Here is a 139,767-nt window from a genome sequence, read left to right on the forward strand (position 1 = left end):
ACATAGATCCTTAGGAAGCCATGCTTTTGTAATTTATTGAGTTTTAAATAAGAAAAGAACGGATCCTAAATTATTAAAATGGTACTTTCTGCAAACTTTTTTATGTTCATGAAGAAGGATTTATCTAACTCTGCTTTGGCACTATGTTCACCACCCTCTGAGGGCTTCAATGTTCTTAGTTTTTTGCAAAGCATTCAACAGTTCCAAAGTAAATTCCTTTCTAAGGGCACGGAAATTCTTGCACACCTAATATGGATCACCCACAGAAAGATCAGATGTAAGCACCAAAACAAAACCAATCTACTGCCAGGAGTATGAAATAGTTTTTTCCTGGATAAATCAATAACACATAATTATTGAATTTTGAACGATGACCTTCTAGGTGATAGGAAGGGAAGTTTCCAGCAAAGTAAGCTATTCTACAAGGCGGAAGGGAGGATTTTCTTAGAAGATTTATCTTGAGTGCTCAGTCAAATAACGAATATCTTTCTCTGAACAAAAAGACAGAAAAAGGGGAAGCGAAATATATTTCCTACCCAAGAAAGAGTCTAACTTCTTTGCTACTAAACTGCCCAGATTCTTAAGCTAAATATAAAGATTGCTACTCTTAGTTTATCTAGATAATGGCATATAAGATACAGGTAGCAAAAGACAATTTAATGGCATCAAAAGGACTAGAATACTAACAAGTCGAGCTGCAAATACATTGCAGAGCTGCGGAGCTTGGTATATTGAACCATCCAAGATGTAATAAGTCAGCATTGGTGTGACCTTCTCAGGGCTATCCCTCTTTTGCTTACGGATGACAAAGAGATTAGGCTCCATTACTTCACTCAACGTGTATTCCATGCCCGTCATTTTCCTACAAAACAAGTTGCATATTTTCAATTGCAAATTTAGTTGTGCTTGTGCATGTCTCCATTACCTAATACCATACATTCACATATCGTCTTGAAAAATCGAGAAGTACTCGTACAAATTAAGTCTGTGCACTTGCAAACGAACTTGTGCTGAGCAACAAAATCGTTAATTTTCCCCAAATATCAGTTGCCTCCAACTTGTACTTGTGTCTATCAATTTTACCTCTTCCAACATACTCTCCTTTCCCCAAAATCTCTACCCCCGCCCTAAGAACTCCAAACTGATTAATTACATATCGCATCTTCAATCTACCTTCTACCAGCAGAAAATTAAAAGGCAAACTATGAATTGAAATCCCAACAACTCAATTTCGCAATGTCAGCAGATCTAATTGTGCAATTCACAAAGATCAAAACTTCGTTTTCTAAGCAAAAAAAGGGGGAAAGGAAAAGAAATCATACGAGATATGAGAAAAATCCAGCGGGTGGATGGCGCGGGCACGGAGTTGTTCATTATTGCAGGTCCAATCGTAGAACGGGGAGAGTGCAAAATAGTCGAACACTAGGTTTCTGTCGAGCGGATAAGTATTCAGCCACAGCTGGTCTCTGAAACATATGCTCGTCATGTCCGTCCCAGGTAGCGGTGGAGCCACCGGTGCACTTCCATCGGCGTTCAGCGGCATCATCGGCGTCGACGCCATCTCGTCCTTGATTAACTTAACCAGTATTCACGACACTGTAGTAATTAAACAACGGATAATTAATGGTAGTAAAGAAATAGCACTACAATAATTAAACAACGGATAATTTTTAAAAACCTAGTAGTAATTTCGGAGAAAAATATAAAATACTAAACTAATTTAATTCAATTAATTTTAAAAAATTTATCAAATTTACAACGATGAGGCGGACATAATAAATACAAGTGAATTCAAAAGAGCAACTTTTATATTTCCTTTTCTTAGTAGAATTTGCTTTTTTTTGACTTTTATTAGAGATTAATAAATTTATCATTAAATAAATTTATTTGCTAAAAAATAGTTAAATAAATATCTTACTGTCTAGTAAATAATCCTTATCACAAAATTTTACGTATGAAATCTAATATTACATGATAATGACTATTTTATTACTAAAAAGTGGTCAATTAACTATACTCGCTCCATTTATATCTTGTAATATTGATCTTTTTTTTTTAGTGATGTCAGTTGGAAAACAACATCAATTATGAAATATCAATTTAAAATATTAATTATTTTTTAAAATACAAACCTAATTTTTTTTACTATTTATGCAACGTATCTTCAACACGTTTTCAGACACGTCCTTAATGAAATACTTTTTGATTTATCAGAATAATTATAGTTTAAGTTAATAAACAAAAGCATCAAAGCCTATAGAAAATTCAAAAATTTTCTCACCTAAGGGGTAAGGTCTTCCCTTCCCCAGAACCTTTTACCAACATAATTTTTCTCCAAAAATAAACAAATTTTACTCTCTGAATTTCCATCTAAATTCCACAAAATATATTACTACTGACAATTAATCCCTTATATTGTTAAGGCATTGATGTCTCTTGATGAAACCTGAACCACTTTCATCTCTCAAGGTAATTATATATAATATGTTGGTCGCTAATTCCTATTTCTATTGATATTTCATCATTCAAAGGATGTAGATTAATTGACATTCATGTAGCAAATAGCCATGAATTCTATGTATTTTTCAAGTATATGAGAAATGCCTCATCGTGTTACGGCGAGGGCAAAATCATTTTCTTCTCAACCATCCATTGCTCAAAAATTAAAAGATGATCCTGTAGATCCAAAAAATGCTCAGGGTAGCGTTACATGTGTTTACCAATCTCATATCGGGGGATATTGGCGTAATGTGACTGTTATATGGAGAAAAAATATGATGAATCATTGCCTTACCATATCTGTTGATAGCGTAGAAAATGAAGATCATCAAACTTGCAAGATTGATCTTAAACCTTGGCATTTTTGGGCTAAAAAAGGTTACAAGACATTTGAGGTTGATGGAAATCAATTGGAGGCTTATTGGGATTTAAGATCAGCAAAATTTTCTGGTAGTCCTGAACCTTGTAAAGATTTTTATGTCGCGTTAATTGCAGAAGAAGAAGTTGTTTTATTATTAGGTGATTACAAGAAAAAAGCTTATAAGAGAACAAAATCAAGGCCAGCTCTTGTAGATGCATTGTTGTTTTACAAAAAAGAACATGTTTTTGGTAAGAAGAGTTTCTCAACAAGGGCTAAATTTGAAAACAACAAAAAAGAAAGTGATATTGTTGTAGAAAGTTCAACTTCAGGGCCAAGAGATCCTGAAATGTGGATAAGTATAGATGGAATTGTGTTGATTCACATAAAGAGTTTGCAATGGAAATTCAGGGGAAATCAAACGGTACTAGTCAACGAGCAGCACGTACAAGTGTTTTGGGATGTGCATTCTTGGTTGTTTTGTGAACCTGGTTCTACTCATGGATTGTTCATTTTTAAGCCAGGTGTGTCTGAATTGGAAAGTGACAGAGACGGAAGTAGCGTTGGAGGTGACAGTGATTGTAGCGATCATACTAAGTATTTTTCAACGTTGAGTCACTCCAGAGCCTCGCCTTTTTGCCTTTTCTTGTGCGCGTGGAAGATTGAGTAACGATGAAAGAGAGAAGGAGAACATGTGTAGGTGGTATGGAAGTCCTAAAGGTAGACATGATGCAGAGAGGGATACAAATTGTAAACTTGATGAGTTCAACCTTTAAGGTTCTCAGTATTTAAATTTGTTGTTGTTTAAGTGAAATTTCATTGTGTATATTTATGTACTGTATTGAAAACGATTAGTTTAATTGAACTCATCAAATCCAAGGTCCGTTTGCTTTTGGAGAGGGATTGCCTCTGCATCAAAGAAAATTTCTTGTGGGATTTGTTTGAGTAAGTTTATGGGTTTTGCTTTTTCCTTTTTATTATCCTTCTCCAAGTCTATGTGACTTTTGTAAATTGTGTTCTGTATATTATTCAGCAATATGACACCAGTATTAGAACATCAAATGGTTGACATTTTTTTCGATATCTTTTAGAGCTTGAAATCTCATGTTTTGCTGTCAACATGATCGATAAAATTGTCAGTTTATTATTATAAGTATATATGTATCTTTCTTATAGATGTACGTACAGAAACCATCCGGAGTACTTCATGATTAGATTGATAATATTGTTTTTCATTGTCATTGTCACAAATTTTCCCCCTTGAAATACTTTAGACCAAGCAGTGGTTGACGTATTCAAATCTAAAAATATTTAGTTAAAATAGTGCTAATATTGAGAATTTTCTATTTGTGTAATTCAGCATCTCAAAGAGAAACTGCAAATGGAGAAATCACAGATATTTTAATGGGATTTCAACTCCAATTCATGTTCTCAAAGAAAAATGTTTACTTAGTCTCTTTTAGTTGACTAGACCAGGCCCCTGTAAACTAGTTGTGATTGTTTTTTGGAATGTACATGCTCCATAGTGTGTTGAAAGGGAGCAACGATAAAAATTGTCTTCTAGTGACCTATAGATCACAGTTCAGGTCGTGAAAATAATCAGGATAGACTGTCTACATCATATTCTTTGAGTGTGACCTTTTCCTGAACCTTACAGAATTTTTTGTACACCGAGTAATTGCCTCTTTATATGCTCTTTGGTGTTAGTTTACTAGTCTCTGTCTTCTTGAACAGTCACATTCACTCACTCTTTTATAACTTTAATGATACATTTGCTTGATGTCATTTAATAGAATTTTCTTACCTCATCAGAAATTTGAATGTAAATGGAACTTAATTATCAAGATTGTCATCATTAGAAAAGTCAATTTCTCTCACAAATTAGGCTTAATTATTTTAATCGTCACTTCACTTTCTGGCATGCGATGGCTACTGATAAAATAGAATGCATAAGAATAGTTCCTGTAAGGGATAATTCTAAAGTCGTAACTTCTAGTGAATTTATAAAAACAAAATAATTAGTGACGCAACCTGGATTATGCATATAATTAAGCTTGTTAATTACTTCCTGTTATAGTAATCAATAATCTAGAGTTTTGGTTTAGCTTCAACACTGAAATAGTGAAATGACTAAAGACTTGATTTTTATCTTTCTAATTTGTATTTCTCTCTTTGCACTTGAAGCTAACACCCAAAGTGATCAATCAGGTATATACAATGTCTTCTTTCAACTCATTTTTATTTTTGATTATAAATGATACATCTAGTTATTTTCTTCAATTTTATTCAGGATTCATAAGCATAGATTGTGGAATTCCTCAAGGTTCCAACTACACCGATGTAGCTACTGGACTCCAATATGTATCCGATTCAGGATTCGTGGATACAGGTAGTAACGCTACTATCTCGAGTGAGTTTCACTCCGATGACCTGGAACAACAGTTGTACACACTCACAAGTTTTCCTGAGGGAAAACGAAATTGCTACACCATTAGAGTTGCAGAAGGAAAAGGAAAAAAATACTTGATCAGGGCTAGTTTTTTATACGGAAACTATGATGGAAAGAGTCAGCTACTGATCAATTTTGATCTTCATCTCGGAGTTGACTTTTGGACCACGATTCAAATAGTCAATGCTTCAGTTCCGCTATATGGAGAGATCATACACATTCTCTCATCGGATTTTGTACAGGTTTGTCTAGTAGATAAGGATCGAGGAACACCATTTATATCCGCACTTGAATTGAGACTCTTGAACTCAACCATATACAAGACCACATCCGGGTCACTACAAACTTTCGTACGTCTAGATCTTGGCTCAACAGCCACTCAAATAGTAAGGTAAATACTCTGTGTTCTTTCAAATTCATCCTCTATAACAACATTTGATTACTGTCGAATTTCATCAGGTACCAAGATGACATATATGATCGTTTATGGTGGCCATATAATAATGTGGCAAACACGATATCATTGAGTACGACTTCAACCATTGATAACACCAACAGTTATCTACCGCCGACAAAGGTGCTGAGCACAGCAATAGCAGCAGATAATGACACCGATGGAATATCACTTTGGTGGGAACCTGCGAATTCAACAGATGAGTACTATATCTACTTGCACTTTGCAGAGATTGAAGCCAACCATGTCAATAGGCAATTCAACATATATGTTGATGGAGAGTTGTATCGGGGGTCATTTGCTCCGGACTATATGTCTGTAACCACAATTTTATCAACATCAGCTCTAAAGCCAAAAGACAGGCACCAAATTTCCCTCAACAAAACGGGAAATTCAATTCGTCATCCTACCATCAATGCCATAGAGTTGTATAAAGTTGTCAAGCAAATCATAAACCCCCAAACAAATGACTTAGATGGTAAGTTTATGTGCGCGCACACAAACAACTCACTTTTTAGAGGAAAAAAAAATACTTTTAACTCGTAAAAGCTTGATCAAACAAACTATGTCCTAAGTTTGGATGGATTAATAATACTTAGTCCTTATTTCACTAATTATTTGACATTAATTTTGCTATTAGTTGAGGCTATTATGAATGTCAAATCAACATACGAGGTTAAAAAGAACTGGCAAGGAGATCCATGCGGCCCTGTAGCTGACATTTGGAAGGGTGTCACATGCAATTTTAATGGGGATCTCCCCACAATTATCTCCTTGTATTTTCCTTCTATGCTCTCAAATTTGATTATTTTTTTTTTTAGTATAAACATGTTTCTTCTAATTTTGGTCTTTGGAGGATGAAACTAACATATAGTTAATTTGTTGAGTAGAGACTTATCTTCAAGTGAATTACAAGGGGCAATATCGCCTTACATAATAAGTCTCACAAAACTAGAAATGTTGTAAGTATCTATCTACTGCAAGCTTTGTCACTTGAACCAAACTAGAAAATGAAGAACTTGTACGAGGCTACTTGTTATTTCACAAATTTGGGTCGAACAAATTTTGAACCCACCAATTTGTGAAACAAATGAAGTCTCGAGGCATAAAATAAAATTTTCAGTTATATATTAAGTAATTTTTATGAGATTGTTGTGTTTTTGTTGAAGGAACATGTCAAACAATCAGCTGACGGGAGAGGTGCCTCCCGATCTCTCACAACTAGCCTTCTTACAAGCGCTGTAATTTACTCTCCTATAACTCATTTAGTCTCAATTTATGCGATACAGTTGCAGTAATATGATTTTTATTACATTATTGTCGTGTTTCTGTTGAAGGGACTTGTCAAACAATCAGCTGACGGGAAAGGTCCCTGCCAATCTAGCACAACTACCCTTAAAAAAGCTGTAATTTACTCACTCATGACCTCTATTGTTAATTATTTTGATCTACAATAACTTTTACGTTCAAATTCACTATCAAAGTTTAGAATTTTAAAATTTTAATTGTCAGATGAATCAGAACAGAAGGTGTATTTATTTATTTAATTAGAACACAGAGTAATTTGGTTATCTTTGTGACAGATACTTGAAAGGAAACAGTTTCTCCGAAAAAATTCCTGAAGAATTGCTGGAAAAATCAAGAAATGGATCACTCGATTTGAGGTCTCGTTCCACTCTCAGAATCCATGAATTAATTTATGAGTATACAAAAAACATCCAAGATTGATTTAGAAAATTATAGATATTAATTTCTCATATAATTGGTCACAAGTTAAATTGTGAAATCAACTCATCTAAAGTTAAAGTATGATGTCATATTGAATTGTTATCAAGTCATTAGATATTGAAGATTCACTTTTATTTACTTATAATTACATTTCAAATAATTTTTTGTCATACAGTTATGATGAACTTAGTCCTCCTCCTCCTCCGAAAGATGAATTTAGTCCTCCGAAAGATGGTAATAAACTTAGTGCTGGTGCACTAGCAGGAATTATTGCATCCGTGGTGGTCTTGGGCATCTTGGCTTTACTACTACTTCTTTGGTTTATAATTCGAAAGATGAAAAACAAAAAAGGTGAACAAATCATAAAATCGATTAATACTTGGGCGATGATTTGATATTGAAGAAGTAAATCTAATTAATTTCTGAAACAGGTAAGATCACTGAGACAGAAACAACAGTACAGAGTCCAAACATTGCATTGGAGTTGAAAAACCGGCAGTTCACATACTCACAGGTGTTGCACATGACAAATAACTTCCAGAGAGTCCTTGGTAAAGGAGGTTTTGGAACAGTTTATCTTGGCTATGTTGATAACCGTGACGTGGCTGTTAAGATGCTGTCCCCATCTTCAGTTCAAGGGTTCAAGGAATTCCAGGCTGAGGTAAACTGAAGAAGTACTTTTTTAGTACCTAAGACATTATATTTAGTTAACACGAATTTGACTATACATAAACTTGACTTGACAGGCTAGTCTCCTGATGAGCATACATCATAAGAACTTGATTTCTATAGTTGGGTATTGTGTTGAAGGCAACCACATTGGTATTATTTACGAATACATGGCCAATCGAAGTTTAGACATGCAACTATCAGGTACCTGATTTATAGTCAACAAATGTTCTTTAGATCAGATGTTTCACAAGTCTTTTATCATGGCGTGCAGATAGAAATCCAAATGCTTTAACATGGGAGGAAAGACTTCATATAGCCTTGGATGCGGCACAAGGTATATATATACACCACTAGATGAAAATCATTTCAGTCGATCTAACACAGTACCTTTAGAATGACTAATAACTATATATTTGACGTGTTTCTTTTAATTTTATCTGAAAAAATAATGTAGGACTGGAGTATCTGCATCATGGTTGCCAGCCATCAATAATACACAGAGATATCAAGTCTAGTAATATTCTATTAGATGATAAATTCCAAGCAAAACTTGCTGATTTTGGTTTGTCAAGGACTTTACCAACTGGAGAGGGAAGTCATGTTACCACCATAATCGCGGGTAGTCCAGGCTATCTTGACCCTGAGTATGTGCTCTGTCATTTTATTATTAGTTTGTCTCAAAAAGAATAACGACTATGTATATCTAATTTGAACTCTCGAATTGACCTGCAGTTACTACAGGACAAATAAGCTAACGGAGAAAAGTGATATATACAGTTTCGGTGTGGTTCTTTTGGAAATAATAACAGGACGGCATTTACTAGGAAAACATGACAAGATTTATGTAATAACATGGGTCAATGGTATGATTAATGATAACGGAGATGTTTCAAAAGTAATCGATCCAAGATTAGGAGGACAAGTTGATCTGAATTCAGCAAAGAGAATTGTGGCATTGGCAATGGCTTGTGTTTCTCTTGAACCAACAAATAGACCAGCTATATCTCTCGTTGTCACGATAATAAAACAATGTTTAAGACAGATGATTGAGAATTATGACTCGAATTGAAGAACAGAAAATTTGGATAATGTCCTCCATCCCAAGATGAGATTGATGACCCTGTCTTTATTTGATTGTGAATGTAGAAGACAAACTAGTAGTTTTGTTTCATGTAATATATGTACAGATACTGTATTTTGATCAGTGAGTGCAGAGCACTATCACATTGATAGTTTCTTTTCTGATAATGGGAGCGCATTTGGAATGATCATTGAGACAGTATTTTCATTATACCAGTTCATCATCTTTAATATATACATAAAAAATAGGGAAACTTTCGCATATAGTCACTCAAAAATAATCTAATTACTTTTCATAGCTATAATTTGCTACTTACGATTCCTAGCTACATGTTATAGGGAGGAGAGTGGCGAGTGAAACTGGAAGAGGGAGGAGAGAGGCGAGCGAGCGAGGGCAGAAAGTGGGAAAGAGGTAATAGTATATGGATGTCGATTAAATAATTATATATATATATAATCGTGAATTGCAATAAACATGACAATTAAGATTAAAATATATGTACAATAGCAATTATTATTGCAATTATACATATAACACTACTATTCCAAGCAATATAGTAGGGGTCACGCTAGAATAAGAGTAATGGGTTCAATAATCAAGTAGCTTTGCCAAATTCTATATTTATTTTTGAAGAAAAGGCTCAAATATGTCATTAAACTTTCATGATATACTCATTTATGTCATCAGTTAAAAGTTTGGCTCATTTATGCCATTACCTTTAAAGAAAAGGTGATTTTGCAAAACTATTTTTGACACATGGTCAAACATAATTTGACCACATAATCAATTTTTTTAATTAAAAAAATCAAAAAAAAAATAATTCAATTTTATTCAGAATTTTATTTTTTTATTTAAAAAATTGATGACATGCCCAATTATAATTCGCTCATGTCATCAATTTTTTTAAATAAAAAAAAAGTCAAAAAAATTAAATTAATTTTTTTTCGAATTATTATTTTTTTATTTAAAAAATTGATGATCTGACCGAATTACAATTGGACACATGTCAAAAAATGGTTTTACTAAACCACTGTTAAAAGATAATGGCATGAATGAGCCTTTTCTTGAACGATAATGACATAGATGAGCTAAATTTTTAACAAGTGACATAAATAAATCTTTTCTGAAAGTTCGATATCATATTTGAGCCTTTTCCCTTTATTTTAAATGATCAAAACTACAAACTTATAATTTTCAATTTCTAACTCCACCTCTATTAACTGATTCAACTTCGTAGAAAGAGATTTTCTTATTGAATATTATCTTGTGACTTGAACAATTTTAGAATAGATCTCCACATAGATAAACTAATTAGATAAATTGGGTGGCAGCAATAGTTTAATTCAGTTTGCAATTAATTACTATACTACATAAATTTCCTTCCCATTATTCCACATTCATTCATTTGATTATCAAATTGAGAGCAACGTCACTATTTTTATAACTGAGTACAGTATTCCTAGAGTGCATCATCAACGTGTATATAATAGTTTCAGCAGCTTCCTTATAGTTTGATCGATCGATATCTTTAATTTGTTTATCGAAAGGTCAACACCATTTTTTATGTACAACTATAGACAAATCAAACACGCGTCATCCTTCATGATTTGCTGAAATACTTGCATATGTTTTAAGTTTTATAGTATTTTATAAGGAATGTTATAGATATATACCGTTCGACCAACTAGTTTAATTATCAATAAAATTGAAATGTGTGCAAAACATATAAATGATGTACATGTTTAAGTATGTTTATTATATGTATGTTGAATATCAAATATGCACAAACTATACATTTTGTAAACTAGTTCGCAGAAGTGTTTAGGGCGGTAATAAATCTGTCTCTTCAAAATTGTCCTATGGGCCTGTGGCATGGACAAAATTCAGCGGGTCAAATTGGCCCATTGTGCGCCCCAAAATATGTCAAACTTCTCGCGGGCCGCTAGATTTGTTGGAGTCTTGGCCCAACATTCTTGGGACTACCTCGAAATAGACCTATCACGGATACTATGCTTTAAAATTGCGATAAAATGTCTGAATTTCAATCATATATTTCTTTGGAGTTTGTATGTGTTAAATCTAAACTCAGATATCGTATATTTAGATTGTTTCGAATTTGGCAAACATATATCAAAAGTTAGATACTGGGTACACGTTAAATAGCGATATTATATTCAAATACAAAATCCATAAAAAAAAAATCACCAAAAATGATGAAAACAAATAAGAGGATTCAACGAAAGTTAGTGATAAAAAACTTCTTGTTTCCAATTAACATACAAATCTAAGTTTTATTTATTGACAGTGCAAAAAATATTTACAAAAGCAAATTACTAATACAGAAATTTTAGCTAATTTTTTTATGATAAACACTTACTAATAACTTAATAAAAATCAGATCATCGGAGATGGGCACTTGATAGTCTTTAAATTGTTGTTAATGAATGAACTAAAAGTTGGCTGAAGAAAATCAACTAGGACAAGTAGATCGTCATATCACAATCAGTTTAACTAAAAGCAAAGTCAAATGTTTATTCCTATCCATAAAAATACACAAATAAATTTTTGACTTTGATATTTCCTAAAAACGGTTATGCTATGAGTCTAGTTGTCCAGCTAGTTGGTTCATTATACCAATTTAAAGACATCATAGATGACTTAGCCATCACTAAAAGTTGTAGTGACCCGTAATTATTATTTTTTTAATTAAAAATTTTAAATTTAAAATTAATGAACAAAATTATCTTTAATAATATATAGTAAAAATTTTTAAGCGCACGAATTTGAATTAGTTAGATTTCGCGGACATTGTACGCAATTTGAAAGAGAAGAAGTAGGGAATCATTACAAGTCAAGTAACGGAACTTTCTATATTTAGTAAACAAAATCTGTAACCTCTTAATTCTATCCAATCAAATAAGTCCAATTATCCCAACTCCTCTTTGCAGCAATACTACCAAAGACTCAAACCCCACATTTTTTTTTCAAAGTACCATCATCCTACTCGTCATCAACAAGAATTAATTGTACACATGTCTGCTTCTATTTCATTCTTCTTTTTTTTTTTTTTTAATAATAACGATGATATTCGTGCCAGCTTCTAATCACATCTAGTTAACAACAATTATCTATTCAACATAATGTATGTAGTGTATTTTTTTATTAATTTAAGTGAACTTAATATTCATTTTTATTAAGCATAAACAAATTTATATGTGAAATTATTAGAATTTTTGAACAACTATTAAATTCTTGAACCTATAATTACAAAGTTCAATATGAATTCAGTACTTGATATATATTGAATTCATTAAATTCAAATATTGAATCACTATTTCCTATTGAGTCATGCTATCTTTTATCAAAAAAAAGTATCGGATATGAAAATAAATTACTCCTTTCGTTTACCTTGATTTGTAATATTGCGCTTTTCGAGAGTCAATTTGACTAATTTTCAAAGATAAATTAGATTACATTAATTCGATATTTTAAACAAAAAATTTAGATACTCAAAAACTCTATGAAAAGTATTATAAATTGCAATTTTTTGCTTATCAATATGATGAAAAAATAAATATTAAAATATTAGTCAAAGTTCTTAGGATTTGACTCTAAAAATAGAAATCTTAACAAACAATAGTGGACAGAGAAAGTACCTAGCAATTTAATTGATATTTACACCACACTAATAGATTCATCAGTTGTATACGCTATTATCACTTAATCATATTTGATTGATATATTATCATCATATATAAAATTAATTAATATGACTTGATATAAATATGTGGTGGTTACCCTTTCTTATCCTCCTCTTTTGCATAAAACATTGTGATAATGAGGATTAAAATAAAGAGCAAGTGCCAAAAAGGAAGAATAAACGTGGTTAGCAATAAGGATTTGGAGTGAAAACCCCGAGGGGCACGCTTTGGATCGAATCAAGGAGACAGGACCACTGACTAGGATTCACTAAGTTTACATTAAAATAAAACTTCACTCTTTTCTAACATTTCTAAGTACAAAAATCTTAAATTAAATATAATTAAACTTGCAGGTACAAAGTGGTAATCACTTTTTATGTTCTCCAATATCTTAATCATAGCCCTTATTATTACTTATGGCCTTTTGAGATCTTCACCTTATGGATCTCATTATGATGCTCATTATTGATGCTTTAAGAGTATGCAATAATGAGTTCATCATGATATAATATTGGATCAAGATTATTTAGTTAGGCAATAAAGATAACTTTTCTGAGTTATATCATGATGAAATAATCATGAGTCTGAGTGTAGATAACATTAAAAAAAAAAAATTCAAAATTGCTTAAAACAGAGAGTTACATATTTTCTTTTTTATCTAACCTATATACAAGAGAGGTGGAGCTAGAGGTGCATCAATTCATCCGAACCCTTTAATTTGTCAAAAAAAAATGTATTTTATATATAACATAAAGTTAACTTTTTTATCATATATATTAAATATTGAAATTCTCTCGAAGTTTTGAGATGTTTATTTTTTTATATATTTTAAAGCTCTCCTTAACTCACGATTAAGTTCCTAATATATATCGACGATGTAATAACTTTTACACTAGCTTTAGATGTATTTTTTTATTTAAAGCATGTTAACTACTTTATTCTCTAAGCTCTCTTTTTTCCATTCACTAATCAAATTCCAGCTAATATATACTGCAATTATAAGTTACAACTCGTTCTTCTCGACATAGCAACTTATATATATTTAAGTTTCAAGTACTCAAGATGAAGCCGGTAAAATTTGACTTCATTTTTTCATTGTACAAAAGGTACTAAATAAATTAGATTGATAAAATAATCATGTGAAATCTTCATTTCACGTGTCTAACATTTTAACACTCAAAACATCTTTAAAGTGAATGTTAACAAAAACAAATCAAATCTCAAGGCGCTCAAGATCAAAACTACTTGTTAGTAGCATAGTTATTGTTTGTGACGGTCATCAAACAATTCGTAACGCATAAATTAAAATTAAATAACTCAAACTCAAGCTCCATTTAGTTAACGTATGTGTTATCGCTACAGAGTACAGATTACCATACTAATTGAGCAAGTCCTTATTTTTCCATGCAAAGAAATTAAAATAATCAACTTCTTACGTACTAGAAATAATTCTTAGTCCCGTCTTATACAAAACTGAGGGGAGCGAGCAAGAATAACAACAAAAACAAGTTTTTTTTGAAGTTTTTACACTACATATCTTTATTGTCCCTTTCCTCCTGGATTTCTTTTCAACAAGAAAAGAAAAACATGTCAACTCTTTGGTCGATGAATTTGGTTAGGGTTTTGTAGTGGAAAATGTGGTAATTGCATGGGAATTGGGTAATTAAATTGTGTTATTGAAGTAAAAGGATCTTGTTTTTGGCCTATTGCTTCCAATGCTTTCACTTGTGACCTCAAAAATTTCAAATAATTTGCTGCTTCATCAAGCATTGATGCTGTATCCATTTTACTTCCTCCTGGTACTAGCCTTTGCAAAACCCTAATCCTTTCACTTATCCTTTCTCTCCGTTGCCTCGCCGCCACCGTCTGAGGATCCGTTGATATCTTTACGTTCTTCCGTTTAGGCTTTTCTAGTACTTCAGCACCGAAATCAACCGGCCTGAATGCTGCAGCTCGGTATATCATTTCTTTCATCTGAGCAATCGCCTCCGGATCAGGCTCTTGATCAATAGACGATACTGATGAACTAGCTTGTTGGAAATTGATGTTTGATGAACTTGGACGTTTATTAGATCTCTCAATTAACCTCATCTTCTTCGATTTGGATTGTTTTTCTGAAATTAGCTGGAAATTACCGCAATCTCCTAATGAATTTGACTGGAATAGATTGAACTCGTTCGATGATTGTGAAACTGCTTCATCAAGTTCATAAGATTTTCGTTTTCTTTGATTTTGTTCTTCTTCCAGTATCTTATGATCAGTAGACAGACAGGTCAAAAGCTGTGGATTAATTCCGGCAGACTCTCCAGAATTCCACAAGCTATTCGAATCAGCAAAAATTACGGACATGCCATCGTCTTCGATTGACGTGTCTGTATTGTTGGTGGTGGTTGCTGATAATAAACAATCAATGGATTCTAGAGATACAGTATTGGAGATTGGCTTAACAATTTCGACACCGAAATCGGACATTAGGCCTAATGGACTATTATCACTGATGTAATTGTTAGGCATATTGAGTATTGGGGAAGAAGAAAAGGCTATATCAGTACAATCCCGGGTTAGATCTGCTGCTCCGGCTTTAGCAGCCATAGAATCAGCGGCCAATCTACTCGCAGCTTGTTGGCGTTGTGGCATGTTCCAATTTGATATTACATGTATTGGATCAAATGAAGATCCAAAATTAAACGGAGTTTCATTCCAATCCAAATTCTCCATTGATATTACCTCTTCAATACCTGCAAAAATGTGAGTCGTGGATTAAAACATGTATGTAGTCGTGCAAAATCACTAAAATTTCAATGATGGATTCAATGGCAAAAACGTAAATATTGAATTATGGGTGGGTATGCAACGATTAATGAACTTATCTAGATATTACGGTGACAATTAAGATTGAAATTTAAAGAAAACAACAAACTTACAAATAAGTTAGCTGCAGTCTGCAGGAAAATTAAATGTTGGGTTTCTGTAACAGAATGAAACTCTGTATTATTTAGTGCAATGCAGAAGTAGTGGCTCTAACAACCATAAACCTGTGATAATATACAAAAATAGATATTGCTATCGTCAGTTTTTAGCTACTATATATACAATTTGTCTAGTTGTATAAATGATTAATTAGATGATGAGAATTCAGAAATTTACCATATAACAGAAAACTGCAAGCTGTTAGAGAAAGAAGAGTTTGTTTTAGCTGCAATATTGGAATACCAAAATTCTTGACCACTTTTGCAATATGTTGTTTGGAAGAACATTAGCTAATTATTTATATATGGAAAAGGAAGAAAAAAGAGTAGTATATATTTTAATTGGAAAAATATTGGTCGCACAGGAATAAAATATTTTATACTATATAGTTCAAAGAGTTGACAGGAGATGTAATGTTTTTTATTATTTGTTATTTAGAGAAGATAAGGCTTTTTGGTCAGTTTCGTGGGGCTAGCTGTGGGGCGCTTCGATTATTATACATCCGAACTCATTGCTTTAAGATTATAATAACAATTGTTTATTATATGAATAATATAAATAATATATTTGAATGTAAAAAGTTTTTAAAATAATTTTTATCTAATAAAAATAAAAATAAAATGTTTTAAATATAATATTATTTTATAAATATTATTAATTATGTATAAAAATTTACTAAATATATTATTCTTATTGTTTGTAATAGTCTTCATCGTGGGGCTGTAAGATTATAGTTTTGCAGATGGGGAGCATGAGTTATTGAGATGCGTTCTGAATGTTAATAAAAAAGAATTATATATATTATTCCGTCAGTTTGAATGTTGTTTTTTTCTTAATTAATAAATAATTAAACATTTTAGGAATTGAGAAAAGCTCTGTCCACCTCCTTTTTGGTTTGCTTAGTTGCTCTAGTAATTGTTGCTCCATGCGTGCTCTAAAAAGCTCATGAAACCACATGTATTTTGAACTCAGTTTAAATCGATCGATAAGATTGTAATAGAGTGATAAAAAAATTTATTTTAATTTGAAGTTTTGGATTTGAGCTCTAAATATAGAGTTAGCTTTATTATTAAAAAGCGTATCACTCTTTAACATATGAATTTTTCAAAATGTGAATTTGTGTTTAGTCGAGTTCAAATATAAATATTAGGGTGTAAAAAACAAAAACAAAAAAACAAAAAAAAATGATAAAGCCAATTTAACTAATAAATTATCTAAATATAATTAATATTATACATATTATTCATAAAAAGTAATTAGTAATCTGAAAAATAAAGTAAAAACAAGTTATAGTAGCTTAAAATATATTGATAATAATCAATATTAAAAAAAGATTTACACAATTGGTACATATAAGGTAAGGAATAGATAAAATCGAAGATACAAGTTTAATAAAATTTAATAATATTTAAATTTTAAATTTATTTTAAAAATTAATAGCAATTTAAGTTTTGAATTCGATTCTATCTGGTTAGTTAGTGTATATCCTTCGAAGCAACTTTAGGCTTTGGCAATTTTTTTGAATCTTTCTAAAAGACTTCCACTAATCATAACTTTAATCATAGCAATATTTTTGTTACTGCGACTTTTTTACTACTTTTTAGTCTCCCTTTTACCATCTTCATTTAGATGTTGATGACCAAGTTTACCAAGGGTCAATCATACCCTTTTAATTGGTTTGTCAGAAAAAATAAAAATAAAAAGGCAAACTTTTTTGCAAATAGTAAAAAATAATTTGGAAAAAAGCAAATGACAGTCAAGGCATTTTTTAGCAAACTTTTTAGGTGTGCTTGGACTCCATTTATAATTGTGAAAATAAAGTTACTTTTTCAATTCCTTTTGGAGCAGTTGACTAGGCAGAACTGTAACTTTGTGACAATTTTAATAACTCATTTCTAATTATTTTTTATTTTTCTGATGTTGAATTTTGGTTGATGGAATGTTTGTTATTTTATTTTTATTTTTTAATTTATACAATGAGTTTTGGATAAATTTTTATTTCATAAGCTAAGTTTTAGATTCCAATGGACTCAAAATCTATTCTTTTACCAATTATCACTACAAGTTCTTATTCCTTCCTTCATTATCCACGGATATATTCCTATCAACCTTCTAAAAAAATGAATTTAGACTTGTGATGATAAACATGTCATAATATTTATGTAAACATATAACATTTTAAACTCATTGTCTTAGATATATCATAACAATTATATGACTATATACAATTTTTATTAAAATAAATGAAATTTTAAATTATTTCTAATTTTAAAAAAACTATTTTTAATGGTCAAAAGAAAATAGATTGGAGAATAAGAGTAGTGGAAGAGTTGAGGAGGCAGAGAGATGTTGGCAGGTTTAGGAGTCAGAACTTCAGAAGCTAAGTGAAGATATCAGAAGCTCACCAACTTGCTCCTAGGACTTTGTCTTTTCACATCTTATCTATCCCTCCACTATTTCTTGTTTTTACGTATCATCGTGGTATTCAAATCAACTTAATTATATCTCGATTAATTATATATATGTTTTTTACTTAAAAAATTTAGAATATATGAAAAATAATAATTTATCAATATTTTTGTCTTCGTAGAGATTTGAATTTGTAGAACAATTCTCCCAAGTAAAGAAATGTATCATTTTCTTAAAATGAAATATATCATATAATCTGAAATTTGAACTTGTATAGTGAGCAAAGGCCAATATATCATACATATAAGTAAAATGATACACTAAGAGTGTGTTTTGTATGAAGGAAAACATTTTCTGGAAAATGTTTTTCAATTTTCTCATGTTTGGTTGGGACAAAAGTTATGAAAAATGTTTTCTTAATCAACTCAGTTTCCTCAAAATTAAGGAAAATGACTTCCCTTCAAAAATTAAGGAAAACATTTTCCAAAACTCTCCTCCAATTTCAAATTACATTTTTTTTGGGAAAAACATCGATTTTAAAAAAAAATATTTTCAATTTCATAAATTATTTTTTGCTCTAGTAAAAATAAAAGATGTTCTCAAAAACATTTTTATTCATAAATCAAACACTAAAAATCATTTGCAGAAAATATTTTCTACTCACCAACCAAAAATGAGAAAATAAATTCAAAATCTACTTGTTTTCCAGGAAAACATCTTCTAGGAAAACATTTTCAATGGAAAACATTTTCCTTCTTACCAAAGACACCCTAAATGATTAAATAACTTATTTTGAACATTTTTAATTTACTTTATAACACTATCTAACACCATTGAATGAAATATCAATCTATTTATTCATGATTGTATTTTAAATTTTTAAACTTGGAAAGAAATAGAAAAATTATGGCAATGTATATTTTAGGGGAGCATCTAAAATTTCTGAATCCTACCCACATGTGACCCATCATTACAGCTCAGTGAAATGGGTTGCCATAGAAATTTGCTTGTTTCTGTATAAATTTTCCACCCAGGCCCCTTTCTATATTATCATTAAAAACAAATTGATTTGATTTTTCCCCTACTTGTAATTGTCAACGCTCATGTTTTTCTTCACCTTCTAGTCTACTTGTTTTTTATTTATATTTAGATTAGAGTTGTTGTAACTAAATAATAATTTCACACAAATAATTATTTTAGCTCGTAATAATTTGATTCTCTTACTTAAGGTATATATATGCTCCATTTACGTATATATTTTAACATAGTAGGAATCAGGGGAAACATTTTTTAAAAACAAGATAACATGTATACTGGAATATTCAATTATGTATGTCTCAATTATTTTATTAGATACTTATATATTCTATTAATTCATAATACTGAATAATTTTACCTATTTGTATTTAGCTAGATGGTTGAACTAAATACTTCGATTATTCTGGCGGATACCAATTATTTCCTATCAACACTTTTTTTCTCTAATGGAATTTGGTGATTTGTTAGTGGCTGAACAAAGTCTAACATTAGTAATTGAAAGGGAAAAAATCTACACATAAGACGTATGATACTTTTAAGAGAGTTGGTGTATATCTATCGAAAAAAATCGTATACGAGAGTAATGACAAATGCAATACTCAATCATCAGAATTCATCTCAACTCAGTAATTTTAGCATGAAGCATATTTTTATGTGTAGAAATTCACCAAGACAACATTTCTAGACTGGAAACAGAATTTCAGGAAAATGGAAAGGTTTTCGAAATTTATAACCTAAACCTTAAATAATCGTGTGACTATAGATTATTGTACCGGATAAAATAAGTATTTTAAAGTCAAGTCGTTCTTGGTCATTAAATAAAAGAAGTAACAATAGTAAATTCAATATATTGAAAATCTTTTAAGTTTAAAATTGCAGAGAATAAATTGTCAATATTCATTTATAATTTTTATTTACTTTATTTACCGGTGGACTACACTTTGTCATAAGTAAAAAAAAATAATTTTTGCTAACAATGAAAGTTGTAGCTAAGATAAGATAAAGCCAACTAGGACACAAATGATCAAAGAGAAACAAATTGGTTTTGGATGCAACAATAAAACAGAAATATGATCTCCACGTAACAGGAATTATATCAATGTTAGTTGGATCATTTTATTTTTTTTCTACATTTGTTTAATTACTCTTTTTTTTCTTTTTTTTTTTAACATCATCTACTTTAATGTACGTACAGGTCATCAATTTAAGTTGCTTCAAGCCTTGAAAGCTTTTGTCACTATCCGTGGGATGATGAGAAATTTCTTTGTCATATAATACAAAATATTTTTGGAATTTAGTTCAACTACAAGACAACTCCAGTAAATTACAACAATAAAAACAATCAATAAGTGTACAAAATATTACAGTAATGATTTGCTATAACGTAACAAATAACGGATATACAAAAATTTTACATGTAACTCATTAAAAAAATCTATCCATTTTAATAGTTTTTGTTTTAGTAAAACTCTTATATAGGATAAAGAAATGAAAAGATAAAATGAATGTTGGACATATAAAATTTCAAGGGCATCATAACACGTAATGTGAAAGAAAGAAAAAAGTTCTAATTGAGGAAAACATTATCACCATCCAATAATTGATTAGCAATAAGAAGGAAAAAAAACTTGTATCTCAAAAAGAGAAATTATCTACAAATGACTATTCCTTATTTTCATACACTATATTTAACTAGCAATTCATGTTTACAGCATAAACCATCAAAGAGGATAATTGTATCAAAGAACAAGAAGCAATGCTTTAGCGGAGACAATACTAAATTAATCACTACTATTAAAGTATATATATCTTCTACTGATATCAAAGAGGAAGAGGCAGTGTTTCACTGAATAAAAGTCTGCAATATTATTAGTGTATAGATACTTTGATAATCAGTGAACGAGTCAGAATTTTCAATTAGATATTTAAAATTTGATAAAATAGACACATGAAATAATCGAATAGAGTTTGACATCTTACTATATATATCTAAAAAATTATTTTAACCATATATGTTATATATAATTTTCTGCCAAAAGAAATTCGAATGTTGATGATGACCCTATAATAAGGTGTTTCCGCCTCTACTAATGATATCAGCAGTGTTTCATTGAATAGAGCAAAGGACAATCAGAAAAATAGTTTGAATTATGGATTCAAATCACAATAAATATATTAAAGTGAATCCAATTTAAATAAATATTTAACCTAAAGAATTTAATTTGTGTAGTTTTCCTAATTCAAATGTGAGCCGGGCTCATTAAGAAGAAAGCGGTCCATCCATCCACACGTCCTTGAATGTCACAATCAAATCAAAAAACTAAATAAATGCCTCCTGAGTTGTCAACTTGTCGGCTTCGATGAAGTCATTTTCAAGCCGATCAATCTATCGGCTCAGCGTTTTTGCCCAACTGGGACCCACAAATCCTTTCTACTGTAGTCGGTATAAAATTCTTATCCTAATGTTGTACACGTGAACACAACCTCCTCATGTACACGTGGAAGGAATTTAGTGGCTGGCTGCAGTATTTTCCACGTGGGAAATCAATCAAAGTTGCTGATTTGGAACCGTCAGATTTGATCATGAGAATCCCATTGATTCTTGATTGTTAATTATCATGACAACAGTCAAATTACTTGTTTAGGTTATCTTGTTGGATTTCATTCTATTTCGTATCACATTTTGATTAGCAAAAGATTTGCGATTCTTTTACACAAATTATAAACATACTCATACGAATCTAATTCAGCTTAACGACTACTTAAAGAGGGAGAATAAGTATCTAAGACACTAGATTAGTCATTGATTAAGGAAAGTTCCAAAGTATTAAGTCTTCTCCAATAATGTTTACTTATTTTAGAGAATTATTATTTTTGATTTTATATAAATTTTAATCCTCCTAATGTAAGAAAAGAGTTGAGAATAATGATAAAAGAGATTCAATCATTGATTTATGCTTTGTTTGACAAAGCTTTTGAGAAGTCAAAAGTTCTTGTTTTAAATACCCAAAAACCTTCTTTGAGCGCTGATTGTTCCTTCAAAGTGTTTTTTAATTTGATTACCAAACTACTTATATCCAAAAGCACTTTTAGAAATAATCTAATTCAAAAGTTTGATCAAATACCTGACATTCTAGTGTTTTTAGGATTACCCTTGTCTAAGTACCTGAGTCTGGCACTAACCATAAATCAAGAATAAAAAAACCACAGATTAATTCTCTAACAATATATATAAAATGGAATTAATGAATAATAAATTGACCAACAATCAGATGAATTATTTTGAAGTGACTTCAAAAAAATAAATTGAACTTGGACGAGTTCAAATGTAATGACATAACAACAAAAACTAAGAAAGTCAACCTCAAATTTGCTTAAGATAGAAGCACAGTCGTTATTTGTTGTTGTCTTCATCGAGTAATATAGTTTCACAATATAAATGAGCTTAAATGTAGTAGAGTTTCACGAGAACTTTACTCGGTCCAACATTAGCAAATTTGAGTCTTATTAGACCAAAAATAATTGGTGCCTTAAATGAGAAATGGACCCATCATTGCCAACTTTGTGGAACTGTTTTTCTTAGAGTTCGTGCTCACATTTACTAGAAATGAACAACCACACAAGTCGGCAGGGATAACACGGATACCTTCTCTGTTTAATTTTATTTGTCATTGTTTAACTTGACACACTTACTAATAAAACAACTAATATAAATATTTTACGAAACAATATGTTTTAAAACATGGAAAAGACACTAGTAATTATTTTTTCTTGGTATGTGAAAAGTGATGAGTAAAAGTAAACGGTGAGTAGATTGGGAGAAGAAAAGCCAACATCAAATCATTTCAGCATTAAAGAGGTTTCTTAATATTTGAAGAAACATTTGCTGCACATACATTGTACAGTGACTCTGTTTCAAATTCAATGGCCTTAAGCCCCACCAACGACCTCTTTTGTCCGCAATCCCCCAAAGTCACCGTGTGGTCATGTGAACTGTGAAAGAAGGGGGGGCTAGCTTTTATCCCTTTGTCACTTTCTCCACATTTTCTAGAACTATCCCCCCATGGCTCCCACTACAAAAATTACAACTAGATTTTTATAGTCCACTCCTATCTAGTATCATTCTCAAAATTCCCAAGCTGGCCACCCCGTGGGCATGACAATGACCCCCCAAGACCACTCCACCAATCAAGTTCACAATTGACCTCGTCCACTTAAGACAAGTATTAGGCGCTAAAATACATTCAAAATTTTAGTGCAAACAAGTACCAATTTAATTTCAATAATAGATGCATTGATTTAGAACCGCGACCAATATGAGATGAATTGGCATATAGCAGAGCAGGGTTTGTATATTAGCAAAAAGGAAAGATTTTTTAGTGTGAGGATCGGGTAATCTGAATGCAAAGCTCTGGCTTCCAGGTGCAGCAAAAGGATTGTCTCACAAGTCACAACATCCGGCCCCTCAACATGGCTTCTGCTTTCCTTACCTGCTTCAGGGGTCCAATGATGAAAACCTGATCAAATGAGAAGATTGGTGTTATACATATCAGATCAACATCCCTCAACCTGTAAAGAATTTGATAATAATCGAAGATATCATTCTACTTAGCTTGCAGTTTTAATATATATATTACTCAACTTCTTTGTTACCCAGGCTAATATTTACATGCTACAATGCAATTCTCAGGCAGGCAGGCAGGCATTTTAACAAGTCAGACGATTACTATAGGATCCTTTTCGAATAAAATGTTTTGAAAGGATAAACTGAGACTCATCCGGAGCTGGCCTTGGAGTGAGGACAGAAAACCTTGGGCCAGAAGTATGAGGCTCTTGTCTCGCAAGACTTGGCCTCAAGCATCCAGACATACGCCGTGAACAAGCCCAACACCCAATGTGGCTCATCCCGTCGTTTCTCTGCAATTAGGTGTAAATTGTAATTAGCCTAGATCTACAAATTTCTTCACTAATCCTGGACTGGCTATTCTAAAGTTTAAAACTTGGTTGCATCTAAAACCAAAAATACAATAATGATGAGTGGTCCATTTTCTTTCCTTCTAATAACCATGGTATCTGGACCAGCTTGCGCCTCAACTAATTCCTGGGGAAATTGCTACCTCACTTCTCATCATCACTAGTATTGGGTAGCTTTGGTCACCAATGCTTGGACAAATGTGAAGAATTCATCTAGACTAGTGTTTTAGCCTCTGCTGAGGCTCGAATTATAGTACTAAACATATTTCAAGAAACAAAAATTCTCCTTCACATATAAAAGTGGATGGCTTGTTTTTTACCACATGTTTCGAAAGTTATTCTTCCTTTCTTAAACTCCATGTCCAATCGAGAACCACCACATAAATTCAAAGGGAGGGAGTACGTGTTTATATATACCAACCTTGTCTGGCGCTCCCTTCGATCCACTGATTAGGATTTCTGCCCTGCAAAATGTTTCATATTAGGACCCACTAATAGCATGTTTGGCCAAGCTTCCAAAATCTCTTATTTAGAGAAGTGTTTTTCAAAAAAAATACTTTTGGAGAGTAGCAATTCGTGTTTGGCTGATCAATTTGAAAATCACTTTTGTCAATATTAGAGCAGTAATGTGTACCTGACCAAGGTTCAAAAAGTGCTTCTAAGGAAAAAGCTATTGCTACTGCTCAAAAGCACTATTTTTTACATAAAAGCTTGGCCAAACACTTCAATTCTTTAAAATAAGCACTATCTGGAAAGAAAAAAAAGGTAGTACTTTTAGCTAAAAGCTTAGCCAAACAAGCTATAAACCAGCAAACAAGAATGATCAAAGGGAGAAACTATTACTTGCATGATTCTTTGATTGACAAAATTGAGGATCCTTTTCTACCAATGACGCATCCCATTTTCCCGGGTGGCACATCAAGTATGGACAAGATCTCGTCTTCTAAAGTTTCTCTTTCCACATTGAGGAACTCTGACAAGACTAATCACGTTTTTAGCAGAAATGCACCAACATAGTATTGGTTAAAAATGTCTAGAAAATTGATAAGCTACAGACTTTCACAAATTAAATTTTCAAAATCATGTACTATTTTAAATTCACATCTAACACTTCTTGTGTTATACTTTTCACGGGGCAGCTTAATTTTCTACTAACTTATAGGTGACAAACCCGACAAAAGTCAGGACAAGGCTCCAATGTCTTAATATAGTCATGAAGGATAAGAAACTTCTACAATTATATAAAAGTATATCCATAAAAACAACATATATCTTTTTTGGTGCCACTATATGCATTCATAGCCTTGGTGGAGAGTTCGAGATCACCTGGAATAGAAGGGATTGCTGGCCAATCAGCATATTCATTGTCACTTATGCAGAAACACCGACAACAAAGTGAACCACGAACTGCAAGTCTCCACAATGATTCTTCACTCAATTTCTCCATCATCCTATGGAATACGTATGGAAGAAATCGAACATCATCAGCAGCTGCACGGACCATCAGCTCAGATAATGGTCGGTAGGTCCAAAACTGAGGATCCTGTATAAAAAGGAACTAAGCAATATAATTCTAGAAGGTACATAAGCCATGATACTGTGCGGAGAAGGGAGTACATAAGCATGGAAAGAAGCTTCATATAATTAATCTAAGACTAACATGAATTTGAGAAGTGAAAGGTTGCTGTCAAGTATAACTGAGCAAAACCTGAAGCCTTTTGGGCCAGTATGTTATCTAAATGCAATACCATTTATATGTGATCGGCAACTATTTTGAAGAGCCATGAGGTCTAAGGTTCAAATCCTAGAGAACAGAAAAACACTATGCGACTTCTTCCCATCTGCCTATTTAGTTGTGCCGGTGGAAAGTAGCAGGTATCTGGGGAAGGTGAGGTGAGCGCGAGACGTCCCAGATACCAGTGTAATAAGAAATAAAAAATAAGCTATCTCAAAGAGGACATAGTTAAGTGGAGCAATAAACAATGAAAATCTTGTCAACCCATCCTCATTTCCAACAGCACCAATAGGAGGATGGCTTTCTTTTTTCCTTTTTGTATTCTTTTTATTTGGGGGTCGGAGAGGCATAGTAAGACTTTGGTTTATTTCACACTGTGTTACTTCTGGAAGACTAATTGTTGCCAGTTGTCCACTTGGTAATTGTTTCCATATTTTTCTACTACCAAAGTCTTTGAAAACCATCCAAGAACTTTCTCAAAATGCTCATTTCTTCTGTAAGGCTTTAAACTGTTATCTGGGAATGATATCCAAAGATGCATGTTCCACATGGTAGGCATGTCAACTGAAGAAAGGAAAAGGTAAAACAGAATCCAACCTCCTTCAGAAGGGAACGGACTTCTTTTTTCTCCACGTATGATATACCTGCAATCACATAAAACGATTCAAAGTGAAGTGTATTAGCTACTTAATCTGTCCAAGAACTTCTATTTACAACCAATAATGAGAAATTTTCCATAGCAAGCTCTTTCTAGAGATGATCATCATGAAAGTTCATTGCATTACCTAGGATTTCATGCGCAAAAGCAGTCAGAGAGGAGAGGTGTGGTTAGAGCCACAAATTCCACTGGAAGTGCAAAATATATTTGAGGTTATATTGCCAGTATCAAGAAGAGTACTTGCTGTACACTATAGAATTGTTGCTTCAATTGTTTTCTTTAATTACAATTCGAAGTTATGAAGTAACCAGACAAGAATATTTTTCCTTTAGAAGGTTCCTGGTCCTCCCTTTCCCCATTAATTTGAATTTCATTACAGCATTACCATGACAACTTGAAATATGCATATTAGTTTGTTTCCTAGTCAAAACTTACAGAACAATATCACTTCCCAATGCCATCTCCCATAATGCATAGTTAACACAATGTTGAAAAGACATTCCTCAAAGAATGAGATGCACTTCAAAGAAGAAATTTGCAATTCTTTTCCTTGTCTTTTTATGATTAAAAACCATAAGAGCAAACATAATCACTACCAAATCCTAGATGGTGTCTTCTGTTTTTCTCAAAACCAAATCAAAACGTTTCCAGGAACCAAACTTATCTGGTCATCCAGTAGGGATTCTTGCATTTAACCACTCAACTTTCATATACTTAATGCAGTCACCACATGGGAAAAGATAAATAGAAGCAGAACAGAGACATAGTACCACAATAACGTGGATCTGCAAGAAGGCGCACAAAAGAGATATGGCCAGCTTGTGAGCTCTTCTTCCCCAACTGTTCCTCAATCAGATAATAAGCTATCTGTACAACATAGAAAGATAAGCAGTCATTGTGATATAAAAGCAACTTCGTTTCTCTGTTGGAAGTTAGTTAATATTCAGGAGTGATATGCATTAACTAAACCATGTCTGGAATAAAGAATCAGTGAGAAATGATTCATGTAATAATCCGAGAGAGATTTTTACTGCACAGAGGAAACAGTAATCATCATAGCCAGCAACTAAAAAAGAAAAGTGTCTTGATGCCAATCACCATATAAAGTTCTTGAATTTTTTTCCCCGGATTCATCATTTGAGCATCTTCAAAATTACATACCATCCCCAATCAGTTAGAAGTCACAAAAAATGGTGCAGTAAATTTAACAAACTATAGAGAGATACAAGCAGAGCCAGTGTAGAAATCAAAACTATCATGGCTGGAAATCAGCACAATCCAGGTGAACTATAATAAAACAAATATCATAAATATGAGGTTGTAGAAGGGAAAACATGCAATGAGTATGAAAAGGGTCGGGTTAAGCAGATAGAGAGTAACATGTGAATCACTTATTACTTTAGTAATTTAGTAAAAAGGTATTTCACAGGATAACATGAGAAACTAGTAGTCAAGTAGCTCGAAAGAAAGTACCAGAAGCTAACCTGGGTATCCATAACATTGTGCAACTTGATACCAAACTGATAGAATAATGCCTGAAAAAGAAAGAGGAAAAACGTGCCAAAAATGATACAAGAGGGAAGGAGAAACAAGAGGAGGCTAAAAGAAGTTCTATAAGACCTCACTATCCCGTTTGCAGTCGTGAATAACTTTTGTGACATAAACAGACTCAAGAGCAGGCTTACAAGCGTTAATCAACTTTCTCCCACCGCGTATTGCATCAACCAAGTAGATAGCGTCCGGAAAAGCAAGCTAGTAATTTAAATGAGGAAAGGTCAAAATCCATACTTCATCAAAAAGAATGTAAAGGTCAATCGAAAGGTGAATATGATCAAGCCCCACAAAAATTTCTATGAAAATACCTATAAAAATGTGAAACTAAGCATGGAATCACCTAACCAACCAAGACAGTCAATTTACACCTCACAATTTATACACTAGATTGGAGTAAGGATGCCAAAAAGACAAGTTTTTATCAATGCCCTCGGGTACTGGATCCATTATTTGGAACAGAGCAGGTATTTGATTTGGATGCATAAAGTCTTAAAGAGGATTATATCTACGGTTTTTACATTTTTTCATTGTCAGGCAACGAAAGATTAAGAGATAATTCTCTGGATGTCAGCAACTAATACAGACTTATTCTTCAAGAAGTGTACCAAACTACCAATGTGTTTTTGCTTTGCAAGAAAACATATATTAAGTAAAGATACTCATAATAAACTTACAAAGCTACTGCTGAGTAACATCATAATATTGAAAATCAAGTGAGGCACAAAGTTGGTTCTACTCAGAACATGTGAGAACTGAAAAAAACCTGCACAATACAGAGAGTTCCATATCTACAGAGGTCAACACCCTCGCAGTCAAGTCCAACAACCATCTCATTTTTTGGAGAAGGGTAGAGAAATGTGGCTGGAAGTTGAGATTCATGGCTGATGATATAAATGGGGACTGGTTTTAAAACTACTTCAAGATCAGCATGCCTACCACCTGCTCAAATGCATGATAGCTCATAAAAACCTAAACACAAGAAAACAAACCGCAAAAATGATAAAAGAATATATGATTATCAGGATAAAAACACATGCCAGTTGCGAAATAGCAATTACTGATCTGTAGTATGCAAAAGATAAATCATGAAACCATATATCAACAAAATCAAGAACCCTAACCTCAAAACTGTTGTAAAGCCTTAGAATCGTAGGAACTTGAAGAGAGTTGATGGAGTTTTAGGAAGAAAAAAAAACAAAAATGGAATGTCGAGATTGATGATAAGTAAGAAATACCATCCACCAAACCCCCACTAGAGTAAACCCCATTTGCAAATTTCTGGTAGAGTAAAATCCACGGGTAAAATACAGCATCTCAAACATCAAGGTTACTACATGCAAAAGGGGAAACGAAATAAATCAAATAAAAGCCCTAATCATTCCCAAAACCTCAAATTAACAACACCAACACCATCATGGGAGTAAAAATAAATATTGGGTGATAGAAAAGACCACCTGAATTGGAAGATGGCAGAGGAATGTAAGTTTGATGAGGAATAGATGCTAAAGCCATATGATTGAAAATTTTGAATTGAACATCAACAAAACAATCAGTTTTTAATATTGAACCTTACACATTCAATATACATAACTAGTACTATTGTTTAATGGATACAACAACACTCGAAGCAACCTAAATACCTGCAGAATGGTGCTTTTAGCCCTGCAGAATAATGCTTTTAGCCCTACTTTTCCCTCTTTTGGTTAGGCGAAACATGTTCTGACACATTTGCCTATGTTATATTGGAAATTAGTAAGTTACATGATATCAATTCTCAAATAGTTTAAGAGTATGATGATTTGAGTTTTTTAATAATGATTTCGAATTTATATTTATAACTGAAAAGATCGAAAATATTTTTAAACTATTCCAAATAGTTCATATTTACTCTTAATCTACATATGCTCAAGTTGGTGCAATAATATTCAGAACTTTGTTCAAAAGTTTAACTATTCTAAGGGTCTAATATGTGTATTTATTTGTGAAAAGGTAGGTTTCCCTTCTGTTTGGTCCATTCTGAAGCCTTGATTTTATCATCTACTTGGTTTATTTGGGCCTTTGTACAATGTGCAGAATAACAGTATTCTTATCTATGAAGATCCAAGAGAAATTAAAAATTACACATTGTGATTCCTTCAACGTGCCTTGAATCATTTGCATGTAATCTGACCTGGAACTTCCAACCCCAAGATAGTATCCATTGTTCCCTGCACTGAAAGTAAAATATATACTCCAGGTATAAACATGTATACATGTCATGTCACTCATACTCTAGTCCCCAGACTAAACATATACAAACATGTAACACCAAAAACATTAAGTATATATTGTACGATTAATTGTTTCATACTAATTATAAGGATTTGAACATATATATGACATTATATATCTTGTTTAGGTGGTATAATTTTTCAAAGAAAAGTACGTAATTCGTAGCCCCTCGTATGTGTGACAGGTGTTTCATGAGACAACAAAAGAATCCAGAATGAAGCAATACAAGCATTGCTAGAGACTAAATGAAGCTAATTGAGCGGGTTACCACTTTTACATTTAAATGGGGGGAAAAAATTTTGACTCTGGATTGAAGTCTCTTATATGTTAATATTCTTTTACATATTTTTTTTTCGTTATTTCATGAGAAAATCTCTTCAAATATGTACTGTTGAAGCAAATTCAGATGTGGAAAAAGACCAAAAACTTCTATAAAATAAGACTAATGCTCATGTATAAAAACGTCAAAACCAAATGTCTCAAAGCTAATTAAGTAATTAAAGTACTTATTAAGGTGCTTAGGAAGCCCCTGTTTAAGTTAATATTGCATTGGCAGCCTTGATGGCCTTTTGCTCATCCGTGTTCCAAGAAAATAAGTTTCTTTTACAAGAATATTCAGCTAAAATGGATCTTTGTTAATCCTAAATTTAAACATATCAATCAATTGAACAAACCATCGCTTCATGACTTCCATTTCTATTCTTCCACTTCCTAAATCTCATAGGAATCTATGTCAGCAGTACCAGAACGCAGCAATAACAATTACAGACGCAAGAAATTCAACTAGTTGGAATCAAGATGTACAACTGGTTTATCACCGAAGCTCAAGCGCGCAAACACATTCAATATGAGGTGTGTGGGGAAACATGTCGACTGGTTGTAAGCTACTCAGTCTATAACGTCCCTCTATATTCTGCTCCGGCTGCATTTGAAATATGTCATGGACTTTAGCAGAGTGAATGATAGTAATAATTATGGACTAATATGAGAACTCAAATACTTACCACACCATAGCAGAGATAATTAAGGTCACGAGCACAAGTGGCAGGATTACACGATACATAAATGATCCGTGATGCTCTCAATCTTAGCAAAAATTTGATCAATTTTATGTGCATTCCAGGGCGATTAGGATCTGCAGGTTCGGCAACATAATATAAATGTTAGCAAGTTTATGGGAACTCCAAAGGTGCACCAAGAAAAAGGTGAAGGATTGCAATGTATACTAAATCATGGTCTCACATGCCATTCACACAACATACTTGAGAATGCCATCGGAGACCTAATTTTGAGAACTGCATAAAATATTATCTACCACAGGAAGGCAACTTTATGTTGAGACATTTAACTATAGGGAACAACTTCCTCGATCATTGCTTTTTGGAATAAGCATTCTATGATGAAATTTTCTTATTCGGAAAGATAAGTCAATATTAAGAAGCCTTAAACACATTGTAAACAGAAGATTTTATGAAACTTCCAAAATTTCCATTATAGTTATACAGATATGTACAAGGTGGCTACTGTCTTCTTACTATGGCTCATACCACAAACTGTGACCAAAGTTCATTGCCTTTGCCATCTAATTGTTGTGTTGATCTCCATCTTTTTTCATTGAAGGGGACGAGAACAGAAATCTAACCTAAAGACCTGACCAAAAGCAGATCAAACATCCTGTTCAACATGACAGAGGCGACGCTTCCTTTCTAAACAATTTTCACACTTCAATGTACGTTAGTTATTTCATTCTGAATATTCTTATACCAGCAGGAGTGTAGGACTAATCTTACGATATCCCTGCTGCCAGGAAGTGAATTGGGAACTTAAACTGAAAGGGTATTCACAGAGCAATTTCGTCCTGGGAGACTAACCAATAAAACATTCATAAGCTTCATACAACCAAGGTTTTGTTAAAGCAACGGAAGTTAACGCTTCAAATGAAACATATCATCCATCAGGAAAACAAGAAGAGAATAACCTGTGATAACAATGTCAGGCTTGGGCAAGTTGCTGGCGAAGGTCGAATCAATTTTATTCAAATCACCTTCGATGAAGGTTGCATTATTGATGAAATTTAGAGTGGCATTTTGACGTGCATCTGATACAGCTTGAGCTACTACTTCAAAACCATAAACATGCTTCACCCTGCAAATTGAAATAGAAATAAATGTCAGATCAGCAAAATCTAGAACTTGCAGCTCAAGGAAGAAAACCTATATACCTTTTGGCCAGCGTAAGGCCAATGGTTCCTGTCCCACAAAATAAATCAAGAACAATTTCAGACCCATCTCCTTTAAGAAATGCACAATCCTCAATTAATTTATAGAGAACATCAGCCTGCAAAGTTCAAGAGTTTGTATTTAGCACCAAATTTTTAAAAAGAAGGAAAACCAAACAGGGTTTGGAAGTATAAACTGAAGAGATCAAGGTACTGGCCTAGCCATTTCTTTACCAAATACCTGACGTGTGTTCGTCTGAAAGAAAGAGTTTGCTGAAATCTGGAAAGTAAGCCCTCTCAAAATCTCTGTGATGGTAGATTTTCCGTACAACGTATATTCCTTCTCCCCAACAGATGTGTTGCCGATAGAAGTATTCACATTATTAACAATGCTTACCTGTTAAATATCAATGACAAAATTTAGTAGCAATGACACCATAGATAATTTTTCTATAGCAGATGCAGACTGACAAATGAAAAAGTAACTTTGTGGAAAATAGAAGGTTCAGTGGCATCCCAAAAGAACGCAATGGCCAATGGGTCCACCTATAGGAGAGAAGAGCTAATCAAGAATTTGACTCATGAAACCAGAACTTGTCTCACGATGGAATCACTTTAGTAGTCGAAGTAATATGATTCCCAGAGTAAGCAAGCAATATAGGAATTTCTTCACCTAAAGAGACAAAAGAATGAAGTTATCTGCAATATGTTAAACCTACCACTTCAGGAATAGTGGCGATTTTCTCAACAAGGGGCCTCAAGCATTCAGGATTGTCAGAAGAAGTTACAAAGTTAACCATAAGTTCAGGAAGACCAGTTTCAATATTCCTGAAAGGAAAGGCCGTAAGAAAAATTATCGTTAGGTGCAAGGTACATCATACAAAAGATATGAACTTTATATACAGCATGACACAGACTAAAGCTTCCTGGGGAAGAATCTGAAAAATGAAAGACTTGAGACTTGCTCAAGAACCTAAGAATTCAGCCCCAAAACATAATGTGGAATACCTAATAGTAAAACTATATACATAGCTACTCATGGATCTTGCCAGCCACCCCAATGCCCTATTCCACGGCCCCATCCAAAAAAAAGAGAGAAAGAAATGGATGATGACTTCAATGCTTTATTCACAAAGGGCAGAAATAAGATCAAATACCTGCCTGATCTAAGCATTAGATGCTTCAGAAAGCCAGTGTGAGAGTGCACATTCCACGGAGAAAGTCCCAACTCTGGATCCCGCCAGCATTCTTGCACAGTTGCGAGAACCTAAATCACAAAATCATGTTTATACAAGAAGAAATTACATCATATATCACTGTCGAAACAAAAAACCCATATAAAGTCATGACTAATCGAAGGCAGAATTGAAAAATAATAGATGGAAAAATTTATTCCAAGCTCAAATCTGTGAAGAGTACAAATGAGGGTAACAAGATGCTCTCAGAGCTGTCTAATTGCATCTACACATAAAGATCAACATGAGCCATTTATAAGTGATAGGTCTTGAATCAGGTTAAACAAACGTGAATGAGCTAGACGGCAACTTTGATTTATTGGTGTTCTAGCTTAAGGGGGTTGTAAATGTTCTAATCTCTCTTCACAATCTATAGTAAAATGACAACCTAGAACTCAGAAAATCTCATTTCTGTCTCTTCAATTCCAGGTATCCTGATATGTCTGTAATTTGCTATCGTCTTTACTAGTGGAGTGAAAAAAAAAGGGGGTTTTGGAATTATCTGCCATCTCAATTCAGATTCCTAGTCAACCTAGTATGCCTCCTTCCTCTTCACCTCAGTACACCTGTGCTACCATCAACAACTTCTAGGTTGATATGCTAAATATTGTTGTAGATGTGCTTCCCTATTTCTGTTACCACTTTGAAGCTGATGTATCCGTGAAACTCATGCATATTTTCATTCTCTTTCTCCAAAGACATTATGAGGCTTTCTTCTCCCCTCCTGGACTCCCTACAATGACCGTCCTCCTCAAATTGCATGACTCTCATTGCCATATATCTGAATTCTTTTTTAAATACTGCTTTATTAATGCTTAATAATGCGTTATGATGTTATTTTTAATATTTTGCCTTAAATCATTTTACCCTAACCCCCTATTTCTTATGAGATATGACTACATTCCAGTTTACCACATAAAACTTCTTAGCCTCTTAATATCTCCAATTCCAAAGTCACAGCTCTCTCTGCTGGCAAATACAGACCTAAAGTATGTGGTTATGCTCAATAGTGTGCTACTAACAGTGTTTTGGGAAGCAAGAAGCGGAAAACAGCGACGAGGGCTTGCTTCACAGAAGCGAGAAGCGTGAAGCGAAGCGCTTTTTTTTTTTAAAAAAAGCGACATTTAGCATAAAAATAAAAAAATATTAAATAACTAAATAGAGGTAATATAGTCTTAGATTGAAAGAAATTACATAGGCAAAAATACTCATAAGTCATAACATATAAAGCAAAAAATCAAAAACATAATTAAATCACAAAGATTCAAACTCCTATTCTTCAACAAGGCTGCTAGACTGATCACAAAATAAAATAAAAAAAGCAAAAGAATTGAAAAAAAAAAACAGAGGAGGCAGCAATCAGTAATTAGAAACAGAGCAGACAGCAAGAGATGAAGAAAAGAAGAGAAGAAGAAGAAAAAACTAGAGTAGTCGAAACTCAAAGAGATGAAGAGATGAAGCACAGGGAAAATTGTATATTTCAGAGAAAAGAAACTCATAGAGATGAACTAATAAACATTAGCTAAAAGAGAGATGAATAAAAAGTTACCTGCAGTCGCGGTCGAGGTTGAAGAGAGAGGCAGCCTCAGTCGAGATCGTCAGGAGAGAAAGAAGGGAAAAAAGTATTGTGAAAGAAGAGTCGCGAGGAGAGAAAGAAGGGAAAGAGTCGTGAGGAGAGAGAAGGTTATATTTCAGATTATTTTTTAAAAAAAAACCTAATTTTTTTTAAAAAAACCTAATTGTCGCTTTTTTATAAAAAACGCGCTTTATTGCGCTTTTGCCTTAGGGTCGTTTCTCGCTTCTTCATCTGAAGCGAGAGCTTTTTTCAGATCGCCTCGCCTCAAGATAAAAAAGCGCACAAGGATCGCCTCGCTTTGAAGCGCACTTTTCACAACACTGGCTACTAATGAATACCTCTTTACACCCCCACACCCCCTCCCTTTTTGACAGTTTATCTGTCTTTTCCCATTCCTTTGAACTTCCTCCCTACAATATGCTTGTTTACTTTCACACACCTCATAAACGATAAGTCCATTGAAACGTAAAAGACCATGTACAGTTCTAAAAAAGAAGAGAAAAAGGCAGACGTTTGGCAACTAAATCTAGCTACATTAAATGGCACATACCATACCTCATTTGCTGAATCACTTTGCAATAAGCACTTATTCACATTTAAAACTTTATCAAAAAATCCAGGGGCATGCAGACCCAAAGCATAGACACATTCATCAGTAGATTTTTCTTGCAGCTGTTCAGCAGGTACCCATCCCTTTGGACCAAAAGAGAATTCCATCTGCATCGCATGTAATAAAAAAACAGTAAACATATCAGTTTTCCACTTGTCGAAATTCTTCTCTCTTTTTTGTTTTCCCTTTCTTGTTTCCCCTTTAGATTTCTGAACATCAGAACTACTATTGCTCACATATAATAGTAATAAGAAGGCAAAACCAGCAGGTGAAATAAGTAGGTGGACAAAATAAAGAAAAATTGCTATACACATTCAAAGAAACCAACATAATTTTTCATAAGTAAAGGGAATTTACTTTCAGAATCTTCGTGTAGACTTTATAATAAAACAACATGATATCACTGCGCCTACAAAAAATAATCTAGCATCTTTTAATGCAATGCAACGGTAATCAATAGCCAACCTTGATCTCCCTTAAACTAGTCACCCCACTCATCTAACTTTTAGCACATTACCATTTCTCCTTTGTTTTTGTCTTTTCCTCTTTAAAATCCCCTTATATTAATAACTTATGTTTAATTTAAATTTTTGTTAATAAATTTAGATAAAATGCTAATGCATTTGGTGCTCTATGATTTCTCTCTCTCTCTCTACATATATATATATGTATATATAACTAGAGAGAGAGAGAGAGAGGCGCATTATTTATTTTTTTGTGTGTGTTTGAGAGTGTTGTATAAACCAGACCATCTAGTGGAGAGAGGCGCATTATTTGTGTGTGTGTTAAAGAGGCATGAAATTATTTAACGCCTTGCCAGGAAAAAAGATGCAACTTTTCTCTCTATTTGAACAAATCATCTGATTATCAAAATGTTTCCTTATTGCATAAATTACAATATAATTTCATACTTCCACCATGACTGCCAAGCCGAATGAAGCATTGGCAGTCAAAAGTATGTCTAATTCTTCAGACTCCTGGCCTCAACACAAAAAATAAGCAATATACAAATAAAGCAAAGGTATGCAACCAAAAAGGAAAAACTGTCAAGCAATGCCGTCTTAGAGTGCATTAGTAGTAACAGTAAGTAGAATTTCTAGTCAAATATTTCCAAAATGAAAATTCGGTTGGATCATTTACTAACCTTGTTCCTATAGTGAAATTGGATATCACAGGGAACAATGGGTTTCATGACACCCGCATGTTCTGGTTCTTGTTCAGAAAACTTGCCCACATGAACAACCAGGTCACGAACTTGTTGCTCTTTGGCCTTGAGCTGGGCTTCATACGACAAACTCTGTGTCTTGCAACCTCCACAGTGTGATGCATATTCACATGGTGCTTCAACATAGTCCGAATGAGGTGTTATTGTTTTCAACTTCTTTACCTGCCCTCCTTATCAACATGCATAACATCAATCAACACATTGCACAAGTACTAAAAGTTCACAATAAATTTACATCTCTGTACTATCCTCGCCAATTGAAAGACAATAACACATTAAATCATTCAAAACAAAAATAAATATAAATGCAGTTACTCAAACTGGAAAGGATAAAAACCAGACACCTCGGCGTAATTATCTTTTTTGCGAGTAACACGACCAATGAATCGTTCTCCAGGGAGTGCACGATCACACATGAGTACAAAACCATTGTCAGCAACTTTGCATACGCCTTTTCCTTTGAAAGCAAGGGATTCACATACTAGCTCCAGTGTTTGCCCTCGCTTCGGATAATAAGACTTATTAGACTTGTAATTGTTGTTATTGCTAGTATTAGAAACCAATTCCCTTGCATCTTCTTTTGGAATTACGTTCAATTGAATGTCTTCAGTATCTTCAACGGGGGAAAGAGAAGCGAGAGTGGTGAATGAACGTGAACGTATTGATGCAGCTGCCGTTCGAGCACCGAATTTGTGGAGCCATATGTTAGAAGAAACGGAGCGAATGCCGAAAGTAGCCGCCGCCGCCATTTTCAGTCGGAGTGACTGTTAAACCATAGGCGCCGGAAATAACTCCGACTCCGAGTACGTAAGATACTTGGCGGTTTAAAGGATAGGGCGGCTAAAACGAAATGAAAAATCCCAAAAATTCTGATTAAACGGTCGGGCTGACTGGCTGGATCGCATTATCTAGTGGGCTTATTTATTCGTTGGGCTATAGAATTGCATAAGTCAAGGGTTGGGTTTGGGTTTTCTACGACTGGATTTTAGGCCATTTTCTAGTTATACCGGATAGGATAGTCGAAATATACTCTATCATTCTTAGATCCCATTTCACTAGATATATTGTCGCTGGATGGCAAACATTGCTATGCTAATCGCTTTTAGCATGAAAAAAAATTCACACTCAGCTATGATGTTTGACTTTAATAGTTTAAACTTTAAATTCAAATTTTGAAACTTCATACTTGGATTACGAATTATTAAATATTAAATGCCATTTAAAAATTGATTACAATCTAAATTATGCTGTTAAAAATAGCGTTTTGCACTTTACATAAAAATTCGCTTTCTGCACTTTGGCGTAGTTCTTTCAGCTACTGCTTAAATATTGTTCAAAATTTGAAAATATATGGTTAAAGCTTTTAGGTTTGAACAAATCATTATTTAAAAAAAAAAAGGTTCTCTAACATGTACAAAATATTCAAATTATTTTTCAAAAATGTTTAAATTATGATTTAAATGATTCATCAGTTATAAAAGATAAATAGATCATTTATTATATATTAAAATAAATAAAAATAATTGTCTTCGAAAGTGACAACCAACTAATGTTTGTGGACCTCGGTAGTAGTTCATTTTTTAGTAAAGAAGCATGTGTCAATGTGTGTGGTTTATAGACATTTTTATTAGAGTTATAAGAGGTTTTCTTCTACTTTTAATGTGTTTATCTATATCTTATTATAGGATTAAAATATTTTTCTAAAGTTTCTAAACAAACATAATATTCATTTCTTTCTCAAAATTATGGATTCAAGTAACATAAATTTTTGTGATGATCATTCGACTTATAAATGTATAATATTCTTTTTATTTTGAATTATTAGTTTTTACTTTTTAAAAAAATCTATTTTACTATATTTCTTTTCTGTAATTTTTTTAATTTCTAATTTTTATACATTATGTTTAAAATTTAACTTTTTTTAAATACGTTCTTATTTTTATTCATTTTTAAAATTTTTCATTGAATAAAAATAAATGAACAAACGAAAACTGATAAAGTATATTATGTGCAATAATTTATAGAATTAGTAGTAAGTATATATACATTCATGCGTTCCAGCCTTTTAAACATAAAATGACACTATTAAGCATGCCTATTAATTGACATAAAAAAAAAGAATCAATTCTAATAATTTCTAAGTCACAAATATATGTATTAAAAAAAAATACAGACACATTAACACAAGAGGGAACCAATATGTCAAAGATGTTAACATTTTTCAAACTTAATTAATTGATGAAACATAATAAAATAATTAAGTGTTTAATGAAACATGATGTCTACTCTATGTCTTTCTTCTTATAAGATGATCAAAGTTAAACTATGAATATTAAAATTATTTTAAAATAAAAATTGTTAAAGGATCCATAACTTTAAAGTTTTATGAATATTAAAATTATTTTAAAATAAAAATTGTTAAAGGATCCATAACTTTAAAGTTTTACTAAAATAAAGGATACCTTGTGAAAAGATTATCAATGATTTATTGAGCTAAAATGAGATTTTTATTTACAGATCTAAAGTCTAGTTGTGATAAATTATCTCTAATAAATTTTTCATTTTTGCTTTTGATATTTATTATTGACATAAATTTCTTTGGTTCTTGAATTAAAAATCGAAGCTCTTGTTTGGTGATAGATTTCGAAGTTTAAACTTAAAATTTTATATTTTTTAATTTATTTTTTAAAAAGTTATACTTGGAAATGCATATTAACTGAAAGTTTCAAAATTTTATTAGTGAAAATCTCAAAAACTAATTTGAGTTAATTTTTTGAATTGAAAATGATTAAAAGTTAAAATTCTAAAATCTATATAGGGAAATAAATCTATGGAGATCAAAGGCAATCGAAAAAAAAGCACAACCAAACTAATTCTGAAACTATTTTTTATTTTGGAAAAATAATAAATAAATAAGGACGGAAAAAAGCGGCTGGCAAACTAAGCACGTGAGAGATTTCGATTAAGCACGTGAGGTCGACTGTAGGCTGAAAACTACTGGAGCTGTCAATGAAGGCATCTTTATAGTGCTCATCTCTTAGCTCTTACTGCCAAAGGAACAATATTTTAATTCAATACGTCTCCCATTTCAATTGGACCCTCTATCCATTTTCCCCATATTTTCATCGTTTTCACCTAATCCAATGATGTACAGATTTCACTGTTGAATTTGTTCCTTTCTTCATCTACTCCATTATTTTTCATTCACTCTTCTCTTCCATCTGTGGGTTTCTTCCAACTTTTTTTTCTCATATGGATATCTCCAGATGGGTTTTCTTGATTTTGATTTTTGTTTCTTTTGCCACAATACCCATATTCTCAGATTCTCAATTGAGTTCAGGAGAAATACCAGAAATACCGGGTAAGTTTCTTGATTTTGCGAAGAAATCTGAGGTTTTTGATTGGATGGTGGAGGTTAGGAGAAGGATACATGAGAATCCTGAACTGGGTTATGAAGAATTAGAGACTAGTAAGCTTATTAGAGAAGAATTGGATAATATGGGGATTCAGTATAAATACCCTTTTGCGAATACTGGTATTGTTGGCTTCATTGGTTCAGGAGACCCCCCTTTTGTTGGGATTAGAGCGGATATGGACGCTCTTCCTATGCAGGTTTGAAATCAAATGCTTTTACTCCCCTACTCTTAAGTGCGAGTGGATTATTAATTCTGTTATAAAAAATAGTTTCTTTTGTACTGATGTATTGGTTAGAGATCACCAAACTGAGGAGAGATTTTTTTTTTTTTGTATTTTAGCTAAAGCAATTAGTTTTTCATATTAATTTTAACAGGAAATGGTGGACTGGGAGCACAAAAGTAGAAATCCTGGTAAAATGCACGCATGTGGACATGATGCTCATATTGCAATGCTTCTTGGTGCTGCAAAGATTCTTCTACAACATCAGAACATTTTGAAGGTTTGATTCTTGTATTTGTAGTATCACAATTTTGTTTTGTCTGCTCGAGATTTGACTTTTGCTCGTTTCTCACTTTGCATCATATCCATTTTAGTGAATCAATTTTCATTGCTTTTGGCATGTATGCTGGATTTCTGGTTCATTCCATAAGTTTTAGGCCAATGTAAAAAAGGGTTAGGGGCAGGGAACCAGATCTTTGGGTGACAGAAGAGCAAGTTATATGGTGTGAAAGGATGCTTTTACATGGAGAGAATGCGGTTTGAAAAATAAAAATCTCATCTTTACAATAGATTAGGAGTTAGCAGAATCATGTGTACCTTCTCTACTTGTGACAACAACTTGGAAATATAATTCTGGCTGGTCGATAATCAAGATAGCCTCTGATATAATCTTAAACCTTGATTTGCTTTGTGAAGTGTGAAAGGATGCAAGAAGCTCTATTGACCAGCAAAGGAAATATCTTGGAGAATCTTCTAAGCTTTTTAGTGTACAACTTCAGTTTCTGAAAATGTCAGCCGTGGTCTTAAATCTGATTACCTTTTGAGAAAATACCATATCCAGAAATCTTTCTTAATGAATCCATAGCTCACTCCTCAGTACATACATGACATCAATTTTCTTGTCATGTATAATACTCTTCTGGCAGCTGATATTTTCTCGGCTAATTTTGACAGGGAACAGTTGCTCTTGTTTTTCAACCAGCAGAGGAGGGAGGTGGTGGGGCCAAGAAAATGATAGATGCTGGAGCACTAGAAAATGTAGAAGCAATATTTGGTCTGCATGTCCATCCCAACTTTCCTTTGGGTAAAGTTTCTTCAAGACCTGGACCCTTTCTGGCGGGAAGTGGTTTTTTTGAAGCTGTAATTAGTGGAAGAGGGGGTCATGCCGCTATTCCACAACATTCGATAGATCCAATTCTGGCAGCATCAAATGTCATTGTCAGCTTACAGCATCTAGTTTCCCGAGAGGCTGATCCTCTGGATTCTCAGGTATATTTCTACCCACGGGATAAGCCTCACTGACCACCAGAAAATTCTAATTGGGTTTTGTTATCAAACACCTATGATGTACTGGCTCCTGGTCACTATTAACTCGTTGCAGCGTCTGAACCACCTATGAATAATTCAGAGAATTTGTCATGATTCGTTGGCAAAAGAACTTTGAATTGCAAACAAGATTCAATTACTATGTGCTTGAGTGATCGAGAGAAGTGAGTTTGTCCTTGCCCTGTGCCTGTAAAATATGATATAAATCTTAAGCATTTCCAATGACCCTATGGTCTCCAAAAGAGGTAATAAGACCCATGCAGAATTTTGCCAACTTGAATGTCCCTGTGTCTGGTGATTTTTTTGTTCAATCAAGAGTTAATTAACTTCAAATTTTCCTGTTCTGAGCCTCTATGAGATCCAATTATATAAATTGGAAGCAACCCATCAGAAGTTACTCGATCAGCTAGTACAGGCATATCCTTGGCTCCCTTGCTTTGAATTGCCATATGCATCTATTCTGGTGATGTCCTTTATAAAGTGGAGAACTTCATATAAGTGTTTAAATGAAATTTCCTTAATAATATCTTTAGTGCTTGGGCCGAACTAATTTAGTACTCAACAACAGTGCGGCCCCAGGATTTTTAATAAAGGGGTTCGAAATCGGTAGAAATACACACACAAAGTAGTCGAAGGGGGTTTGACATCTTTTGTATATAGATAAAATATTATTATAACCATGTATAAATAATATAATTTTCCGCTGAAGGGCGACCCCCTTAGTATAAGGTGGTTCCGCCCCTGCTCAACAATAGCGGAACCAGTTTAATAGAGATAAGGGGTTCAAAGTCCCTTCTTTCCTTTAACAAAGCTCAAGTTAGGAAATTATCTGAAGTAGGTGAGTTTCTTCTCTGTTTTCTGATTCATGCTTCTTTTGGATGAGTAGTAGAAATATCAGGAGGCGTGCTGCTGCCTGCAGCCGTAGCCCAAAAAGGTTTTTTGTCTTTTTTATGAAAATGGAAATATATTCATAGAGGAATCTGTTTAAGGTTGTTTGGAAATTGGGGGTCGAAATCTCTTCTTTCCTTAACAATAAGATTGGTTTCTCCTCCCTGTTCTGATTTCTCTTTTGAAACGAAAGTCATATCTGATGAGATGATACTATGGAAAGATTATTTAAGAACTTTTGAACTCTCACTGTGATTGTGCAATGACTGGTATACTTACTGGGTTTATGATATTTGACTATAGCCTGATTGGTTGACAAAGCTCATTCCGCAGCTAAAATGACATGGGTGTTTAACTGTATTTATGATGCATTTACAAATGTGATCCTCAAGATAAAGATTGCAATATTCCTCAACAGATGGTTCTCATTTTCCAACTTTGTCATGTAGTTTTACTTGACATAAAGTATGATCTGCAGGTAGTCACAGTTGCTAAATTCCAAGGAGGCGGTGCATTTAATGTTATTCCAGACTTTGTTACCATCGGTGGCACTTTTCGGGCTTTTTCAAAGGAGAGCTTTCTGCAGCTTAGGCAACGAATTGAAGAGGTAGGATCAATTCTTAACTTAGTCAGTATCTCAAGATGTTGCCTTGAAAATCATGAATGTTCCATTTTTGTGCTTTCCACTTTATTATAATCAGGGTTTTAGCTATCTCATTTTATACGCTGCATATGGAATGAAATTGCACACTCATCCTACTGCCGTACTGCAAATCCCATCTTACTCTTTGGTGTCTCTACATTCTTTGCATTATTTTTTCCAGATGTGTCAAAATATTCTGCAAGTTGTCTTTGTTTCTGTATTTTTTCGGCTTCGACAGTCTCATTCTGTTTATCCATGGTTTCTCCATTGTAGAGACGCTAATTCTCCTCTTGCGTAGGTTATTGTTGGGCAAGCTGCTGTACAGAGGTGCAATGCAACTGTGGATTTTCTTACAAACAGCAAACCCTTCTTCCCTCCAACCGTGAATGATAAAAACTTGCACAAACACTTCCAGAGAGTTGCAGGTGATATGCTTGGTAACGATCATGTAAAAGACATGGAACCACTAATGGGATCAGAGGATTTTGCGTTTTACCAAGAGGTTATCCCGGGTTACTTCTACATGCTCGGAATGCAGGGTGAAACAAATGAAAACCCTGCATCAGTCCATTCACCTTACTTCAAAATAAACGAAGAAGCACTTCCTTTTGGTGCTGCACTTCAAGCATCTTTGGCTATTACATATCTTCTCGAAGCACAACCACAAGTTCCTTCATCAAGTATAAATGGTCACGATGAATTGTGAGGTGCTACTCTTTTGTAGGCATATGCACGAAATAGATCCTTGTTCATTTTTATGTAATGCTGGAACCGGCCAATCTAGCTTGAACTGTATATCTGGAACAAGGTCAACGTCTACATAACAATTATTTACTTCAACAACAATAACAACGTTGTATATTTTCTAGCAATTTGTTTTCCTGATCTTGTTCACAAAGTACTACCAAGCGTAGTAAATGAGAGAGCTGGGAAAACATCCACGTTACTGGGGCTCCAGTTCAGTGCTAAAAAACGCAGTGCAAGATGTGTGGACTGAAAACACAAGGCGAGTTCACACTTCACACCACCCAATTGCACTAACACGGTATTCAAGGGAAAGCAGGATAGAGAACAGGCTCATGCTTCCCCAAGTTTCAAACCTATGAGCCAGCTTATGTTGGACAAAAAAAATAAAATTCCAACAACTATCTCTTCGTTCCAAACAAGTTTGGATCTGTTGTATGAACCTTCACTGATCATGTTTACTCCAAGTCTAAAAATCAACAGCAGCAATACAATATCATAATAGAAGAGAGTACACTAAGCATATCAGATCATGCATGGCATTCTATATATTGAACTATCTAATAGCAAGCATGACGCTTGTTCACCAGATCTATTTAGCTAGGAAATTTCCTATATGGATTCCTGCTCGTATTTCGTAACAAATGTTTTCGAATCTCAGAAGCCCAAAAACTTAGTAGAATGTTCTAACAAAGGACCTAACGCACTAGGAGCGAATTTTCTGGCAAAAAGGTAACAAAGTGAAGTTGGCTGGTTATTGTATACACATGTTGAGCTTTCAGAAATTCGCTTGAAAAATTGATCATTAATATCGGCCTTCCCAAATGTAGCAGGATGAGCACCACCTCTGGACCAGTCCACCCAAGTAAGAGTCCGGTTTGCCAGGAGGCGAGGAGATTCTATGGTTAGCATAGTTGGAAAATAGTGCTCATCCACATAACATGGCGGTCTGCAGAACTGCTCAAACTTAGGGTAGTATACGTCATCTTTAACAATGTCAACAGCCAGTTTCCTGTTCACTTCAAACCACTGGGATCCTTTACGCCATTCAGTGATGTTAACCTCAGGTACCATATTTGGATTGTAACGTCCTCTTCCAAAAGGTCCAGGTTCGTCGGCTGCACCCATAAAGCTGTACCTCGATTTTGATATGTAGTGATAGATAGCTTTGAAGTTATGGAGAGGAATGCATGCCTCAGATAGGAGGATAAACCATTCATTGGAGATATCAAGCAGTGCATTAGCAAGAAGCCGTCTTTCAGCATCACACATGCTCATTCTTCCCCACTTCGCCTCCTACACAAAAAGAAGCAACAGAATGGTGAGATTGATCTATTATTTCAAGACTGGCCTCTATATTCCTACTTCTCATGTACTACCAAATTGCAGCTAAATGGAAAACGAACATTTTTGCGAAAAGGATTTGACCAGTGAGCTTATCTGTCCTTCAGTCACCAAAGTAGGCTCATGTAAACCTTCTAATCGAACAAATATGAATCATCCATTATGAAATATGCATGAAAATATTCCTTGTAGCTTTATCAAAGAAAATAGTCCATACAGAAATGGGCTACACTCTTCACCCAATGATAAAACCAATATCTGAGAAAACCAATGGAATGCTTTCTAGAGATGGACAGTTGAAAGCTATTAGAAGGAGGTTACTATATCCTAACATCTTCCTGGGCCTACTGCACTACCCAGGACAGCTTATCCAGTTCTGCCCAATGATGCACGAGAAATCCATCACAGCTATACATAGCCAACATGGGTTGCTCTAAAAGTCTCAACATAAGATCATAGTACAAACTTCCTAATATGGGGAACATTATTGGCGTCCCTGATATTACAGCATTCACTAGTCCAGCAAAAAACTTACAGTATTTATTGAGATTAAGGACATAAAAGGTTTACATTAGTGATTAGCTGTCACAAATATTCAGAAACCATCTAGATGAACACAACTGTGACCAACTTATATAAACAACGCATCTAAACTATATTATCCCACTTTCATCAGTTCAACCCTTATTGAAGCCTCACTGCAAAAGCAACCAACTTTCGATGACTTTGGCATTACCTCAAGTACAACACCGTGGAAGTAACATATCACCTAAGCATACCTAAGCCAGATGATGATTAGCTAAAAGAAAGAACTTACTTTCCTCATGTCCTAACTTTGTACTACTTGAGGGAATTCCATAACCATAAACATTGAAGAAGAAGAAAAAATCACCAACTTTGTATATCTATAACTGTGTCCAGATATGTCTAGTATCCTTTTGAACAAAATGTATCATTCACTATTCTGGTTAAATCCTAGATAGTTTGTGGAGCATGAATCCAGATATCTTAAAAAGAAGCTAGACGATAAAATAATACAAACAATTCATCTTTACTGAGTCCCAGGGCAATAAAGACTACGATAAGCTTTAAATAGCTAGTATCTATGTAATATCTGTTTCAACAACCTTGTCTGAAAAGGCATAAAACACAGAATTATTACCATAGACCACGACTGAGGCTTACATGATAGGAAGTATAAGGGGTAAGCATTTATATCTGATTAGATATTCAAAGAGAATCCTCTTTGACAGTTCCCCATATGAAAATCCTAAAATGGTAACAGACACACATTGGGTAATGGTAGAACTTGGGTGGAAACTAATGCAAAGTTTAATTTATTTTTTTTACACATAATGGCATATGAAGAAACTCAAGCATAATGTACAATTAAAAAGGAAAGGAATATGTTCACTTTACCTGACTAGGAATTTGCCTGCCATGAAATACTGATGAAGGTGGGAAATCAGGTCTGTATGATGGCAATGAATGTATGTAGATTGAGTAAAGCTCATTCCCCTTGAAAAACCTCTCCCACAACGGCGCCAAAGGTATAGGCCCTCTAGTCAAGAACATGAACGCAATCTTACGCGTTCTATTAAAGGGGTATTCTTTGATTTGAGGAACAATTGAAGCTCGCCAGAACAACTGTGTGTCATTCATAGAATGCAACAGACTCGACGGAGGCCTAATCCAACTCTCCAAACTAAGTTGTTGAAAACAGGGCTGAAATCTTGATTGTACCATAGGAATTACATTCTGCATTACTGAATACCGAACCATATACATACTAAGCAATGAAAATACAATACCAATACCCAAAAACAACAACAGGAACTGAAGTAACCTTATTGATAAAGGCTTATACTGAGTTACCACCTTAGTAACAGAATCTTTACCCTCCTCCAATGACCCTTGACTCCCTACTCTTGACTTCATTTCTAATTCTACCACTAACAAAATCACTTCAAGAAAACTCAAGATTTTCTTTTTACCAAATTGCTTTACTTATCATTGATGTGTGGCTCACAACATTCTACTATTAAAAAGCAAAGGATTTTCAAGAATCACATCAACAAGTCGATTCAAACAAACAGTACAGGCAATAAAATTGCAACCCCAGATCAAGAAAATCCCAACAAAGGAAATGGATATATATTCCAAGATCACAAAAAGTTAAAAAAAAAAAATCAAATCCCAAGATTTGGGTACTGAATCAATACTATACCAAAAATGGTGAAACAGCTATCATGGGGGTGGAGCAAGAAAGTCTGAAATTGAACTTATCTTTTAATTGTACTTAATAAATGAGTGTATGGGCATGATTGAAGGAACAAATCTTGTTTATGAAGAATCCAGAGACCAAAAAAAAGTTTTTGAGTCTAAAAGAATAAAATTAGAATCTTGTTGTCACACCAAATCTGTTGGTGAAGTAGCTTTATAGCTTGTAGATGTCATCTTCTCCAGATGTCTAAATAATAGAGAAATTTTTAAGGTTTTTCCAGTAATCGAAGTTGTCTCTGTTGGTTGGGAAACTTTTTTATATATATGTGAGAGAAAAGGAATAGGTGTATGTTTTTTATTGTTGTTGGAACTTGGAAGAACCTAGATGTTTGCTTTATTAGATTTGTCTTATGTTTTTCCATTGAAAATAAATAAATAAAAATGAAATCACCATTTATTTAGTTTCCTTCTTTTTTTGGGTTTTTGTCATTTAAATATTTTTAAGATCCGAGGGTTGAGGATTGAACTTTTCTATCACTTGTTAATTTTTTTCCTTTTTTGGATAAACCATTTTTAAAATGCTTACTCCCTTGTTTCATAATTTTTTTTAACACTACTAGTTAAGCATACGTGTTTTATATATATGTATCGTGTTAAGTAACAAAAGTAATAAATATATGTAAAAAAAATAATGACATTGTTAATAAATGAGAAACTTAAAATCATAATATTTAAATCACTAAATATAAGCTCGATTGGGGGAATTTTTGGTCTGTATATTTTTCTATTAAATATTAAAGTATTTATGGTCTCAAATTAATGACTAATAAGAAGTTCTCAATAAATATCTGTATATTTTGTTCTTCAAATTTATTTTTAGAAAAAAAATTTACTTCCACTGACTTTAATTTTTTTCCAAAATAAAAGCATGTTTGAACATAGGCACAACCTCTAAAAATCTCAAGATTAGTTTTTCATTTCTCCTCTCACCATTTTTCTAAACAAATTTAAAATTACAATATTTAAATCACTAAGCATAAGCTTGATTGACATTTTTTTGTCTATATATTCATCTGTTAAATATTAAAAGTATTTATGGTATCAAAATTATGGTTATAAAAAATTATCAATAGTTATCTGCATTCAATGAATGCAAAATCTGATTTTCAAATTTATTTTTAGAAAAAGATTTACTTCCACTAACTTTAATTTTTTTCCAAAATAAAAGCATGTTTCAATTCAACATAGTCTGAAGCTCTAAAACTCTCAAGATTATTTCTCCATTTTTTATAGTTTTTATTTTTTCTAAACTTTTTATTTGGATTGATGACACGTGACATATATTTAATTTAATGGTAAAGATTTAGTTAATTAAAACAATCCTAATTATAAGTATTAAAATAATTAATTATTTTTGAAATTTTTACAGTCCCATAATTCTAATTGACATTGTATTTTTTCTTAAATATATATATTAATAATTCTTTCTTGCTTTGTATAAATTTCTTAAATATGTAGTTGAGAGTGATTAAACATTTAATTGTTTTGTCTTATTTACTCATAATAATATTATCAAATTAACTCATTGAGATTTTTTACTTATTTGAAATTCAAAGTTAAATAAAGTTATTCCTCTATTGATAAAAAGTAATAGAGAATTTTAGACTAATATCTTATTATCTTGATCTCAATAAGTAGGTCATTAAACAATGATCCAAATTCAGCAATTCACATGTTACTTGTATTTGATTTCTTTTATGTATAACTACTTATTGAAGTATTTATTTTAACCAATATTATATTAGTAAGTTATAATATATTTGATGTACAAGTACAAAACACTTGAATAAAAAGCTAGTAGCTAACTTTAAAAAATTGGCACAACATATCAACTGACTTCAAATCAACATTCATTAGTCATGTTTTCTAAAATTAGCATAAAATGACCATTTTACGCGTTTTGGGCTAATACATTTCTTAAATAAAAAAATAGAGAGTATAAAAATTAATATTTTTTTGAGAAAATTGTAAATAATAGCAAACTAATAACCTAAAATAAATGAAGTAGCTAGGGTTTGATTTAATTGTGCTCCATAGCAAACGTTAGCCAAAATTTGCCAGGCGCCTCTCTCCCAAAAATCTCGCTCGCCACTCTCCCTCTTCTCGCCTCTTTCGCTTTATACACAGAAGTGTATAAATTCTGTTTCTGTTTTGTATAAAGCGAGAGAAAATTATATATACACATGCAAAAACATATATCTTCGTGTTATACACTTAATTATACAATTTACAAACATTTTACTTCAATTCAATTGTAAACAAATGCAATTTTTATACAAATATTGCAGAGAAAAAGGCCAGCGAATTATACAATTGCAGTGAAATACAATTTTCTCTAGCTTTATACAACAGAAGTGTATATATTGTGTTTCTATTTTTGTATAAAGTGAGGGAAAAACATATATCTTCTTGCTATACACTTATAATTATGCAATATACATACATTTTAATTCGAGTCAATTGTATGCAAAGCAAATTTTATAAAAATATTGCAGCGCAATAGGCAGTTGCCCTATACAATTGTGCATTATACAATTGCAGTGAAATAGGATACCGAATTATACAATTGCAGCGAAATAGGCCAGCGAATTATACAATTTAGGCCAGCGAATTATACAATTGTATATGTATAGCGAATTATACAGTTTTATGTTTGTTATGGAGCGCAATTATGCAAACTTTGCTATAGCATACAAATATGAAATTTTTGTTTTTTATATGTGAAAGTTGCCCTATTTTTTCCCTTTGTAACGCTCCCTCTTATTTATTGTTCTAAAATCTTTCAAATATTTATTTCTTTCATATTTTGCTTTAAAAATTTCTCCATAGCATGTTTATCTTCTCCATATTTCACTGAAATGAGTTCGAGGTTGTAATTGTTTTTAAATTAATTTTAATTGAGTTTGCATACATATAATATGTATATCTGCTAATAAATTTACATAGCAAATTTGTATACATATGTTTGATCGTCATTAATTTATATTCACCTAATAAATTGATACACATTTACATTGTTATACCTGGTCCGTATTCACCTAATGTACCGGTATACATTCAATTATATTTTTTTATTGATTTGAAGTTGAGTTTGTATATATGTAAATGCATACACCTGCTGATAAACTCATCCAGCAAATTTGTATACATTATTTACGTTGATATTTCTATATTCACCTAATAAAATGATATACATGGTCCTTATTCACCTAATAAATTATATTTGGTTTGATATACATTAATTAATTTGTAGTCACCTCATAAATTGCATGTGTATAAAAAGATTCATGGTTGAATTTAAAAAATAATAATTTTAACTAATACCAACTGCATATCAAAGAGACAAAATAAAACACTGAAAATCTAATTTTAGAGAAACAAGATAATCGAATCCATAGTTTTAAGGATGTCTAATAAGAATAAAATAAAATAATTGAAATTCATAATTTTAAAAATATATATCAACAGTGGAAAAAATGTATCCCCAATTTTAGGGATATAAAAACTTAAAACAAGAAGAAAAAAAATTTATTCTCCTATTTTTTCCAAGCAAAATAAATGGATAAATGGTTTAGCTATAGATAGTGACCTTTTTGAGGGGCATAATACATAAATACACCCTTTAACTTAATTTATTTTTATATTTATGCCCTCCAATTTTGAGTATGCAAAAATAAATATTTAAATTTGTATAAAGTTAAACAAATAGACACATGTGTCCTACGTGTCACAATACATGTAGGACACAAATTTTCATGTAGGATGTCATGTAGGACGTTTGTGTCTATTTGTTCAATTTTACACAAATTTAAGTGTCTACTTTTGCACATCAAAAGTTAAAGGGTATAATTGTAAAATGAGGCCAAGTTAAAAGGTATATTTATGTATTATGCCTTTTTGGGGCTTAAAAATTGCTAAATATTACTGGGTTGAAAATTGTTTTCTACGCTTCATTTTATATGTGTTAATTTGATTTGACAAAACATTTTTAAGAATAAAGAAAAACTTTCAATAAAAACTTATTTGAAACAAGTGATAGATATTTATATGACTATAAATAATTTTATTAAGAATAAAAGAAATATTTTAAAATTAAATTACTATTTTAAATAAAAATATGATATTCTTTTTTTAATTAGTAAGAGGGAGTTGGCGCAAGGAGTATCTCCCTTGTCCCTAAATTCTAATTACTTGTTTATTTTTTCTTTTTTAGTTGTCTCGAATTACTTGTTTATTTTAATAAATTAAGAAAGAATAAATTTTTTTACCTATGACACCCTCAATTAATTACTTCAGAAAGGTAGAATTCTTTGAAAATTTTATTTTTTTAATTCATTCACTTCAAAATTAATAGGGATAAAATGATAAATTCACTATGTCAATAATTAATTTCTTAATAGATATGTCAATTTAAAAACAAAAGATTACGCGGTTAGGCAAACTTATACTACTTAATTATTCATTGTAACTATATTTTGCTATAATTATCTCTTGCGACTAACATTATACATTAATTACGTGAGTTGACTTTGAGTTTGTATAATTAGTCACGTTTGTATATAATTCACATAATATACAAATACATATGTATAACATACAATTATCTAACTGATATACATATATAATTTACCTCTCTCCTACTCCCTGTCCTCTCTCCTCTCTTTCCCAATCTCGTTTATCATATATACAAATACATATATATAATATACAATTATCTAATCAATATACATATACAATTCACCTCTCTCCACTCTTTGCCCTCTCTCCTAATATCGCTCGCCTCTCTCATCTCTATTACATGTAACTACGAATTGAAATTATCAAATTATAGTTATGTAGAGTAATTTTAAATAGTTATATATAAATGTTCCTCATAAGTAAAAATAACTTAAATACACAACTATAAGTTTAGTATTCTCTAATTTTCCCTTCTTTTTTTTAAATATTACATAATTCCCTTTTTTTTAAATTTTAGTAGAAGTTTAAAGATACATAGTCTTCTCTCTCCTATAACACACACTTCCCCATATCATGCCTATTTTTTCTCCACTAAAACACTCAATCTTCTGAATCACTTTTTGAATTTTGAATTATTAATTTTAGTTAAAAATATTTCACAACATTTAATATGAAATTTTGAATTTCAAAATTCAAAAAATTTGAAATTTCTGAAAATTGAATGCTTCTGCTCATGTGGTGCTTGAAAAAGACGTTTTCTCTCTCTCAATAAAATCTGGGTTTGATTGTGCCTTTGCCATGGGATTAGTACTTGTGCTTGATCAAATCCAAGTTGATGATTTTGCTAAAAATCGGGTCGATGCCGACCCAATTATCACAGACGATCCCAATTTTTCTTCTTAATTTTTCTCTATGAAAGAGTTTTAAATTATATATATTTGTTTATAGTTTTGAACTCTTTGAAAAATCAATCTGTTCCTTTTTGTCTTTAATGTTAAAAAAAGAATCCTACTAACTGAAAAATCAATCTGTTTTTTTTTGAAATTTTTTATCATGTATCAGTGATTAATTTCAATAACTGCGCCATCAAGTGTGCTTGCTGATACATTTTGAATCAGTGTGTATAGTGTTTTAGACGATGCATTGATACATGAAGTGTTTGCTGATACATTTTGAATCAGTGTGCTTGCTGATACATTTTGAATCATCAAGTGTGTATAGTGTTTTAGATGATGCATTGATACATTTTGAATCCATGAAGTGTGCTTGCTGATACATTTTGAATCCGTGTGTATAGTGTTTTAGACGATGCATTGATACATGAATTTGTTGTGTATCATAATGTTTTCTATGTATCATGCGGTTTTGAAAATTGTATTCAAAATAGATGATATAATCTTTGATTTTCAAAATTTGAAATTAATATTCAATTACGTGCTAATTTAAAGCTGATTAATGACCTGTTACCGTAACTTAAGCTATTTTAGTTAACAAGTTTAAATGTACCGTTTTTTTCCCATTTTTTTCTTAACAGTTTAAATTTACCATGTATCATTTACCATGTATCACTAGAGTTTAAAGTATCACGGCACAAAAATTTTAAGGGATTTTTAGTAAATACTAAATTTGTCGGGACAGAGTGTAATTATTGAATTACACTATGGGATTCCTTAAAATTTTACTAATTTTTTATCAAAGGAAAGAGGAACATGACAAATATGTTCAAGAGAATGAGTAAAGGAAGCATTTTTTTGTTTGGTAAAGATTCAGGTTTGGGCCTAATCAGACTAAGTTGAGTATTGAGAGAAACTTGAAGTGCAACAAGTTTGGCCCAATTATTCTATTCAACCCAAACTCAACTAATACCAATTTCCGTTCTAAAAGTTTCTAATTTTTGTATAAATCACAATACATAGTTTGTTATGCAATTTACACCTTATCCATTACTAGTATAGACAATCGTTTAATAATATGCTTTCATGTATTTGTCTTGTATCCTAATAATCTTGTATAAACCAATTACATTGGAATGAGAAAGGCATCAGATAATTTCCACATTTCAAGAAATCTTTCTTTCATGTTTCTTCATGGTATTAGATCAAAGATAGAGCTCACAGCCAAATCNTTACCATGTATCATTTACCATGTATCACTAGAGTTTAAAGTATCACGGCACAAAAATTTTAAGGAATTTTTAGTAAATATTAAATTTATCGGGACAGGGTGTAATTATTGAATTAGGATTCCTTAAATTTTTACTTAATAAAATGTAGTAGTAGATTTGTACCTATGTGTCAATTCGAGACAAAATCTATATGGCGTTCATCAGGCCCCAGAATCTGTCTTTGGGCTTTTAAGCAGAATACAAAGCCCAAGTAAGCGAACAACATATAAATATCTTGACCGGTTTCATTCAACACAGTTCGTCTTCCCAAATTCGAAGTATCTGCAGTCACAACAGGTAATTTCGGATTTTTCTTTGATTTTCTCCGAGATTATTGGTATGTACGATCAAATTGTTATTCGATCTGGAATTTAAGGTTTCAGGTTTAGTAAGATGGTCATGCTTAGATTTCTTCGGATTCTGTTTTAATTTTTTAATCAAACTCTCATGGATAGGGTGAAAATTCATATAGCCTACCAACTGAAATTATATTATCCCTGTTACTTGCCATTCTATGATGTTTACGTATACGTTATTTTGGCACAGCGGTGATCAATTGATACTCAATTTGGCATTTAGGGTTTCAAGCTGATTAAGATGGTTGTGTTTAGATTATTTTGCATTCTATCATGCTATTTTGGCACAAAATATTATTTAGTTTTTGTGTTTTATTTTAACCGCTGATAAAGGTTAGGAATTGATGGACGCTTTCCTTTTATTTTTCTTCTATTGATTTTGGATTGGATTGGTTTCCTTTTGGTCTCTTTTGGGGATTTAGTTTGCTCCAGAACTACAGATTTAGTCTTCTCATTGTGCTCAAGTGATAAGAAATAAAATGGAATTTCACTGAATCTAAACATGATTTTTTGGCAACTGTATGATATCTAAAACTTAAAACTCTACACTTATTGTTTGCCAAAACAAAGGGTCTCTAGATTTTCCAAAGACGCGAAGCTAATGAAGAAAAGGAAACAAAAAGGCAGGAGACAGAGAAAGGATAGAAAAAAGGGAAAGATGATGGAGATCACCAACAACACAGATGAAAGAGCAGTTAATGTGGACAGGATCTCTGAGTTGCCTGAACACATTTTACATCATATCCTTTGTCTTCTGCGCTGGCCAGCAGATTTAGCAAGAACTAGCATTTTGTCTAAGAAGTGGAAAGTCATTTGGGAGTCTTTCACGTCCTTTGATTTTGACCAGAGACACTTCCAATGTGTAAAAGCTGCTGATAAGTGGGATCATCTCCAACCTCTACCAGTGGAGAAACAGAGCTCAATTTTCAAACAGGAGTTTGAATCCCTGGGGTTTGTGGAGCTGCCTTTAATACAGAAGTTCATTCTGTTTGTCGAGAATACATTAGGAACCAGACTTAGACAGTTGCCAAGTATACAGAAGTTCAGGCTGCATGTCGTCTTTTCTGTTCACCTTCTGGCTCCCTTTATGAATCACTGGATAAGTGTTGCTACAGACAAAAATGTTAATGAGCTTGATATTCATGCAAAAATGGATGGCAATTTTTATGCCCTGCCTGAGCTTGTATTTGCTTCTAGGACAATAACTTCATTGAAGCTCTACGGATGTGAAGTGGGTGATTCTACTGCTATAAAGCTCCAAAATCTACGGGAGTTATCCATGAAAGCAATGCGTATCAATGAGAATATAGTCCATAATTTTGTACAGGCCTGCCCTTTGATCGAGGATATGCGACTGATCAATTGCTATGGTTTGAAATTCTTGCATGTTTCATCTCTGCCTAAACTAAATAAGTTTGAGGTACACGAGCGATCCAGCCTCAGGTCAGTCAAACTTGAGGCACCTGATCTTGAGACATTTTGGTTCCATGGGAAGAAATCTTCAAGGTGCAAACTAATCTTGGCTGGGTGCGGAAATCTTAAGAATTTGACTTTGAATCATTCACATATGGCAGATAAGACCTTTCATGAACTTATCTCCCACTTCCCATTACTTGAAAAACTGTTCCTGTTGGAATGCCGTACATTGCACAGAATTACAATCTTGAGTGACAAGCTGAAGACGCTCTCTCTGGTAAGGTGCCACAAACTAAAGGAAGCCAACATTGATGCACCAAATCTACTTTCATTTGAATATACTGGTGCTGAGTTGCCGTTTTCTTCCATGAATGCTTCACGGTTGCAAGAAGTGAAGCTTCACTTGAAATCCCAAAAACAGAAGTCAGTGCAGAAATTCATTGAAGGGTTTGATGGCAAAGGTTTCAAGTTGCTTCTTGCCTCCAAACAGGTTTCGAACTTCTTCTCAACAATGATCCTATATGGTTTTCCCGTATGTTCTATTTTTTGCTTATATATTCATGTTGCATTTATAGGGTGTGAATATATATGAGGAATTGAGAGGACTTCATCTTTCTTATTTTGAACCATACAAGATACAATTGACTAAATCAGCAAGAATGGTGGAAAATCTTCTCAACAGTCACTTGCGAGATTTTCATCCAAAAACTCTCATCTTAAAGACATCTCTCAGAAGTGACCTCCTCGTGGTAAGATGACTTGTCTTCATTTGATCCTTAAGTCGTATTTTCTGGTTCTTCAATGCTTTCAACTACTACAGTGGATTGGACTCAATTGTTATTTTTTGTGGAATACAGTTCATTCAGGAGAAGATATTGAACAAAGAGAAGACTCCTCCCAGCTGTTGTAAATATTACTCAAAGAAATGCTGGCGACATTATTTAGAAGGCGCTAAAATGTCTCTGCTTCCAGATGTGTCCTCTGCGGAGTATCCTAATACGATCTTGGAACTAAAATGGAGCGAAGCTGCAACTCTGCCGGAAGATGTAGACATATGAAGGATATAGACAGTAATACCTAGGACATATATGCATTTCCTGTACTTATCAAGTCATCTATTTGAACTAGAACCAGTTTTTGTTTTTTTTTAATCATTTTACTTTCAGACGAGCTCATCCGACCCAAACTGACCAAGTTCAAACTAAAGAACGTTTTTTTACGTGCGTGTATCTAAATAATTCGTCAACTCCATTTTCTGATGGTTGTTTTTTGCTTAAAATTTGGACCATTTTGGGATGGAAGTCTAGTGCAGTCTTGTAAATTTTATCAGCTCCCCTCCATATCAGAGAGGAACTATCTTAGAGAATTCATTGTACATATATCGGCCTTCTTTAGTGCTGGTTTTAAGTGAAGGAATATTTCCTCTACAGATAAAAAGAAGGTGCATTAGTGATTACTGGAACAAGTACTGCTACAGTGCTAACACTACTCTCTGTCTCTTTTGCCTTTGCCATACGCATCTGATTCTTATCCAAAAATCCCAACTATGATAAGATTTGCAGAGTTTCCACTACTGTCTATAGGTTAGGTGCAAAGCTAAGGTTCTGAAAAATGGTAAAAATCAGTATCAGATACGTCCAGCAATTACAATGGTTTCTCTCACTATATATACACTACAACGATAGGTTGGCTTCTACCACTATATAAAACCGGTTCTTTCTTGAAATCAACTTGATTAGGTTTTGGAATCATATCTTTGCATTTACGGTGATGGACTGGGTAAGTTATCAAATTTAAATTTGTGATTCGTTTCTGAATGTAAGCAGAGTTTCATTGTTTAGACGCTAGGCTGTAAGATTGATGAACTAATATCGTGCGGATAAACTGCATGTGGAGAAGGACGAAGGAAGCGAAATAAAGAAGAGGATCGTCATTGGATCATGGGGTGGTCATGGTGGAAGCCCTTGGGATGATGGTAGCTTCAATGGAGTTAGAGAAATTACCCTTGTCTATTCTCTTTGTATAGATTCCATCACTGTTGTCTATGACCAAAATGGCCAGCCTTATCAAGCAGAGAAGCATGGAGGAGTTGGAGGCAGTAGAACTGCGCAGGTGACACATTTTAGTACATACACTGACAATACCAAAAAAAAAAAAATCAAAATCTTTTTTGGCATCACTGTTGTTTTTTGGCATTTTGCGTCAAATCTTTTACTACTGCGAATCTTAATGCCTATAAGTGAATCTCAATTTCAGATTAAGCTGCAATTTCCAGAAGAATACCTAACGAGCGTTAGCGGCTATTATTCCCCGGTGGTGTATGGTGGTAGTCCTGTGATAAGGTCCCTCACTTTTAGCAGCAACAAACGAAAATTTGGACCATTTGGTGTTGAAGGAGGAACGCCATTTTCAATGCCAATGGAAGGTGGGCAGATTGTAGGCTTTAAAGGAAGAAGTGGATGGTATGTAGATGCTATTGGCTTTTATATAGCTAAAGTGAAGACAACTAGAGTCTTACAGAAGGCTAAACAAAGTCTAGTGAAACTTGCATCTTCTGTGTCTATGAACTACAGATCTGGAGATGAACCAAAAAAGTATTCTTATTTCTACAAACCAACTATTCCAAAAACTGAAGCATAAGGAACTGGACCTCGAGTCAGTCAACCTGATTCCAATTCGAGCAATCCAAAGAAGAAAATTTACAAGGAAAGATCTCCCTATGATTTATGAAAACTTGTGTTCATTCATAGTATGTAACTCAGCTATCTGTACTACAAAGAAAAACTAATATGGTTTTAACAACCATTTCTTGTTGACGTTTATGCTTTAGTGTTATATATATACTTTTATATACGCCTTTTTCCCCCTCATCTTAATTGATTCATGCAAATCTGCAACCTCCCATCAACAGAGATGCAAATACAAACCACTCTGGTATCATTACACAAAAATGTGAAAAAATACTTCAAAAATGCATAGATATCACGATCAGCCATGTTAAATGAAATTTGAAAATATTAGAACTTTGGAAAGTGGTAATTTTGAAACTTGATAATTATATTGTGTTTTTCATACACAATAAAACACCTGAACCACCTAAAGCATTCAAACTTTCACGGTAAGACATGTTTAGTCTCGATTCTTCCATTATTGGTTTGAATTAGTAAATCTCCACCCTCACCTCCTCTTCAACAGAGAAATGGAGAGTTTTGAACATATCTAAATCCAGAGGGAGCAGATGAGCAAATTTTTAAATTGAAACACACAAGCATCATCAATAAATCTTTAACCGATCAAAAAGTGTATTTATATCTCAGTAAACATATGTTCAGCAGTCGTGGTGTCTGATCTAGGGCCAAAACTGGCACAGGTATAACCTGCAATACCTCATTACAACATTTGAGAAATGTGCAAAATAATACTTCCACATTCAGCATAAAACAAAAGTTATCTTGACGTTGAATCTGTTTAAGAATGAGATGATGAATCTGTTTTCTCAGCCAAATAGTGCTCAAGCATATCTTCTTCTTCATCATCTGTTCACACACAGGAAAACATTAAAGATAAAAATAATCACGTCATTATGATCCACAATCAAATGAACAGAAGTAAAGCACACACAAGAAAAAGAAAATTGACCTTCAAAATCATCATCATCGAAATCAATATCATCCACGTCTTCATCAGATTCTTCAGCAGTAGCTGCTGCAGCTTTCTGTTGACAGAAGAAAAACCTATTTAACAACAGCACACATAGCCATACCATGAACCTACAACCTTCCCTAAGCAGCTTATGCAGTAACAGCACCTCATACCCAAATCAAATGAGCTACCACTACATATAGCAAACACTTGTGTATACTATCTTAACTGTTAGAATTAATGTATGGTCAGGGAACATTACTAGCAGCAGGCTAATCAGAAGGAAAAGGAACGGGGCCCAGAGCTACACTTTTATCATACAGGTATTCCTTTCTCTGAGCCCCATAACCCTTATCTCAGTAACACAAAAAGTTCTGACAACACAAAAGTAAAAGATAATAGAACAAATATCGAGATCATACTAAAAATCAGGTCAGAGGGTAGTCATTGCTGGCATCTTACATTTTTAATCCGGCTGAATGAAGAAAAACATCAATACATTGTTATCATGTCTTAAGACTAACAGTATATTTTAGCAAAGGGAATTGGACGTTTGTCTTTATATAACATTGCCTTCACATTTATTAAACACAAAAAAGGGAGACAGACTCCACTTAATGGAATAGTCTTATGGAACTCTGGTCAGTATCTGCAAAATTGAAACTATAGCTCGGTGTCCTCTTTAACACAAATCATTTTGATGGCCATTTTAAATTTTCAGTTTCCATTATAACATAATGCAATGCAGGCATCGATGAGAATAAAATAGCATGATTTCAAAATTAACTTAGAAATAACTACGCAATAGAATACATTACCCCACTGGCTCTTCCACTTTCAAACCATTGCCTCCCTGTGAGTTTCTTTTCCTTCGAAACAGAAAGTGCTGCATCTGGCATTAACCTGAACATTGATATATGGTTGCACATCATGAACAAAATAGCCTAATTTAGAGAAAAGGAAATGCACAAAAGTAGTTCACCAGCCACAAGTTTCTAAAGCAAAAATGTTGAAAGAAAAGGAGTTTAAGAGGTAACATAATATGGCAATAATCAACACATTCTGTCTATATACTCGTCGATACAACATTTCCTAATATCACCTGTTTAAAAGTCCCTGCACTCTACAAATAAGAAAAAGAATAAACATTTCACTCTAGCAACAAAGTGCCCCTAAAGTTGCCCATTGATGATTTGTTTTTACTGTATGCAGCTTCACTGGCATTTCAGAAAGAATAATGCTTCTAGTTTAGTGGATGAAGAAGACCCACTTCAGTGCTACAACCTTGGCCAAGAAGCAGATGCAAAAAACTTACTTGGCTCTTTCCAGAGCTAGTTCAGCTTCAAATCTTTCCCTCCATGCCAAGAATGTTTCAACGGTAACTGCTTCTCCGTGTGGAACAATTACCTGAAGTCAAATGAACAATAAGATTAAGTGATCAAGATTCAAGGCCAATCAATCAAAATAAACTACTTGACGATTTTCCAGTAGGTAGTTCAAAAGGGCACCACAGAATTGCTTATAAATATGTAGATGCAAGCTAAATCTGTAAGGTTTCCAGAAGAGGCTAAGTAACAAAAGTGAAGAATTGAAGTATTGGTCACCTCTGACTACCTTGACTGAGAGTCGAGAGACGGATATAACCATCATATCACTTTCATGGTCAAACTAGAAAAAGGCATAGCACTCACACTGTTGACAACTTCAGGAAATTTCAAGTACATCCCAGTATCTTGGCCAGGCTGGCCTTCTTAAGCCAAACCACAAACTATTTTTTTAGCTCAATTTCTGAAGTAACATTAGAAGAATATATGTTGGAGCCTCATCCAAGTACCATCAGGATAGAACAACCCCACCCCTCAAACCCCACCCTCGTTTCCCTTTTGAATTCGAGTGGATAAGTTATCAAAATCATACTAAAGCGACCAGGTCTTGTTCAGTGTTATCAAAGGCGCGCTTAATCCCGGAAGGAAGGAACAAAACATGTTGAGTGCTTTGCCTCACTTCATTGGCACGTCAGTGTCCTCATCAAGGCTATAAGACATTTTTTCCTTGCCAATGAGTGTAATCCTAAAAAGGCGACACCAAAATAATTCATATTTCACTGTAGCGTAATTCTTTTCTTTGTTCATATATTTGTTATTTTTTAATAATAATTCTTAGTCTTGGACTACATATACATATTTATTCGTGCTTTGTGCTTAAATCTCCAATTGACCTTAGAGCTTTCTTGTGCATTTTGCCTTTGATAGCACTGGTTTTGTCTACTCAATAGAAGTTGGGAAATCATGATTTATGTGTCAAAATCACTGAAATCTTCGATTTATGATTTTTCAAGTTAGCAGTTGATAAGGCTCATTTCACTTGCAATAACTCAATAAGAACAAAAAAAACTTACTTCCTCTTTTTTGGCTTCATCGTCTTCAACACCTTCGTCGGTCTCCTGAGCAAATCTTTCAGATAGCCAGTCTTTAGCTGATGAGACCAATGTATAGATCATAGCCATGCCAAGATTCTCAGCAGCCTGTGAATGCAAGCATTCATATAAGAAGCTAAGATATAAAAAATAAGTGCATGAAATTACAAAAGAGCAACACTAGTCAATTCTATAAATTATTCCACATCAGTAGCTAAATACTAAAGACAGGAAAGATAGAGAGAATAAGGCTTCTTTTTGGGCCCTTCAGGGTGAGGTCATAGCCACTACCACAATAATCAGCCAAATTTTCACTAGCAGAAGAAACAATATTACCCAGGAGCATATTGCATATGATCAGGGCTTGAAACATACCTCTTGTTCAAGCTTCTCTTTCAATATTTTCAGATCTCCAGAATGAATTCCTTTTAAACTAAAAAAACAAGAGAGAGATCATAGATGTATTGGTTGCACAAAGTTGCTTATATCACATCATAATAGTAAAGCAAAACTAAGATAGCTACTAGGCACCTCCTGTTATGCTGACATAAAAATGAGTTCATACTAACATCTGCTGTTAAGAATATTAGCAAAGAGAGCCCTTCTAAGAACACAACGATGGATCACTCACTTGATGGATTAAGTCTTGCTGGACCACATTAATATTTGAGTTTGTTATTTATTTAGTCTGTCCTACAGCTTGTCATCTTTGCGAGAAACAACATAAAGGACATGCATTTACGATATGTTGAACCGTGGGTAAAAGGTAAAGTCCATTTCCAATTACAAGCAACAAAAGAATTTAAGGACAATTCCCTTTGTAATGTAGGCATTGAAGAACAATGTATGAAAATATAGAAAATACTACAGGTCCTGGGATGGCATAACCTAGTGCAACGTTAAATTACCTTGAGACATTCAAAAGTGGAGGTTCATCCGGATATTTTTCTGTGTGAGAGAATATTAAAGCCAGTCGAACTGCACCAACAATTTGTACCAATCATTGTTAGCGGGAGTTCATTACTTGATGAAAAATAAGTAAAGAAGAGAGCTGCAGAGGAAATAACTGTGAAAATAGCAAAACCTGATGATTGTGTAAATTCTTCGTCCTCTTCCTGTACAAAAAGCAAAGTTGTAAGAAGTATGATAATAGTAATCAAAACAGCATAAATAAAACTGGTGAAAGAACCAATAAGATGCAAAGTTCATTTTCGCTAGCGCAACATAGACAAGGCCAAACAGAAGCTCAACTACTTATAAACAATTCCGGCTCTAGGCACTACTATGCTGGTCATATCATCAATTTTGAACAGCCAAGTAGTAAATGTTACCAAAATTTCTGCGTACCTGAGGAGAAATAGTAATTTGGAAGCATCGATTTGAAGTGTTTAGCCCACTTTCACTGGAGTGAATTTCTAACAGAACCATCATAACAAAGTTATCCAATAAGATTAGATAACAGAGCAAATAAGAAACGACTTATAAAGGACGGTTCTGAACCTTTGAATTCATCCATAAGAATTGCTTCCAATGCTTCGATTTCCATCTCTTGCTCCTGCACATAGTCTAGTCCAAAGTTCTAATAAGACAGATATAGTGATTGCAATAAATGAATTCCGCTCTATACACACCAATATATTCAAATTCTGTATAGCATATGCCTAGCACATATTCTCAGGATTTGTCACAAATTCAAATATGTAGCTTAAGTATTAAAATTAAATTTTGTTACTTTATATATATGAAAATGGTTCAATTAAGTGACTTCTAGATTTCTTCCGATTACATAGCTCATATACTAAAAATCCTCCTCCTATAAACCAACAGCTCAAACATCAAATGAAAAATAGGTCAAATAAGCTCAAATTTGTGCGAAAAATCAAATCTTTTAAGGAAATTACCTGTCATGATTGCTCTAGAATGAATTTCTCACTTTTTCTTGCTTCGCGATCACTCAAACAGCAGACAGAGACAGAGACAGACTCGAGAGAGCTGTAGAAAAAAAAAACCTAAAGAGCTCTATCACAAGAGAAGCAATGGAGAAGGCTACGACGTCGTATTGGAGTTTCACTCGCATGAATCTAGGGTAAAGGAACCTTACTAAATTCACAGTGATCGTGAGAAATCAGAGCCGTAGATCTCAAACACATTTAAAAGTCAAACTCTTTATAATTATCAAAGAATCCTTGGAGTTTCTTTACGTGACATCTGAGTTCATAAGGTTTGCAACGTTATAAATATCAACCCAAAATTGTCTGATATTTATGATTTAAAACTCAAAACCATCCTTGAATTTTTAGATGGAGCACTCATAGTTCCTCGTATTTATAATATACTTGTGTATTTTTATTTCTCCCTTAAATCTACACTTATTTTTTAATATTGATTTTGTTCATAGTTTTATGTATGGAATGCTTAATAGTTTATATATTTAGTATAAATAATAACTTCATGTAAAGAAAGTGGGAAAAACACCTTGTTCTATTTAATAAAAATATTATTGCGGCTAAATTAAAAATACATTATTTTGTTCAATAAAAATTATTATAGTTGAACTAAGAACACATAGACATATCTAAAGATGATAATTGGGCGGGATGGGGCGAGTTGAGTTTAACCCATAAATTTTTTCAGCCCGCCTTGGATAACAACTTTTTTCATTTTCAGTCCAACCCGCATAAACCTCCACACATGAACCCTCCAACATAAATTTTAAAAATATTTGCCTTTTTAAAAATTAAGTTTGATAATAAAAATAAAAATCTTAAAAATAAATATATTTTCTCATTAAGTTGTATTGATTAATAGATAATAACTTATTTTTCTTTTTAAATTTCAAATAGGAAGTATGTAAGAAAACGTATTAGTTTTTATTGAGTCATTTTCATTCACTATCTTGAATGTTTTAGTAGCATTAAATAGATTATCTTAATAAATAATGTTCTATAACTCTTATAACATGTCAAAATTTTAAAATTAAATTTGAATCCGCATAAAATCGCATAGACCGCAACCCACCATGCCCATAATGCATTAGGTTTTTAAATCACTTCAAACGGACTCACATCTCACTTGCTTCGCTCAATCTTAAAAACTGTCCTACCTACATGTAGCCATAAAATTGTCTTCGCTTCGCTCCATTGTCATTCCTAAACATATAATGTTATAAAAAATTAAATATTTATACTATTACATGTGAAAATCAACGAGATTCACCTCTACAAATATTTATTAGGTTCAACAACTTTTCTTTTATAGTAATTATTAGCTTCATATTCTATCATACAAGTTGAAAATCAACAAAAGTTAGATTTTAAAAAAGCATTTATTATTCTTATGAGATTTTACAGGGACATTAAATAGAAATGTAATAGAAAGACCTTAAAGTGTTACCTCATTTTTCAATTATTATTAGGATATTTGTTAATTAATTCAAATATATTAGAAATAAAATTTTCAAAATGAAGCAAAACATAAAAATTCTAAAAATAGACAAGTCATTTTAGTTTCAAAAGTAAATTCTTTAGATAGTCGTTCATGTCTGACTTAATTAGATAATTACTTTTATATTTTGAGAAAAATAGTCACGCGTACAAAAAAACTTTTTGAATTTTCGATAGAAAGAGATTTCCCTAATGAAAAAGCCTTTGATGCTACTCAATACCCCTTCTTTTTTCGAATATTTTTACGAATATACTTTTTTGAGATAAAATTGCATTTCGTGTTAAGAAAAGAATAATCTTACATAACCTTATTAAAAATAGAATAATATATTAAGAAAAATCAAAATAATTAAGTAATATTATAATTCTAAAAAAATAATGTTATTAGATAAATTTCTAAACACAAATGACTATCTTAAAAATGTATGGGAGTTTTGTTCTATTTGAGGCTCTAGGGGTTAAAAATTTCCACAAATTTAGGTAGGTTTTGCCCACAATAACCATCCTAGTGAGAGAATTAATTCTTTAAAATATAGAGGTCAACCAATTAATCAATGCTTTAGTTGAGGGTTAAAGTTAACAATTTACTTATTTCACGTGACAAGTTATTGCAATTATGACAAAATAGAGGGACACGTTTTCTTTGATCAAGGATTCAAAAGAAAGGGCCCACTAACAAGTAGACAAAACAGAGGTGTAGATATCTTATTGTACTACCTGTCGTGCTGAATCACTACACTTATTTTCCAAAAAAAAAAACAAATATTAGTATAATATATTATTTTAAAGAAGAAAAAAAAAACCCTCTCTCTCCCTCTCCCTCTCCTTCTGTGTGAGCGTGCGAGTGAAGACGGTTCTCTCTCTCTTCTCTGTTTTGGAAGAGAAAATAAAAAAGATACTAAAAAGGAAAAGGGTACGTTCGATCCATTTTTATTTGTTCGTGCAGAGAGAAGATACTATTTTCTACTTCATTTGTTCATCAAGTTTCTCCTTCTATGCGGCGACCACTTCATTCTCTGGTTAGTTCATGTATATATGTATGTATGTTTTTCTCTGAAACTAAAATCTCAATGTGTACCAGAGTGAAAGAAGAAGAAATAATGGAGGTGGGTTTTGTTTTTTTTTTATAAAAAAAAGGGTAAGTGTCATATTTATAACTGAAGATTTTTTCCAGCTAGATCTATTTATCTCTGGCATAAACCCTTCAATCGGTTTTGTTCTGTTTTTTTTTAACTCATTCATTTGTTTTTTTTTTTGCGGTGGTGTTTTAATGTTTTAGATACCTGGGTTTTTGTGTTGCATGTGAGAGTTCAATTCTTTCTGAAAAAAATTCTGTTGATTTTTTTTTTTTGTGTTATGTGGTTTAAAGGGTCATGTGCATTTTTGTGATGATAGGTAAAGAGGTGATTTTTGTGGGGCTTTGGGCATGCTTAGGAATGCTGTGGATTGACTGAATTTTGGAGATTTTTTCCCTTGTTTTGTAACCCGGTAATCTCGGGTGGCTTTGAAGGAGATGGGGAGTTCTGGTGAGTCTGTTGTCAAAGCCATTGATGCGTCGGTTGGGGGGCTGGTGTGGGTCCGGAGGCGGAATGGGTCATGGTGGCCTGGTCGGATTTTGGGCTCAGATGAGTTACCTCAGAGTTGCTCTGTTTCACCAAGATTAGGGACCCCCGTTAAGCTACTTGGAAGAGAGGATGCCAGTGTGTAAGTTTCTGTTCCTTCTGTTTGTATATTCATCTCTGAGCTACTTTGCCTTTTTATATTTATTTATTTATGGTTTATTTTAACGGCAGCCGTTTAAGTATGAGAATTTAAGTAATTTGTTTGGCACTTTCTTTGGTGGTTTCTGGAGGCGTGAACATATTTATGAATTAGTTCTCCTTCTAATGGTTTTCTTTCAAGGGTTAAACCGTGGTCCTTTTTCCTCTAGTTTTTGCTTTAATCCAAATCATTGTTCCCACTCCTACACTTGTCAAATATGGATTAAAAAGAGATTAGATACTTCTGTGCTGTTTTATATGCTTAGAATTTGGATAGGATTTGATAAATTAGCTTAGAAGCAGCAACTAGACAAAATGAAAGTAAAATTTGTTTTGTAGAGTCAAGTGAAGGAAAGGAGTTCACTGAGTGTATGATTCAATCTTTTGTGGCTGCTAAGATTCCCGTACTCACGAGTTACTATAGTTTTCGGCTTAAAGTGTCAGTTTTGAACATAAATTTAGATTTAGTGTGTCAGTTCACTTCCCACCTATAGCAGAACTAAGCAAATGGCACTCATTGCCGTATTGTGAAACAATAAACTGTGGTAGCTTACTTCTGACAATTGAAACATGAAAAACCTGCTGAATTAACTTGTAGTGTTAAAGTATTAGCTCTTCATTTATACTTTTTGTAATACTAGAGTTCTGATCCTCAAATTCTGAGTTCCCTATATATATATATATATATGTATATATATACACACACACACACACACATTTTAGGATAATATGAGTTGTCTTGAAGAATGGGTCAGCAATGCAATCTATTCAGTCTGCTTCTATTACTTACGGTTTTAGTATCTCCATTAAGCTTTTTTATGGTATTTTCTTTGTCATGAAATGTTCTATACTGCTTGTGCCATTTATGCAGTATGTACAGCAGTTTCTGGCTTTGAAAATTTAATGTAGGCAGTGAGATCACATTTTAGGTGTTTATTGGCATTTGTCGAGTAACAATGCTGTTTTTTACTTTTTCTAGTGTTGTAAGCATTTTGTCATATATGTGTGGCTTGCAGGATTTTGTTTTGGCAACATGGGAAATGTTCCTTCTATTGATAAAGTTGATTTATCAAGCTAGCTAAGGTTACTATGATCCTAATTGTGGTTCTTGCCCAGTGGCATCAAGGACAGAAGTCATTTGGAGCTCCTTTTTAATCTATTCCACTCCGAATCCAGTTTTACATGTTCCTGGCAAATTAATGCCAGTTCAAGTGGCTCAAAGTTCTTTTAGGGCACTAAAAGCATCTTAGTACTTTTTCTGTAATTGCACCAGCTTCTCCCGTTATGGAGACATTACTTCCTTGCTAATCTTTTGGTCTGCAAAACAAATAAAAAGGAGAGATCAGTTCCCTTGCTATCATTTAGCCTGCTAATGCTTCAACACTCGGACTTGTGGTGTTCTGTTTTCACAATCCTATGTCTTTTACTTTGTCTAACCCAGTTTTTGTCAACGGAATTGTATTTTTCTTGCTCTTCCCATTTTAAAGAGTACCAACTGTTGAAGTGAACATTTTCTTTTTTCTTTTTAGCTTGACTCTTGATGAAGTGTCTAATAGTTGCTGCTGTTTCAGGGACTGGTACAATCTTGAAAAATCTAAGCGGGTGAAAGCCTTCCGTTGTGGGGAATATGATGAATGTATTGAGAAAGCTAAGGCTTCTGCTGCTAACTCCTCAAAAAAGGCTGTCAAATATGCTCGAAGAGAGGATGCCATTATTCATGCTCTAGAGATTGAAAGTGCTCGTCTCGGGAAAGACCATCCGGATTTTTTCTCAAGAAAAGAGAAAGAAGGTGGAGAGCATCATACCATGGAAGAATCACATACTTCTTCTAATCCTCTTGAAGATGGTAAAGAGTTAGTTGAAGAACTGAATAGTTCCGAAAATAATTCCAATTCGGCTCAAGAACTGTCTCAATCTGGTGTATCATTTGAGGCGCCAAATCTTACAATTGCATCTGAGGATCAACCTGTGTGTGGGACGCGGAGGAGAACACCAAACGACTCAGAGGATGATGGAACTGAGGGAAGTAAACGCATGAAAGGACTTGATGACCTGGGGACGGGTGTCGTGTCATCTCTGAAAAGGAAGCGATCTCAGGTGGCACATGTTCATGATTTCTTAAAGAAGAAGAGCCGTCGCCGTCCCTTGACAAAGGTTTTGGAGAGTACAACAATGGTGTCTGTTCCTATCACATGTGAACAACTTCCCAGTCCAACTGGCTCTACTCTTGCAGGGGTATCTGAAAGCAAAGTTTTTGCGTTACAATCTAACGAGTCTGGGAAAAGTTTTCCTACAGTACTGAATGACACAGACATTATCTCAGAGAATGGGAAGCCATTGGACGTATTTGGCCACACTAATGATTCTTCCCTTGTTAAGCACGAACAGAAAGAGAATGGAATTTCGAGTATTTTGGGGTTGCCTGAGAATGGTTCTTCTGACAGGTTGTTTGATGTGCCCTTAGTTGCAGAAGAGAAGCAATCTGCAGGTATTTATGTGCATTAACAGATACTTCTTTGCATTCATGGTTTATAATCTACATAGTAGTAGCAGTGTTATTAAAACTAATTTAAGGTGCGTTTAAGTACTCATTAAAGCCAGGTTGTGTGTTTGACCTCACTTAGGTGGTGCTAAGTATTTAAGGCGTGCACCTCATCACCAACGGGTCTATCTTTAAGTGAACAGTACTAAATATAAATATATTTGACAACTGATTAGATCAATTGTTAAAAAACATTATGCTTAAGTTTCAGTGATTAGGAATAAAGAATGAGTTTAGTATAAGAAAACCTTCTTAAGAAACACAAATAATTTTTTAACTTGAACATCATGTTTTTAACATCATCTTATTTGCTAGTTATAATTGTTTCTGATCTTTTATCCAAATATTACTGTTTATGTTTGTAGTTTTTTTTGTTGCATTAACCCCACACACATTCTTCACTAGTACCTTTCTCCATTTAAGCTCAAAGCCCCACACTTAAATTCCCTTTGGGCTAAAAGCCCCATCAGTGTTGGAACTTCTCTGCGCTTTTTGCTGACTATACTGCACTGTAAGAAGACCCAAGGATCTGGAGCAATCACAATTAATGTTGTCTTTGTAGTTCTCGTTGCACATGTCCCACTAGTGCAGGCACTGAAAATGGTAACAAAAGCTAGCCTTAGAGGCCTTTTTTTTAATCTGTTAGTCGAAGATCCCTCATAGATTTTCCCTTGGAAGTGGATAAACTCTGCATAATATGGTGTAGAAGAGCATACATGCAACATGATTTCCATTTCTCTTCAGTTATGGAGGACCTAAACTAATGTGTTCTATGTCATATGGAAGCCCTCACATATTGGTCTTAGGCATTAGACACAACTTAGTTTAATTAATTTGAAGTGGTAGTTTTGGTGAATCTTTCCTCTTTAACTTTGCAATTGGTTTTGCATTAAGTAAGTATTAATTAGAGACTAGAGTAGGTGACTCTTTATAATTCAATTTTCTTCTCTACTGGATGTTGGGGTTTGTGGCTGAGTTTGGCAGATTAATTAGTAGAGGCACCAATTTTAATCTTATGGGTTCCACACGGATGACACTGTCATTTTTATGCACTCACCTTATATGCCAGCCATATGCATTCTGCCCATCTTGAACTTCTGAGCTTTCTCTCTAGAAAAACTTCTCAACTCTGATTGTTTCAATAAAGAACTTATTTCTGTGGAACTGTTCAAAAAAAAAAAGTTCTGTGAATTTGTGTAGAACGTTTTATGTGTGTCAACTTGTCATTGTACTTCCCTTTCTACATGGGTTGTCTTCAATTTCTTTTCTTATCTATGTTATGAGTTTCGAATAGTTCTTTTGCCAATGATTTCTGAAGCAATTTTATTAAAAACGCTTCTCTTTTCCTGTTTATCGTTCCTCTTCTGATTTTATATTTCTGAATTTCACATGGTTGCAGTTCTTTTGGCTGATTTATGCTGATATTTTTATTTCTCCAAACAGGCTTGTCTCCTATAGTATCTTGCACATCTCAGAAAGCTCAAGGTGGTGTAGGGGCACAGTCTAGCCAGGGCAGCCAAGTTGAAGCTATGTCGTTTGGGAGTGAGGAGCTTAATGACTCAGGCTCCACTAGTTCTGGTAGTGAAGATTTTCATTGTTTCAGCCAACAGAGGATGGTGAAAGGAACATCAAAATGGCAGTTGAAAGGAAAGAGGAATTCGAGGCACACATGTAAGATTAAAAAGAAAGATTCTGGACAATGCAGAGATTTGAAAGATGCACTAAATGTATATTTGGTTGCTATAGATCATGATTCCTTCCCTCTTTCTCCAGGTCGGAAAGTAGACAACTATCCTTTGAAGTCAAGACCAGTTACGGAAATTCAAGTGGATGAGTTGCGAGGTTGGAGCAGGAATGTTTCTCTTAGAGAAGCTCAAATGAAGGGGCCAACTGCAGACCTGCTTACTCCACAGAGGTTGCTACCGTATCGTCAGTCTCGATTTACAGTTAACCCCAAATATGAGTCATCAGATTTCTCTCTTAGGCACCACATTGCTGATTCCTCACTGTATGATGTTAATCTTGAGGTCAAAGCGAGCTATCGTCCACAGCATGTTCCATATATCTCCCTAATGAGCAAATTGAATGGTCAGCCTATCATAGGTCACCCCCTCACAGTTGAAGTTTTGGATGATGGCTTTTGTGATAATCTGCTACTCAGTGGATCTGAGCACTATAGTAGCAGCTATGACTTAGACGAGGATCATGGTGAGAACAGCTCAGTTTTGCATAGTGCAAATATTGTTTATGAATCCAAGCCGAGTTCTGCGGGTAGGATTTCGACTAAGCATCGTATGTTGAAACCTCGCAGTTCACCAGCAAAGTCGCCCAAGACACGGAAAAATGGCCTTCTTTCAAAGAAGATTAGAAAATTGTCTTCTTTAACCGGTTCTCACCAGCAAAATAGAGAGAAGAAACCTGTAGTAGAGAAGCTTAAAGGACCTGCGGTAGCTTGTGTCCCCTTGAAAATAGTGTTCAGTAGGATAAGTGAAGCATTAAATAACTCAATACGACCTGCCCAGCGTTCTCTTGTACCAAGCATTGGTTGAATAATGTTCCATTGATCAGAATAATCAGAGTTAGTGAACTATGAGAGAATTTGTTTAGGAATTCTGATTTGTAGCAGCCCAGTCTGGATTCCGGAGTTGAATCATTTCTGTACAATAACAGGGTGTGATCACTGGCGTTGAGGAACTTTGCTGATCGGCTGCTTTGTTGGTGTATATAATGTAACATTAGCTGAGGTGTAAAGATGGTATTCTGATATTAGGATTGGTTCAATTCTTCAACTTTGATTGTTGATAACTTGAAGTTTTCATATAATTATGGTAGTCGGTGCATTTTACAATTTTCCCCTTCCCTTTTTCTGTATTTTGAGATGTTGACAACTGAAAGGCTTGATTTGAAAATGAAAAGCGCGGAGCTTTAAGCATATGAGATCCGAGCTGATGAATTTTCATATTCTCATCTCAAGGATGGTCTTGTTATGTCAGTCTGAATCTGCGTTTAGAAGGGATATCTTTGGTGTATGTTACAGCAAAATTGAGTTCAGGTTTGGACAAACTGAAACTTGTCAAAGATTATGAGTCAGTAGATTTACTTGTGTCACTATTTGCATGGAATAATGTTAGTAAATGTCTAGCTGCATGATTGTTGATTGCATCGCAGTTACAAATAAGAAATGAGTACTGATATTGAGAACCAGGTTGATGACTAAATTAGCTGAAGGTTCCTAAAAAAAAAGAAGAAAATGTGTCGTGGTTGGAATGTATTGTATTGGCACTCTTGGTTAAAAAAAAGAAAAAAAGTTGGAGCAAAGGCTTTGGGCGTTTAGAGTTTCACTAAATGTTGTAATTGAAGCTGCTCGATAGTTGTGTTGATAAAAAGTACATGTATCTCGTGAATTTAGTTAAAACAAGTGTAAGATCATAAGCTTATTGAAGCATCTCATTCGAAAACACTCTTACTCATAAAGTTCATCATTAAAGTGCTTTTTGCATACTTGTAACAAAATCACTGTGGTGCGGAGTATAAGTTCAACAGCAAATTAAGCCCAAACAAACAAAAAACGGTTTCATCTAATGATTGTTTATTCGAAGAGAGCGTTCATTGATAAGGCATAAAACAGGCAAAAAATAAATGGTTTTTTCCATAAAGAAGAAAAAAGAGGAACATATTCTCACTTCACTATTTCGTAACTGAATTAGATCAGTTTAATATTTTAAAATATTTAATAACTATACGAAAGTATAAATTATTTTTTCACAATGTTAATATGATAAAGAAGTACATTATAAAATATTTGATAATTTTGCAATTAGTCGAAAAAAATAATAATGTTGAGGCTAAAATATTTTCGTTCTTAAGCGTATACATGTGAGAGGAAAGTGGACAAAAGATGGGCAATTCGGTAAATTAATAGGGCCAATTCGCCACATTCCTTGCCTAGGGTTTTAGAATACCCATATATATAAGAAAATGTAGCACACTTTTGCAACCTTACTCTCTCAGCATCCTCCTCTTCCCGCCGTCGGAGCAAACCCTAGGAATCATTTGCAATGACAACAGTTCCAGGGCAACTAGTATGGGAGATCGTGAAGAAGAACAACTCCTTTTTAGTGAAGGAGTTCGGTAATGGTACCGCTGGCGTCGTCTTCAGCAAAGAGCCTAACAATCTCTACAACCTTCACTCCTACAAGCACTCTGGTTAGCCTCTATGCCATTGACATTTCTCTTTTGCTCTTAGAAACCTTAGATCGAGATTTTGAACCATTGACATTATCAGTTGGTATTGTTATTACTTATCGTGATTGGGTGTATTTGGTTCAATTTTGTGGAGTACATGCAATTATTATTTTGCTTTACGTGATTAGACTTTCACTATTCGATTGTGAAGTTTAACATGCGATTTTCATGCAAGATATTAATGTTGATATTTATTTAAAGTGTATACATACGGTTTTTCTATTGAACTCGAGTTCTGTTATGTTAGGGGAGCTTACGTATTGAAGTGTAGAAGGTTTGCTTAGCGTAGATTTCTGAGTTGGTTTGTTGTTTGAGAAACTTTAATTTGGCATGGATTTGATAACGGTTAAGTCATTTTGTTTTATGCTTTTTTTATGATTCTTTAGGCCTAGCAAACAAGAAAACTGTGACTATCCAGCCTGAGGGCAAAGATAAATCTGTGTTACTTGCTACATCGAAAACCAAGAAGCAAAACAAGCCTTCAAGGTTGCTGAACAAGTCTGTGATGAAGAAGGAATTCAGCAGAATGGCCAAGGCTGTAACAAACCAGGTTTGAATTTTGATTCACTTCTGTTCACTAATTTACTGGAGTATTTCCTGCAATTGTTTTCTTTAACTAAATTATGCTTACTTTGCATCTTGGCAATGTTTGTAATCAAATTTAAAGTGGGTAGCTTATCTGCTAAGGTGCCTACATAAAATTTTTAAACAAATATTTGTTTGGATGCCCGGTGATTTAGTCATTAAGGTTGACCCTAAAATCTTATCCACCATCCCTTAGCTTAATGAACAAGCTATTCTTTAATTAGGGAATCGAAAACCAATTTCCTATTTAAAGAACAGTTTGTTCATAGGGAATTGAAAATCAATTCCCTATTTAAAGAATAGTTGGCTCATTAGGTTAAAGGGTGGTGGATAAGATTTTAGGGGTAATTTTCAGATATTTAGTGTTTAGAAATTTATTTTAGTGTTTATAATTTTCCGGTGACAAGTTCACCAGAGTTCCGCTGGTTTCCCGTGAGTCCCCCACCAAAGATTCCATCTTACCTTTTTCTCTTTAACTGCCCATTTCCGACAACAACCCAACGCTCACCCATTTCCTCTCCAAAACCCCGCCTCTTTCCTAGTTTTCTTCACTACTAAGCAGCTACAAAATACACCCAAACGGCCAGCGACTAAATAGCTACCAGAAACTCCACTTAGAGCAGCCATCCAACCACCAAACCACAAAGAAACCAGCTCCAACAAAGCACGCAGCCACCAAGACCCTTTTTCCAGCAAACACCATCCCCTAAACCCGCATGAAACAACTATTGAAAAGCTCCATCTTCTCCAGACCACCACATCACTGACCAACAGACCATTAAGTTATCAAGGCTGAGCGTTGATGATGAATAATTTTGCCTTGTTCCTATCCAATTATGATAATATTTGCTCATTTCAAATACCCTCTCAAGTGTAAAATTTTAGTTATTTATCTAGAACATGCCATTGTCCTTTAATCGTGAGCCTCTACACTAGTGAAATACTACAAGCAGTTGGTAAGAACGAACTTTTGTTGAAGTGGTAGTTGGTTGTTAGCTAAGAAAATTAGTTCTTTTTTATAGTGCTAAAATTGTTATTTTGGTTAATTGAAGTGATTATAGTCCAAACCTACTTTAATTATCCATATGTGGAATAATGTGGTGGTAATTTATTTGTAACATCTCTCAGGAATCATGTTGACTGATTTGCCATTCTTCTCACCATATGACTTCTCTTTTTTTCTTTGGAGATGCTTGAAGATGTGTCTATGCTTTTCTTAATATTAGATTGCTGATTGTCTTGTCTAATATGCTAGTTGGTATTAAGCAAACTGCCTTTTTCTAAATCGCAACTTCTGTTGTCTCAACTTTGTATTGTCACATTATTGTAAGAATGTACTCTAATGACTTCTCTGTACAGGTTGGAGACAACTACTACAGGCCAGATCTGAAGAAGGCAGCCCTTGCAAGGTTGAGTGCTGTTCACAGGAGTCTCAAGGTCACCAAGTCAGGTGCCAAGAAGAGGAACCGACAGGCTTAAGAGTTCATGCTAGGAAATGCTACAGTGTATGACTTGTAATGCATGGTTTTCTCCAGTACCAAAGTTTTGTGTTCGACTTTATCTTTGTTTCTTTCTGAATTAGCTATTGGCAAGGGCAATATCTCTATTTTTGAGTTTAAAAATGACCTCCTTTATCAGAGCATTAAAAGATTATCTACATTAATTTGTGGTCTTAGATTGGATCTTTATCTGCTTATTCCATTTTAATTTTATACATGTGCTTAAAATTGCAAAAGTTGCAGGCGTTTTACTTGTATGATTTAGTAGGAAGTTGAGAAATTTCCAATTGATTTGCGTTGTTGAGTTACTTCTGATGCCCTTGATAAAGTGAGTTGTGGCTTCTATGGCAAACTAGACTCTGAGGATCTTGAATTGGGAGGGGCTTGGCATTATTCAAACTAATTAAGCCTACTAGCTTCAAAATTTAATTTTCATCCGGCCAAAGTGTTTGAGATTTGATGGTTGTTTCTCTATATTGCTTTTTCTTGCTGCTGAGGGTATGGTACTTCTTCTATTTCAATTTATTTGACTTAATTTTTTTTTTAATCAGATAAATTTTTATATTAAATAATAATTTATCTTTAAAATATCTATTTTACTCTTGATGAAATAATTTATATTAATACAATCTTTTATCATTCAATTTTGGACCACAGAACTTTTTCTTATTTTTTATATTCCAAGTCAAAAACCTCGTAACATAAAATGGGACTGAGGGAATATTCAAATAGAAATGTACTGGTGATATCAATATTTATTTTTAGCTTATAGATCATGAAATTAGAATTTATTGAATCTATAAACACAGATTCTGTTGCATTTTTGTTGGCTGAAGCAAAAAATTATCTTCATGAACTGAGAGTTAGTGGTCCTCTTGTTTTATGTCTTTTTTCCTCACATGATTGGTAGGTTATCGGAAGAAAGTTGAAAGTTTCCTACCGAACGTGCAGAGAACTTGGTATTAGTTAATAGAGTTCAATTAGTTCCGGCAATTCAAGGTTGGTAATAACTATTCCTCGCAGAAAGAAGAGAAAAAAAAAGAACACAAGAAGCTTAGTAATTTATGGCTTTCCACTTGAGAATAATGAACACCAATTTAACACGCTTTAACGGAACTGGATAATTGACAAGTAGCACAAACCCCCTGCAGAATATTTTGAAAAGTCTATTGTAGACTACTGTTCCTTGCTACATACGCTTGGAAACCTCTGGTTTCATTTCTCTTTGGTATAAATAAAACAGACTAACCCTCAATTAAAAAACAAACATCTTCATTCTGGGGCATCAGTTGATGGAATCCCATAGAAGCAGCTGCTTCATGCAGCAAAGGGAAGCAAATTATGAAGAGCAATGAAGCTGCAGCAAAGCGTCGACGGTTCAACAGCTGCTTATCCTTCATGGAAATCTCAATTGATCCTGGAATGAAGTCGCTGAAACATCTGGATTCTAAGAAGTTCAAGGAAGAAATCAAGAAATGGGCTAAAAGCGTGGTCTCTTATGCTCGTCAAGTCAGTGACCGTTTTGGGAGCTCTCGTCGTTGATTCAACAGTGAGATATCAACATCTCTTTAAGCAAATCGGCAGAGAACTGTTTGAGAAAATAGAAGTGCATGCACATCAATGGAAAAAGAATAACAGCTGTGTCATACATCCTGCAGAAACAAAGAACGGACTGCCACATACTATCATGAACTCAATTCTGTTTTGAGTTTGATAGTTGTGATTATTTATTTCACTGTACATAATTTGCTCAATAAAAACATGGACTCAATTCTGTAGCATCTTTTTCAAAATTTTCTTTTTTTCTATTTCTGATTATATTCTCCAGGCATGCGTTGGAGAGGTTGTTTTTATTTCTGTTTGTTGTCTTTTCTTATTTTTGACTAATTTTGTCTCCGGATCCACAAAGTATGGTAAAGTCTGAGTACCCTCTACCCTCCCCAGCTTACCTATGTTATTTTATTGGGTATGCTGTTCTAGTATCACTGAGCATGAATACCCATGGAGGTGATTACGAACATTATTAACGAATACTAGGAAATGGTACCTAATCTAGCTGCTTAATCAAATACAAACTTATTTACTTTCAAGGAAGAAAACTGCACTTTACACTGGCTAGCCAAACAAGCACGGGTTCACTAAGATGAAACTCACTCGTTGCAAAGTTTTACACAGCTCAAAGTCTTCGTATATGCTCCGACATCTACCTTCAAATTTTGCTTTGAGGAATGAAGGCGAGACTGTAGTGTGGATAGGAGGAATTTGTCACTCTTTAAGTCCTTCAACATGTCACTATTCATCTTTTTTTAATTCATGCATCTTTTCACCAGAAATGCTCCTTAAAAGCTGTCTGGAGCACATATCATGTACATGAGTTGCGTTCTTCATCCTATTAGCTTTTATCCACGCTGGCTCCTATTCAAGATGTGGGAAATGAGCAACGCTCGTTAGTTACAATGGTAAATGTATTCTCTGAGATTGATAAAGCTACTAGAAGTCATACCTCAGGAACAATGCGTGAGAACAAAAATTTTAAGAGCAGAAGTACATGTTCCATGATGAGAATTGCAGCAATTCCAGGCGATATTTTCCATTTTCCCTCATGATCATATAGGCATACGAGGAGAATGCAGTTTGTACATATTGACATGACAATCAGAAACTGAATTTCAAGAGATTAAGACATTGCAAGAACAAGCTGTTAGCAAGCAAGAGTTTGTATAATTGGGTTCAGCTAAAGGAAAGGGCAGCACATACCTGAAATATGTTTAGCCAAGCTCCAATTGTTGCATCAGGACGTGGAATGGGCCTTCTTAACATGGCAAGCAATTTCAATGCATCTGTTCTTATCTCTGTTATGTTGTTCTGCAAAAGCAAAATTGAATTTGGCTCAGTATTGCTCTCATTAAAACAAAAGAAATAGTAAACGATATTAAAAGAGGGAGGGGCCATGTATATTATGTACCAAAGTAGCAAAGGCAAAACCAAGAGGAAATGCACAAGCAAACATCATGATCATGCCAAATTGCAACGCCAATTCCAAAAAATCTGCAATTATTAAGAGTTCCAATTAGCTACAGGTATGTTAAAACAATTGAGCAGTTGTAATAATTCAAACAGGGACATGTTATTAAAGGTGTTCAATAAATTTAAATTTATGTAGGATCTTTAAAAAGAATATGAAGTATGGATTACCATCGAAAAGTCCGTCTTCAAGCTCCTCTCCAATACTAGCAGAATAATCAGGTTTAAGGTACTCTTTTTCTACTCTAGACATGTATTGGGTCTTTTCCGAGGATGTTCCTTTCTCACGTTTTCTCTTGTTTCTTCACATTAAGAGATATATATCAGATGGACCATAAAGTAAAAAAACAAATAATAAACCAGAGTACATTAGCTTTTCAATTAAATCCTGTGCAGACCAGCCGAAATGAAGGAAATGCCTTACCCCACAGCTCTATATTTCTTTAAGCTGTATTTTAAGTATGGTAGAGAGTTCTCCAACATATTCTCCAGCACCTGTGAACAGTAACCATATATTAATAAAGATTTAGATGGCATATATGAAAGAAATCAGAAACAATCCCATCTACCTCTGATATAATTAGACGTTGAATGAGAACTTGGCGAAGTGTCATTATGTTGCGGTGCAATAAAGCATGATAGAAGATTCCAATGTAGGATTGCATGAAGTAAAGGCCAAAGACCTGCACAAGACGACAAATTCTCAATTAGGGGCTAAAAGTCTGGACAAAAGAGAGAGAAACAAAACTTCTCATAACCACCTTGTAAACCCAACTGTCAGCTCTCCGTTCTATGTTTTTGTTGTTCTCATATTTTACGAGCTTCACTGATATCTTTCCACCAATTTTGTTGAAGTACTGAATAATAAAGAGGTATACAGCTGTCAGACAAAACCTGTAAGAAGCAGAAAGCATTTTATATTTATATGTGGCAAACTGAAGTGAATTTAAGAGCAGAAAAGGCTGTGTTAATATTAACTGTGAAGTCCGCAAAGATTTTGAAATGGATAGGCAAGAAAATTGGAATTATTTGGAAGACAACTACTTGCTTGGGGTAAAGACCAACATTTTGAGAATGCAATCTGCATACTAAGATATCTAAACCCCGGAAGGTGAATATAATAGAAAGTTAAAAAAATATTGGCAGGTTATTTTATGAAATTAAACTGCATGATGGCATGACATAAGAATTTCAATGGCAAAGAAAAAATACTACTTAGACATTCCAAAGCTGGTAGAATTCTCGGTTCTAATAGAACATGAAGTAAAGTAGGACATCGAATAAATGAAATAAAGGAGTAACAATCAAAATTAAATTTAGCAATATTGGCATCTCTCCAATAGTATCAAAAGCTAGGTAATACATCAATAAACATGATGTGAAATACGCCGCTGAACTGGGATACTTAAAAGTAATGCATCCTAGATTATTTACATTAAGATGAATGCGAACCAGAGGATCTTGACGTGGAAACTTAACCATCAACGTGAAGATATTTCAGACACTGGGATGATATTAGGACTTCAGACATAATATAGTATGTTTTTCCTTTCTTATTTTATAAGCAAAAAATGATACAAGTTGGTAAATATAGGTATCACATGTAGTTATGGACAAAGTCCTTTAATGTCATAGGTAGAAGAATATAAAGTTGCTTACTTCGATGCGTCAGACCTCAAAACCTCATAGACATGAGCAAAAGCCAACTCAAAAGGTAACTGGAGACATATAATGCTCAGTATAATCATGGCATCATTTCTGAATCTCATGAAATGACCAAGCCATTCCTCTCTTTGGAATGCTTCTTTTCCTCTTGGTTTATCAGTTTTGTCAGCTCCCTGTTTCTTCATGAGCTCCACAGGGGACTGAAACTGATACCATTCACCTTCCAAGTATTTAGATTCATTGTCTACAGCTGGATAATTCATCTGCCACCTGCACTCCAGGTAGTGAAATACAAATGAAAAGATGCCAATCCAAATAACTTATAAAAAGATGTGAAACAACCGGAATAATCATGTAGAATGTGTCACCTGACAAGAAGCGCTGAGTTTTTACGTTTCCAAAATTGGAAAAATAACACAGCCCAACAAATTATGCTTATGAAGAAAGCAGAAAGGACAAACAACTGCAATGACCTGGAGAATATATAAGAGCTTGTTCAAAATCAGAACTAAAACAAACTTTGACAGTAAAAACGAACAGAAAGTGCGATGGACCTACCCAAAATCCACTAACTGCACTGTAACTCCAAATGCAGCTGGGAAGAGCATCCATCTTGTGTACATCCCAAGAAATGCAAAATAGGAAGCTATCTATTGTTGACATTATGTATTGGGTGTTAAGCAAGTAGAAAATGTGACTGGTAGAGAACATTGACACAAATAGCAGTGGATCATAACATGGTTAGAGAATGGCAAAAGACTCGTCCAAAAACTTCACCTTCGTTCCATAATAGTTACAAATATCATCTATAGGTTGCACAGTGAAGTCCCACCAGTTCAATGCCCAACTTCTTAGAAGCTGCTTCCTCTTTGTTTCATCTGCAAAGTAATTTTAATCTTCTTTGGATGTTTCTAGACCACTGTTAACTTGAACATATCAGAGAAAACATACCATGCACAGGAAACACTTCTTTAACAATGCCCATAGACTCTAATGTCCGCAAAAGAGGTTTTCCTGGTTCCCAGTGCACCTCATTTCCATCAGACTTTAATATAACTGTTGAGGTGCTTGTGTTCACCTGCAATTTTGGACTCAGCAAACATGAACTTGAAATATGGGGAGAAATACATTGAGAGATATTACAGAACTAAAGAATTTTTATATACCAGCAATTAAGATACAGACGACAATTTTTTGGAATAAATTAAGACATATCAGATTTATTTGTGATGAAGGAAAAGGAAATAATAGTTGCAAACATGGGACAATTAAAGAGCACCGGAAAAGACTGACTTCAGACTTGCCTAATCTGATATGGACAATCAAATGAAGGTGGTAATAAACTTATGCATCCATTAGGACAAGTAACCACAAGATCTAGAGTAGGCTAGGATTCCAGTTAACTCACAATCCCATATATTATGTGACGGTAGCAACAATAGCGCTCAAACCAACTAAACAAGGAGCCATCTGGCTGCCTTTCATATGCTTCAACCTCATCCCAGTGAAACTGCAAATCCACTCCTGAAACCAAAATTGTGTGCTCAGAAATAAGCAAAAGCCTGCAATTTTTTGGATAGGTGCATCAGCCAGTAATTACTCAGATCATACATAAAAATGAGCAACTAGAGATAAATCTACTGAGGAAACAATTTAATGATTATCACCGATATGAGTCCGTTTCTTCAACTGCAACTCTGCTGCAGCCTGGCCAAGAGTTTTTAATGGCGCTCCCAACTGGAAAGAAGAGCTTAAGATCATGTAATTTCATATGCTGAATTCAGAACAAACCAGCAAGAAGGAGATGTCTTTTGAGTGACCAGACCTATTTTGTTACATGAAGTCATGAACCAAGTGTGTGTGTATATATATATATATCGTGCCCATAACAGTATTCAATAATTAAAGAAAAATTTAATCATAGAAAAGGGACAGCCCACATAGATGTGTACACATACATAGACATTGGTAAATTATTTGTTTCTGTGTGGCTCCCTCTTTTTTTGGTTAACCGTGGTGTGCGGGCCAACTTGCACTCACTTCAACTAATTCTACTGGATATTTGTTAGTAACTATGTCCACCGAGGCTAGGTAATATAAGAAGAAATCACCTAGTGTTGTTTGCCTGTCTCAGCTGGAATTTGATAGCTCATGATTCTTAACCCATTTCGTTGACCAATAGGCCACACCCTTGGGTGCCCATATGTGACTCTTCAAGCATTGCCTATCTTGCTAAAGGTAAAGAACCTAACATGTTATATGCTATCGTTCAAACTTTTTAAAGTAAAGAATACACTAGCTCGTGACAATTGAGAATGTTTGTTCTCCGTATCAAGGTCCAAAATTCAGTTCTAAACTTTTGGGGTTCTTTATATCTCCACAAGGAAAGACATTATGCCTACCACCTTAATCGATGTGAGCCAAGCTTAATACTAATGGCCGGTGCTGTTCTTACAAGCTTGCTTATCATTTCTGTTGCCACTAAGAAGACGAATACACTGCAAAATTACTACCAAAACTGGAGCATATCAGCAGGGAAGCTGCAATCTATTTCAGTTCTCACCCATGAATCCTCCATCCATTCAGGGATATCCAATATACGAATTGTTTATTGTTACACACAAAACTAATATCATACCCAGTAATAATCCCACGAGTGGGTCTGGGGAGGGTAGGAGGTACAAAAACCTTACCTCTGCCTTTGTGGGGGTAGAGAGGCTGTGTCCAATACATCGTGAGCTCAAAAGAAAAGAAAAACAAAGCATGTTTGCTAATAAGAAAGTGACTTCGTAAAGGGAAAAAAGAAATGCAGGAAGATTCATTTGGGTTTACACGTTGGTTATCTAGAATTATGAAAACTAAAACAAAATGTAAGCTAAACAATGCTGATTTCTCTAGTGCTACTATTCAAACAAAAACAAAAATCAAACTAGAAATTTACTAGTGAAGCACGATCTCCTGTAAAGCTAAGCGCAACCGTAACGTTAACCAGAGTATATAACAGCTGAATATAGAAGAAGAAAGTTGAAACGCACCCTGAGGAATTCATTCTGAAGGCCAATAACTCTGTCAACAATCAACCCCGTTTTTCGAAATTCATCAACGAGAACCTCAACACAATCATCAGTCTCATCTCCATCCTTATTATTTCCTAAACTCTTCGGTACCACCACGCCTATTTCAAAGGCGACAGTTTCCAAATCCTCTGCACCAATATTCTCATTCATTTCCCCAAAAAACTCCAACAAGGGAAAACGTGAATCCCCGCTGAAGCTAATGGTACATGCAATTAATGGAAGTTATCGAATTAGGGCGTGAAAATTATGATGAAGATGGCTAGATAAGCGTTTTGTAGCAGAGAGAAAATGGCGGAGAAATACAGGAAGAGAAGAAGCAGGGGGCGAAAGGTGACACATAAGCTGAAAGGTGAAGAGTAGTGGCAGAACACGTGGAGTGGGCGTTTTGTTGTTTTGTGTAACCGTTTTTAGGTGCCTTTCAGCATGAAACAGGTCAAGTTTCAGGCACAATAATCAATGCTCCATCGATCACGGTGACCCTTTTTTCGTCTTTTTGAGCAAATTTAACCCGTTTCATGTAACCCATATTCACTCAATTAAGTACGTGTATACTTATTTTAAAAGTGTTTTTATATTGTATACTTATTTTATTTTTTTTATATAGTAATTTTTAGGTGTTTGGATAAAATTAAAAAATATTTAAAAGCAGTTAATTTAAAATTAAAATAATAAAAATGAGTTAAAAAGTCACAAGTTAGAAATCTTAATTTATTATTTTTGGCTTATAAGTGTTCGTTTGCATTGATTTATTTTAAGTGTTTTTAAAGTGAAATAGTTTTTAAACAGTTTTGAAGTGTTTGAATAAAGCTAAAAAGTACTTTTAGACACTTATTTAAATTCAAAATAACAAAAAATAAGTCAAAAATTATAAGTTAGATATCCTAACTAATGACTTACTTTTATCATTAATCAGAATTCATACAAACCCAAAGTTAATAGCAAAAGTCAATCCAAACAGACTCTAAAATAGATTTTGGAGCTAAGTAGAGTATATTAATCCCTTCTTTTTAAAGTAGATTAATACAAACAGTAAAACTCACTTGTCTAACAAAGTCATTTGATTATAGATTAGAAAGTGAATTTTCATGTACTTTTTATAATTTTATCCTTGCTAGTGAACTAATATTATATTTAAGAGAGTATTGGATGAGATTTAACCAAGATAATATATATATGACTAAGATTATTCACGTCTTTTTTATCTAATAATATGAAGAAAAAAAAAACTTTTTAACAGACATATTGTAGTCTGTAAACTTATTTGAGTAGAATTGTACTTGGTAAATCCAAGTAGTTTTTCTGACATAAAAAATTATAAAAAAAAAGAGATCGATGTGTGAATTGTTGGACGTGCAACTTTATTATTTATTTATTTTGTTTGTTGTATTGTATTTAATAAACAAATTGGAGCTTAACAAAAATTTATTTGCATATTTAAAATTTAAATTTGAGACTTCAAGTAAAAATATAGAAATTTCAACCGTTCCATTGTAACTCAAGTCAATTTTGTTTGAACAAAATGATGTAATTATAGTTCATCTGTTTTTTGAGGGGTAACAAAATTGGCAGTATTTGTATAATATATATATATATAGCAACTGGTGACCTCCATGCTTTCTCTCTTATCTCCAGAACAAGTTGCTACTGGGAATAATGATGGCAGAGGAATTATCAACAAAAGCTGCTGTTGCGTTTAAAATTTATTTACTTTAGTAGTGTTGATTTCATTTGCAGAATATTTTTTCGTATTTAAGGCAAATGGAATTCATTCCTGTATACTAGAAATTATTGTCTTTTTTTATCTTTTTTGGTACTGTATGTCTTATTATCGTGTATAATCCGTATATAGAATTATTTGATCAAACTCCTAGTCATACTTTATAGCTTTTAAAATTGTTGAGAAGACATTACAAATGATAAGCGTGTTTATATACACAAATCACATTCAGAATTGGATTATCACTAGTGACTATTTATAGTTGTAAATTGTAATTATCAACCATTGTTATTGCCCATAAGCCACTAGTCATATAACGTCATTATAATTATTCATTACTAATTATTATTATTATCCGTCGACACCATAATTACTATTGACAATCGTATAATTTATATTTTTAGTTATATATTATTAGATTATTTAGTACTTTGTTGAGTTTCATATTTGTTAGTTTTCAATTGACAGAAATTGTATACATTCAAAGTGTTCAAAGAAATACATGACTTTGGTTATTTTGCATTCAATCTTAATTTAACTTCTTTAGTATCATTTATTATTTTATCATAATACATAAAAGTAATTATATATTTTTCCCTAACTCTTAAAAAGTTAAAGTTGCAAAGCCATGAAAATTTATTTACTTTTTTTAATTATTTTTATTTAAAGAATAGAGAGCAAGTCAATAAACTCTAGAAAAGCATTAAGGATATATACATGAATAATATGCGGCCATTTATTAAGTCATTGAAAAAAAATGCTTCCATTAACAACAATGAAAATATGACAATTAGTTGAATTCTAGATCAATTTATTCGTATGATCTTGCTACTGCTTAAAAATCATCATTATTATAAAGTATGTTCGTAAAAAAAAGTACTATAAATATTAAAGATTAGCCGATACACCTCCTAATAATCTCTTACAATTGCTAATCCATTACTGAATCAGTGTGATTAGGAATTAATGTATTTAAAATGAATATTCAATAGGTCAAAAAAAAATATTAGTCTGATCCATCCGATAAAGCAACCCTAAGTAACACTCGGAAGAAATACCAACATCACTTATAAATTAAAATAAATTATATTAAAAGGAAATACCAACATGAGAAAAAAAGGTGAAGACTTGTACAACGGTCGACTCATCGCTTGGGCCCACCACTGCGTGTTTCGGTGATCTAACGATTGTGATTGAATTAAAAGACTCTACAATTCTTTCTGACCGTAGATTGGTTATTACTCGGAAAGCGAGTTGCATATACAAATTCGGTATGCAAGTAATTTCCAGGAAAATATCCGTCTTCAAACCCTAATAAAATACCAAGAGGAGAAGAAATGATCATTTGAAGGTGAAAAATCACCAAATTGTATCGATAATTCACAAATTCGAAAGAGTTTATCGCCAGATCTAGATCCATGGGGAACACAGAGAAATTGATGAACCAGATCATGGAGCTCAAGTTCACATCGAAGAGTCTTCAACGCCAAGCCCGGAAATGTGAAAAGGACGAAAAATCCGAGAAGCTTAAGGTGAAAAAAGCGATTGAGAAAGGGAATATGGACGGCGCTAGGATTTACGCCGAGAATGCAATCCGCAAGCGCAGCGAGCAGATGAATTATCTCCGTTTGTCCTCGCGTCTCGACGCCGTTGTGGCTCGACTCGATACTCAGGCAAAAATGAGCACAATCAGCAAGTCTATGGGTAATATCGTCAAATCACTAGAGTCCTCTCTCAATACCGGTAATCTCCAGAAGATGTCCGAGACGATGGACCAGTTCGAGCGCCAGTTTGTTAATATGGAAGTTCAAGCTGAGTTTATGGAGAGTTCAATGGCTGGAAGTACCTCGCTGTCGACTCCGGAAGACCAGGTTAACAGTCTCATGCACCAGGTGGCCGATGACTACGGCCTTGAGGTCTCTGTGGGGCTTCCACAAGCAGCTGGCCATGCTATTCCTACTAAGGACAGTGAGAAGGTCGACGAGGACGATCTAACCAGGCGCCTTGCCGAGCTGAAGGCGCGTGGATGATTGAGAAACTAAAGATTTTCCTGTTAATAATGAGGCTGCGCAATTGGTATATTGTGACATAGTATGTGGAGTTATCTCTATTTCATTCTGAAAACTGAACGTCTTTAATGTACATTTTAACTCTCTTGAGTCTTGTGTTGGTGGAGTTCTTTTGCTGTTCTTAATGGTTTACATAGTTTTTGCTTTATACTTTAATGTGCATGTTGGTAATGTATCCATTGTCTGGTCGTGTTGTTCTTTGACTTGATGTATCGATTATCTGTTCATAACCTTTGATCGGATTGCACTGTTGTTACCTGTGAAGACAAAGCTGTCCAGTTGATGTAGTTGATCTGTATGGATAGGAGGATTGGAATTAGAATAGAATCATGCTCAGTTAAAAGAAACTAAATGTGGGGACTCTTCTTATTGGAGAGGGGGGTATAGGTATATAGGGGAATAGGAATGGTTGCTTTGTTCTATACAAGCTTGATATTTGTTGTGTCAACCTAATCTTCAAACATTTTAAACTTGTTATAGCATTTCTTCGTGCGTGAACAATTGGGAAGTCTGGGTAACCAAATCTCCTGTTCGTGGACTTTAACTTTATGACATGCTTAGTCTTTGTGATGATTTTTTGAATAGAAAAAACAATGAGTACTGTGGAACTGGATGTCATATCTGATACTGAATGGATCGAGTTCACTTTTTTTTCTGCCAGAGAAAGCATCATTACTGGTAAGAAGCTGCAGAAGTGTTGAATGCTTAGCTTTGTTTCATTGTAGCGTTTTTAAAATGTTGATGATCTGATTGGGGATGGAGGGTGTTGGATATTGTATTCACAAGTTTGTACTCAGCCAAAATTCGTGGTTAAGTTCAACTACACACCAATTTGACGTGCTCTCATAGCTCTTGTTAGCTGACTGTATCATATTATTCTTAATATAACAAATTAGATAGTCGTATGTTGCAGTGTAATAATCATCCACCTTATTAGTGTAAGTCCATGAGAGAGTGTAGTGGATAACATATTTCACACACATTTTTCATTGGACAAGTCCTCCATAAGTGCAAAAATATTTGGATTAACAGAGCTGATTTTGCTTGGTCATTCTTACTATTTCGATTGAAATTTGCAGATAGATTTTTGTTAATTTTACTAGTTAGAGTATGTGTGCGAGAGAGAGAGAGAGAGGAGAAAATCATCTGTATTCTGTAATCTATTCCCCATGTGTGACTAGTGTCATCTAGGAAAATAGCCTTTGAGTGATAATATAATTGCTGTTGGAGGAGGTGCTGTCTTGGTGGAGAAAGCATCTTCCAAGCTACTGGCTTTCCATGCTCGAGCTTCAGTAATAATACTGGATATGTTTTTAAGTGTCGAGGCAGAAAATTGTTCAATTCTGCGTAGACTTCACCAGGTATGAACCAGAGATGTGTACAGTGAAACTTTTGGTGCAGTAAGCCGCACCAGTGTCGGGTGAGCAAAGCTTAGTAATGGCTTAGATTTCCTACTTGTCAGTGTGCATTTTATGTGCTTTTGTGATAAGAGAGATGATATTTATGTGCTTGTGTGTTTTGAGTAATAGAGGCTCTTGATGGGAAGTTCGTAGTGAGGAAAAAATTCTGGCGAACTTAATAGTAACATCATGTCCTCTTGCCTTACATTATGTGGAGCTGCCTGTATTTGATCATTCATAATTAGAGAATTGTACTTTTGCAATTCTTATAGTTAATTTACTAGTTGAGTTGTATTATGCTGATGAGTGCTAACTGCTAATAACAACAGGTGGAAGTGCTGTCTATGCGCGGAAAGCACCTTCACAAGCTCATGCTTTTCCTTGCTAAGTTCAGTTCAGTAATTGATCTCGATGTTTGAGGTAGAAAGTTGTTGACATTGCTCTTCTGTTTAATAGCTAAGGATAAAGGAGAAATGAGATTGTGTCCTTTTGTTCTGCTGTGTTGTGTTTTGATACGCGGTAGTTTATAGCTGAAGTGGTTATATGGATATTTGCTGCACCAACGGTGTGGCGTGCTATAAAATCATAAGGTCTCAAGTCTCAACTATGAGGCAAAATTATTATGTCCAAGCTTCGGGTATGCTGGTTGGAGTAAACATTAGGTATGTTATTATCGTACATCGAGTTTTAGGCCTCCACTCGCAGGTTTTAAGATCACAAACATTTTTTCCTCCAACGTCTCATCATATTGTACATCAATATCCTACAAACTACACCCATGAGAAACTTTCTGATCACCAAGAGATATGGAAATCGTGCCCCTTCATATTAAAATTAAATTGGCAGGCATTGAACAATTTTTGATTTTTTTTTTCCCACGAATATGATCTCATAGATTTTGAGCATAAAAACATTTTATAACTCAAAAGTCTCCACACCAACAACGCTCAGAAGTACAGCTACAAGTAAATAGAGAAAATTTAACAGGAATTCTCATGTTTTTATTCCCTATTGGCCATGGGGAAAGGACAATCCACTTTCATATAAGGCCATTGGAAAGGCCAGGCTGCTTGTATATTTGAATTCTTCCTTGTCAGCGGCAAGCCACAATGTAGTAAACAGATGACATCAGAAGAATGTTCTTGCCAACTTTCAACCATACCACGTCTGAACTTGTTCAATAAAAGTAGCCAAGAACTTGTCCACCCACATTTTGCCGCTGAGCTTCTTCGTGATCCAAAACTCCGTTTGGTGTTGTAATTACAACATATCCCCACTGCAAGAAGAGGAATAGACCAATACCTTAATAGGAAATTTTAAAAAAGATAATAATAATAAGTTCTTGGTCATAAGTAAGAAAAGGTAGTGAAAAGAACCAGACTTGGATAGTTGGATGTTAAAGCAAATGATCGTTGAAGGTTTTCAAGAGAATGTCTAAAGCAAGATTCCACATAAAAGCATTTAAGGTAACAGGTATACATGTTTTTTAACAAGGTTGAAAGGTCAATAACACATTTAACTGCAGCAATGGATGACTTCTCCAAGCGTATGCTTTCATTATCTTCACATAAAATTGTGTTTTAGACAGAAAAATAAATCTAAATGGAACTTTGGAAAAAATTATGTTGACAGACAATAATAATGGAAGGAAGATAAAGAAGAAAGACTGAAAATCAAAGATATTTAACAGTAAACTATTGTAACTTGAGGACTCCTTGTGGCTATAGTACTCTTGGACAATAGTGGTATAAACTCAGGTAGCATGTCTACATGATGGCTTTTTCTGGTCAAAGATGCTTCCTTCTGCTTCATTGTCCCAGATAGAAAGATGGCTCATAATGGTTCTTCTTGGACACAAAATGATATAATGGTTGGTGTCTGGAAACAGAAAGATGGATGAGAATAATTATTTCAGACGGAAAAAAGAGAGTAAGGAGGTTGGTGTGAAAGTGGAGACAAATGACAATTTTGGATATTCTTTCCACATATCTTGGTATAGCAAGAACTCAAAAGAAAGCGCAAAAATAATGAATGGGTATGGTAAATGGATAAATATACAGTAGGAGCAGGTTTTGAAAATGCAGAGGACAATATATTCAGAAACTGGAAAACAACAAGTGAAAATTAATGCGGAAGAGGAAGTTGTTGATCTATTGGTTGCACAAATTTGGTCGACAGTAAGTGCAGCAGGGAGTATAAACTGGCACAGACCCACCTCAAGATACAGTATGCAAAAGAGCTTCATGATAAAACAGGTTGTGCAACACAACCACAGTTTGACTGCAAATATTTTTAGTACATTATTGACACTTCGACAGATCTAGGAGGGTAAGCGGGAAAGACTCTTTGCCATATCTCACAAGTTCACATTTATGGATAACTATTTCATTCACAAGATATTTTATATGTATTTTATTACCCAGTGGAACTGCAAAGTTGTGTTCCCTTCCTATAATAAAGATTTGTTGAATATGTATTTTATGTCTACCTGTAACAGCAAAGTACCAAACTTCCTTCAGGTAATGAGAATCAGCCATATTAGTATGACAACTAATACCCAGACCCTTGCAACAGGTAAGCTTTCATGGACATATGGAAGCATTACATTTCCATTTACAGTATGCAAACATTTCATGTAAAAAGTCAGAATCAGGGAGCAAAAACCTATAAGTACCTAAAGACTGTAAATAGCACATTCGGCAGCATTCTCTGTTTGCACTAAAAAATATGATCAAAATAAGATTTCATTGTCTATGATATATATCCACATACGTAAAATATTTAAAACGAACATGATAAGCTGTCAGTGCAGTACTTGCTAGTTAGGGACGCTGCTGTTGCATCTCAAGATGAATATCCTCTTGTCTAGGCCGGACAGCCATCATGGGAGGTGTACTCCAGAAGAAGTGTTTAAGATGGGAAATTGATAGAATAGAAAGATCACAAATTTAAAAGCTACTTTGGAATTGGAGAGGAAGATAAAATGATACTGAAAGGATCCCCCCTCAAGGAGCTTTCTGCGAAGTCCCACACCAATTTTATGCTTAGTAGAGGTTGTGGATCATCTTTTTGACATTGTAGATTAGTGTTGGGCTTGGGGGCTATGGTCTTCTCCATTCTCAATGTACATGATATATATCCACATACGTAAGATATTTAAAACGAACATGATAAGCTGTCAGTGCAGTACTTGCTAGTTAGGGACGCTGCTGTTGCATCTCAAGATGAATATCCTCTTGTCCAGGCCGGACAGCCATCATGGGAGGTGTACTCCAGAAGAAGTGTTTAAGATGGGAAATTGATAGAATAGAAAGATCACAAATTTTAAAGCTACTTTGGAATTGGAGAGGAAGATAAAATGATACTGAAAGGATCCCCCCTCAAGGAGCTTTCTGCGAAGTCCCACACCAATTTTATGCTTAGTAGAGGTTGTGGATCATCTTTTTGACATTATAGATTAGTGTTGGGCTTGGGGGCTATGATCTTCTCCATTCTCAATGTCCAATAGGTACAATACCTTAAAATACCTCTAGAAATAGCAAGAAACATTCTCACCTAGAAAAAAATCTACTCTGCTAGGAAAAAGTTACAATTATGCTTCCGTGGTACATGTATTTTCCAAAAAATTAAGAACATCAGAATGTAATAGGATAAATATGAACGAGAGAAATAATAGAGCAAACTAATTCTTCTGATAAAGTCGTTAGGGGAAGAGAAATGCAAGTCATGTTAAACATAAAGGAAATTAGGATTATAATCCAAGAACTTAACATAGTCAAACAGAGGATAAACTAAAAGCAGAGCGGAGCAGATTAGCATTTAGTGAACAATGCAAATCAAACAGAGAACAGAGAGAAGATATGAAATAAGATTTATTAAATATGAAGTACTTTATATGAAGCAAAACCTAGAATGGCACAACTCAAAATTTGATAAATAATGATGTAGCTCATGTTTGATGGCTTTTTTTTGTAACTGGTAAGAAAACAAAGTCCTACTCAGGGAGATGACACAAACCTAACGTGTTGGTAGCGTGCATATCTTATAATTCTCAATTATTACAGCAATCATGACGTAACATTACAATTTTCCAATGATCAATTACTTCACAAAAATATAAGAACAAAAAATCCCAACAAGATGAATTTGAAACATGAGAAATTATAGAGCAAAAATCATCATCTGTTATTAGGGAAAAGACATGTAAGTCGAATGAAACCAAAAAGAAATGCAGGACAATGCTAAAATACTTAGGGGGGATTCCAAGTCCGAACACATTCAAACGCCAGATTCAAATTCAAACAGAGAAGACATGAAACAGGAATTACATTATATGATGCAAAATTCAAAACTCAATGAACAATGATGCAGTTCATGTTTGATAGCTTTCTTATTATTGATGAGAGTTAGGCTTAGGCAGCATGGAGAAAAAAAGATTCAAACCTGACGTGTAGGAAGGGTGCGTGTTTTATAATCCTCAAGAGTTGCCGCCTTGATATCCTGTCTATAGGTGAGAGCTCGACAATCATTGATCCTTCCAAGCAATTCAACAGATATCTTACCAACTCTATGAGGATCATGTACTTGAAAGTCTTTAATATAACCTGAGAATGTAGTTACAATGTAAGCAGCCCAACATATTCTATGATTTTTATAGGCTTTATTCGATTAAAAAACATGATTTCTCTCATATTGGAAGGAAGGATCTTAAATAGGAGATTTGAAGGGCAACACAATGACAGCTCGTAGAATGATCAATAATACAATAAAATACATATTCAGTGAACATTCAAAAGCAGATTTGTCTAAACAAACGAATTTCAGATTTACCATTGGCCTATAGATTTCAGCAGATACATTTCGATTCAGAATTCTATACCAAACAAAATCTAAGTCAAAATTTATTGAAGATTTTAGAGCTCAAAAACTAGGAGAACCGTTGATAATTACCTCGATACTTCATGATTTGGAGGAAATTAGCGATAACATTAGAGACAGGTTTTAGCTCAGCAGAAGCAAATCCTCTCTTTTCTGCATTCACGATAGTCCTCAATGCATCGTTCAATATTCTCCTCCCCATTTTTACTTTACTGTTTCTTCTCCGGCGACTGTAAAATCTCCTTTCAACTCCTTAAACCCTCGCACAAAATCTTTCATTCGGCCATTTTCAAATCGGTAAGACCCGAAACACTACTGATGAAAAATTGATTGGGCCGTAATGGAAATGGGCTAATATATAAACCTACTGGATCGCTCATTCTCGAAATGGTCCATCTAGATTTTTAGTTTCCCATTTTTTTGAATATTCTCGTCTCTTATCTGATTTCATTTTAGTTAAACAGTACTGTTTTCATTAAAATTTTGTGTTACGATAATGACAATACATACACTAAGTTATATGAATACAAGAGATAATATAAATAAGGGATTATACAGCATGATTGTTGCATGTTCAATATTGTAAGCTTAATATGAAATAATATGTTAAGAAATACTACAAATTGCATTATAACAAGTATTTTTAAAGGTAAGTATTTCTTTTAAAAGTATACTTGCAAATTTAGTTGTTTGTTTTACGTTTTAAAATTAAAATCGAATCAAATCAATTTATCGGCTTTCATTGAACACCTAGATGAGATTTTGTCCTTGGTGAGATAGATGTGCATTTAGACGAAAAATAAAAGAAAGAAGATATATGTATCTGTTCTTGTTAAGTTCAATGATATTAATACTCTACAGTTTTTCTTTTCTTGTAATATGAAAAGCAAGACGGAACATTTTCGTTTATTATGCACAATAGTTTGTATCAAAATTTGGTAAAGGATCATGAACATCACTATGAAGACAAAACTATGGAGAACTTGCCCTTGGGGCGATTATACAATCACAAGTCAACACTTCGAAAAAAGATTTACACAAAAATGTACTGGGCAACAATCCCCTCTAAAGAATGGAAAAAGGGAAACCAAAATTAGGCACTCTACAAGTCTATTTACGCCCAGGAAACTGTGACTCCAAATCTTCTAGTAACAAGCTTCACCCTGTTTGCGTTGCATTTTCTGCTGGCTTCTCCAGCAAACTACAATTCCTGAGCACTCTGGTTCCCAACAGAGGAAAGATGAGCTAGAACTTAGAAGTCAATCTTTCTGGTTACCGGTCTCTGGCATATGAAACAGCAAAGTCTTTGATCATCTGCTTCAAATGCTGCACAACAAGTTGAAGCATTCAGAAATTGTACAGGAAAAGAAGAAAACCAGGACAAGAAAGAAAGAACAACTTGGAAGTGAAGCAATAAGGTTCAAAAGTGATGGTCCGATGAAGTACCTTCAATTCCTCATGAAGCACAATAAATATTTTCTTCAATCTTACATGTCTCTGCAGTTTTCGAATCGTAATTCAATGAGTCAGAGATCCCAAAGAAAATACAATATCAATATATCACCTAAGGCACATGGGGAAGTGGACATATACATCTGACAAACCAGCTAAAGGAGTTAAATGAAAGAGTAAAGGGTTATCCAAATGAACGGGACTACATAAACAAATGTGTCTCCAGAGTGAATTGAAACTAGTTAGACCATGAAGCATAAAAGGTTATCCAAGTTAACAGTACTACCCAAAAAATGTGTCTCCAGAGTGCATTAAAAGTATTCCGACCACTAGGCTATCTGTTATCCAGAAATAGCTTGCAGAAAAGGATCTTAACACTTGCATCCAAAAGCATCGAGAAAAATGCAGGGGAGGATTTTTGAACTAGTGCACTAGTGCTGGTTTGACATTAAGAGACATAATAGACAACCCATATAGGAAATTGTTGGGAGTATAGTTTCCAACTGCTTATCCATGATTACAAAAACATATTGAGAGGAAACTTACTGGTCCACATTTGCGATAAGAATCTTTTAACTGTCCCAACATGTCAGAGAATCTTTTTGTGTCTCTTCCTTTAGAAACATCAAGCTCCTTCCCGAGTTTAATGAACTCATTCCTAAATAATTGATTCCAATCTTTATTAGAAAAACTAAAACTGGAAATTAACTGTTTGAAAGAGGTGTTTGTTAAACAAGTCTAAAAGAAATAATCTCCATGGAACTTTGAGAAATCAGCATATTTTTCTGTTCTTGCAACAAACCTGTAGGACTCCAATATTTTGTTTATTGAGCAATAACTATCATACTTTTCCCGATACTCCTGTACATACTCTTCATACCTGAAACAAGGAAAACCTGACATGAGTAACATCAAGAATAAAGGTCTTTAGCAAAAAAAAAGATGATAGTGAAGTGAAGTACACAAAACATTAATTACATCAACACAACATGATCTACATTTTTTAAAGTGATAGTTTAAAGAACAAAGGTCTCAAAATAATGAAGATGATCTGAATTCTGAAGTATCCAATGTATTTAATACTCTTGCTTTATCAGTAAAAGGGTGACTTTGTATTAATAGTAACAAATGCATTTACTACTTGAACCCTAGATGTGTGTACTCTCTCTTTTTTCAGCGAAGGTTCCAAAAAAAAGCTTTCAACAATGAACACCACTTGAAGTATCCAATGCATTTGACACTAGAACAATACTTTTTTTTTTGAGACGGTAACAATACTAGAACACTACATTTGTGTACCCTATTATATGTATTAATCTAAATGCAAGGAGTATGCCTGTATGTTTCGGGAAACCCAAAAATGTTTACTCCACGAGAGAAGTAAATGTTAGAAAACTTACTGGGCAAAATTCTCTATTGGTCCTTTCAGTTCTGGTTCCTCCTTTTCATACTTGGAGTATGAACTCATCTCATCAGGAGAACACTCTTGCATCCTTTGATGACCTTCACAGCTCCCCAGCAAAGAAGCATCCTTATGCCTATCATTGATCTCGGCAGCCAAACTGGACTTTTGCCCCTTGTTCTGCTTGACCGATGGAGGAAGTACACTCTGTTTTAGATCATGTTGTTCTCGTGCACCACCAGACGATTTTCTGCGGTTGTCTGCATGGACCTCCTGACCAGTCCCTAAGCTCCCTTCTTCTTCAATTTGCCTACTACTATGCACGTCCACTGGTTGATTATACTGGGACCCAATATCGTTCTGATAAATTCTAGGACGGTGCTGTTGAGGCTGAGGTTGTGCAACCTTTTGGTGAGATCTTGATAAATCCTCAGTGTGCCATTCAGGGGTCCTCCTCTTAGATAAGCCATCCGGAGTGCCAGAATGCACAGAGCTCAACTGGAGAGGAGATGATCTTCTAAAGTCTGCAACAGTCTTATCAACAGTTCTTCCTTTACTCGACTCAAAATTCCAATAATCTGAACTTGATGGTCTATTCTCTCCTTTAAATGAATTTTTCCTCTCAACCTGCTTTTTCAAACCAACTGTTTCCTGTGTTGGAGGCTCCCGAAGTTCTCCCAACTCCAAGTCTGAGAGCTCTCTATGAAGCATGTGCCCACGCCCATTAATGAAAGAAGATTTCCCCATATTACCCATAATATCCTTTGGAGAATTTCCTGGCAGCGGGCTATCATACTTATTTAGGTTTGAATCAACTGATGTTCTATGCTGGTCCCCAACACCATCTTTCAGACTTTTTCTTTCCCTTTTATCACTAACAATGCCGTATTCATCTTGAGCATATTTACTAACCTTGTCTCTCTGTAAGGGGAATCCTTCATTCATTTGAAGGCTTCTTTCAGTGTACTTAGCAGTATGCCCTGAGCTTTCACCTTGTTTAATTGGCCTCTCAGAACCAGTGGGAGTTTTGCCCCTTGCAGAGAAATCAACAGATCTTCGGTCTGGCTGCAAAAATTCAGAAGCAGACTTTCGAGACATGGCCTGATTGTTTTGTGAACCAAAATCTCCAGCAGCATCTCTGGAAGTTCTGTCTTCCATCTGCATATGAAGGCCCTGATAAGGCCCTTCTAAAGGCTTATCAGGAGATAAGTGTGAACTCTCCACAAAAGTAGAGTTCCTACCCCCAGAACTTTGTTGCTGAATAGGATTTTGAGTTTTTACTCTCTTATGCTTGTCACCTTTATCAACTGAGTGTTTTTCATCACGCACTCTTTTATTTTTACTTTTTTGAGATTTTTGGACGCTATTAGACAGCTCATCCCTGAAGCTATCCTTGTCAATGCTTCCAATTTCACTAGAATGGTTTTGGTAACTAACATTTTCTGCATCACGAGGAAGCTTGCCCATTTGGACCTCACGTTGTTTATGCGCATGCCAATCAGCTGACAAAGGTCTGATCTCTTGAACAGATTTTTCATCATCTCTAGTAGGACCTAAGTCAGGAATAACATCCATTTCAGCTACTTGGCCACCGTCAGGCAAGTCCTTCTCAATATCCACAATATCAGCTACATTAAGATCTTCAATCTCACCCACCTCAAATTGACCTGGCTCAAAGTCCAAAGTTCCACATTGAAGCTGTTCAGAAGCTTGCAGTTTATGATTTGTCTCTTTGTCATCATCACTCATGATATCAACATCCTCATCAGATGCCTCCTTACTGTTAGAAGAAGCATCACTTTCACTGTCACTGCTACTCCCACTGGCCACGCTTTTACTTCGGCTTCTACTCTGACTTCCACTATCGCTTCCACTATCACTGCTCTCACTATCACTAGAGCTAGAGCTAGAACTATTAGCCTGCCCTTCACTTCGATCAGGTGAAAGATGGAGGATATCAATGTTTTCAATGGCATCAGATGCTTCTTGAGGTTTAGAATCACTCACTGCCCCCTCTTCCAACTCACCACTATCAGTTTTTGGAAATAAGACTGGCTGCGGAGCAGGTAGTTGATCAAATTTATGAGGGGCAGATGATGGCTGACAATGATCTTCAGGAGAACTGTTAGGAGAAACAAACATCAAAGCAAAGGAAATTTTCAGTCAACACAGAACCAAGCATTTCAATCAATGCGCAAATCCTTTCAGAAAATGATTCTCTATCAAGGACATAGTAGAGCTAGTACTATGGTACACGGCAGCACCAACATAGAAGATATACGTTAGAATTATGTTAGCATAAGTTTAGTCTACCAACAGTTCACACATGAAATATTTAAAGAAATCAGAAATTGGATTACTTTAGCTTATCTAGTAATTATGTTTTCCTATTTCACTGTAGCAGTTATTAGCAGTAATAAGGTTATTCCTTCACTTTCTCATTTCAACAGTAGTCAGAAGTTATTTCCTTGTTTTTAGGTGGGTGGTTAATCCACCAGTGGTGTATTTAAAGTTCGTTGAATTCAGTGGAAAGATAAGCAGAAAACTGTTCCAGCTTTTGAGTACTTTAAATAGAGAGATTGCAGGTTCTCTCTTAACAAACAGCATCATGGGTCATAGAAAGAAAGCATCTGATTTCATCTTGCAAAGTTTCATAGCTAGAGACATTTCAGGGGCTGTATGATATAGATATGATCTCTGTGTGTTAGCATCATACCATTTAAATTAGAAATCAAAAGGGTGAATTCAGAAGTACACTTTAACCTTTGTAACATCAAAAACATGTATTTGCTTGCTCCTTGATTGTTTTAGCTCAAAATGGAGGGAAAACATTGTGGTCTTTTTGTTTAATAGTATCATTTCACTTTGTTTAGCATCGTTTCACAAACGTTTTCTATGCTTTTCTCTGGTCGAAAGTCTCTTGCTCCTAGAGGTGTACTTATGGAGACTTCAATTTAACTATGCGTGCTAAATGTAGATCAGCTTTGTCTCTGACAGATACTAGTTGGATTTAAATTGAAGAGACGAAAAACAAAACAACAAACAGCCTGAAGAAACTTGTACCTTCCACATTCAAGGGCAGGTTTCGGGAAACTTTCTATATCCACTTCCGGTTTCAAGAAGTATCTTCCTGGAGCTTGGTATATCGCAATCTGCAACCACAAGTTAATGCGTAAAACATTATAACTATAATATCACCGAAATGCCTTCACTTCTCTTTGCTTTTTCAACAGAATTACAGCAAAGCATGTACCATTTACCTTTTTTATAATGGGCTCAATTTGTTTGGCTGAGTTCGGGAGCTTGTCTCCAACAGCTTTTTCCAGTGCCTAAGAACCCAGAAGATATTTCAAAGGCAAGAAATAAAAAGCTGATGTGGTACAGAGATATACTTCGAATTTACGAAGTACTCCATGTTAAAAAAGGAGCATAACCCAAAGGGAAAAGGATCTCTTTGTTCTAAACTTACACTCCACGTCCTTCCAGATAGCTAGCTAAATTAACAAAAGGTCCAATTCAGTTAACATGCTTACCTTAAGACTAATCCCCTTGGACTGGTTCTCTATAAGTAGAGAAATCAACATGCTACGCAGATCAGTAGACGTTGTGCCTGTATGACTTTTACGTCCTACTTTATCTTGTACAGAACTTGTGATCCCCTTGCCAGGAATTTCTTTGTCAGAGCTAGTAGCTTTAGTTATTGTTTGAGTGGGTATCATATCGTCCACAACAATTTGGCCCTTCAAGAGATTGACATTGCCAAATGGAGATGCTGGAGCACCAGATGGTTCAGGTGGAGATGATAAAGGAGAAGCAGAAGGCTTTCCCTTTGAATTTGTTGTTAAAGACAAGCCAGATTTGTAGGCAGATCCGTAAGATCCCCCTACATGTAATTCATAAAGTTCAATGAAAAGATAGGAAACATAGCACCACCAAAACAATGAAATTATATTCAATAAGTCCCCTCTTTCCAACACCTGGACATGAAATATACTGACTGGACTGCGAGCGGAAAACATAAGAAACCTCTACATGTCAGCTCCGAAATTACCTGGAGGTGGCTCTGCCTTCCGTTTTTTCAAAAGAGGCTCTTTCTTTTGCTTGAAATTCATCTTCCGTGGATTAGCTGATAGAGACATATTAGAAATTAAACATACATAGTCATTATAGATCATCCATCTAGAGAACTGATGTTCTCCACAGTATCTGTTCAATAAACATAACACGCTCTCATTTTGTTTCTGCATTTCTGGTGCAATGAATTTTTTGTAGAACCGAGTCAATATAGAGTTTTTGGAATCATTGTAAGTAGATAATCTTTAGTATTCGCTACATCATTTGTAAGTCACGCTTTCCAGCACAATCTGTACTGATAAATACATTGTTACCATTATAAAAAAAATAACACTCTCCAGAAGACGAGCATACACATCATCTGCTTGACCATAGTGTTTAAGCTGCTGTTTTCATACGGTACTAACATTGTTTCTTCTTATCAGCCATTGTTTCACTGATGTGATTAACATCTGAATCCACACAAACTAAACATAAACATCAAAGAGAAGTTTAATGTTATAGCCACAACAAGTAGCATGAGCACTTCTACCACACCAAGAATGACTGCCAATATGCCACTTATTAGGACCTCATATTTCTTTCCTCACTCACATTTAATTCACATTGATTATACCAAGTTGGTGTGAAAAATATGTATAAAGCGAACTCAACAACAGTTCTCAAACAAGTTATCCCAATCATCTAACTTAAGGTCCCACAAGAATTCTTTCCCTACAGCATAAAAAGCACAAGAAAAGAAAAAGATACCCTTATTATACTAATATCTCTTTCACGACTATGGAACGATCTCCTTCTTCTTTCATTCCATGTAAGCTAAAAAAATACATAACAATTATCAGACCCTTCATAATAGAACACCATCAAAACTTTCTTCTCGTCCCCTCAATTTTCCTCTTCCGCTAGTAAATAAAATTGTAAAATGGGATACCAGAAGCCTTCCTCTCTCCTATACTAATGCACACCCATCATTCTTCTGAGACTTTTGCACTGTAGCTTTATCCTCCAATAGATACCAGAAGCATTTATACTTCAGGTTTATACTTCATCCAATTCGCAGAAGAAATTATCAACTAAGAACAATCTACAAGGCCTTTTCTTTGGGCTTTTGAGAAGGTAAAAAGTTCATTCCATAAATGTACAAGAATATGATTGACTCCTAAGTACAACTTAAGAGTAATCTACCAAACCTTAGCCAGGGTAAATTAGAAAAGTGATTATCAAATGCTTCATTTCAATGTTCAAGATGATGCATACCTTCAATTGTAGCTATTGCCCTCGGCTGACCCTTCATAGATGGATTGGCATGGTCCAAAACAATGGCTCTGTTTTAGAAATGCAATAATATCACTCTACATGAAGAAGAGAATACAAATACCAGTAAGATGTAAACAACAGTAAAATCTTCCTTATTTCACTAGTCATCCCTCTGTTTCAATTTGTTTGGTCTATTTTGACTTAGCGCGGAGTATAAGAATGTAAAGAAGACTTGAATCTTATGGTCTAAAATTAAAGACATGTCAAATGTACCAAAATGTCCTTTAATCTTGTAGTCTTAAACAAGTCATGTGGGAAGCTGAAATTAAAGAATTGCTAAAACAGGAAATGGTCATTCTTTTTTAAATGACAAAAAGGGAAAGTAGGCCAAACAAATTGAAACGGAGGGAGTATGGAACTATTCCAAACGATCGGAAAAGCCTTAATATTTTTACGCGGCATTTCACTATCAAAAGTAATATATTAAAGGCTCACTTGAGGCACGCATAAGCCCTCAAGCTAGGTAAGAAACAGGTTAAGCACTACGTCTCGCTTATGCCACATTTTAGATCAGGTACCGAGGTGATATGACGTATGTCTCGTCACCATAGGCTTCTTCTTAAAGTGAGCAACACCAAACAATAATTATTTCCTTTATCCATATAATTTTTTCTGTTTATAGTATATCGTTCTCGAATTTTAGTGTCTATATTTTTCATTTCTGTCTTAAAGCTCCAGGAAACATCAGCACCTTTTCTTTCTACTTTTTGCCTTTGATAAAACTGCTCGAGAATCTGAATGTGGATTTATCACTACAAAAGTTTAACTGCAGGTTAGAGATAGGAATGTTGTTACTACTTACTCCTAGTGTAGTGGTTTAAATTTCAGTTAACTACACATTAGCAAGCTATTTAACAAAATTTAAGACAGGATCTCCCTCTCGTCAAGTAAATAAAAGTCTAGCAGCAAAATACTTAAAATTTCATCCTCATTAAGCCCTTCTCTTCCCCTTTCCCCACCCAAAAAAGTAAAAAGCACTCAACTTTATATATCTGAACATCAACAAAATGAGCACAATAATGTGGAAAAAATTCATATATCATCTAGAGTTAGTAAATCCTTATCCAAAAAAAATAAAAAGAGTTACGCACTAAACATACTTTCGTGATTTAAGCTTCTTCTCAGCTTCTTCTGTCCGCATTTTAACATGGTTTGTAAATGATTCATCCAGAACACGTTGCACATTTAATTTTCGCCAAGCACCACCTGACTCGACAAGCAAACCATTTCCATCTTCACCACTTTGACGTTCTTCATAAATATCACATAGATCTCCCGGTTCACGCGAACATGTGAATCTGAAGTCTTTTCTACCAACATTAATGACCTGATACAAGTTGTCTGAATCACATCAAATTATACTTAACCATTATAACAGTAATGTCCAGCATAAGTTTAAAATCAATTTAATGGATGTAAAAGTTCTTAATGAGGCACTCATACATATAACTCGATAAGGAGCATACCTAAAAATGACACAGCAAGTTTTTGATACTAAAGCTTATGTTAGAGAAGGAACAAACATAAGTGACGCTCGATGCAAGTTATTGACTTATGGTATAAAATTATGGTGTTGTAGTATAAAATCTAGGAACGATAATCACTAAAATATACTCCCAGTCTATTCATTTTAGACGAACAAATACATGATGACAAATTAGAAGGATAGATCAGAAAACACTGGACGCTTAATGTTGTCAGTACTTTGATATGGACCCCTAAAGAAGCACATTTCCCATTTCAAAGGCTTTTAAATTATATTGTCCAAACTTGGTTATTCTGTTTCTTTATTTTCCTCTTCTGTTAAATAGGAAATCTAATAAAGAAAGCACATAAATGATGTAAGGACGCATAGCTTTCAAACAAAAGGAAAACTACAACTACAGCGGCGGCAAAGCGAGGAATTGATATAAGTTCAAGAAAATAATAGGATAGCATAGTTGGGATATCAACGTGTAACGTAAGCAACTTTAGAATCCCTTTTACTACTACACGGGAATTTTCCTTTTTGTAATAGGGGATTCAATGTTTATATATAACCAAAAAATATATTTTCTCCTTTTAACACAGTATAATTTTTCGATGACGGGTCCAATTGACCATTCTGCCCATGCTTTGAAGTCTTCTTGTTCGGATAAAGAGGTAATCTACAAGTCTTATCCTTGCAGATAGACATAGATATCAACTTGCCGCAGTTGCTAGAGGTTTAAAATGCTAAAAAAAAATTTCTTGCAGATCTGCAGTATAATGTTTGTGTTCCATGTTCATGTCAAGGAGACCTAAGAAAGAATAACTCGACTTCGACATAGAAGCCCATCTTCTTTACCATTTAGAGGTAAAGGTTCGGAAGGAAAAGGCCAAAACCGAGGGATCCGAATCTGACCTAAATGAAAATGACATGAAAAGTCTTCTTCAAAACCTAGCATTAAGGGCGTTACGAAAGCAAGGACTTTCCTTTAGCTACAGGCCCAAACAAAAGAGATTAGCTACTTGATTCCTTCATGTCGGGAGGAGGAGGAGAAGATAAGGACAGCTTTATTTCTTCCATTCCCATGGCAAAGTTTAAGCCGAAAATAAACAAATGTTTGTTTGCAATCTCCCATGTTCTCCCTTGCATTAGAAGTGGTATCCAGTTAAGCACATGTTCAACAAAACCAACTTATAGGTAAGGCCCGAAAAAAAATTAGAAAGCCATCTAACTACAAACAAATATGTTGCACACAGATCTGTAAAACAAGTTATTCATTTCTTTTCATTGTTGTTACAGCCCTCTGAATCTAAAATCTCTCCGTGCAGTAGCATCCATGAGGTTAAAGTTCAATTCAAGCTCTTTACCTAGATATCAGACTCAAACGATTAATAAAAACAAACAAAAAACTCACATTTCCATCGGAATTAGCATTGGCATCAAACTTGATCCTGGCTGCACCGCCCTCAGTTTCCAGTCGCTTGATCTCCTCCACTAGGTCTGGCGCCAGCCGAATAATCATAGCATAATTCAAACGATTTCCAGTAACGAGGCTAAAAGTCTCCTCAACTCCATTCGAGGGAGCAGAGGAGGTAGGACCGGAGGCCATATTGCGGTTGCGCGGTGCCGCAGCTCCACTACCAACTGGAAGCCTACCTGCAGGCGAAGGAGATGCCCTGTGGAAAGGCGGTGGTTGGAACGGTGACTGCATATTGCGCTTCCCGACGCCGCCGCCACGGCCGGCGCCTCCGCCGCCACGGCCTAGCTTCCCGGAACCTCCATACATTACGTTCGGGTCCTGAATGGTAAGTGGCGAGTGGAATTGTCGGAAGAAGGAATCGGAACTTGAGATACAGAGAATACCCAGCGAAAGGGGGAGCCGTCGACGAAATTCACTAATTTGGGTTTACCGGTTTTGTTTTTTAACGTGGGCCCATGGTTCTCTTACTCGAATTTACATTTAGATAAAATCGATAACTCGTTTCAAATTGAGAACCATATAAGGGAAACAACTGGTCATAGGCCTATTTGAAAAGACACTTTACAGTTTATATTTTATTGAGAACTTTTGGATATAGTCACTCAAAAATAATTTAACTATGTTTCATATTTTTAGTTTATTAAATATAATCTGTAGTTATACGTTATAGGAAGGAGAATAGCAATAAGATTGGGAGAGGGAGGAGAGTAGTAAGCGAGAATGGAAGAGGAAAGAGAGAAGCGAGCAAGAGAGAGCATAGAGTGGAAGATGAGTGAATTGTATATGTATACATATGTATTTGTATATCTAGCGGTCAACATTAGGAGAGGGAGGAGAGGAGCGATCGAGAGAGGGCAATAATTTATAATTTTGTACAATTCACATCTTGTAAAATTTGTGAGTACGTTTGTATAATTCGCGTATTTTTATACAATTGAGCAATATAAACTCTGAAATTATACAAATATTATTAAAGAAAAAACTATATAACAAATTGACGCAAACATAAACAAATGATTCTTAAACAATTATACAAATTATATTATATAAGATCCGAAAACTACACGTTTATACAAACTTAAAAAAGTTATACACAAAAAAATTGAATGTATACGCTGATAAAACTGAAAAATCAAAGGTATCGGATATATAAATATAAATCATCGTATACAAATATACAAATTCAACGAAGAATTGTTATTTGCGGAATTTACAGATGTAGCAAATTATACAAACGTGACTAATTATACAAATTGAATGTAGTCCATGTAATTAATAGCTAATATTAGTTGTTAGTGATAATTATTAAACTATAGCTATAATGACTAATTACGCGATATTTTTTTTTATAACGTAGTGTAAGCCTGCTTAACCTATATTACTAGATATTTGAACATATTTATCTTGACAAAAAGTAATTACAGTTCTCAATTTTGTAATTTTGATATACATCATTGTAGGTGACTTGTAATATTCCTTATAAGTAATGGTATGATCCAATTTACTTTTTAATATTTATAAAATGTGTATAATCATAATACAGATCAAGAAATATATTCAAAAAATGAAATTTGCGGAATATAATGTTAGTTCTATACTTGAGTTTCCTATTAAGAAAATATATGTGGCAATGAAGGTTACATATCAAAAAAAAAAAAATCAATGAAGCAGAACCAAATCTAATTATGAAGGATCACAAATAGAGAATCATATATGAACAACAATGTTTCCTTTGTGATGCATGAACGGAAATAACTGATCATCTATTTTATGAATGTCTTTACAGTACAAAATTTGATCTAGTTTGCTTGTGTGAATAGTGCTTCAAGACAAGCTATGTCATGGCGAGAATTAAGAACTTGAATGGGCATGCACAAATGTCAAGAGCAGGAGCTTTAGCAGCCAAATACAAGATGTGTCTAGGAGCAGTTGTGTACCATGTTTGGATAGAGAGAAATCAAAGAACTTATCAAGCCAAGAGTATAACATTCTGGTCAATAACAAGGAGGATCCTACAAAAGGTATCTGCCGTTGAGGACTCTATCCCTTTAAATATGGAAAAATTACGCGATAAACCAAACTTATATTATTTAATTACTGATCATAACTATAGTTTGCTATAATTACCACTCACGACTAACATTATATATTAATTATGTGGGCTGACTTCGAGATTGTATAATTAGTCACATTTGTATATGTATAGTTTGCCAGAATATACAAATATATATGTATAATATAAAATTATCTAATCAATATACACATACAATTCACCTCTCTCGCCCGCCTCTCTCCTCCCTCTCCCAATCTCGCTCGCCTCTCTCTCTCTCTCTCTCTCTCAATGTGGCTTGCTTTTTATACAAAAGCATATGTATAATATACAATATCTAACTAATATACATTTACAATTCACCTCTCTCCCACTCTCTACCCTCTCTCGCTCGTCTCTCTCCAATTCTCTACCCTTTCTCGCTCGTCTCTCTCCCAGTCTCGCTCGCCTATCTCCTCCCTATAACATGTAGCTACTAATTGTAATTATCAACTATATCTATTGAAAGTAATTAGATTGTTTTTAGTGGCTATATTGCAATAAGACAGGAAGCGTTGAACTTTTATCCTTAAGACTCCTAGGCATGGTAATTGACTATGGTTTTTTATGTCGTCGGAGATAGTTTTTTGCGTATTAGTTTATTGTCATGTCAGAGTAGTTCTTAAATTGTACAAGAAAAATTACGCAACAAAGCAGATTTATACTATTTAATTACTCATCATAGTTATAGTTTGCTATAATTACCACTCGCGACTAACATTATACATTAATTACGTGGGCTGACTTCGAGTTTGTATAATTAGTCACGTTTGTCTATGTATAATTCCCCAGAATATACAAATACATATGTATAATATACAATTTTTAACCTATATACATATACAATTCACCTCTCTCTACTATGTCCTTTCTCGCTCGCCTCTCTCCTCCCTCTCCCAATCTCGCTCGCATCTCTCCTCCCTCTCCCAATCTCGCTTGCCATTTATGCAAATGCATATGTATAATATACAGTTATATACAATTATATACATATACAAATCACCTCTTTCCCACTCTCTGCCCTCTCTCGATTGCCTCTCTCCCCCTCTCTCAATCTCGCTCGCATCTCTCCTCCCTCTTCCAGCCTCACTCTCCTCTCTCCTCCCTCTCCCAATCTCTCTTGCCATATATATAAAAACATATGCATGTATAATATACAAGGGTGTCAAAAATGAACTTAATCATATATAACCCACCCAGAATTTTAAGGGTTGAGCTCAAGGTAATTTTGAATTGGGCTCAATCTCAACTCATTCAAGCTTAACCCATTTGAAGAGAATTCTCAATTGAGCCCAACTCAATCTCCAATTTCAACCCGTTTTTTTTTATTTAGGTCTGTTTTGATATTAAAGGTATAAATTGTTATCTATTTAACATCTTCTGGGATTTATCTATCTATTTGTTAGTTTTTTAACAAAAAATTCTTAAGCGGAAATTCAAATTGTGATTGTAAAAGTTAATTATAAATATGTTAAATTATTGAAATTAATCTGGTCAAATTGGGCGGGTCAAGACCCAATCCGTTTTTAGCCCATTTGAGCTCAACCCATTCGAGCCCAAATTAAAATTGGGCGGGTCAAGACCCAACCTATTTTAATATTTTCAATTTCAACCCAACCCGCCATTTGACACCCCTAATAATATACAATTATTAAACTAATATACATATACAATTCAATTTTCTCCCACTCTTTTCCCCCCTCTGTCGCCTCTTTCCTCTCTCTCCCAGTATCGCTCTTCTCTCTCCTCCACATAACATATAGCTACAAATTGTACATATCAAACTATAGCTATGAAGAGTAATTAATTATTTTTACGTGGAGAGTAAACTTTTATCATTAGACTCCTAGGCATGGTAATTGACTATGGTTTTTCATGTCGTCAGAGATAGTCTTTTACGTATTATTTCACTGTTATGTCAGAGTAATTCTTAAATTGTACAAGCATAACTATCATCTTAGAAAAACGGGCGTGATTCTATTTCCAATTTTCAACTTTTTCTTGTTTCTCTTTAATTTCTGTAATTTTTTTTCTTCTACCGTTACACTTAATGTTACTAGTTTATGTTTTATTATTTCTTGTTTCAAGGGATAACGAGTTCCCACCATTATTTCTTATATTTCTTGTTGCAAGGGATAATGAGTTATTATCCCTTTGATTTTCAAACTCTGATTTTACTGTTGTAACTTTGTAAGTTGTAATTTACATTTTATTACAACAAAAAGTTCAGTTTAAATCCATTTTTGCGTTTTTCATTCGACATACTTCTAGAATTTTAATAGTATGTGTTTTTCCATGTATCCCAAAAGTTTTACTTTTGTTTTCTATTTTTGTAAAATGTTTGATTTGATTTGAAGATATAATTGTATATAATAACAAATTAATAATTTAAAATAAATGGAGTCGTTACTGTTTGATTTAATTGTACTCTACAGTAAACGTTTGCCAACGTTTGCCAGTCGCCTCTCTCTCTAAACTCTCACTCGCCACTCTCTCTGCTTGCCTCTCTCGCTTTATACAACAGAAGTATATAAATTGTGTTTCTGTTTTGTATAAAGCGAGAGAAAATTGTATATATACATGCAAAAACACATATCTTCGTGTTATACACTTAATTATACAATTTACAAACATTTTACTTCGATTAAATTGTATACAAATACAAATTTTATACAAATATTGCAGTGAAAAAGACCAGCGAATTATACAATTGCAGTGAAATACAATTTTCTCTCGCTTTATACAACAGAAGTGTATAAATTATTTTTCTGTTTTATATAAAGCGAGAAAAAAACATAGATCTTCTTCCTATACACTTATAATTATACAATATACAAACATTTTTACTTCGATTCAATTGTATGCAAAACAAATTTTATACACATATTGCAGCGAAATAGGCCAGCGAATTATACAATTGTGCATTATACAATTGTGCATTATACAATTGCAGTGAAATAGACCAGTGAATTATACAATTGCAGCAAAATAGGCCAGCGAATTATACAATTTGGGCCAAAGAATCATATAATTATATATGTATAGCGAGGCCAACGAATTATACAATTTAGGCCAGCGAATCATACAGTTGTATATGTATAGCGAATTATACAGTTATATATTTGCTATGGAGCGCAATTATGCAAATTTTGCTATATCATATAAATATGAATTTTTTGTTTGCTATACGTTAAAGTTGCCCATATCTGAAACCGCAAAGCGCAGCCTAATAGCTCCGAAAAGCTTTGGACGAAAATTCAAATATTTCCATACCATCGTGCCATTTTCAAAAATCGAGAAAAACAAAATCAGCACTCTTTCAAAGGAGCCATGAAAGAAGCATTTCCCAGTAATGGTGTACGGAAAGTTGCTTCCACTCTAACCGTTCTCACTGCCATATCGGCATATCCTCCTCCAAGTAAGACAAATTCGAACACAAGAAAATATCATTTCAAATTTTATTTTCTATTTTCAGTTATAGAGTTATTATTGATCAGTGATCAGCTTGTGTGATTCTGAGGTGTATTTCAGAAGCAATAGCATTATTGAAACATCGGATGAGATATCACTGAGTAATTCAGCTTCCGAGTCGAATTCGAAAAGCAAATCGTTAGCGTCCTCGATTTTGACCTCTTGAATGCTCATTCGTAGACAATAGATTGCAATCTCGTCGAATGAATAGGATTGCTGCGTTTCGTGACCAGATAATGAAGCTTAAGGTGATATTTTAATATCTTTATTTTTACGCTGCTATTGTCATTTTGCTTGGTCAAACTCCTCTATGACTAGTTTGCATAATCTAAAGTTGAAAATCATATGGCAATTTGTTGTGATTTATGAATCTCTGCTATTTCTCCAAAAACAACTGAAAATGCTTTGGTAAAGTTGGTGCATTCTGTTGCAGTGTCTGAGAAAATGTTTTGACAAATTTGAATTTGCAATCTGGTTGGTTTAGTAAAATAATCTTCTCTTTCTTTATTTTTATAGAGATTGGCTACAGCACCACAGATATGGTCTACTGCCCGAGCCACTTCATGTGGGTTATTTCTGTTAAGTTTGACAAGATTCAAAATGGATTAATGAGAAGATATGATAGTTAGGAGTATAATTCTTAATTGGTAGAAATAGCACCTTTTGTAGGTGAAATTTAGGTGAACCATAAATTGATTTCACAAGGTAAATTTTGACATTTTGACATATTGTGATGTCATGGATGACATCAATAGGAATAATTCACTCCTATAAATAAATAGCTCCTAATTCATTTGTAATACACCTCTAACTTGCCTTCTCATCTCCTAAGACATTTGTTCTTCTTTCTATCTTGTAGTATTTCACTTGTACTCTTTTGGAGTGAAATAAATATTGGTTGGTTGTGTCCGAGGACTAGGCAAAAGAAAACAAAAGTTTGCCGAACCTCATTAATTCCTGGCATTCTTTTTGTTGTTGTCGCATTTATTATTTATTAGCTACATTTAGATATAGCAATTGTGATTCCATCGCTCTCTATATATTCGGCTTTCACAACAATTTCACATAGCTTATGCCAATGCCTCAGTTATATTACAAAACAAACTGAAAAGATTATACGTTGAACTATGTCGGGATCCTTCGAATAGGGTGAGGGAAGCAGCTGCAGTAAAAATTGGAACATTTGCTGCGACTATTGAGCAACCGCATACACAAAAAGATTGGTATCTTGTGTTTCGAGCAATATTATTTGAGAATAATATGTTTCAAGAAATTACTTTTTTTCATTTTAAGAAATTACATGTTTTTTATTTTTGAAAGTAGTTTATTTTCATTTAAAGTTTTTATTCATTTCAATTCCATGTAGAAGAATTTTTTTCTAGTTCTGCTTCTCTTTGGTTCTTTTTTGTACAGAGTGGATTTCAACTAAATTAGTGTGAATGAGCTTGATGTTGGTTGTAAAACTTGTTACGAGTGATTTCAGAAAATAGTTTATTTTTGTTTGAAGCTTTTAATTTCATGTAGAAGAATTTCTTTCTAGTTCTGCTTCTTTGGTTCTTTTTTGTACAGAGCGAAATATTATAGTGGATAAGGAAACCAGTACAATTGACTGATCAGTTCTTATGTAATGCCCTTTTCAGTTCACATTGGTTTGTAGAGCTAAATAGGGGGTTTCAACTAAAATTAGTGTGAATGACCTTGCTGTTGGTTCTCTTTTAGATGAACATTTTGTTGGGATATCAGCTGTGAAGGGGGATGTTCAGCTCCAAGGAAGCTATTGGAGCCACAAGAATTGGTAGTTGAGCATGCTCAAGTAGCTCACTAAACATTGAATGGATTTGAGGGCATGCATTTTAGTGTACTTTGGTGAAATCTTATATTTATTATCATCCATTTTAATAGGATGAATATTGGGGAGTTTTTCCTATGATACCAGAAGATCTAAATGAACGGTATAACGTAGTTGGACCATATGCTACCAGGTAGTAAATTTGGTGCTTCCCAAGTTCCCCAAACATTTTTTGGTGCAATGTTTTTCTTTTGTGAAAATTACAGGATGGATTTGGTTTCTGTCTTTTTCTGGCTACTTTGTGATGATGATGATGAAGTCCGAAGAGTTGCTGCTGGTCAGCTCAACCTGTTTTGCCAAATATTGAGTCCAGAATTTCTTTTCAAGAAAATACTTTCTCATGTCATGGTATAAACTCATACATGCTCTTTGTTTCTAATTTATTTCCGTTCCTTCGTTTAGTAATCTATTATCACATTTTTCTTTGTCTCAGGTATTCTCGTTACCAAATCCACATCAGTATGATGTTTCAGTTAGGTGAACTATTTGGTGTATAGTTTAGGAAAGGTATAATACTTGATGTACTCCTTGTTGCAAACAGTGGGAAAATTCCCAGCTTTCTGTACCTTTGCAAGACTAATAGCTTCCTAGATATCTTAAATACAATATATTAAACTTATGTTTCTTTTATATAGATATGCTTGGGTATGCACAGAGAACAATTAGCTTTGAGTTAGGCACTGGATTGCTTGATGTCTTGTTGAAGAACAAGACTCAAATATGCTGAGCACAAGTCGGAGCAAAGTAACAGAAAACAAATCGAGCATATTATTCTTATGGATAAGTTTACGTTTCTGGTGGTGTCCATGTTGTTGTCTCTATGTGACAACAACGAAAGTTTGCTCAGTATGATCTCCAGCAAAGTTGTCTGTCCAGAGTTATTCAAGGTTCTAGCGAGGACGGAGCGCTTTGTAGTCCAAGGTGATGTTGTCACTTCAGATGTTTTGATGGCTGAAAAGCAAGTAGTCCCTGCTGATGTTGTGAAGGCATTGCATAAGTTCCTCATCAAAGTCATACATTTGATGTGAATGATAAATTTGTTGTGAAGGCATTTATTCACATGTGTTCTATTCAACCTGAATCTTAAGCAAAATTTGTTGTGAAGGCATTTATTCACATGTTCTATTCAACCTGAATCTTAAGCAAAACTAGTATTGGGCTGTCTAATTCTTGGGTGTGTCACGTACCTAGAGAATTTACTAAGACTCCGTAACAAAGACTTAGAAAGGGTAAAAGACTCCGTAACAAAGACTTAGAAAGGGTAAAAGAGAACTTTAGAAGAAGGGCTTGTATTACTACTTTGCTTGATTGTTGGATGGATGATTTACAAATGAGAGACCCTCCTATTTATACTACATCCTAAGGGCCTAAGTGTAAATAAAATTTACGCTACAAGTCCTTCTAATAACTACACTTTAGTCCATATTCTAGAGAATTCTACATTTTCTAGAATATGCTAAACTCTTCCAAAAAGATCTAAAGTGTTTTAGAGAATTCTAGGGAATTCTCTAGTCTTCTCCACAAAACTAAAAGGTTCTAGAGCTCTCTGTGAACATCTTCAAGACTCTAGATCCTTCTCCCCCATTCGGACGTGAAATCTGGCTGGAATTGTGGCGGGACGTCACAACTGTCTGAAAAAAATTGGGTCATATATAATCAATTTTACAAAAATATTAGTGAAACTTGAATAAATTTGACTATCAAAATAATAAATCTAAATTAGTAATTAAAATAAAAAAGTTATAAAAAATAATACATGTTTGAGGAGGATTAAATATACCCATATGAAATTATATTTTTTAGAATAATTAAACTAAAGTTAATTTTTTCACTTTCGTTAGAAAAATATATGTGAATGAATAATAGCTTATAAGTTATTGTTTTTGAAGAAATGTTGAATACTACTTGTAGAAAAAATAAACTTTTCATGAAAACTTAAGGAATTATTATAAGAAATTTGACATATTTAGAGTACTATATGTTGAAAAATAATTTAAAATAAGAATAATTATATTATCAATTAAAAACTAGAAAAAGTCAGTTATATAAAAGTTTTTAATAATTGAAATTTAAATTTTTTTGATTTAGACCATTAATATGCTTGAGCCGCTCCTGCCATAATTATATATTGTATATGAGCTATGTAGTAGACAAAGAAGAGTTAAAGAAACTTAAATTCAAAATATGTAAAAAAGGCCTACTACCAACAAATCCTAATTAAATACAATTAACTAAATAGCATAAATATCAAATTCTAATTTCTAAACTAATTAGAAATTCTAGCTTTTGCAATATATCACACATAATGAAAAACTTATATATTCAGATGACTTTTATTTTAAGTAATTTTTGTAATATAAAAAAATAGGGATAAAATGTAATTTAAATTTTATATTATGAGATTTATGTAACTTATACAATAATATATATCCTAAACTATTAAGTAATCATATTTTTGATTTATTTTCTAGGAGAAGAAATGTAATTCGTTAATTTCTATTTGGGATTCAGAAATATTACTCCTTTTTTTTTAAAAAAAAAAAATAATTATTATTATTATTATTATTATTATTATTATTATTATTATTATTATTATGTACAAGAAACCTAATCCTAAAAAGAGAGAATTATAAGTATTCATATATCTCTTTTTTTTAATTCGCACCATATTCTTTCCTTTTTATTGATTTTTCTATCATATTATTAATTACAAAACAACTAAAAGCAAAATAGGAATATTGCAAATAAGCGTAATCTTAGTAGAAGTAAATAAGTTTCAAATATAGTATGGATAGGTAAAAATCTCTAAACGCTATGTAGAGGTGTCAAAAATAAACCAAACATAAGTAACTTGCTCAATTCACCCAGAATTTTAAGCGTTGGGCTCAAGATATCTGAATTGGACTCAATCTCAACTCATTCAAGTTTAACTCATTTGAAGGAAATTTCTAATTGAGCCAAATTCAATCTCTAATTTCAACCCGTTTTAACACTTTTTATTAAGATATGTTCCTATATTGAAGGTATGAATTATTATCTATTTAACATCTTTTCGGATTTATCTATCCATTTGTAACTTTTTTAACAAAAAATACTTGAGCGGAAATTCAAATTGTGAGTATAAAAGTTAAATATCGATATGTTAAATTATTAAGATTAATTGAATTAAATTGGGCAGGTCAAGACCTAACCCGTTTTTTAGCCCATTTGAGCAAAAGTAAACTTGGGCGGGTCAAGACCCAATCCGATTTCTATTCAACCCATTGTAATATTTCTAATTTCAACTCAACCCGCCCATTTAACACCCTAACGCCGTGAGTGCTACAAAACATTTAAAAAAAGGTATATGGTTTTATATTATTTTTGAAAGTGACGAACAATTTGATGAGTTCCCCCACATTTGAAATAGAAAACAATAAATTGGTATGGTATAAAAACAAAGTCAGAAATCTGCAAATTGGGTTGGCAAACAAAGACCCAACACGGCTAATCTCTTAAGGGGTTGAAATCAGGGCTTCAATTGCTTATTGCAGACCATTAGGTAATGCATTCATTATGACTATTTATGCTTGAAATTCCATTTCTTTATTGAGTGAGAGGGTTTAGAGCCAGTTAAGCCAATAGCATATCTAACAAAAACTTCAAAAACATCAGTTAAATCAGTAAATCATTAATTAGCATACCTCCTCTGAATAGTCTAGATGGATCCTAGTTTTTATTACTATTAATTTGAATTAATCATATCATATTATAAGACGATAAATGTTATCTATATCTATACGACTCTATCAATATGCACACTTGAAATTTTACAAACATTGTACAATTTGAGTTTGAAATAGAGGATAGTGAAGTACTGTGGATGTTTGGCATTGTAAAAATGACCTTTCTTACCACCCCATTGATCATCAAACCATTTAATTACAATTGATTCAGTATAAACAGTCGATATTTCATACCATCTAATTGTAACATGTATGTGGCCCCCAAATTCATGTTTCTGTTAAGAGAAAGTTGCTAAATTTTAGCTCAAAGTGACTGAAAAGGCCCACTCATGTGGGTTGGTTCAACATGGAAAATCATAAATCCATAGAGTGGTCCTGCTCCATCTCAATTGCACGTTATGGGTTGCGGGCCTATGTTATACATCTCAAAAATTCTTATCAAATTGCTTAGTTTGGAAATATTAATAGTTGTTGTTAATCATTTCTGACAACTAGATTGATTGATTTATCCCCAACCACTCCTTTGGGGTGTTAGATCAAATGGGGACTGGGGTGTGCTATATTTAGATGAGTTAAATGGATCCTAATCAATAAATATGTCTATAATTGTCTAGTAGTTTCTGGAATTACGATTATTGACTCAATTAAAACTACGTAAGTCATAATCATCTTGCTCAACTTAAAAATTTATTACGTTTTGTATTGGTTAATTTGTACTATATATGCGGCCAAATTAGGTCTTGAATTTATACATAGGTTAACTTGATTGTAACAAGCTTATATTATGATGAGCTAAATGTGATACCTTAATAACAAGCCTTCTTATTTTAAAAAGATTGATTTATGTTTATGAGTTTCGATGATTCTTGGTTTGGCATTGAACCCCAACTCGTATACATTGTTGTTCTCCTCGTAATATATGTAACCCCATACATAATTAGTAAATTTTCCAACTTATGTAGGGATTTCAGGATAAAATTATTGAGTTTTTATTTGGAATCGTAGAATAAATTATGTATTTGCTTCTTCTTTTTTCTTTCATTTTTTTGTTGTTGGTTGTATAGAAGCATACAAGTGTATGCATCATTTGAAACATTGACCATGGTACTCAAGAGACATGTCCAACCACTTCAAGAAGGGGGGAGAAGGAGATCTAATAAATTATTTGTTAGTTGTTACAAACAAAATACACTAAAAAGGAGAGGCAAAAAAGATAAGATAAAATATGGAGTTAAGGCAAAATTTGAGATCTTGTCTAGCCCTTCTAAGACATTGTAACAAGTCTAGAACTCAAAAATAAGCATTAAATTTGGTGTCTATAATGCCTTTCACCATACCCCATCGCATCATCCAGCAAATCAATTTTATCAATAATCCAAAAAAGAAATGAAAAATAGTCTACTTAAATATTTGGGTCGGCAGAAGAAGATGACAACTGACAAGTATCTCGTGGAATAATACGATATATCTACCTCTTAAAAATAATCGAATTACGCACAAATGACTCACACTAGGCTCACCAATTCATTCAATATTTAGAATTTACATCATGAGCAAGATAAGTTGTATCAATTCTTGTATCATTATTCTCTGTATTTGTTTTGAAGAGTATATACATGTGAACAACACACGAATTTTCAATCCAATTGAATTACATTTATCACTTCAAAAAGTCTTGTTATGTTCCCTTATGACAACCATTTGCTCAGATAATTGGTGACATTTCACAAAAAGTCCAATCCCTCTACTGTAGAAGAATTTGCTTGCATATAGTAGCAACGACTCTTGGGGATTAGAGTTGTTTTACAAGAAAATTGTACGAACTTCATAACTAACAAAATTTTATTAAAATCCATCGCGTGATAGAATTGAGAATGAACTTTGTTGTTTAACTACATAATTTATCCATCGTTACGTTTTATTTTTGTAATTGTGTGTGAACGTCAAAAAGAAAAGGAATGCTTGTAATGTCCAACTCCAGTTATCAAAATACTCGATTTGATTTTACATTGAACTCAATGTTTTGATATCGAATATAAAAAAATATTGACAAGTAATTAATTCTGAATTCATAATTTCAAAATATAATAAATTTAGTAGCAAAAACCAAGATGTAAGAAAATGGGAAAATTCTCATTATTTACCATTTTCCCTTTGATAAAACACACATAAAGTATTAAACATGTTTAATATTGCATTACCTAATAGAAAATGAGTATTGCAACCATGTGCATTTGAAAACATTGCTCATACACCACATTTTTTTCAGAAGTAAATTATGTACTAATACCTTAATTACCTACTATTCAAACCTCACTCGTAGAATTATACTAGATATGTTATTTTTGTTGTATTGCTACAAGAGTGCAATCAACAACAACACTCTCAAAAGAATGTTAAAAAAAAAAAAAGTTTAAAAAGTTAAATACTTAGTAAAGTAGTTAAATACCTTCTATTAAATACTACTTTATTGGAAATTTGAACCTGGAGTGAAAATTGCAAGATCAGGCCAACCATTGTTACCACCATTCCAACAATTATTAGATTCTCCACCATTTTGAACACCCAAATATGAAGTATTCCCATTTTGATGGTTAGAGCCCGAACCCGAACTCGAAATTGGGTTACCCAACTGTAAAGTGGACCCATTATTATTATTATTCGGATTCAAAGCTTCGAGAAAATTCCCAAATTGCGGCTCGCTTGACGCTAACAGTGAGCTGAACGGACCAGTACTAGTAGTCATCACATCAAAAGATGGAATTGCAGGTATACCGAATGGCTCTGGTTTTGGATTTGTGGATGAAGAAGATGATGTTAATGGAGGAGTTGCAGGGGATGAAGTTGTAGTTGATGAACTTTTCTTACTCGATGATGATGAAGATCGTTTTGTGCTTTTACGAGAACCTCCACCAACAGGTATGTTACGAAGAGTACCGCCTTTAGTCCAATACCTTCTACAGCTTTTGCAATAGTGGCGTGGCTGAGAAAGGTTATAATTGTTGTAGTAGCAGAATTTTGTGTTTGGTGAATCACATCTAGGGCATTTCAGGTGTTCCTGCTCTGGAAATTGAGGCTTAATTTGTGAATAAATTGATGGGTCTTGCATAATTTTCAGCTTAAAAATAGTAGAAATGAAATCAAATTTGTTGTTCTGAGAAGTGGCGAAAGGAAACTAAAAAGAGGACAAAAAGGAATAGATATTAATCAAACCAAAACAACAGCAAGAACTTTATAAGCCACAAAGATGGCTATTAAAATTTTCTGAATATATGAAAACCAGATTTGTATACCTCCAATTTTCCACCAAATTAGTGACTTCAGTAACCAAATTCTGATTTGAAATCTTTCAAAAAATCGAGAAAAAAGAGGAGAAAGGGTATAAATAGATTTTGAAGTTTTTGAATGAATGATGTGTATTGATCTGCAGAATTACGCGTGAGAGTCGTCACCAAATATACTAAACGCAGAGAGAAAGAAGACTTAAGAAGAGAGAAGCAGAGTTTCCTCTCTCTTTCTTATGCTCTTTTTAAGCTTATGGAAATGGAATTTGTCAGATAAATACTTCTTCATTCTTTAGAGATAAAAGAGAACTAAATCAAATTCAATCAAAAATAACAATAAGTAAAATATTTAATATAGGAAAATTCACATTTTTTCGATCTATTTGACACTATTTTGTGGGCACAGTACATTTTGATATTTTTTTAAAAGTAGTGTCACATAAATCTAAAAGTGATAAAAAATTATTTATAAAATAAATTTAGGAGATAATAGAACTTTAGTATAGTATAAGTGTGTGTGTGAGATTTCGAATATAGATTAAGGATACTCATGTATTTTTCCTTTATGATAAGGTGTATTATATTGGAGTTTTGTTAAATTAAAAAAATTGAAAATTATTTTGCTAAAATAATGTTATGGAAGCTAGAAAAACATAACAATAGAAAGTAAAAGAACGACAAATAATAATACATTATATAAATAAAATAAGAAATTATGAAACTACTAATTTAGTAATACAACCAAAAAACAATAGTGAAAAGAGATATAGAGATTCATAAAATCAACTTTATAGACAGTAACACTTTATTCTTTATATAAAATTTTCTGATACAAATTTAAATTCGATTAAATTATAATATAAATTTAATTGGATGTCAACATAAATATTCGATATCAAAGAAAATAGACAACTTAAAAAATGGAATTTTTTGTGGTCCAGTTTCAAAGCAGTATTTAGTGAAGTCTCACTCAAGCTGATTATGGAGATTGGCTAAATGCTAAAGAGGATCTAGTAAAATGACACACTGCCATTCATTTTTTTAAAGAATTTTCAAGTTGGTGGGAAGAAAAAATAAAAAATAATCTAAATGATTTAAAATAGTCTGTTTTATTTGGTTAAAAATGATTTAAAATAGTTAGTACTTTCTTTGAAGCCTTGGCTGCTCTAGGGAGGAAAAGAATTAAATAAAACAGCCAAAAGCTATTATAATAATATTGTTAAATCATCAATGTAATTAGTGTTATTTAATTCAAACAAGGAGACAAACGTCAATTCTCGTCTTTATAAATGTTCACTAACCTTACATCAAATTAAATAAATACCTCTTGTTTATTCTATTTAATTGAAGTGTTTTTCATTTAAATATTACAATAGGTAGATGTGATTTCAATTATTCACCATTTTCTCTTTTTTTATCTTAAAACTAAAATTCTTTTTTTAAAAAAAAAAAAAAAAGTCGCAGAATCAAACGTCACTAGCACAAAAAAAAAGTTCCTCGAAACAATGTGATATATATTACCTCTACTATATAAATAATGTGGACGTTTTCTTCGTTTCAGTTTTTGTAATAAAATTAATTTCAAAAGTTAAATAAATTATTTTAGTTAAAATATATTTTCATGCATTGTAAATATTTTAAATTATAAATTATCGTATTTTATAATATTTTTTACGTAATTTTTTGAAATATGAATCTAATTTTGAAAAATTTATGTTTAGAATTACGATCAAAATTTAAATTAAAGCTTAACATTTTAATGTTATTCATTTATTTTGTTAAAATTTCGACAAAACCAAATTATTCGTTTGTAGGAAATAACAATTGGAGGGGGATTTAACTTTAATGGCATGTTTGGCAAAAGACTTTAGCATTATTTTGTCGTGTTAGACAACTATTAAGGAATGTCTTAGTCAAAAAAAGATACTATGAACTTGACTCCGCATCCCTAAAATAATCCGCGTGATGACTTTTCTTCTCATGTTCCTATTCTTAACTTATTACTCCTTCGATCCCGATCCCGTTTAAGAATTTTAAGATGAATGATTGATATTTATATGTTTATAAATTATTTTATTAAAGATAAAATGAGGATTTTAAAGTTAAATTACTTTTCTTTTTGTCTTAATCTATGTAATATATTTCATTTTTCGAGTGTCAAACAGTTTAAGTTTGACCGAGAATTTGTTCACAAAATTTTCAATTTTTTAAAAATAATATATATATATATATATACTACTTAAAAAGTAATATTATAACTCGATGTAATTAATGATTCTAAATATGTAAAAAATATATAAAAATTTTACGATAAAAATAAATTTGCTTAGGTCTCAAAATTTAAAATATGTCATATAAATTGAGACAGTGGGATACTAAATAAGAAATGTGTCATTTTCCATTAAAGAATATTTTCTTCTTGTTGTGAACCTTACGCAATGTCAAATTAATGAAATGAATTTCAGGCGTTTAATCGAAATGGATTATAAATGTTCAAAAGAAACTTATCAACAAGGCATTTTAAAGAGAAAAAATAAGCACTTTTTATTATTTCCAAGCAAATCAAGACATATAAATTGCAACAAAGTTGGAATAAATATTATTTATTTTATTATAATTTATATGATATAATTTGAATTTTAAAAATCGAACAGAAAAACATATTAATAATAATTCAAAATATGTAAAAAAATTATCGTAAAAATAGACAAGTTGAATCTCTATAAAAATAAAATAAAGATATTATTTTCAAAAAAAAAGGAAAAAAAGCGGAAATATCAGAAATACAAACACGATTTCGGCTCGGCTGCAAGTAAAAATAAAGCTGATTATTTATCAAGGAAGCCGACCGCCAAGTCGGCAACAGTAACAGAGCAGCCAAAGCTTGCGTGCAAACAAAGCAGAAATAAGACAATAGAGCATCATGATGATATTCATCTTAGCCGTTGGATTATTATTGTTGGAGGAATCAGGACCGTACATTTGTGAGCCAGATAAACGGAATCGTAGCGTTGAGTGGTCGAAAAGCCACGAGCCAATCTCGCCGGAGACACGTGGCGGAGCCCCCCATGATGATGTTGGAGCACTAATATGAGAGAAATGTGAATTATTGCAACAACACTTCTATTGCGGACTATACCACGATCAACGTGAAAAGTTCAAAAAAATAAAAAATTGATTTACTAAAGCTTTTATTACGTGTAAAATTTTAGAAACAGCAAAGAAAAGAAAAATATTTTTACGACTTTCTGATTACAGATAATAACTTTTACTTATTACTCCAAAGCTCTTATTCAAAAGTTAAATACGTCTTTTTATTTGTTTATTTGTTAATTAAGTCTGTCCATAATTATATTTTTATCGTTATCAAATATGAATGTTATCCCAGATCAAATTGAAATTACTCGTGTCCCCGTTTAGACCCACCTAAACTAATTAAATCCTAACTGATTAAACCTCAAACCCAACTTCACAAGCTGAAGGATTGCGTTAATTTCAAGTAAAAGGCCCTAACTTCATTTTAATTTTGAAGAATTTGTTAAACTTTGTAAAATTTCTAGATAAATTTTCGATAACTATTTGTTTCTTCAATATAAAGTCAATTAATGTGACACACATAAATATAAATTAAAATGTAGAAAATACATCTAATCGATGTGCAGAAGGAAGTGAGATATGGGACAGCGTTACTGTTGTCAAAACCCGCGTAAAACACGGCTGATCAGTTAGCGTGGCCTTCCCTTGGGCATTATGAACACATAGGGCCCAAAGCCATTAAGTCATAACCATGACTATTCCATTTAATGATTTTGCTTACTACGATTTGACTCCCTATACGTATTAAATTCATGTTCATTGTGTCACTAGCACATTTTAACTTACAAAATCATCATCACGATACGTCAACGATATATCGATAAGACACAACAAATATGAATCAAAGTATTTAGTGATCAATTGACACTAAACTAAGGTGTATACATATGCACTTTCAAAGTCCGAATGTTATTTGTCATCTGAGATCAAATATAATTGTATATTTATGCATTATGTTTTTTTAATTTTTGTTACCCACCCTTCACACAAGTCAAATTTTTAGTCTAGCATTTAAAGTGTGATGAAAATTTCTTAAAGCCGTGTAACACCCCCTTAATGACAATCCTGAGCGCTCGACTGGCTCAGAGTGTATTCCATCACCATCCACTTAATTTGTTATCATATGAATGCAATTAATAAAAATTCCATTAAGAACTAATCATGGTTATTGTAAGACCCACCATTTAGCAATGAGTGTTATCATGTGAAACTCTGCTTCTCTTTCAATTTCCCCAGAGTGTGAATTCGATCGATCTTTTTTTTTTCTTCGGCGATAGCTAAGTTATTAACAGTAACATCCACCATTTAGCAATGGCAAAAAATAGCGCAAGTCAATGAAAAACAAAAGTGGCTAAACAGACAACAAGACATGACTTCTGCAGTTTTAGTGCATTCGAGTAAAACTAGACCTATCACTTTTGTCACACGAGAACAGTGTAACTGTATTGTATTACTTATTTGAAACGGGAGAAATGTAGGAAGTCTTGATCAAGAAAATCAATAGACAGTTAAACAGTTTTTGACATGTTATTATCAGAAATATATACTAGATAAAAAAATAATTGTTATACTACACATCACACGAGTTATATAATATTGACAAACTACATAAGAGATCAAATTGCAGCTATTACCACTATGCTGCTCCTTCTTTTAGCCCAACACTACAAAGGTAGACTTTATTCACAGCATGCCCTAACTTACTTTCTTTCACACACAACAGCGAATATACTCGTTAACAAAGACGGCTCTTCTTTTAAGAATAAAAATAAAAAAATCAATTCTTTGTTGAATTTCTTGATAAACATTTATTTGTCTAGAAAGGATCTCTCTTTTGTCTCAATTTTTGCGATGATATTTAACTAAAAAGAAAACAAAATCTTTTAAAATTTGAGCTCTAAAATAAATTAATCTCTCATCTTGTTGACTGTACAAGTAAAAATAGACATCGAGCAAGTATGTACTAAACATGAAAATCATCCTTTGGACGACGAAAACGAAGTATCACATCGAAGGACAAAAATAGAAACTCAAAAAGAATATTTACCTAAAGGACGAGAGTAGCTATAGCGAAATATGCAGACCGACGATGACAAATTTTACACGTCAAATATGCGACACAGCAATTTGTTGGCATGAATTTCAGTTCATACGCACAACAAAGACAATTCGAACACCAATATATGATTCGTACATACAGTTGAAAGCAATGTGTAGCAGCAAAAATAACGTATGATATGATCAAGCAACACAAATATCAATTATACTGTTCCATCACAACAGTATTATCTGGAATCTAATGAGTAGTAGAATGTTAAAACACTGAAAATTCTGTAAGGAGTGACAAGCTTAACAGTGCCAACTTCACTTCCAAAAAGCAAAAAATACAAGTGAACAAATGTCAGTGCCCTTCAACTTGTTTTACAGAAAAAATTTACTTTAGTTAATAATCTATAACAAAAGGCACACTGATTTATCCTACAAAAAATAATGCTATCCAACAAAATAAGCTAAGCGCCCTGCAAGTTAGCAGCAGCTCCTTCCCCACCATTTTCAGTAAAAACTACATTTACCTTAAAACCTAGTGGCATTTTTTCTGCTTGTAGGAGAACTAAGGCATTCTTTCTCTACTCCGACCCAATATAATAACAAATTCAAAAGACTGAAGCAGTAAACGAGAAGAAGAGGATAAGAACACGAGGTCATCAGTATGCTGATAAAGACAAAGTTGGTTTGTTTGGAGTTTTTCATCCACTTCTGGACCATGCATGTTACAGGTTGGCGAGGCACCTGGAAGTGAAACGGTAGAACCTCAAGCTGCTTCTGAAGAAAACGTTTCTTAAAAAAGCAACCTGAAAAAATGCTATCCAAGAAACTACATTCCTCCTGTTTACACTTATGCATAATACATATACAAGCTGTTTGCAGCGGCACAGGCAATTGAATTTTCAGTTGGATGCCACGCTAGATGGAGCAACTTCGTTGTGAAATCAAATGAATTTCCATTTGCATCAACACCTGGACTTTCTGAACCTGTAATGCAAATAAATGTCATCCAGTATATTTCGTCATGCTGATGTATATTTCCGGCAATAAGAGAAGTGTAAACATGACTTATTGTCGAGTGCATATATGAATATGTATGCATACCTCTCCTGACAACACGTGTTATGCTACTGCTCAGGGACCTGGAAGGTCTTGAAGGAGTCTGTACTTGTCTTCTGGTGGAGCACAATCAATGTCAGTCAGACCAAGACAAACAACATTTATATCCAAATCTATTCACATGAAGAAGATAAGATATACGTACCTCATGGGGTTTTTGCTAGCTTCCAGTGTAGTTGCTTCAGTAGTGCCCGCAGCACAACCAAAGACACGGAAAAGATTACTGAAATCATAATAATAATAATATTTTTTAAAAACAAACAAACCAGAAGTGAACTAATAAAAGAAATCCAAATAGATGACAGACTACACACCTATAAGAACCAGTAGCTACTCGCAGCCCATCACCACTAAGGCAACACTCGAACTTGTCAAAGATGGAGTCATTCTCATATAAATCACATAGCTGTGTATCAAAAAAAAATATATATGATCAGCTAAGAGACATGACAAATATAGACAAGTAACATCTTGATCCAGATGGTAATTCACCTTTGGTCTCAAATATTCATGAACCTGGAAGGTTGACACTGGACCAGAATCCATATTTATGTCCCATAGCTGAAAAAAGAAATGTAAGCTCAGTAACAAGGACACACTCTTGTCCATATAAAAATGGAAAACATACAAGCATGAAAGACCAGTGGTCCTCCTAACAATAGCTGAACCAGGGATGACCCAGCTTGAAAACAAGAAGCAACAACTATACTTGTAATAGGAATTCCTGGTCTAGGTCTCTACTAAAATTATATGTAGTTTAGCAACAACACATAAGCATCAAATATTATTATTAATTTACGATTATGCTATAATTATCGTAGTCTTCATTTTTATTACTACTATTATTACTTCTACTCTGGTTATTTATACTATTTTTGCTATAGGAAAACGATTTTCGTGAGCGGAGGGTCTGTCGGAAACACTTCTCTACCCCCACAAAGGTAGGGGTAAGGTTTGTCTGTGTACACCCCCGATCACACTGGGTGTGTTGTTATTGTTGTACGTAAGCATCAAACATTGGAGGAAGTGTTTCACATAGAACTAGACAAAGATAATACAGCTAAAGTTGAGCAGAATCTTAACAAACTTGCTTAAGATAAAGGTGGAGTGGTTCCTATTACAGAACTGAAACCAACAATTAAACTCTAATCAAATTCTTCCAGTCAATCAATCATCTCTGAGATCCAGATTCACCCTGCCGGCCATAAAAGTGTTCAATCTTGAAACTACTGCTAAAATGTCATTTAAACTTTAAAAGAGAGTGGTTTAAACTAAACCATCTGTGCGATGGAGTTTGCCAATCATTCCCTTCCTTTTTCGCTGGCTAAGTCTTCGAGAAAACCTCATGCAGCAGATATATTCAACTGCAGCTTGTAATATGTCTGCTCATATTTAAATGGAAATGTTTCACCTTTCATTCTACCTACCAACAACGATAAGCTAACTGATATAGAAACTAATTCTCACATGAATTATTTAGCTAAAAAATGCAAAATGACACAATATTGAAAGCAATAATATGCATACATCAATCCATCAAACCTCAATTCCAAATTCAAAAGAGCGGGGAGGAAGGGGGGCTAAAGCCACTATTTGAATCCGATTAAAAATTGTCTTCAAAAGCGCATATAAAAGGAAAAAAGGAACCCAATGTTCAACTGCAAAATATTTAAAAAGTAGAGCTCAGGCAACTTTGAAAATTTCTAATTAGGAAAGAAATAAGAAACAAGATGCTTCTACCACATTGAACTAAGAGATATTGAAATAGAAGATGACAAGATGTTTCTACCAAGATTTGTTCAGAAAAATCTGGCAAACTTTTATTCATCAGTCATAGAATTAACCTCTCAGGAAACCACAACTAGCGTTAAAAAAAAATTATGAATGCAAAAGTTTGCCAAAAGGGAATATAAGGATCAAAGGTGAAATACCGCCATCAACTAATACAAATAACAGTAAAAACTTGGGAAGCACCACCAACATGAACCACATTCAATGCATCTAGAATCTCATAAATATTCTTTTCCAGAGTAATTGTACGAGGACTTTAAGTGCACTTGTGAGTATTCCATATCATATAACAAGTTCAATACAATATCAACTTAAGTAAACCAACCTTTAGGGTCATATAGTCACGGCTGAGTATGTATCTTCCATCCTTAGAAAATTTAATATCAGAAATTGAAGCAATTATCTCTGTGAAAAAAGATCTTGAACCCGGTGCTTCTTGCTCCTCAAACCTGCATAACAAGGAACCAGTATTTTTAATCGATAAAGCTATCAGGAAATAATTTAAATAAATAACTATGCCTGCAAAAGTAGCTCTATTCCAGAACATTTTAATCCATCTTTTATATCATCACATGTAAAGAAGAAAAAAATCCACATGCATTGAAAATTAGAAATAAGGGAAAAAAGGGTGGAACTTACAACTGAGAATGTGAGTCGCACAAAGCTGACTGCCGCAGATCTACGAGACGAATCGACCCTTTTGAACTACTATAAGCTAACGTATTACAATGAGTAGGATGAAATTCTGCTGAAGTTATCACCTCTGCAATAAATATAACACAAGGCACTTCCAAAAATTAAATTTTGTGACCTAGTTGAGGTTCTCACAACAAAGGAACTCAGGAAAAACTTACCAGTCAGATCTTCCATATTTGTTGGCTTGACATCAACAATATTGAAACTCTGATTGCTTATTTCCAAGTTCCAAAGGTTGATCCGGAGATCATCAGCAGATATAAATGTTTCACCGTCACTGAGTTGAAAAGAAGAATGCCGGACAAATTACCATGAGCTCTCGTAAACCAGAAAAAACAATATGGCAAAGCAGAATTGCAAGAGCAGTATACTCACCTGTTATTTGAAATAGAGTTGATGTGATAGTCATGTGCATGAGCATACACTCTTCTGCACCTAGCAACAAGGCTGGTCTCATTACTTGTTACCTATAATAAACATAGCAAAGATTTTATTCAGGAGTAACAATGAGGACATCATGTCAAGATTGAAAAGGCAACAACTATCTTGGGGAGAGGAGATGTGGCAAAGCACCACAATTCTTCTAACAATCAAGAGAAAATTGAAGGCACAGAAAACATTTCAGTTCCAATGATCCAAGTATGAGGATTTGAAGATAAAACAATGTCTGTATCCATATCATGCAAGAGAAACCAAAGCCATTTACAAAAGCACATAAACACATGAACATAGGTTGTCCTGACTAGTATATGTTAAAATTTCACCCACCATCAGACCTTGGGTGCACAATTAACTATGTTAAGAATACAAGTACCTATTTCTGAGACTACAGACAAAACTAGAACTAGAAGAAACTAGAAAGAACAGTCTTCTCAGTAACCAGGAGTCCAGAAACACCATGTACATTGTTCTCTGTTACTTTTTATTATTTATTTTTTTTGTACAAGGAATAAGAAGTAACTTGATACTACCTAACAATATCTTTATGACATTGCTCGCATTTCCATTTCCATAAAACCTTAAAGTACGATCACAGACATTAAATAACATGCTTGGCTGATAAATAAAATGTAATGCACATAGACATATTTGACATTCCATAAACAACTGAACATACAGGGCATATAAAGCTTAAGTACAACTACCACAGGTAAACGTAATGAAGAAAAGCCCCCAGGTGGAAACGACAAATCATTGCTCAAGCAATTCAAAGATCTATCTGCATAACCCCCATTAGCACGACATTGCTTTGGACTGGAAGAAACACTAGAGCTGGCCACACTGCCATTTCCAACAGCTCTAGAAGGATCAATATTCATATCAGATATCTTCTTAACTTTCTTCTCTTGGACCTGAATCAGCAAAAGAAGAAAAGAACACTCAGCACCTTGATAAGGAATCCACAAAAATAATAGCCAAAGAGAAGTGGCTTCATAGTGCAACATAAGTCAACTCTCAACTAGTACACATCTCAACAACAATCAGAATAGCTCTCCACCACAATTGAAATTAACAATCAATATTGCTCATCAATGCAACAGCAAAAATGTATCTTGAGTCGTACAGAAGAATATTAAACTTAGCACTTTACATTCAACTAAGTTACCTTCCAATACTTAATGGTTTTGTCGTTGGTGGATAGAAGGAAGAGGGCACCATTAGACGATTGGCACCAACGGATCTTGTTGATTTTCTCCTCAATTTCCAAACTCTTCAGATAATCAAACTGAACAGAAAGATGTGATGGAAAAAGTTAAAATACTATTTGAAGCAAGAAAATAAGGAAAGCAAAGCAAATGAAGAATGAGAAATGGCAGCAAGAGGCAATTCAACCCTACACAGTTGCATCTGGACAGGAAAGTGGTACATGAGAACCAGATCACTAACAATCTCCTAACTCTTTCATCACACCAAAAAGGAAGAACAAAGAACTGGCAGATACCTCAGGCTCATGGCTTTGAAATTCTGTCTTGTAACGGAACTCTGGATGCCGACTCACTGAATAGTCCATTCTCTCTAGCTCTCTCCGACTTCCAATATTCTAAATAAAAACAATGCAAAAGAAGAGACATGATCAGCGGAAACAACCTCCAATTTTTAATAGATCTTCTGAACTGCATTGTGAAGAAACCCACCTCTTTTGTATCAGTCCTTTCAAATAATACAACCCTACCACCACGATCTCCAGTAGCAAGATGGTCACCAGTTTTATCGAACTCAATTGCGGAGATGATATCAACTACAACAACAATGATGAGAAAATACATCATGATACTCAAAAAAGTAAGTGCAGTGAACATCAAAGAGAGAAAGCAAAGCATATAAATCCCCATGCAACTGGAAATGGTACGTCTGCATTATCCTGGCACTTCAAATAAATTTACAAAACAAATTTGATTTTAAAATTTTGTTTCTAAATTAAGCTCATCTGCAGATCCTATCATGGTCCAACAGTTAACTATGCAACAATTTTAGATAATACGAATTGCCACTGTTACTAGTCAAACCATGTCATACAACATGGAGCACCAGATGAGTTATTCATGAGTATCATGGAAAGAAACAATTGAATGTTTGATAGCACCAACATGTGTGCAAAATCAAAATCAGCCAAGCTAAACAAGAAGCTGTACATATAGGAAAAGTGTAGCTTGTGAATCTGAACTAGGGAATAGATGTGAATAAAATAGTGAAATTGATGCAGCCATGGCTTTGGAAGTTCAGAGATCATCGCAACATGACCAAAAGGATCTTCGTGCTGACAAAACTAAATGCATCCACATTGACTATACACGTTCATCAATAAGAAGAAAAACACAAGTCTGAAAATAAATTCCATGTGCTTGGACTTCGGACACCATGTGTGTTGGTATTAGGCAAACAGGTACTTGAGACTTCTGAAACAACATGTGTTCGTATTAGGAAAGGAAAGCTCCAATGATCAAAAGATCACTAGTAAATGGCATATGAAATTGCCTGTAGAGGCGATGAAAGAGACATGTGTAGGCATTAGGAAATGAAAACTCCAATGACCAAAAGACTAATACTCAGTGCATCCTACATTCTGCAGCGGACAGACTGCATATTTCAGACAAATAAAACATGAGATAGAAGTAAAAGAAAGAGATGCAAGAGCAGAAGGAGCTTGTCTGTGGTATAAACTAAAAAAAGAATGGACTTTGATGCACACCATGAATCATGATTTAGGAAAAGAAAGTTTCATGGCTAAGGATGCTGAATCAAAGAAAAATCCATATTCAGTTTCATTCTTAAAACTAAATTCCTACGCAAATTAGGTAAAATGACATAATACAACTCCCCATTACCTTCCGGTGCATATACTCTTCATGATGGTAGATACTTGAGTAGCTAGATACAAAGCCACAACAAATTTCAAATCCTTTTATTGAAGGTCATGCAACTTACTACTCTCACATCAGAACAATCTTAATGGGGAAGCTAAAGAAAAGGGTAGCATCTACAAAGTGTTACAAGCATTCAGCCTAGATCGACTTTGGTTAGACTTTCACCTCAACCTAGTTTACAAAAGGACAACCAAACCTATAGTAATCTACATTGAGTTACTTACTGAAACATAAAGATCGGAACGACCAACTCCACAAGGCATTGCATATACTTCATCTTGAAACCAAGATAGCACATTGGGACTACCTTATGGGAGCCTTAAATATATATATATAGACATTTCGTACGACAAATTGAAGTACTTTATGAGAAATTAACAACATTTTACTGAGCTGCAGCAAAATAGACATCAATAAAATCTCACATCCCATTAGCAACATCAAATCTTCTGACATTTTAGGTGATGGGAGGCATTTATTCTTGAGACGTTTTACCTGACATATCTCTATTTATACATACTTCCATACTCCATTTGAAATGAGGCAGTTGCCCAACATCATACCTTAAAGATCAAAAGCTTAGTGCATGGAGCTAAAAGAATGTCCGATGACTGCCTCAATACTAACCATACATGATTGCATGTGCAGTTACACCACAGCATCATGATTTACATTTGCGCATACATAAAATTCCAACACTCCAAAGCACCAAAGGAACAAGTGAAGACAGCAGCTACCACCCTTTAACATGACGCTTGCATCAAAAGTCAAAAACCTACACTTCATACTTCATAGTCCTCTACTAAATTAAGAACAATGACAGACTACACTCGAAAAAACAATCATCTAGATCTGGACACGAGTTAAAACAAAATCTAAGTAACAACAAACTTGTTAAGAGTTCAGTAGATACTGTTCTCAATTGGCTAAAATCTCCATCACTCCATCAAACCCGGTGATCGAAAACTCACAGATTTAATAACCTTTCAGTATGGTACAACCGCATAACCGATCAAAACCCTAATTTGAACACTGACACCGAACCAACCATGGATCCAAATGTAAAAGCGGTATAAGTGAAATAAAAATTCTGAAAAAAAAATAATAAATTAATTACCTTCCTGAACTTCTTCTCCGGCCGTACGTTCACCAAATACCTGAGAAAATTTCCACTCAAGCGGCGGTGGTGGACCCGCCGGAGCTGCCGCGACATCTCCACCATCACCACCGTTCATTTTTCTAATAATTTTTTTCCTTTCAACAGCCGAAAAAAAAAACGAAAACGAATCAAATCGACAGAATTAAGAAGAAGAAAATCAATCACTTCATGAAAAGCGATCGGTTTTTTAGGTTTGGCAAATGGTAAAGTTCATAGAAAAATGAATGTCGGATTCAGATTCAAGCATTACAAATTCGTAAACATTATCAAAAAGAGCACATGCCCCTCTTTCAATTCCAGATTCTCAAATTATTATTTTTTATTTTTTCTGTGATTGGATTGGGGAAGGAGAAAATAGGGAATTTGCCCTTCTTTTGTCTTGGAACAACAGAACACTCTTCTCTCTCTAAGCTCTATCAATAATATAATTACTGTAGTACAATCTTTCTCTCTCTACCCACCTTTTTATTTTTTTATTTTATTTTTTGTTTTTACTCGAGCCCTCTCTACTATTTTTACCAACATTGGGTCACCTACAAATGAAATTGAATAACCTATTTATTTATTTTATTGGGTCACAATAAAATATTTTAGTTATGTTACATTTTGACTCATATCAAAGGTCTAATTTGAGATTGAACTTTTAGTTGGTTGTAAGGATGTTAATAGGGACGTGTTTGGACTGAGCGGGGCGAGTTGAGTTTAACTTAAAAAATTAATTATATTTATAATTTGTCATGCATTATTTTTTAAATAAATTATTTTAAATCGTCTGCGTTTCATCGATCTCGCACAAACTTAAACCTGCTCTGCCGCATAGCCTAAAATTCACCTGTCCTGCATCCATTCCGCCTCATTGCTATCCTTGGTTGTTTATCGAAACTGAAGTAATAATCTGAACTTTTTCTCATTGATTGGTGATTAACTTAGCGTGTTTTGACAATTTACCATTGAGTTATATTAATTATAACAAGAATAAACATAAAGACAAATGGAGAAAAAAAAAGGTACTAATTCTTTTCGTATTTTAAAATATGATTGATCGATATATTAATTAATTGATTATGATGATTATTATTTTTTGTAGTGTCTTTGATGTATACGAGTGAATAAATAAAACATGTAATAAAAGAAAAATTTATCTAATTTGAATACATATTAAATAGACAAAAAAAAAAATATAAGATAATTGATAGTTAGATTTGATGATAAATTTAAAGAAATAAAGAACAAAATTTATCACTTATATATGTTTGTTGAAAGTTATTACTTTTTGTTTCACTAAAATATTTAACAAACTTTTATGTTGGATTTGAAAAGTATGGTTAAATAAAAAAGCGTCATCTCATAATTAAAAATATAAATTTTGTATAATTTACTTAAATTTCATTGTGTAAAGAATAAATTATATTTTATTTTTATTTTTTTTCTAGTTATAATGCTCTTTTAAAATTTGTACCTTCTGGATACATTAAAGTGTTTCTCAAATACATTATAAATAAGCGACATTGAAATAACATAAGACGTGTATTTGAATAATTTTTCAATAATTTTTGTCATTTCTATTTTCTTAATACTTAATGATGCTTTCTAGGACGCAATTTCTATTTATTTATTTCATTGTATTCTATACAATTTTTTTGTATTGTGATTTTGGGGAAACTTTTTTAATATTTATAGTTGAATTTATCTTTCCCAAAATCTTCTTTCAATCTAACAAACATAATTTGTTAAAAGTATATATGAGAATATCAAATAGTTTACTTTTTGATAAATTTTGAAAACTTAAAATATAAATATATATTTAATTGATTTTCATAAATCATCATTTCAATAAATTAAAAATCTCTTGAATATATTCTTAAACGTAACTCTTTTTTTAAGAATTGATTTTGCATAATTTTTTATCCTCGTAAAAGCTTCACTTCTTTTGCATGTGTGCACAAATTTTATGAATAATTTTTGTGATCACTTTACATTAACCTATACTCTTAACATAAAATATTATTTTATGTTTTTTTCACTTTTCACCATGTGGAGACCAAAAGAAATAAGAGCTCGTGTGTTATTGGTCTGTCGCATGAGTGGGCACAGCATGTGCAGTTAGTGGAAAAATTGTTTGTAATTCGTTTCAAAAAGAGCGATACGTTTTTATATTAAATAAAAATATAATTTTAGTTATACTTTATAAAGCGATTTATAATTATATAAATTTTTCTTATTTATTTTAAATTAAAGTTTTAAAAAGTTTTTTATTTTAAATTATACATAAAATAAAATAGAGAAAGTAATATACAATATGTTAATTGAACTTCTGTATTCCACTTGGCGTTGTAGAAAAGAAGACACAAAGGTAAGGTTATATGAAATGACGTTTATAACCTTGTGTTTTTTATTATTTACTTCACTTTTCAAATTTAGATGCTACCTCTTCATTTATTTATATAATAAAAAAGTATTATAATGAACCTCCTCCCTAAACAACAATGACATATTATAAGTTTGTTAATTTATTTACGAAATTATTGTATGTAAATAAAATACATTTAAGCATAAAGTATTTAATAGAATATTTTATTATGTAAATTAAAAAAGGTTACAGTAAATAGAAAGTTTAAAATAAAAAATAATAATTTTAATTTATATGACACTTTTTTTTAATATATTAAAAAATAATGTTATTTTCCCTATAGTTAAAACACAGCTTAACTTTAGATTTTTTGTATCTTCTTATTGAAAATGATTTATATATATAAATATTTAAATTTTATTTTAAATCATATATTCAAATATCTTCATTTATTTCTTAAATTTTATGTCAAAATGAAATAGTGGTACATAAATTGGAATAATGGAAATAGCAAATTTGAAGGTTACCTAAGAAGCTATCAAAATAATTTTTCTACATTTACAAAATAATATTTGCATAGACATTATCCTCTTCAGATTTTATTCGTAGAATTATACTTTGGTCGAATTTGTTGTTGTCGATACTGAATTTTTACGAGGATCTATAACCTCCATGAGCTATTTAATAGCGTATTTTTTATCCCCTGGACTATTTAATAGCGTATTTTGAAGATATATATGTTGAATATAGTACATGCTGAGTTGGCTGTAACTAGCTATTAGTTAGCTGACTGACATGTATTAATTAGTTAGCTAATAGTATAGTTAAGTAATAATGACAATTAGTTTGATAGTTAGTTAACTAATCTACAAATTGTATATAAGTAGATTCTCATTCATTCAATAATATCTTTTCTCTTCCTTCTTCAATTTTCTCTCAAGCTCCATTGTCATGGAGTAGTATCAAATCAATTAGTTTACAATATATGTGCCACGTGGACATGTTACTTTTTCTAATTTTACATTATTTTTTATGTCCATATGGACGAAAATATATATTTTCTAGGAAGGTAAGAAATCCTCGTAAAAATTTAATATCTCAACAATAAATTCAACTAAAGTTAAAATATTTTTGAGACTCTATCCCTATAATTAAAGGTTGCCACCTTTAGATCGAAGATGCTGCCTTCTTCATTTAATTATTAACCCATATAATAGTAGTTGTTGTGGAAGATTGGAAATGATGTGATGTTTTTTGGTGGATTGAATAAATTAACTACTTGATGATTTGTGGATAGAATAAATTAACCATTTGATCATTTAACATGTCTTTTTTTTTCTCTTTGGGGGAGACATGTTAATTTTCAAATGCTATGATTAAATTTCAAAGCTAATGTGAACTTGTTTAGTTAATACTTTCTCCTTTACATTATATTCATCCTAGAAATTAAAATGTCAAACATATGGTTGAATTTTTCCAACACCTACATTTTAATAAAATATAATAACTCTTTGTTATATATCATTTATTTTCTACTTCTATTCATTACAGAGATTAGAATGTCAAAACACATGGTTGATTTTTTCCAGTACAATACATTTTAATATTGTTGTGATAGTAGTATAGTCAAGGGATTGTTTGGTACAAAGATTAATAATATAGGGATTAATAATGCAGAGATTAGTAATGCAGGGATTATTTTTACCAAGTGTGTGGTTCAAAGTTTCCCACTTCATCTTGTGTTTGGATTAAAACTTTAAAAAAAAAATTCCAATTATACCCTTGAATTATTTTGTAATTGGATTAAGGTAAATAATTGGGACAATATTTTTTTTATGGTGTTCTAATTAACTAGCTACTTTGAAAGAGCAATTTTGTTAAAATGCTCTTTTTTTGCTTAAATTGTTTGAAGATAAATAATTATCATCTTAGTAAATTGATCACTTACAAATGTCAATTTTCAATTTAGAAAAAGATAAACTATCATCTTTTAAAATTGAAAGACGGAAAACAATAGTAAAACTGAATAAATCATCTATATTTACGCGTAAGATTGCAAGTTGCAATTTTAATATGTATTCAATTTTATAAATTGTTCAGAATATAAATAATTAAAAAATCGCACAAACATAAAACATAAAATCAAGAAAATAAAAAAAAATAATTTAAATGTTTTGAGAGATATTTTTATCTTTAGTAGACTTATCCCATGGTATTATATCTCATGTATTACTAATACCTCCAAATGGAAGGTATTAGTAATACATCATATAATACCATGTAGACCCAATCTCCTACAAAACATAGTACTAAATAATACCATCCATAATACATGAATTATTTGATTTAATACGGCCTATCAAACGACTCCCAAATGTAAAAGCAAATCATAGAATCATTTAGTGCTCGATAAGACAATTAAGAAGATTAAATTAACGGATGAGGTCATTATCTTCTCGTAAAAACAAAATAAATTAACTGGTGAATGAAATCTTAGATGAGTTCTTTATTTTAGCTTTATATAATTTGAATAATTCTCATTTCTTGGTTTAGTTTTTTTAAGTTGTGTTAAATTCGAAGTCTATTTAACATTATTTTAGAGTTAAGTGCTCAATATAGATCTACGGATAGATTGTTCACGTATTTGATATTAGACAATGTTTAATTGTTCGAGATTTGGTCACTATTCATCCGTTAAGTTAACTTTAAAAGTTGTTTTAGGCTCAAGTTTAACATTAACTATATAAGTATGTGTTAGTGTTGAACATTATGCTTGACAATTTTATTCCTATCATGTTGACTAATTATCTTTATAATTTTAAAAAATTATACATGATTCGTTCATTAATAATTTTGTATTATATTTCAATTAGATACATCTAGATACATATATTTTTATTATCAAATATAGTGTAAAATATAAATACATAGAGAGAGGCGAATGAGAGGAGAGATGGAAACGAGATATGAGGGATCGAGTGAGAGAGTGTGTATATTCCAGATATATACAAATCGCACTATGTATCTGGGATACCATATAAATTTCATATACTTTCTTAAATACAAAATACATAGGGAGAGAGGTGATTGGGATATAAAAGAGGCGAGCGAGAGAGCCAGTGCATCTTAGTTACATGCTAATCCATTTGGATACAACATATCTAGACAAAATTACATATAATTTTGACTCCAAGTATCAGAGATACATGTGTGCGTCCAAATACATGTATCTATTAACCAATATTAGGCACACTTAGTAATTTTGATAACTCGTTGAAAGGCACGCAATTAATCCCTAAATTAGTGAGATTTGTGTTGTTCATCTTAGTTTCTATAGACCCAAATTGTTAATGGGCTGAATGTTAGCCCAATCAAAGTTACGTGTGATATGAGTAGCCCATATATTTGGGTTTTAACAGCTCAGGGGTAGTGGGCATGTACTAGAACTTGGGCTAAAATTAGAAATGTAATAAAGTGTTTTAGCCCGTTAATATCATTTATGTCATTATAGAATTGAGTGAATTTTAAATTTAGCAAAATAAAATCATATATAGCCCTAGAGACTAACAAAACAAAAGATTATCATTTTATGTTACAAGTTTAGATGGTAACATAATCACTTTTAGCAATTTGTAATGATTTAAGCGGAGTTCAAATAAATTTATATATCTTAAATTGCACTAAAAATGTTAAAATCCCTCTTAATTCTATAAAAGAATCATACCAAAATAAATACTTCCTAATTACTTTCACTTTATTCTGTAAAGGAATCAGACCAACATACTTAAATTCACTTTTCTATTTTGATCTAATATAAAATTTAAGATAGTAAAAGAATTTCTAAATTTTGTGATTTTCAATTAAAAATATGTACAATATGTTGAAATGATTTTAAATTT

At 33.5% G+C, this 139,767-nt stretch overlaps 19 protein-coding genes and 1 long non-coding RNA gene across 41 annotated transcripts in view; 8 read left to right on the forward strand and 12 right to left on the reverse strand.

The window, feature by feature from the left end:
• LOC107012406 (mediator of RNA polymerase II transcription subunit 6) overlaps positions 1–1,706 on the reverse strand; it is a 5,119-nt gene extending 3,413 nt beyond the window's left edge. For 2 of the 4 annotated variants that reach the window (XR_003577646.1, XR_003577645.1), the window contains exons 1-2: positions 1,323–1,586; positions 688–862 (exon numbers count right to left, since the gene is read on the reverse strand). Coding sequence is in view for 1 of the 4 variants with exons in the window: in XM_015212244.2 (XP_015067730.1) it covers positions 688–862; positions 1,323–1,561 (414 nt within the window). In the remaining 3 variants the exon portion in view is untranslated. Of the gene's footprint in view, positions 1–687; positions 863–1,322 lie in introns of all 4 variants that reach the window. The other 2 variants (XR_003577644.1, XM_015212244.2) reach the window with 2 other exon arrangements.
• Positions 1,707–2,233: 527 nt separating this feature from the next.
• On the forward strand, positions 2,234–3,938 carry LOC107013002. Its single transcript, XM_015212985.2, has one exon. The coding sequence runs from the start codon at positions 2,601–2,603 to the stop codon at positions 3,525–3,527; it is 927 nt and encodes a 308-aa protein (XP_015068471.1). The 5' UTR covers positions 2,234–2,600; the 3' UTR covers positions 3,528–3,938.
• Positions 3,939–4,956: 1,018 nt separating this feature from the next.
• Positions 4,957–9,428, forward strand: LOC107013001 (probable LRR receptor-like serine/threonine-protein kinase At1g05700). Its single transcript, XM_015212984.2, has 14 exons — positions 4,957–5,065; positions 5,148–5,697; positions 5,766–6,238; positions 6,401–6,536; positions 6,651–6,722; positions 6,930–7,001; positions 7,098–7,166; positions 7,344–7,424; positions 7,664–7,839; positions 7,920–8,149; positions 8,235–8,361; positions 8,432–8,494; positions 8,615–8,804; positions 8,893–9,428. Exons 1-14 carry the CDS (start codon positions 4,984–4,986, stop codon positions 9,227–9,229), a joined length of 2,658 nt encoding a protein of 885 aa, XP_015068470.1. The 5' UTR covers positions 4,957–4,983; the 3' UTR covers positions 9,230–9,428.
• A 4,893-nt stretch (positions 9,429–14,321) lies between these two features.
• LOC107012784 (transcription factor bHLH87) lies at positions 14,322–16,258 on the reverse strand. Its single transcript, XM_015212707.2, has 3 exons — positions 16,090–16,258; positions 15,867–15,977; positions 14,322–15,680 (listed from the first exon to the last, which is right to left on the reverse strand). Exon 3 carries the CDS (start codon positions 15,658–15,660, stop codon positions 14,533–14,535), a length of 1,128 nt encoding a protein of 375 aa, XP_015068193.1. The 5' UTR covers positions 15,661–15,680; positions 15,867–15,977; positions 16,090–16,258; the 3' UTR covers positions 14,322–14,532.
• A 6,925-nt stretch (positions 16,259–23,183) lies between these two features.
• Positions 23,184–30,931, reverse strand: LOC107012376. 15 transcript variants are annotated; one of them, XR_003577276.1, is made up of 11 exons: positions 30,402–30,923; positions 29,044–29,219; positions 28,347–28,478; positions 28,211–28,261; positions 27,497–27,593; positions 26,666–26,712; positions 25,660–25,876; positions 25,177–25,315; positions 24,968–25,081; positions 24,755–24,797; positions 23,184–23,876 (listed from the first exon to the last, which is right to left on the reverse strand). XR_003577276.1 is itself a non-coding variant. In XM_027915354.1 (11 exons), the coding sequence occupies exons 1-11, from the start codon at positions 30,546–30,548 to the stop codon at positions 23,855–23,857; spliced, it is 1,155 nt and encodes a 384-aa protein (XP_027771155.1). In that variant the 5' UTR covers positions 30,549–30,931; the 3' UTR covers positions 23,184–23,854. The 15 variants fall into 15 exon arrangements, 14 of the variants coding, with proteins under 14 accessions (XP_027771155.1, XP_027771156.1, XP_027771154.1 ...); XM_027915354.1 differs by lacking the exon at positions 24,968–25,081 and adding an exon at positions 24,170–24,276 and having other exon boundaries at positions 30,425–30,931; XM_027915355.1 differs by lacking the exon at positions 24,968–25,081 and adding an exon at positions 24,170–24,276 and having other exon boundaries at positions 25,177–25,306; positions 30,402–30,930.
• Positions 30,932–31,165: 234 nt separating this feature from the next.
• LOC107014990 (uncharacterized RNA methyltransferase BH0687) lies at positions 31,166–38,311 on the reverse strand. Its single transcript, XM_015215133.2, has 10 exons — positions 37,760–38,311; positions 37,335–37,577; positions 36,136–36,297; positions 33,927–34,036; positions 33,489–33,597; positions 33,011–33,166; positions 32,773–32,888; positions 32,530–32,696; positions 31,556–31,686; positions 31,166–31,473 (listed from the first exon to the last, which is right to left on the reverse strand). The coding sequence occupies exons 1-10, from the start codon at positions 38,162–38,164 to the stop codon at positions 31,366–31,368; spliced, it is 1,707 nt and encodes a 568-aa protein (XP_015070619.1). The 5' UTR covers positions 38,165–38,311; the 3' UTR covers positions 31,166–31,365.
• A 2,139-nt stretch (positions 38,312–40,450) lies between these two features.
• On the forward strand, positions 40,451–44,780 carry LOC107015158 (IAA-amino acid hydrolase ILR1-like 4). The gene is made up of 5 exons (XM_015215341.2): positions 40,451–41,027; positions 41,206–41,331; positions 42,006–42,320; positions 43,744–43,872; positions 44,207–44,780. The coding sequence occupies exons 1-5, from the start codon at positions 40,668–40,670 to the stop codon at positions 44,612–44,614; spliced, it is 1,338 nt and encodes a 445-aa protein (XP_015070827.1). The 5' UTR covers positions 40,451–40,667; the 3' UTR covers positions 44,615–44,780.
• A 305-nt stretch (positions 44,781–45,085) lies between these two features.
• LOC107012729 (glycosyltransferase BC10-like) lies at positions 45,086–48,630 on the reverse strand. The gene is made up of 2 exons (XM_015212643.2): positions 47,416–48,630; positions 45,086–45,948 (listed from the first exon to the last, which is right to left on the reverse strand). Exons 1-2 carry the CDS (start codon positions 47,932–47,934, stop codon positions 45,310–45,312), a joined length of 1,158 nt encoding a protein of 385 aa, XP_015068129.1. The 5' UTR covers positions 47,935–48,630; the 3' UTR covers positions 45,086–45,309.
• Positions 48,631–55,102: 6,472 nt separating this feature from the next.
• On the forward strand, positions 55,103–57,932 carry LOC107014443. The gene is made up of 4 exons (XM_015214357.2): positions 55,103–55,198; positions 55,828–57,163; positions 57,249–57,422; positions 57,531–57,932. The coding sequence occupies exons 2-4, from the start codon at positions 55,859–55,861 to the stop codon at positions 57,729–57,731; spliced, it is 1,680 nt and encodes a 559-aa protein (XP_015069843.1). The 5' UTR covers positions 55,103–55,198; positions 55,828–55,858; the 3' UTR covers positions 57,732–57,932.
• Positions 57,933–58,274: 342 nt separating this feature from the next.
• Positions 58,275–59,526, forward strand: LOC107014445 (jacalin-related lectin 19). The gene is made up of 3 exons (XM_015214359.2): positions 58,275–58,452; positions 58,573–58,785; positions 58,930–59,526. The coding sequence occupies exons 1-3, from the start codon at positions 58,444–58,446 to the stop codon at positions 59,311–59,313; spliced, it is 606 nt and encodes a 201-aa protein (XP_015069845.1). The 5' UTR covers positions 58,275–58,443; the 3' UTR covers positions 59,314–59,526.
• Positions 59,527–59,920: 394 nt separating this feature from the next.
• Positions 59,921–64,823, reverse strand: LOC107014444 (RWD domain-containing protein 1). The gene is made up of 11 exons (XM_015214358.2): positions 64,633–64,823; positions 64,232–64,297; positions 64,079–64,146; positions 63,816–63,846; positions 63,640–63,709; positions 63,107–63,164; positions 62,714–62,839; positions 61,631–61,722; positions 61,134–61,218; positions 60,313–60,388; positions 59,921–60,209 (listed from the first exon to the last, which is right to left on the reverse strand). Exons 1-11 carry the CDS (start codon positions 64,637–64,639, stop codon positions 60,142–60,144), a joined length of 747 nt encoding a protein of 248 aa, XP_015069844.1. The 5' UTR covers positions 64,640–64,823; the 3' UTR covers positions 59,921–60,141.
• Positions 64,824–66,988: 2,165 nt separating this feature from the next.
• On the forward strand, positions 66,989–73,410 carry LOC107012164 (uncharacterized protein At1g51745-like). The gene is made up of 5 exons (XM_015211929.2): positions 66,989–67,193; positions 67,570–67,878; positions 69,506–70,422; positions 71,920–72,147; positions 72,250–73,410. Exons 2-5 carry the CDS (start codon positions 67,688–67,690, stop codon positions 73,023–73,025), a joined length of 2,112 nt encoding a protein of 703 aa, XP_015067415.1. The 5' UTR covers positions 66,989–67,193; positions 67,570–67,687; the 3' UTR covers positions 73,026–73,410.
• Positions 73,411–74,447: 1,037 nt separating this feature from the next.
• Positions 74,448–77,002, forward strand: LOC107015217 (60S ribosomal protein L28-1-like). Its single transcript, XM_015215416.2, has 3 exons — positions 74,448–74,682; positions 75,108–75,271; positions 76,666–77,002. Exons 1-3 carry the CDS (start codon positions 74,535–74,537, stop codon positions 76,783–76,785), a joined length of 432 nt encoding a protein of 143 aa, XP_015070902.1. The 5' UTR covers positions 74,448–74,534; the 3' UTR covers positions 76,786–77,002.
• A 1,462-nt stretch (positions 77,003–78,464) lies between these two features.
• On the reverse strand, positions 78,465–84,986 carry LOC107012973 (anoctamin-like protein At1g73020). The gene is made up of 16 exons (XM_015212952.2): positions 84,530–84,986; positions 83,162–83,231; positions 82,903–83,018; positions 82,446–82,572; positions 82,272–82,372; positions 82,053–82,144; positions 81,863–81,967; positions 81,489–81,764; positions 80,591–80,723; positions 80,399–80,512; positions 80,254–80,324; positions 80,001–80,131; positions 79,771–79,853; positions 79,563–79,670; positions 79,309–79,467; positions 78,465–79,220 (listed from the first exon to the last, which is right to left on the reverse strand). The coding sequence occupies exons 1-16, from the start codon at positions 84,719–84,721 to the stop codon at positions 79,098–79,100; spliced, it is 2,001 nt and encodes a 666-aa protein (XP_015068438.1). The 5' UTR covers positions 84,722–84,986; the 3' UTR covers positions 78,465–79,097.
• Positions 84,987–87,569: 2,583 nt separating this feature from the next.
• LOC107012062 (ESCRT-related protein CHMP1A) lies at positions 87,570–88,587 on the forward strand. Its single transcript, XM_015211792.2, has one exon. It carries the CDS (start codon positions 87,707–87,709, stop codon positions 88,316–88,318), a length of 612 nt encoding a protein of 203 aa, XP_015067278.1. The 5' UTR covers positions 87,570–87,706; the 3' UTR covers positions 88,319–88,587.
• A 2,011-nt stretch (positions 88,588–90,598) lies between these two features.
• LOC107012470 (40S ribosomal protein S15a-5-like) lies at positions 90,599–94,939 on the reverse strand. The gene is made up of 3 exons (XM_015212325.2): positions 94,708–94,939; positions 94,201–94,361; positions 90,599–91,033 (listed from the first exon to the last, which is right to left on the reverse strand). The coding sequence occupies exons 1-3, from the start codon at positions 94,835–94,837 to the stop codon at positions 90,935–90,937; spliced, it is 390 nt and encodes a 129-aa protein (XP_015067811.1). The 5' UTR covers positions 94,838–94,939; the 3' UTR covers positions 90,599–90,934.
• Positions 94,940–95,513: 574 nt separating this feature from the next.
• On the reverse strand, positions 95,514–106,309 carry LOC107014847. Of its 2 annotated transcripts, none has more exons than XM_015214956.2 (12): positions 105,763–106,309; positions 103,981–104,207; positions 102,821–102,888; positions 101,541–101,615; positions 101,023–101,372; positions 100,750–100,818; positions 100,553–100,641; positions 97,488–99,611; positions 96,890–96,967; positions 96,634–96,745; positions 96,082–96,132; positions 95,514–95,961 (listed from the first exon to the last, which is right to left on the reverse strand). In XM_015214956.2, exons 1-12 carry the CDS (start codon positions 106,132–106,134, stop codon positions 95,908–95,910), a joined length of 3,669 nt encoding a protein of 1,222 aa, XP_015070442.1. In that variant the 5' UTR covers positions 106,135–106,309; the 3' UTR covers positions 95,514–95,907. The 2 variants fall into 2 exon arrangements, with proteins under 2 accessions (XP_015070442.1, XP_027771335.1); XM_027915534.1 differs by having other exon boundaries at positions 103,981–104,221; positions 105,763–105,892.
• A 7,536-nt stretch (positions 106,310–113,845) lies between these two features.
• On the reverse strand, positions 113,846–114,422 carry LOC114076578. Its single transcript, XR_003577591.1, has 2 exons — positions 114,369–114,422; positions 113,846–114,313 (listed from the first exon to the last, which is right to left on the reverse strand). It is a non-coding gene; the product is annotated as an uncharacterized LOC114076578 (long non-coding RNA).
• Positions 114,423–119,115: 4,693 nt separating this feature from the next.
• On the reverse strand, positions 119,116–120,560 carry LOC107012464 (dof zinc finger protein DOF3.1-like). Its single transcript, XM_015212317.2, has one exon. It carries the CDS (start codon positions 120,069–120,071, stop codon positions 119,430–119,432), a length of 642 nt encoding a protein of 213 aa, XP_015067803.1. The 5' UTR covers positions 120,072–120,560; the 3' UTR covers positions 119,116–119,429.
• Positions 120,561–125,599: 5,039 nt separating this feature from the next.
• LOC107015339 (serine/threonine protein phosphatase 2A 55 kDa regulatory subunit B beta isoform) lies at positions 125,600–133,924 on the reverse strand. 4 transcript variants are annotated; one of them, XM_015215583.2, is made up of 14 exons: positions 133,477–133,924; positions 131,130–131,233; positions 130,937–131,035; positions 130,601–130,720; positions 130,140–130,346; positions 129,370–129,461; positions 129,153–129,271; positions 128,938–129,061; positions 128,624–128,747; positions 127,000–127,068; positions 126,822–126,913; positions 126,653–126,730; positions 126,493–126,560; positions 125,600–126,375 (listed from the first exon to the last, which is right to left on the reverse strand). In XM_015215583.2, the coding sequence occupies exons 1-14, from the start codon at positions 133,592–133,594 to the stop codon at positions 126,239–126,241; spliced, it is 1,551 nt and encodes a 516-aa protein (XP_015071069.1). In that variant the 5' UTR covers positions 133,595–133,924; the 3' UTR covers positions 125,600–126,238. The 4 variants fall into 4 exon arrangements, with proteins under 4 accessions (XP_015071069.1, XP_015071068.1, XP_015071067.1 ...); XM_015215582.2 differs by having other exon boundaries at positions 130,137–130,346; XM_015215581.2 differs by having other exon boundaries at positions 125,628–126,375; positions 126,493–126,563.
• Between the last annotated feature and the right edge of the window lie 5,843 nt (positions 133,925–139,767).

Source organism: Solanum pennellii, chromosome 3, assembly GCF_001406875.1.
Source record: "Solanum pennellii chromosome 3, SPENNV200".
Lineage (NCBI taxonomy): Eukaryota > Viridiplantae > Streptophyta > Magnoliopsida > Solanales > Solanaceae > Solanum > Solanum pennellii.

Excerpts from the sequence above, each read along its gene's own strand:
- LOC107013002 (XM_015212985.2), top strand. The coding sequence starts at position 2,601 with ATGCCTCATCGTGTTACGGCGAGGGCAAAATCATTTTCTTCTCAACCA.
- LOC107012470 (XM_015212325.2), bottom strand. The coding sequence starts at position 94,837 with ATGGGGAGGAGAATATTGAACGATGCATTGAGGACTATCGTGAATGCA. Across the intron at positions 94,362-94,707 it reads CCAAATCATGAAGTATCGAG|GTTATATTAAAGACTTTCAA; the intron begins GTAATTATCAAC and ends CTACATTCTCAG. Across the intron at positions 91,034-94,200 it reads GCACCCTTCCTACACGTCAG|TGGGGATATGTTGTAATTAC; the intron begins GTTTGAATCTTT and ends CTCTTCTTGCAG.
- LOC107012164 (XM_015211929.2), top strand. The coding sequence starts at position 67,688 with ATGGGGAGTTCTGGTGAGTCTGTTGTCAAAGCCATTGATGCGTCGGTT. Across the intron at positions 67,879-69,505 it reads GGAAGAGAGGATGCCAGTGT|GGACTGGTACAATCTTGAAA; the intron begins GTAAGTTTCTGT and ends CTGCTGTTTCAG. Across the intron at positions 72,148-72,249 it reads GAGGAATTCGAGGCACACAT|GTCGGAAAGTAGACAACTAT; the intron begins GTAAGATTAAAA and ends CTCTTTCTCCAG.
- LOC107014847 (XM_015214956.2), bottom strand. The coding sequence starts at position 106,134 with ATGTATGGAGGTTCCGGGAAGCTAGGCCGTGGCGGCGGAGGCGCCGGC. Across the intron at positions 102,889-103,980 it reads AAGAAGCTTAAATCACGAAA|AGCCATTGTTTTGGACCATG; the intron begins GTATGTTTAGTG and ends TTTCTAAAACAG. Across the intron at positions 96,746-96,889 it reads AAAATATTGGAGTCCTACAG|GAATGAGTTCATTAAACTCG; the intron begins GTTTGTTGCAAG and ends TCAATTATTTAG.
- LOC107014445 (XM_015214359.2), top strand. Across the intron at positions 58,786-58,929 it reads GAGGCAGTAGAACTGCGCAG|ATTAAGCTGCAATTTCCAGA; the intron begins GTGACACATTTT and ends TCTCAATTTCAG.
- LOC107012784 (XM_015212707.2), bottom strand. The coding sequence starts at position 15,660 with ATGGAGAATTTGGATTGGAATGAAACTCCGTTTAATTTTGGATCTTCA.
- LOC107014443 (XM_015214357.2), top strand. The coding sequence starts at position 55,859 with ATGAAGAAAAGGAAACAAAAAGGCAGGAGACAGAGAAAGGATAGAAAA. Across the intron at positions 57,164-57,248 it reads TGCTTCTTGCCTCCAAACAG|GGTGTGAATATATATGAGGA; the intron begins GTTTCGAACTTC and ends TTGCATTTATAG. Across the intron at positions 57,423-57,530 it reads TCAGAAGTGACCTCCTCGTG|TTCATTCAGGAGAAGATATT; the intron begins GTAAGATGACTT and ends TGTGGAATACAG.
- LOC107013001 (XM_015212984.2), top strand. The coding sequence starts at position 4,984 with ATGACTAAAGACTTGATTTTTATCTTTCTAATTTGTATTTCTCTCTTT. Across the intron at positions 6,537-6,650 it reads CTCCCCACAATTATCTCCTT|AGACTTATCTTCAAGTGAAT; the intron begins GTATTTTCCTTC and ends TTTGTTGAGTAG. Across the intron at positions 8,495-8,614 it reads AGCCTTGGATGCGGCACAAG|GACTGGAGTATCTGCATCAT; the intron begins GTATATATATAC and ends AAAATAATGTAG.
- LOC107014990 (XM_015215133.2), bottom strand. The coding sequence starts at position 38,164 with ATGGCGGCGGCGGCTACTTTCGGCATTCGCTCCGTTTCTTCTAACATA. Across the intron at positions 34,037-36,135 it reads AAAGTGATTCAGCAAATGAG|GTTCTCGCAACTGTGCAAGA; the intron begins GTATGGTATGTG and ends TTTGTGATTTAG. Across the intron at positions 31,687-32,529 it reads GCCTGACATTGTTATCACAG|ATCCTAATCGCCCTGGAATG; the intron begins GTTATTCTCTTC and ends CCGAACCTGCAG.
- LOC107015339 (XM_015215580.2), bottom strand. The coding sequence starts at position 133,594 with ATGAACGGTGGTGATGGTGGAGATGTCGCGGCAGCTCCGGCGGGTCCA. Across the intron at positions 126,731-126,821 it reads GTAGCTACTGGTTCTTATAG|TAATCTTTTCCGTGTCTTTG; the intron begins GTGTGTAGTCTG and ends TTATGATTTCAG. Across the intron at positions 126,564-126,652 it reads GCTAGCAAAAACCCCATGAG|AAGACAAGTACAGACTCCTT; the intron begins GTACGTATATCT and ends GTGCTCCACCAG.
- LOC107014444 (XM_015214358.2), bottom strand. Across the intron at positions 64,147-64,231 it reads TCTTATGGATGAATTCAAAG|AAATTCACTCCAGTGAAAGT; the intron begins GTTCAGAACCGT and ends TGGTTCTGTTAG. Across the intron at positions 63,710-63,815 it reads AGAATTTACACAATCATCAG|TTCGACTGGCTTTAATATTC; the intron begins GTTTTGCTATTT and ends TTGTTGGTGCAG.
- LOC107012062 (XM_015211792.2), top strand. The coding sequence starts at position 87,707 with ATGGGGAACACAGAGAAATTGATGAACCAGATCATGGAGCTCAAGTTC.
- LOC107012464 (XM_015212317.2), bottom strand. The coding sequence starts at position 120,071 with ATGCAAGACCCATCAATTTATTCACAAATTAAGCCTCAATTTCCAGAG.
- LOC107012376 (XM_027915353.1), bottom strand. The coding sequence starts at position 30,534 with ATGTATACATGTTTATACCTGGAGTATATATTTTACTTTCAGTGCAGG. Across the intron at positions 28,479-29,043 it reads GAACTCTCTGTATTGTGCAG|CTTGCTTTTCCGGACGCTAT; the intron begins GTTTTTTTCAGT and ends TTAAATTACTAG. Across the intron at positions 24,798-25,176 it reads TCAATCAAAGAATCATGCAA|GGCAGAAATCCTAATCAGTG; the intron begins GTAATAGTTTCT and ends AACATTTTGCAG.
- LOC107012729 (XM_015212643.2), bottom strand. The coding sequence starts at position 47,934 with ATGAAGTCAAGAGTAGGGAGTCAAGGGTCATTGGAGGAGGGTAAAGAT. Across the intron at positions 45,949-47,415 it reads GCAGGCAAATTCCTAGTCAG|GAGGCGAAGTGGGGAAGAAT; the intron begins GTAAAGTGAACA and ends CTTTTTGTGTAG.
- LOC107012973 (XM_015212952.2), bottom strand. The coding sequence starts at position 84,721 with ATGAATGAGAATATTGGTGCAGAGGATTTGGAAACTGTCGCCTTTGAA. Across the intron at positions 81,765-81,862 it reads AACTCAGCGCTTCTTGTCAG|GTGGCAGATGAATTATCCAG; the intron begins GTGACACATTCT and ends CCTGGAGTGCAG. Across the intron at positions 79,468-79,562 it reads CTTGGCTAAACATATTTCAG|TTTCTGATTGTCATGTCAAT; the intron begins GTATGTGCTGCC and ends CTTGAAATTCAG.
- LOC107015217 (XM_015215416.2), top strand. The coding sequence starts at position 74,535 with ATGACAACAGTTCCAGGGCAACTAGTATGGGAGATCGTGAAGAAGAAC. Across the intron at positions 74,683-75,107 it reads TCACTCCTACAAGCACTCTG|GCCTAGCAAACAAGAAAACT; the intron begins GTTAGCCTCTAT and ends ATGATTCTTTAG. Across the intron at positions 75,272-76,665 it reads CCAAGGCTGTAACAAACCAG|GTTGGAGACAACTACTACAG; the intron begins GTTTGAATTTTG and ends TTCTCTGTACAG.
- LOC107015158 (XM_015215341.2), top strand. The coding sequence starts at position 40,668 with ATGGATATCTCCAGATGGGTTTTCTTGATTTTGATTTTTGTTTCTTTT. Across the intron at positions 41,332-42,005 it reads AACATCAGAACATTTTGAAG|GGAACAGTTGCTCTTGTTTT; the intron begins GTTTGATTCTTG and ends TAATTTTGACAG. Across the intron at positions 42,321-43,743 it reads CTGATCCTCTGGATTCTCAG|GTAGTCACAGTTGCTAAATT; the intron begins GTATATTTCTAC and ends TATGATCTGCAG.